Source organism: Borostomias antarcticus (assembly GCF_949987555.1).
Source record: "Borostomias antarcticus genome assembly, chromosome: 5".
NCBI classification, from domain to species: Eukaryota; Metazoa; Chordata; class Actinopteri; order Stomiiformes; family Stomiidae; genus Borostomias; species Borostomias antarcticus.
The window spans coordinates 29,058,289-29,202,467 of NC_140238.1; the positions used below are offsets into that span (position 1 = coordinate 29,058,289).

At 47.3% G+C, this 144,179-nt stretch overlaps 4 protein-coding genes across 5 annotated transcripts; 3 read left to right on the forward strand and 1 right to left on the reverse strand.

Moving 5' to 3' along the window:
* Positions 1–12,670: 12,670 nt before the first annotated feature.
* cdc27 (cell division cycle 27) lies at positions 12,671–30,790 on the forward strand. Its single transcript, XM_084438058.1, has 19 exons — positions 12,671–12,801; positions 13,813–13,888; positions 14,213–14,360; positions 14,512–14,637; positions 15,834–15,931; positions 16,102–16,271; positions 17,481–17,695; positions 17,893–18,004; positions 18,101–18,216; positions 18,494–18,593; positions 18,996–19,200; positions 25,958–26,130; positions 26,631–26,783; positions 26,948–27,156; positions 27,431–27,548; positions 28,446–28,574; positions 28,712–28,786; positions 28,911–29,073; positions 29,351–30,790. The coding sequence occupies exons 1-19, from the start codon at positions 12,775–12,777 to the stop codon at positions 29,431–29,433; spliced, it is 2,496 nt and encodes an 831-aa protein (XP_084294184.1). The 5' UTR covers positions 12,671–12,774; the 3' UTR covers positions 29,434–30,790.
* A 1,109-nt stretch (positions 30,791–31,899) lies between these two features.
* Positions 31,900–70,813, forward strand: kansl1b (KAT8 regulatory NSL complex subunit 1b). Of its 2 annotated transcripts, XM_084437700.1 has the most exons (15): positions 31,900–31,960; positions 32,639–32,754; positions 38,000–39,302; positions 51,486–51,627; positions 52,103–52,195; positions 52,990–53,096; positions 53,924–54,089; positions 54,402–54,570; positions 56,859–57,053; positions 57,750–57,908; positions 65,983–66,173; positions 66,489–66,616; positions 66,719–66,904; positions 69,175–69,409; positions 69,542–70,813. In XM_084437700.1, exons 3-15 carry the CDS (start codon positions 38,128–38,130, stop codon positions 69,809–69,811), a joined length of 3,216 nt encoding a protein of 1,071 aa, XP_084293826.1. In that variant the 5' UTR covers positions 31,900–31,960; positions 32,639–32,754; positions 38,000–38,127; the 3' UTR covers positions 69,812–70,813. The 2 variants fall into 2 exon arrangements, with proteins under 2 accessions (XP_084293826.1, XP_084293827.1); XM_084437701.1 differs by lacking the exons at positions 31,900–31,960; positions 32,639–32,754 and adding an exon at positions 34,190–34,588.
* Positions 70,814–100,405: 29,592 nt separating this feature from the next.
* myl4 (myosin, light chain 4, alkali; atrial, embryonic) lies at positions 100,406–102,978 on the reverse strand (the record flags this gene model as incomplete). Its single annotated transcript, XM_084437865.1, has 6 exons — positions 100,406–100,434; positions 100,531–100,608; positions 100,947–101,120; positions 101,288–101,437; positions 101,699–101,726; positions 102,874–102,978. The coding sequence occupies 6 exons, from the start codon at positions 102,976–102,978 to the stop codon at positions 100,406–100,408; spliced, it is 564 nt and encodes a 187-aa protein (XP_084293991.1).
* Positions 102,979–122,394: 19,416 nt separating this feature from the next.
* On the forward strand, positions 122,395–140,943 carry scn4ab (sodium channel, voltage-gated, type IV, alpha, b; the record flags this gene model as incomplete). Its single annotated transcript, XM_084439069.1, is given in 27 exon segments — positions 122,395–122,465; positions 123,718–124,042; positions 124,227–124,360; positions 124,854–124,934; positions 125,178–125,306; positions 126,697–126,788; positions 126,939–127,172; positions 127,450–127,513; positions 128,017–128,158; positions 128,622–128,855; positions 128,859–128,886; positions 130,015–130,253; positions 130,829–131,002; positions 131,079–131,435; positions 132,460–132,635; positions 132,837–132,912; positions 135,468–135,591; positions 135,720–135,874; positions 136,278–136,451; positions 136,774–136,896; positions 137,196–137,477; positions 137,751–137,804; positions 137,953–138,090; positions 138,313–138,417; positions 138,654–138,924; positions 139,411–140,180; positions 140,356–140,943. Coding segments are annotated over 26 exon segments (5,214 nt in total). The 5' UTR covers positions 122,395–122,465; positions 123,718–123,772.
* Positions 140,944–144,179: the final 3,236 nt, after the last annotated feature.

Genomic DNA, 144,179 nt, shown 5'->3' on the forward strand with positions numbered 1-144,179 from the left:
GTGGGGTGGGGGGGGTGGGGGTGCAGCACCTGCGATGTTCCACGTCCATGTTGTATCAACAGCAGCAGGTGTGTCATGCCTCCGCGCAGCTGTGTTGAATCAATCTGGAGAAAAAGGTCAGAGAGAGAGGAAGAGAAAAGGGGGGAGCGGGAGAGAAAAGAGAGAGAGGGAAGTTGGAGAGGGAGACGAGAGAGGTTGGAGACAGATGGACAGAAAGGTCAGATGAGACAGGCGAGACCAAGGATTGTCGCCCGCACCGCGTGTATGTGCATCCATCACACGTGTACCAGGACTCACCACCTGGGGGCGCTTGCCATAATTCATTATTCCCATTGCCAAGTACACATACTATGCCTGGTGTTTCAGTAAAAGTATAGTCTATTCTACACAGGAGGAGCCCGTCTACTTTCTAAATTTGCAGAGTTCAGAGCTTGAGGTGTTTAGTAGCTCTTTTGGTGCTTGTTCTTATTAGACCCAGGAGAATGCATTGAGCAGATCCATTATGGCGCAGTAGCACTACAGACTGCAGAGGGAGGCAAAGACCAAATAGATGGTTATTAGTATTGAGCCAATCTATTATTATATGACAATGGTCCCACAACCGCACATTCCATGCATTCCACATTCAGTGTTTCTGTCAGAAGCTTGGAGAAGAAGTAACCAGCGTCGCCGTTTTATGTGGGAGCGAAAGACTGACAATGAAAGATTTAAACTGGAACAAGGAATTTAAAAGTAATCACATTTGGAAATAAACCAAAGATAAAGCACTCTTGTGGACGTGGGTGTGGGATAAATTCAGCAAGGAATTGTTGCGTTCAAAACTCCCACTAGCATTAGCAACAAAGCTAGCAATCTAAAGATAAGTCATAATTTAAATACATTAGCCAAGCTACCACTAGCGAACTATGCTAACTATCCTGCAAACTATTTTCTAAGTTATATTTAACTTAGAAAAACACCTTTAAACTACACACCTATGTCATTGTCAACCTGCAGGGAACTCAATATATGGCACCAGCTTGGGGCAGACCAATATGTGTGTGTGTGTGTGTGTGTGTGTGTGTGTGTGTGTGTGTGTGTGTGTGTGTGTGTGTGTGTATGTGTGTGTGCGCGCGCGTGTTCCTATTTAGAAACTAGGCTGTGTTCTGCCTAGTTCCCAAATAGGCCAAGAGTGCTGATGACTCAGAGGGAGAGAGGAGGTGGAAGAGGAGGAAGGAGGCAGAGGAGGAGGGAGGCTGGCAGAACCTGGTCGATGTTTCATTATTCAGCTTCGCTTGTGTCCTCTAAGATCAAGGACAGGGACAGAGCAGAGGAGGAGGACTGAGATTGAGAGAGACGGAGAGAGAGAGAGAGAGAGAGAGAGAAGCTGGCATGTTATGTGAGAGAAAACAGTATAAGCACTTAGATGTTGTCTGTTAGTCTCATTACCCTGACTCCCTGAGCTCACTCCAAAACCACACAGCACGACAACTCCAATAATTGCAGTCATTGTTCACAGTGACGTGTGTGTGGGTGTGTGTGTGTGAGTATGTGTGTGTGTGTGTGCGTGTGTGTGTGTGTGTGTGTGTCTGTGATTGAAATTGTTAATTGACATGTTAACTGAAACACCACAGGACCTCTCTATCTCTCTCTCTGGGACAGAACTAGAAAAGCGACTGAGATCAGCAGTTACTGTCTCTCTCACCACACACAGGCGTATGAACATTCACACACACACACACACACACACACACACACACACACACACACACACACACACAGCCATAGAAAGATTTACCCAGAGGGGTGTGCTAAATTGGCAGTAGCAAACCAGCATGCCTCATTTTGTAACATCATTCCACTACCTCAGAATTATCCCGTTCATCAGCTCTCTGTCCCTTTCACACACACACACACACACACACACACACACACACACACACACACACACACACACACACACACACACACACACACGCACAAGTCACACATACATACAGAGAGGTACACACTCGCAGTCAGTTGTGAGATAATGGAGCGGAGCTTATTAATGGTGCAGTGAGAGCCAGAGTAAACATAAATAATTATCTGTCAGTCCTCTCCACCTCTCCTCCTTCCCTCTATCCTCTCCTCTCCCCTATTCTCCTTTCTCCTCTCGTCTCCTCTCCTCTCCTCCTCTCCTGTCCAGCCTTTCCACCAGACACAATAACACAGGTCAGATGAAGTGAGAGAACATTAGCAGAGATCACTACCGTCAGCTGTCTTCATTTTCGTGTTGAAATGATTCTCTCTATCCCCCTAGCCACTACTGGGCTGCGGAACTCTCTCTTTCTCTCCCTCTCTCTCTAGCTCTCTCTCCCTCTTTTTCTCTCCTTCGTCTCACGCTCTCTCTATCTCGCTCAGAGTGAGAATGAGAATCAAAATTGGGTTTATCTGCCATAGTACATTTTTACATAAAAGGAATTTAACTAGGTGCACAGAAGACCTGAGAAACACAATAACTCAAGATGTAAGTTAGAGCATAATTAAATATATATACAGAATATACAGAATAGAAATGAACAAAAGTGGAGACACGCATAGCTGGGTGCTTGGCTGACATTTCGGAGTGGATGACGACACATCACCTCAAGCTCAATCTGGACAAGACTGAGCTGCTGTTCCTCCCGGGGAAGGGCTGTCCGCACCGGGACCTGGCCATCACCATTGAAGACACAGTGGTGACCCCGACTCGAACTGCGAGGAATCTGGGTGTGACCCTGGATGACCAACTGTCATTTTCCTCACATGTCACATCCGTCACACGTTCCTGCAGATTCATGCTCTACAACATCAGGAGGATTCGCCCTTTCCTCACTAATGAAACGGCGCAGGTACTCATCCAGGCCCTGGTCATCTCCCGCCTGGACTACCGCAACTCCCTCCTCGCGGGGGCACTGGCGTCAGCCATTAAACCTCTGGAACTTGTCCAGAAAGCTGCTGCTCGCCTGGTGTTCAACCACCCCAAATTCTCCCACACAACTTCCCTCCTCCGTTCCCTACACTGGCTCCCTGTAGCGGCTCGCATCCAGTTTAAAACTCTGGCGCTAACCTACAGGGCAATGAAAGGAACAGCCCCCTCCTACCTCCAGGCCATGGTCAAACCCTACACCCCCTCCCGAGGCTCCTGCGGTCGATCGACACGGTCACGGCTCTTCTCTGTCCTGGCCCCACAGTGGTGGAATGAGCTGCCCACTGATGTCAGGACAGCAGAGTCGCTGCCCATCTTTCGTCGCAGGCTCAAAACTCATCTCTTCTACAACAATCCTCCCACCTAAGCACTTATTGTATTATATTATATTGCACTGTACTTTAGATTGTGATTATTGCACTTTGCCTTCAGCACTAGATTATGCTCTTAGTCACTTGTTTTAGAAAGAAGATGCACTTGTGAGTTCTGGCAAGTAGTAGTACATTGGCTCTTCCTACGTTAAATGCAATTATTGTTAGTCGCTTTGGATAAAAGCGTCTGCTAAATGACTGTAATGTAAAGAAGAAAGGCGGCTGGTTCAAGACCAGGCCAGGACACATGACAATCATTGCCTACCATTGTGCCCTTGAGCAAGGTACTGAACCTCAACACTAGCTCAAAGCATTGTTAGTTGCTTTGGATAAAGGCGTCCACTAAATGACCAAATTGCTATTAAATTTAATTTCATTTAATTGTAAAGCTGTATATGATTATTGCTGTAATTATAGACTATACGTGATGCTATATTTACTTGAATTCAAGTTTGTGTTATAAATTAAAACTGATATCTGGAGTCTGCACCCAGAGTAAAGTGGCAGCATTAGTCAGAGCGTAGTAGTTCACTGGCTGGTGAGCCCCACTGCCCTGGGGGAGAAACTCTTCAGAGTGAGGATTTGGCCTTGAGGCCGTGAGGATTTGGCCTTGAGGCCGTGAGGATTTGGCCTTGAGGCCGTGAGGATTTGACCTTGAGACTGTGAGGATTTGGCCTTGAGGCCGTGAGGATTTGGCCTTGAGGCCGTGAGGATTTGGCCTTGAGGCCGTGAGGATTTGGCTTTGAGGCCGTGAGGATTTGGCCTTGATAGACCCAAATCTTCTGCCCGAAGGGTGTTTTTGGAAGATGTACAGTAGGGGAGAGGGGTCACCAGTGATCTCCCCTGCTCAATCCCAGGTCCTGGAGTCTTACAGGTTGTGGATGATTGGCAGGTTGCGTCCGATGACCCTCTCTGCTGACTGAATCATGTGCTGCTCTCTCTTTCTTTTTCCCTTTCCTATTCTTATTCTTCTTATTCTCCTTTTCTCCCTCACCTCTCTCACTCTCTCCTAGCCCCGCCCCCTCTGTCATCCCCTTGTCTTAGCCCCACCCCCCTGTCAGTGGAGGACTGTAGCAGCAGTCTTGAGTGCTGTCCATGGACTCACTAACAAACTGACAGGAGACCCAGGTGGGCAGTGCGGTGGTCCACTAAGTGCTCTGGTGTGTCTTCCCCCTCTTCACACGCACACAGGCACACACACACACACATAAACACATACACACAAAAATAGCAAATGACAGCAACCATAAAGTCATACATAGTCACAGTACATTACCCTCACAACACGTCTGTAACATTCCACATATGGCATGTGGAGTGGTATTTTTGTATTTTTGCAGGAGGATGTTTATGTCAGAGATGACGGTGTTCTCAACAGGTTGCCAGAGGAGTTGGCATGTACATGTGTGTGTGTGTACGTGTGTGTGTGTGGGGGGGTGGTAGGTGGGTGTCTGTCAGAGGGGAGAGGACTGGTGGAGCTAGTGTCACATTCAGGGTGCTTACAGTGATTGGGGTGCCCACAGCAGCCTGCCAGACAATAATATGTCATTCTCTATTCATGTCGTCTTGGTTACCAACCCACGTCCAGTCCAGAGAATTCATCTTTTGTATCCTAGAAAAAGAATTACCCATGTGGAAACATGGAGAACAGGAGCTCTGTAGAGAGAGAGAGAGAAAGAGAGAGAGAGAGAGAGAGAGAGAGAGAGAGAGAGAGAGAGGCTGCGTTCCGAATCACATATTTCTACTTTTTACTATCTGTACATACTACAGATGCCCCTAGAAAATACATACTTTGCACGCACTACGCATCCAATTAGAACATACTACTTTGTCATAACATTGCAAATCCATCCAGAGAGAGGAAGGAAGAGGAGAGGGGGAAGAAGAAGAAGAAGAAGAAGAAGAAGAAGAAGAAGAAGAAGAAGAAGAAGAAGAAGAAGAAGAAGAAGAAGAAGAAGAAGAAGAAGAAGAAGAAGAAGAGAGAAAGGGAATAGGAGCAGAAAAGGGAGTGGAGAGAAGGAGAGTGGAGAGAACAGGAAAGAGGAAGAGTAGAGGAGGAGTAGAATGAGTGTGAGACATGTGGTGCACCTCCACCAACATCCAGGAACAGAAATGTCAACTTGTGGGACTATCTTGACATTGTGTTTTGAGGTGCTGCAGGCTGTATAGGTTTGTGTGTGCATGTGTGTATGTGCGTCTGTATGTTTGTGTGTGTGGAAACCAACCCCTCAGTGTTTGTACTCCAGTGTTTCCGACCCACCCTGTTGCCATATACAGCTCTCCAGCTGTCAGAATCATTAAATGAAAACAATCTGGGAACTATGGGAATTCTGAGAAACAACAACCACGGAATATCTGTTCTTTCTCCTGGGGCAAGGGGGGAATGGGAGCCACACATGGAATCTCTCCATCCCTCATCCAGATCCATCCATCTTTCTCCTTCCTGCTCTAGATCTCTCCCTCTCCTGGATCTCTCCCCATCTTTCTCCTTCCTGCTCTAGATCTCTCCCTCTCCCGGATCTCTCCCCTTCTTTCTCTTTTTCCTCCACGTCTCTCCATCTCTCGGCCTCTCTGTCTTCCTTCTCCTCCTTCCTGATCTCTCCATCCCTCCTCACACAGGGGCCCGTAGCTCTCTCAAACCACACACATTGTGATCCTATTTAACCTCCATGACTGAAAAGACCATCTTTATATGAAGCCCAGATGTGACTCTGTACCCTCTCTAGCCTCAGTCCTGTGTCCTGCACATGTACTGGGCCAGCCTGCACGTGAAGCCCCCCCCCCCCCCTTCCCCCCCACAGACACAATTCACATCCTTCATCCCCCTTCCCTCCCCCCTCACCCTCCCCGAGGAATTGCCCTGGGAGAGACTAGGCTGGCAACGAACTCGCTCTGTTCAGTCCTAATTGAATGTTAGAATGGAGAGATTCCAGAATGACAGCGGCTTGTAGTCCTGCGCTGTTTACAATCCTCGCGCTGGACTCGCAATGACATCGCGTCCTCATATTGTTCAGTGGAGGGCAGCTATCTGAGAGGGGTTTCGCTGCATGGATGCCCCCCCCCCCTCCCCTCCCTCCCTCCCTACCTCCCCTTCACCAGGCTTTCTGGTCACTGCCAGAGAGAGGGCCCACGCGGAGATCATCATGCCTGGTTGCGCCATCACAAACAGATGTGTTGGAGTCCGTGGGGGGGGCGGTCCCCCTCGGAGTTGTAAGCGGGGGGGGCGGTCCCCCTCGGAGTTGTAAGCGGTGGAGGAGCGGGACCCTCTGTCCCTCCAACGCACCGCTCCGTCCCTCAACCCGTCTCTGTCCCTCTCTCCGTCCTGCTATGCTCCTTCCCTCTGTGGGCAACTCCCATCACTCCCTCCATTCCTCCATCCCTCCCTCCATTCCTCCATCCCCCCTCCGTCCCTCCCTCCATCTCTTCTCTATCCCCTTCCATCCCCCCTCCCTCCATCCTTCCCTCCATCCTCTCCGCCCAACCCTCCATCCCTCTTCTCAGGCGTTGTTAAAAGGGCGGGCGGGCCAGGGTGGGGGACAGAGAGATGTGATTGGATGAGGTGAGAGAACGCCCTCTGCCTGAGGGTTCTCTCGGACACCTGCAGCTACAGGGAGCCGCTGGCCTGGTTATGGAGGCCGAGCTAAAGGTGCTAAAATCATTAATATAAAATATGTCTTCATCAATAGCTCTGTGTGTGATGTGAGGATAATAGAGAGAAGCTGAAGACTCTAATGACGCTTAATGACTTGGAACACTCTCTCTTATGAGGCTGAGCTAGAGAGAAAGATAGAGATAGAGAGACAGAGAGAGAAAGAACGAGAGGAAGAGGGGTACTAGACTGAACATAGGGAGAGGAGACACAGGAAGAGGTACTGGCTCATACATGCACTGAAGGATGTGTGTGTGTGTGCGTGTGTGTGTGTGTGTGTGTGTGTGTGTGTGTGTGTGTGTGTGTGTGTGTGTGTGTGTGTGTGTGTGTGTGTGTGTGCGTGCGTGCGTGCGTGCGTGCGTGTGTGTGTGTGTGGTGTGTGTTCTGTTTAATGGCTCCATCAGACAGACAGGCTAATGAAGTTCAGAGGGTAACAGGAGCCATGCAGCATATTGACTTGGGATGACGAGTGTGTATGGTCAGATCAAACAGACAGGATTGGTTTGACCTCATGTTGACACGCCCATCCATGACATGTTTGAGAAAATGTACCCTTTCCATCTGAAAGGTGATAGGCCATGACAGAGAATGTGTCTTTGGACTGTCAATATCCTGTCCAGAGGAAACTAGATGAGGCCTCTTTGAGACACACACAAACAGACACACACACACAGACTCTCTCTCTCTCTCTCTCTCTCTCTCTCTCCTACACACACACACACACACACACACACATACACAAACACACACACAGACACACACACACACACTCTTAAACTGACAAAGATAAGGGGGGTAAAAACAGTGAGTGAGTGAGTGAGTGAGTGAGTGAGTGAGTGAGTGAGTGAGTGAGTGAGTGAGTGAGTGAGTGAGTGAGTGAGTGAGAAAGCAACAGTTAGATAAAGAGAAAGAGGGAGAAAGACAGAAAGAGGGAGAGAGATGGAGATGTTTAGTCATGCTGTTGTTTCTATAAAGCAGCCTCTACTGTCTGCTCTCTGATTGGCTTGATGAGCAGTGACCTCAGCACTGTCCAAACAACCATGGTAGGTTGATCTGAAACAACTGAAACTCCTACAGCATCTGACACACACATGCACACACTTCTGGACCAGAGGCCTGGAACCTCCTTCTCATTTTGCACATCAAAGACATAAGAGGACAACCAGGAACTAATTGTGTGTGCACGTGCATGACTGCATGAATGTACATGTGCCTGCATGCGTGAATGTATGATGCATCTGTGTGTGTCTGTCTGTTCACATGTACTCTATGCGTTGGTTCTGAGCGCATGCCGACCAAGGGGAAATTACCGTGTCCTTGGTCCACAGGTTCCGTCTCTCTCTCCTCCGGGTGACCATAGTCTGACCCAGAGACTATACCACTACAGCGCCCCGGTGCAGCCACAAGGAAGTGGAGAAGGCGGTTGAGATGAAGGCACTACACCAGACCCGTAGCCAGCCTTGTAGAACGGACCTTATCGCATTTTTCGCGAAGATCCCGTCGCTCGGCAAGGGGGGGGGGGGGGGGGGGGTGATGACAGATTATTTTATTTTGATTGGCGTGCGAGTTGTTGATGGGGGGGGGGACGGTCTATTTAGATTCGCGGATTAATCTAAACCTTTGGTCTTAAATTCGGGACCTTTGGTCGAGAGGGGGGGGGGGGGTTCGTTCGATCCACCCGATCCCCCCCCTGGCTACGGCCCTGTACACGGAGGAAAGATGAGTGTCATTTGTGTGTGTCAGGGAGGAGAGAGAGAGAGGGCTTGGGAGAGAGAGAGTGTGTGGGTGAATGTGTGTGAGAGTAGAGGTTCATTTATCTCCGTGATAAAACCCCTTATCCTTGGATATGAAAGGCATGGAGGGTCTGTATTAGTGCTCCATAATTGTTCCTGAAGCTCACTAGAAAAAACATGTTTCTGTCTTTTATTTCCTGACACGCAGCACTGTGTGTGTGTGTGTGTGTGTGTGTGTGTGTGTGTGTGTGTGTGTGTGTGTGTGTGTGTGTGTGTGTGTGTGTGTGTGTGTGTGTGTGTGTGCGTGCGTGCGTGCGTGTGTGTGTGATGTCCGGGGGAGAAGGTTGAGACAGAATCAGCTGCTCTTGGATCGGAAAATAGAAAAGAGCAGGCCCCACAGCTAATTGGCTGATTAGAGAGAATGAATCATTACCTCAGATTGGTCAGTTCTCTGGGGATGCACGAGCCATGATAACACTTCTTGGATTCTGATTTCAGGCTAATAGGAGTCAATAACCCAGGAGAGGGGGTCAGAAGCCAGCAAGATAGCTAGCAAGACACATTAGCTACATACAGTAGAAGAGAGGACAAGCTATAATTTCATCACGTCATCATAAGAAAGGAAGTACGTAATGTACAGTTATTGAGAGTAAAAGTGAGTTTTCACATCTCAGTAGAGCCTGTGTGCTGATTCTGTAAGTCTTAGGCGGTCTAAGAAGACAGTCTGTTTGTAGCTCTGTCTCAAATCCAGAGCTGGTCTCAGACAGCCCAACCAGTCTCAGGCAGTCCTATCGGGTCTCAGACAGTCCTAGTTCGGGGACACTGGAGTCTGCCTGAGTTGAAAGCTCTGTTGCTACTATATCTCTGCCCCAGTGTATGAAGAGCAGGGTATATTTTATGAGTCTCAGAAGAAATCTCCCCTCTCTCTCTCCATCTCTCTCCTTCAGCAGTTTATGGATTAAAGATTATTACACCATCCCTCATTCCCATGTCAGGCCTGTCACTACTACGAATGGACAGGACCCTCCAGAACCAACAACCCAGGAACTTAAGTGTTCAAGTTAATACAGTATTCAGGCTCATACCACTCAGAGATGAGTCCGATGAGGGTGGTGTCGGGGCAAACTTCAGGAGCTTGACAGACTTGTGGCTGGGGGTGCAGCTGTTTGTGTACAGGGAGAAGAGTAGTGGGGGGGGCGCAAGGACGCAGCCCTGAGGGGAGCCGGTGCTGATGGACCTGGAGTCAGAGATGTTTTTGCCCAGCTTCATGTGTTGTTTCCTGTCAAACAGGAAGTCAGTGATCCACCTGCAGTAGAGTCAGGCGCACACAGCTGAGAGAGCATGTACTGCAGTGTGGGCGGGAGGATGGTGTTGAAAGCAGAGCTGAAATCCATATACAGGATCCTGCGTATTCCAGGTGCTGTAGAATGTAGTGAAGGGCCATGTTTAATGCATCATCCACAGACCTGTAGATGAACTGCAGGGGGTCCAGGAGTGGGTCTGTGATGGATTTGAGGTGCAGCAGAACCAGGCGTTCAAAGACCTTCATTACTACAGAGGTCAGGGCGACGGGCCTGTAGTCATTGAAGCCTGTAATCCTTGTTTTCTTGTGGGCTGGGATGGTGCATGGCATGTCCTTAGTGAGGTGTCAGTACAGAAGTAATACTTCATCGTGGAGGGGGAGACAGAGTCCGGTCTGGCTGCATTCCGGGGGTTCTGTCTCTTGAACAGGTGGTTCACATCATTCTCTAGGATGGTGAGAGGCTGTGTTGCAGTGGCCAGGTGGGAATGGTGGGGGGGGGGCTAAGGGTGCAGCTGTGAAGAGGTATGGGCCCCATCTGGGATGGGGGCTGGGTTGTTGGGGCTGATGGGTGAGGGTGGTGCGGTGAAATGGTCTGTCCTACTGAAGAACCATTTAGTGTTAGGAGTGTATAGGCCTCCTATGCAGCACAGTTTACTATCAGGGCTGTTAAAAGGACAAGGCTAGTCTGTTCCAGTTTAATGGTATATATTCATTACATTACATATTCATGTGGTTTCATTTAACAATGACCGATGGTCAATCTATTCATAATCCATAATTCATTATTCAAGTGTTGTTTTTGAAATGTCCCTTGGTAACATCAACATGAACTGCTGGGCATTGTCGCCCCAGTTTACAAAATATGTTTTCTCACAAGCATTACATGAATTGTAAATTAGCACAATTAACTGTTATATTCTGGTAGGATGTAGTATTCTTATCTCATTTAAATATTTATGGGACTTGGAATTGCAGATGAATAGTTGAATAGATTAATAGTAGGGACAGTGATCAGTCGGATTCTCTCATCTCTCCTCCCCCCCGGACTTAAACATTGAGCAACATCCTGCCATAGTCTCTCGCTCGCTCTCTCTCTTTCTTTCTCTCTCTCTCTCTCTCTCTCTCTCACTTTCTCTCTTTTTCTCTTTAGTTATTGGGAACAGACCTAGATGGATTTCTCGCTCCACCTAGAGGAGAAATGTGTGCTTGTGGCAGAAGTGAGTGGTGTTATGTATGTTGGTACAGCAATACAGCACTATCCCGCCAGCTAGTGGTCGATTATTGTAACTTTACCCTGCTGGTGAGTGGTGACTATCACTGTGTTAGTGCTGGTAAGAAGAACATATACAAGGCAAGTTTAGTTGTATAGCACATTTCAGCAACACGGCAATTCAAAGTGCTTTACATGAGACATTAAAAGCATCAAGACAAAGTGCAACACATAAAAGGTCATATAAAACGAAATGCAAAAAAGGACATTTAAAACAAAATGCACGAAAAATAGGCTACAATACAGGAATAAAAGTTACAGTGCAGTGTATGAATAAATAATTATTTGATTTAATAAAAAGAAAAGAAAAGTCTTCAGTTTTGATTTAAAAGAACTGAGAGTTACAGAAGACCTGAAGTTTTCTGGAAGTTTATTCCAGATATGTGGCAAACTGAACGCTGCTTTTCCATGCAGGCTGTGCCAGATGGCCTGAGAGGTCTGGATGGTTCATAACGTAGCAGCAGATCAGGAATATATTTTGTCAATTACTTCAGTTTTATTTTTGTTTAGTTGAAGAAAGTTATGGCACATCCAATTGTTGATTTGTTGAATGCATTTACTCAGCGCTTGTATGGGATTATAGTCCCCTGGTGATATGGTGATATAAATTTGTGTCATCTGCATAGCTATGGTAGCCTATTTTGTTGTTTTCCATAATTTGAGCTAGTGGGGGCATGTAAATGTTGAACAGAAGAGGCCTCAGCATGGAGCCTTGTCGAACTCCACAGGTAATTTTTGTCCGCTCAGATTTGTAATTGCCTATAGACACAAAGTAGTCCCTGTCCTTCAAGTAGGATTCAAACCAGTCTAGCACTGTGCCAGAAATTCCCAGCCAGTTTTCTAGTCGGCCTAGTAATATGTTGTGGTCAACCGTGTTGAATGCAGCGCTGAGATCCAGTAAGACTGAAATTTTAACCTTAACAAGAGCAGTCTCAGTGCTGTGGTGTGGTCGAAATCCTGACTGGAAGACATCAAAACAATTATTTGTGCCAGGAAGTTGTTCAGCTGTTGAAAAACTGCTTTTTCAATGATTTTACTTAAAAACAGGAGGTTTGATATGGACCTGTAATTGTTCATTTGTGAAGTGTCTAGATTATTCTTTTTTAAGAGTGGCTTGGCGACTTTTTCAATGATTTGAAAATGATCTGCCCACTCTACTGGAGTGTAACGAGTTGACAGTTCTTCTGATATCAGGCAACTGCAGTAGGCTACGTGGGTAGTGTCAGTGATTCCTAGTCACCCATAAACCCTAGGATAGTTAATGGGCCAACTAGTATTCATGTATTTATTTATGTATTTATTTTTAAATGTTTTTAGTTAGTTCATTCGCTTCTCCGTTTTTAGTGACCCTCGTGAGCTGCATTGCACTATTCGGATCTGTTCGGCAAGTTCCGTCATTACTCGGTAACGGTCGGTGTGTTCAAATCTTCGGAGCTACTTCTGGCCTGGATACTGAACAAGCTAAGAAAGGAACTGAAGAGAGAGGGAAACATACGAGGAGAAGGAGCCTGACAACGGAATGACGGTGCTGCAGGAACCTGTTCAGGTGATGAAGCCAACTAATGCCATATGTAGTAGGAGCGACATTTATTCAGGCCTACATTCTTTCCTCCCGGCCGGACTGATCGACTACTCACACGCCGAGGCCTGAAAACAAATGTACATTTAGCCCTGCTAACGTTAGCTAGCTAGCTTGCTTGTTAGTAACATTCCACAAATACTTGCATGAACTATCTAGAGAAAAATACAAAATTAGGCTTTGGTTTTAATTTTCAGTGTATACCACAATACGAGTCTGTCGATACAAACCGTAGACAGTCTGTAGACTGTCAATTTGATGAGCTCAATAGTTTAGCCGGTGCTTTCCCCTTGAATCCGCTTGTTTTGGACTAGCGGTGCTCAGCTAACACGGCTAGCAGGGCTCAGCTAACACGGCTAGCAGGAGCTACATTCAGCCAGTCTGCCAACGTCGTATGCTTTCGATTGATACCGTCAGCTGCCTAGCTAGCCAAATTGGGTAACTGGGCCTTTGAATTGGGAAGATAATATTTTGTGAATGGATCGGGCCCAGTAGACGAACTTGACTGGCTGGGTGGTTGCACTTGGATGTTGCTAGCGAGCTAGCTAGTTAGACCATGGTAGTAATACAAGCGAGCTACATAGCTAGTTACGTTAGAGTCAGTAGCTAGCGTTGGTATTGCTTTGTCAAACGTCAGTTAGCACTCATGTTGTATTGTCGGTTATAGTGATTAAGTTGGCACAACGTTAGCTGTCATCTAGCGTGACTGGCAAACGCTAGTATTTGACCTGTTGTATTTGATGTAACGTTAGCTAACGTTATTCACTCACAAAAAGAGCGTAGCGTTTTCCTACTATCGTTAGCACCAACGTTACACTGCTAATTAATGGAATCAGCTAGCTAATAAACAATCTTCTCAATTCAGTCTAGCCGTAAAACTCAGACGACAGACGTAGCTAGCTATACAAAGTATATTCATATTGGGATGACCATGTATGTAATGAATGACGTTGTGCTAACCCCCCCCCCCGTGTGTAGGCTGCTGTGTGGCAAGCACTAAACCACTATGCCTACCGAGATGCAGCGTTTCTGGCAGAGCGGTTGTATGCTGAAGGTAAATGCATCAAACTCATCCCCTGAGAGTATGTACTGTATCTCTCCATCCACCCATCACTAGTCACCTCTCCTGACAGCTGTCTGGAGGGCTTCATTCTCCACAGATCTGTCTAATGCCATGATGACTCTGTTCTACCTGACACAGCCCAATACACTGGCTTGATTTTTATACCACAACCCCATCACTATTGTAGGTTATTATGTGTGCATGTGTGTCTTTGCGCATGCATCTCTGTCCATGTGTGTAGCTAGTGTGTCCATGGGAGTATATTATAATTAAAGTGAGATCATGCTCATCCATGCTGCTGTGCTGTGTCCCCAGTGCATTCTGAGGAGGCTCTGTTCCTGTTAGCCACTTGCTACTACCGCTCTGGGAAGGCCTACAAGGCCTACCGTCTCCTTAAAGGGCACAGCTGCACCACACCACAATGCAAATACCTGCTGGCCAAATGCTGTGTGGATCTCAGCAAGTAAGCTGTAAACTATTGATCTCATTGGTAGTAATCTCGATGTCACATTGGGAGCAGATCGCACCCCATAGCAGTCATCACAAGGTTCCAGTATCAGAATGAGTGCCCCGCTGATGCTAGTGCTGGTTTGTGCACGTGTGTTTGTGTGCAGGCTGGCCGAGGGGGAGCAAATCCTGACTGGAGGGGTCTTGAACAAACAGAAGAGCCAGGAGGACATTGTCACAGAGTTTGGAGACTCGGCTTGTTTCACCCTGTCTTTGCTGGCACAGATATACTGGTATGATGGCCTATGCCCTTACACCGTAATAGAGCAATGTACTGGTTGCACATTTTTAAAGATGGATTAATAAGGCAATACACTGATCTACTGATGTCACTATGGCTTCTTTTTTTTTTTAAATAACCTCACTGGAGATCAACCTGAATTATGATGTAGTCTGCAGGTATAGGTGTTACTCAAGCTCTTGATTTTTACCAGTGTACCTGGAACATGTCATTACTGTTTGGCTATTGGAGGTCAGGTCATTAGAGTGTCCATTGGTTGTCCATAGCGAGTAGCAACCAGTATGAAATAATGTTTGAATATATTACAAGGATTGCTATAAGGTTGTCCTGAGTGAAGGACAATAGGAAAATGTTTTCATCAAAGTTAGTTTGTACTATTAAGAGCTGCTACTGGATGACTGGATTGACTAGGAAGGCATGGTAGCAGTGGGCCTGGGGCACAAATCACAGATCTGACATGAATAGACTGGCGTGTAGAGATGCACGTTTTCACATTTTCATGTTTAATCAAAAATAACCTTAAAGATGGAAGGTTGCATTTTTAGACAATTTCAAAAGAGGCTCTTATCTATTTGGTCTGATAACTTCCATAGTCCATCATTGTGAACTCCCATAGTCCATCATTGTGAACTCCCTTAGTCCATCGCTGTGAATAAATTGACATCCTTCCTGTCATGTATTAAATTAGCGGGCCAGAAAGACTAGACAGGCCAGCTTGCTACAGTAGCTCACTCTACTGCCGGAATGTTCCAAATCAGAGACTTGTGATCTCTGTGTTTGCGGTGCTCAGTGAAGTTTCTGTCTCTGGCAGTCTCCTTATGCAAGACAGTATGTGTTGCTGACATATACTTGAGTCAAAGGTTAGTTTAAATGTCAGCCTGTGTCTGCTTGATTGTGTCACTGCTGTATTCTGTCTGGGTCCTTAGCGTACACAGCAGCCTGACACCCCTGCTGATATTGCATCCCGTGAATTAGTGTATAATGTTTTTCCGACATTATACCTCACACTCTTTAGAATTCAAAGCTATGCATCTGATGATGTGAGGAGCTGATAGCTAGCAGTTAGCCTGGTGAAACGGGCTGACCGCTGCGCTTGTGTCTAGAGATCATGTGGGCTCCACAAGCTGAGCAGTAGTAGCAGAAAATCAGTCCTTTACTCCTCAATTGTGCTGTATTTCCTCTGGGTAGCAAAACGGACCGTCTGGCCAAGGGATCAGAGTGCTACCAGAAGAGCCTGAGTCTCAACCCCTTCCTCTGGTCCCCCTTTGAGTCTCTTTGTCAGATAGGTGAGTCTACCTGCTGACTGGAACAGACAGACAAACACACACACACAGTATTGCCACATAGGTGAGTCAATCAGCCACTGTTTACCCACCGAAACATCCTGCTGAGGTCCAACATTGTGGGTGAGGCATGTCTCATTTGTGTGTGTGTGCGCGTGGGTGTGGTGTTGCAGGTGAGCGTCCAGATCCAGAGCAGATCTTCAGACTCACGTCTCTTCAGAGTTTCAGCGGAGGGAGTGGAGCTCTGCCCCAGCCCCCTATAAGCCCCGCCCACACACCAAGCCACAACATGCTGCACCGCCAGGTGGACACAGTCCTAATGGAGACACCGCAGGACACATTGGTACACACACACACATACACACCCTGACCCACACACACCGATAACGCAACAAAACAGAAGGAACACATTGGGCCTCAGTCACCAGTATCATCCTTAATTCTGTTTATTTTCTTCCTAAGAACGTTTACCACCGGGTGAGTTCGCACCTGCCTTCTCATAATGATGTCATTGTTTCGTAAATTGAAAGAGCGCTACAGTTCTCCCGAATTAGCATAGGTAAACATTCCGCCAGCCCCATATAAGGGCATGGGACTAAAGGGCCGTGCGCAGATGTCTGTTCTCCGTATGAATACCTGTCACCCTCACCATTGACTATGCGTAATGGTTAAGGCGGTGTTGCGTCAAGTGCGTTGGCAAATCAAAGGACCTCAGATCGGATCCACTGTGGATTCGCCTACTCGTTTAGTGAACGCTGTATCAGGAGAAGGGCGCAGTTGAGCTGGACCAGCGCATCAGGGCTATTATTGGAAAGACAGCAGTCTCACTTTGTAAAATAATAAAAACAATTATTAAAAGATTTTACTAAATATATAAATATTATTGTATTCAAATCCTATAATATTATACAACTGTGGAATTGAAGTAAACGCCATCAGCGATGATTTTGCATGATCATCATGTCTTTCGCACGAATATGTCCGCACTGCTGTAGCCTGCTGTTCAGCGCTCGTAGAGTTCTGCCATGAACAAATCCCATATGTGAGAACATTGCCAGAATCGTTGTGGACACTCTTAAGTGGGGTTTAAGAAAGTGCTTCGTAATACGAACTTCTTAACTTCATGAATGAGGCCCGTTGTGCCTATCCTCTCCTCTGTACCCTCTAGGGATGTAACGATAACCAGTATAATGATAAACCGTGATTAAATTTGATCAAAGTAATCGCGATAAAATGATCATTAAAACCGTGTTTGATTGCCCCACTTTTGAAAAACTCACTGTAAATACTGTCCAGTCTCAAAGACACATTATTTTAGTGTTTATGCAACAAACAAAAAAAGTGCAGTGCTGCTAATTTTATTTGTGGTTTTCAATATAAAACTTATTTCAGCGTGTATTGGTAGTTTTAGAAAAATGTCAGCACATTTGACATTACCGTGATAACACTGATAACCGTGATAATTCTGGTCACTATAATCCTGATATCAAATTTTCACACCGTTGCATCTCTAGTACCCTCCAACCTCCCTCTCTTCCTCCCGTCCTTGTAGGAGCTGAACCGTCTGAACCTTGAGTCCTCCAACTCCAAGTACTCTTCTTTGACGTCTGACTCCACCATGTCCTACATCGACTCGTCTGTCATCTCCCCCGACACAGTCCCCCTGGGCACGGCAGGGTCCCTGCTCTCCAAACAGACTCAGAACAAACCCAAGAGTGGGCGCTCTCTCCTCGGAGGCCCTGCCACGCTCAGCCCCCTCACGCCCAGGTAAAACACACACACACACACACACACACACACACACACACTGGTGAGTGGCTCTGCTGTACTCACCCCCTTACACTGAGGTAACACAGTGTCATACACACGCAATCACCTCTGGATGATAAACTGAGCTGAGCTTGTGAGACTTGTGAATGATGGCTCATGGGCATGTGAATGTTTCTCTGTGATCATTATTACAGTTTTGGGATCTTGCCCCTGGAGCCAAGCCCAGGAGACCCCTCGTATCTACAAAACTACAGTCATAGTGGCTCAGGAATGGAGCCCCCTCCATCTGGAGCACCACCAAAGAAGGTAAATGCACACGCGCGCACACACACACACACAGGCCCAATTTGGTTAAAATAAACACGCTGTATATCTCTCTCTCTTCCTCCCTCCTCTCTTCAGTCTGTAGCTCGTATCAGCCAGGTGGGGACCAAGTCAGTTTTCTCTCAGAGTGGTAACAGCAGAGAGGTCCTCCCCATTCCCTTTAACCAGACACAGACCACTGCTCCCCAGACCAGGTCTGTACCCCCCCCACCTAGCAGCATTAATCTGGGGTGTGCTATCGGTCACTCGCCGTTTATTTTCACAGTACTGAAACCGTGTGTGTGTGTGTGTGTGTGTGTGTGTGTGTGTGTGTGTGTGTGTGTGTGTGTGTGTGTGTGTGTGTGTGTGTGTGTGTGTGTGTGTGTGTGTGTGTGTGTGTGTGTGTGTGTGTGTGTGTGTGTGTGTGTGTGTGTGTGTGTGTGTGTGTGTGTGTGTGTGTGTGTGTGTGTGTGCGTGCGTGCGTGCGTGCAGTACAACAACTCAAGTGCTGAGCCCCACCATCGCTGCCCCCCCAAATGTGCAGCCCAGACGGAGCTCCCGCCTCTTCACCAGTGCCAGTTCTACCGCCAAGGTACGGAGCCACTTATTGTATACCCTGTCCTACCTGTCTCTCACTCCTGCCCGTCTAACTCATGTCCTGCCTGTCTGACCTCTGTCCTCCTACCTGTCTAACTCCTGTCATACCTGTCTCACGTCTGTCCTACCTGTCTAACACTTGTCCCGCCTTTCTAACACATGTCCCACGGTGTCTCACACTCGTCCTGCCCTACTTATCTCACACTCGTCCTGCTTGCTAGTCTCATCTCCGTCCTACCTGTCTCACACTTGTCCTGCCTGTTTCATAATTGTCCTACCTGTGTCAACTGTCCTACCTGTCTCACACTCATCCTGCCTGTGCCCATCTCTGTCCTATATGTCTCATCTCTGTCCTGCCTGTCTCACGTCTGTCCTACCTGTCTCTCACCCTCTACAGGAGAACAGTAAGAAGCTGAAGATGAAGTTCCCCACTAAGATCCCCAACAGAAAGACCAAGTCAAAGACGGGCAAGGCTGGCATCACGCCCTCCAACCTCAACGAAAGCATTGAGATCCTCAAGCTGGACTCCTCCATGACAGAGGGCAAAGGCAGCCTGGGCTCTTCCCAGTTCATGGCCTTCAGCCTACAGAAGGCTGCTGCAGGTACAATGCGTCATATACCTCCTTTCTCTACCACTGACCGCCCTGGCCGTAGGTATGTAGGAGGGAAAGACAGCCTGCCCCCGCCTACCCCCAGTACCAGGCTTTCGGTTAACCCCTTGCCTCTATACTGTATTCTACATTGGATACATAATAGCGATGCGAGCCACACTGTTTTTTGCTAGTCGACTTGTCGGTTTACTGACTAGTCGTTTTGTGTGTGTTTTAAAAAAAAGATTCTGATGTAGACCTATCGTCTTTAAAAAAAAAAAAAAACACACTTGGTATGTTATATGGCTTAATCAACATTGGTGAAATTGGCAAACAATTGTAGCAGCACGTCAAGAAATGCAAAATCAAGATCTTTTAATGTTATAGCTAGCTGCTTCAGTTATTATGGTAGCATAACTTGCTTGCTAGCTAACATATGTTCTAGCTCATATTAAATGTATTGTTTTCTCCACTCTGGGGCAGGGGTCGAAATTAACTTTATAACACACCAGCCAAATGTCTGGCAGATTAAAAAATCTACCCACTAAACCTTTTTTTTACCAGCCAAAAAATGTATATAACACACAGCCTTTTTGTGTCACATATACATACAGTACATTAATCCACACAATAACACATTATGGTGGTGGTGCAAAAAACAGTGATCAGAGCAGATTGTAGGTGAAAAATAATTGTATTTTTGAATAAAAGGTTATATAGAACAATGCAACAAAGCAATCTGCAACAAAATATTAACATAGGAATATGCATTTAACTCATATTACACGTTTATAAAAGTGTTTAATAATAATAATTATATAATGATAATAATAATAATTATTATTATTATTATTATATAATAATTTTCATCATGAACATGAGGCATTTTGGTGCTATCTGAGATTATAAAACATTTTTAGGCTATTGAGGAAAGCTTGAATTGGGTCTAAACTATGGAATGCATTTATTCAGTTCAGCCTGACCACAAGCAATGATGAAATGATGAGTCACCTAATTGTAGTTTTGTTATGTAATTCATAATTCATTCAGGATACCACAGGAGGCAGGGAGAGTGCAGATGGAAGTGAGTGAAGCACAACAGAATTTTCTCATTTGATATTTGCATGGGTGACATCACTACTCAGGGATAAAATGACCGTATGAGTATTGTCAATTTAAATCTTGCTAAAAAGTGAACTTCATGCAGGAAATACCAGTCATTGAGGCAGAGACAGAGAGGCAGAGACAGACAGACAGGTAAGAGTTCATACTATAGTCAGGATTCCCATGGTCTTCACATTTTTACATTTTCAGCCCTGGGGATGGTATGGAAAGTAAGAGCCTACAGTACATGTCCATAGTGGATAAAAAAAAAAGTAACTTTCAATTGCAATTGCTTTTTTACAAACATAAAATGAATCCCCTTATTTTGGTGCAATCTGAAATTATAAAACATTTTAAGGTATTAGGGAAAATGTGTGTGCTAGGTCTACAACTATGGAATGGGCTGCGGATTGGACCTCTTTAACATGCATGTTTCTGATATTTTGTCCACTGTGTTTTATTTTATTTTATTGAGTGCACAGGCATGGCAATAACCTTAAAGGTTCAGTGTGCTGTTTGGCTCAGATGCCCTTTTTTTAAAATTCTTATTAGATCCCAACAGCAATAAAAAAAATACAGTGCTCTGACCTAAAAATGAAATAAACCTCTAATCTGTGGAAGTTGCAGGACTGTAATAAGCACCTCCAATCATCCGAGTTGTCAAATTGAAATGATTGGATAGCTTATCTGCCTATTATCTAGGGATTGCATTCGGTAGTGATCTCAAGATTTGATTCTTGGGGTCACGATCCAAATTCGAAATGATTATCGATGTGATGGATTATAATTTTCTATGACTTTTTCACCATTGGAGTAGAGTAACACATTAAATACAGCCCAAGTACCAAATTATTGCACTTCTGCATTTTACATTCATATACATGTAGTAAGAAATACTTGCATGTTATAAGAAATACTTGCAGCTCAAACGTGAGAGCAATGCCACACGTACATTTTTATACAATACATTTTATATAGTACATACAGTACATATTTGAAATGAAATAAATATTAATAACAATAATGAAGCGTATTAACAAATAAGCATTTAAGGTTATAATAACATAGCCTTGCTTTTTGGGGCCCGATCTAGGGTCTAAGCAGAAGGCAGTAGGGTGCGGGATGCTGGGAATTATCAATGCATGTGATGGAAGAATGCACCACATGTGATGGAAGAATGCACCGCACATGTGATGGAAGAATACACAGTGCAGGGTTGAAATTCAACTGACGTTGCATAAATGGTTGTTTTAACCAAGATGCTGCAAGATCTAGAATTGCATGTTATGTTTTGTTTCCCAACTACATTTCAACTACATTTACAAGAATGTAATTTTGCTACAAAATTCCCGAGCTTAATTTCCCATGGTAAATTTCCGGAAAGTTTCATTGCATTTTTTCGCCACTTTGCAAACCAACACAAGATGTGCCAGGAAAAGAACAGGAGTCTAGATCTGCATTAGATATGTAGACCATGATTTGGTCCCACAAAAATAAAAAATAATAATGTTGGTGTCGTAACGAGCAGCATCAAGGACTGGAAAAGGCATTTGTGCCATTGCTTTAGCAAGGCATGTTTATTTATATAGCACCTTTCAGGAGCAAGACAATTCAAAGTGCTTTACATGAGACATTAAAAGCTAAAGTGCAAGAAACACATAAAAGGATGAATGAATAATTATTTGATTTAATAAAAAGCAGCGGCAAAAAAAAAGTCTTCAGTCTTGATTTAAAAGAACTGAGAGTTGCAGCAGACCTGCAGTTTTCTGGAAGTTTGTTCCAGATACTGTATTGTATGTGGAGCATAAAAACTGAAAGCTGCTTCTCCATGTTTTGTTTTAACTGACAGAAAGCAGGCCTGTGCCAGATGACCTGAGAGGTCTGGATGGTTCATAACATAGCAGCAGATCAGAAATACATTTTGGCCCTAAACCATTCAGTGCTTTATAAACCAACAGCAGTATTTTAAAGTAAATTCTTTGACAGACAGGAAGCCAGTGTAAAGACCTCAGAACTGGAGTGATGTGATCCACTTTCTGAGTCTTAACTGGGGACTCAAGCAGCAGCTGTCTGATCGATTTTTTTAGAGACCTGTAAACACCGTTACAGTAGTCGAGTCTACTGAAGATAGATTCATGGACAAGGTTTTCCAGATCCTGGACATAAATCCTTTAATCCTTGATATATTCTTCAGGTGTTAGTAGGCTGACTTTGTAATTGTCTTAATGTGACTGTTGAAATTCAGGTCTGCTACTACACAAGATTTCTGTCTTCGTTTGTGGTTTTTAGCATTACTCATTGGAGTTGAGCGCTGACTTTTAATCGTTTTTCTTTGGCTCCAAAGACAATTACAGTACTTCAGTTTTATTTTTGTTTTGTTGAAGAAAGTTCTGGCACATCCAATCGTTGATTTGTTCTATGCACTTACTCAGCGCTTGTATAGGATTATAGTCACCTGGTGATATGCTGATATACATTTGTGTGTCGTCTGCGTAGCTATGTAACATGGGAGCATGTAAATGTTGAACAGAAGAGGCCCCAGAATGGAGCCTTGGGGAACTCCATGGGTAATTTTTGTCCGCTCAGATTTGTAATTGCCTATAGACACAAAGTAGTACCGGTCCTTCAAGTAGGATTCAAAGCAGTCTAGCACTGTGCCAGAAATTTCCAGCCAATTTTCCAGTCGGCCTAGTAATATGTTGTGGTCAATCGTGTCGAATGCAGCGCTGAGATCCAGTAATTAAAATCATCAGTTTTAGTGTCAAATGCGGGGGATTGTGTATATGGAATGAGTTGGATGACAACATTAAGAGATCTCAATCCATCCAATCCTAAAAAAGCAATTTCTGTCTACATATAATTTACTGACGTTCCTTGCTGCTGGGTGGTGGCTCGCTGCGGTATCCTTGGGGCTGAGATACTGCAGTGAAACTACCAGGGACTGTTCCGTCTTCTCTGTCCTGTCTTGTCATTGTGACTGTTTTTTTGTACTGTCATGCTCTTATGTTTGTTTTTGTTTTGTTTGAATGTGAAGGTCCCCCGTCTAAAAGCAGCATTTGCAGCTTACTTGGGGCTTCCCTTTTCCTTCATGGACATCCACTATTTCTGATCATTTGTACACCTGCTCATTTTGTAAGTGTTACAAAAATGATGTTTCTCCATGATGAATAAATAATATCGTATCGTATCTAGGGATGTGCACGGTTAACCGATTTCTCGAGTACCCGAGTAGGCAATCTGCTAGTCGGAAAATAAATACTACTCGGTTAATCTAAAGGCTATACAATATGGCATGTTTGGCCGTGAAAGCGCGCATTTCTGAGCGCCTGTGCCCTTGTTACCAAAGAGGATAGAGAAAAGCGTGGAGAAAAGCGTTGTATACGGAGTCTTTTTTCGAGCGCTCCGGCGTTTTGAAAACATTGCAATCTCAACTTTTCAGAAAGGTGCTGCCAACATCACTGCGGCTCTTTCAGGCAACCGATGATCAGATATTAGATAGGACTCGTCAGCTGTCTGGGGATCCCGGGGGAACCCCTGCCTGGCTATTAAACGGAATATCTGAAAGTGCACCGATCGTAAAAATAATAAATGCAGCCAAGCTGTCAGGGTGCAGTGATGACTGATTACTAGTTGACTACTGTCTAGCCAGCTAACTGGTTACGTTTTAAAAGCTATATTTATTTACATGGACACAGTTCTTGGGTGCAAAGTTACGTGGTCACAAAAACTAGCAATAATTAGCCCATGGGCTTGCTAATGCTAGCTGTCCATGGTTTGGTTTTCCATACTGTTAAGCATTTTCGGATCAAACTACACCGTGGTTTTGCATAGTGTTAAAGCATTTTATGGATGGAGCCTCGGACTTTCAAACCTGTTACAGCGTAGGTAGCCTATGAGAGAACTATAGACTTAAGCCTGTATACAGTATATGCCACTTCATTTGTTTTGTTTTGACAATTAAACGCTGGTACCGGGTCTCTGATGTTGTTTATCTGCATACTGTGCATAGTAGGCAGTGGTGTGAGTGGACTTTGTACTCTGGCTCCACGCAGCACTCCCATCATTTTGCGGTAGTCTAATCATGTTGGTAATGAGCCCTGAGGTGGTGCTGAAAAAGACAGCGAGTACAAGCACAGCACAGGTCCATGCGCGTATAGCCTACTCCTATAGTTTTCCAGCCTGCTATACATAAATATTGAATGAATAGGCCTGTTGTTCAATAAATCTATTTAGTTTTGCATGGACATTTCTCTAATGAAGGCTTGACGCCAAAACATCCATTATTGTCCAATAAATTGGAAATAGGCAGTGAGTGCCGCGGTGCTTTTTAGATAACGCTAAAAATTAAATCACTTGTTATCCGGCAATCGGCAGTAAAGGCTTGGTTTAATACTTAATTTATATTAGTAAATATATAGGCTTAATAGGCTATGAGCTGGGCAGTGCATCCACATTAAAAGGCTGCGTTTTTCGATTCCGATAGCTTCATGAAAACCTGTGGGTTATTCAATCTGATGATAAGTAATGCAACCACACATCAGCTTTTAAATATGTTTATTTGCAAGGGCATGGACGAGACATGAAAGCACCGCCACGGTAATAATGGCGGAAAAAAACGTATTCAAAATCATCAGAAACTGCACAATACAAAACGCTCAAGCATTTGTGCCCAACAAGATGGACAGTTGGGCACAAGGCCATTGCCTCAGTCATTGACTAATATGCTTCTGTGCTGGACAGTCTAGAGCAGATGGCCTTAGGTACAGCCGATACATCAACTAAGGCAGATTGTTGGCAGGTTGTGGGACAGGTTTCGTGCAACTGTGCTGGGTTTTCAAACTATAAATATTTTAAAGCAATACAGAATGCCTGAGAGCCTTACTGCATTATATTCCATATTTTGAATTGTTACCTGGTGCATGAATTTTGTGTTTTCCTTCACATAAATAAAGACACTACCACCACAAATTGAGAAAAGAAAAGGCACAGATTGGTGCATAAAAAGTAACCAGAATGCAGGAAATTAAGGGATCGACGCTCACAGTTTCCTGGGGGAGGACCCCCAGACCCCACACTTAATATGCCCCCCATGTTCAAACAATACCTACGCCACTGCTCGGTGGGGCTATCAACTGTGCTCTGAAATTATATTCGACTTTCTATCTTAAATATTTTCCGAAAATCTAATATATTCGATTATTGGTATTATAATTTTTCATCGAAAATGAGGCATACAATGAACTGCAAGTACCAGTTCTAACCACAAGAGGGCGCTCGCCGCCTACTAAACTTTCGTGTCCGTGTGTTCACGGGATTCAAGTATTTAAGTAACTAATACCCAGTCAACAATAATTCTCCCACTACTACCACCTCACTACGAGCCTACAGGTAGAGTAGGTAGGACAAGTAGGTCAGTGGGTTCCAGTCCCTCTGAAGACCTACAGGTAGAAGAAGAGGTCGGTGGGTGGGTTCCAGTCCCTCAGAAGGCCGCAGCTACCTCAGACCACCCTGTACTGAACCTGACACCTCAACCAGGGACAACTTTGACACAACCATTGTACCTCCTCAACCATTCTCCGTACACATAATGTAGTAGTAGTAGCTAACCATTAACTATTTCTGTGTGTTTGTGTGCGTGCCTGCGCAATGTGCGTCTTTCTCTCAGATGGTCTAATGACTCTGATGCGGGATATTGGCCGTGGCTACGTGGCTCTATGCTCCTACAACTGCAAGGAGGCCATCAGCATCCTGAGCCAGCTGCCCTCCCACCACTACAACACTGGCTGGGTGCTGGGACAGATAGGCAGGGCTCACTTCGAACTGGCCGAGTACATGCAGGTAAGGTCTGGAACAGTACTCTGGACATCAGTGTTTACCTGAGGAAGGGTGTAGGAGTTAGGGTTAGTTAGTCAGTAGAAGCCCAGAGGCAGGGAGCTAAGACACTACTAGACTTCAGTGTAGTATTTACCTGGGGAGATAGACAGTCTTGCTTACAGATAAGACTAGCCTACCTCCCATTTCTACAGTGTCTGGGGCTTCAGATAAAACACGTTTGTCACACAATTGTAGGCGTAATTGGATTTACCTCAGGATAGGGGTAGTCAGGCTAGCTTGCTGCTTTTTTTTTTTTTTTTTTTTTTTAATTCTTTTTTTTTGTCTACTTACTACTTTTCCACCACTGCTTGACTGGATGAAAACCCCCAGAATACCGGCCTGTTAACAGGCTGGTATGATCTTAATCCCTGTAATCAGACTAGAGTCGTCATGAATGAAGGTCGTCTTAGGTGTGTCCACCTAACCACCGCCCCTCCCCCCTGCCCTCCCCTCCCCTCCCCCAGGCGGAGCGTATCTTCTCAGAGGTGCGTCGTATCGAGAGCTACCGAGTGGAGGGTATGGAAATCTACTCCACCACGTTGTGGCACCTGCAGAAGGACGTGGCGCTCTCGGCCCTCTCCAAAGACCTCACAGACATGGATAAGAACTCACCTGAGGTACCACACACACACACACATTCTTCCTGCATTCTTCCTGTCATAAGTGAAGAATCTATGGCATGTTTATGACTTTTTGTTGCCCCCTCTCTCTTCACTCCTCCCCATTCCCGCATCTCTCTTCTCTCTCTCCTCCCCTGCCTCACCCCTCTCTACCTCCCCAGCCGTGGTGCGTAGCAGGGAACTGTTTCAGTCTGCAGAGGGAACATGACATCGCCATTAAGTTCTTCCAGCGTGCCATCCAGGTGGACCCCGGCTTCGCCTACGCCTACACGCTGTTGGGACACGAATTTGTCTTGACTGAGGAGCTGGAGAAGGCTCTGGCCTGCTTCAGGAACGCCATCCGCGTCAACACACGTCACTACAACGCCTGGTACAATATATATACTTGCTCAACATTCACTGCTGTCACTTTCATTACCAGCAGGCTCAACACACAGCAATGTAGCGCCTGGTCTGTGGTCTGAATATATACATTGCATTAACAAAAATACCATGGGCTGAGAGACTGGCATTGTCTCCTTCTGATTCTCTTCTCTCTCCCTCACCTTTTCTTCTTTCTCTTTCTCTCTCTCTCTCTCTCTCTCTCTCTCTCTCTCTCTCTCTCTCTTCCTACTTATCCATCCCATGTCCCTCTCTGTCTCCAGGTATGGCTTGGGGATGATCTACTACAAGCAGGAGAAGTTCAACCTGGCTGAGATTCACTTCAAGAAGGCCTTGAGCATCAACCCTCAGAGCTCTGTGCTGCTCTGCCACATCGGAGTGGTCAGTTACTTCAGCCCTGTGTTGTGCCTAGCGCTGTTGCTAGCATTATTAGTACAGATGTTCCAATGCCACTTTTTCACTTCCAATACTTGGGCTTTGGGTATCTTTGATACCGATCTCAATCTGATATTTTTTATTTATTTTTTACTCTCAAATAATAATAGAGCTGTACCTGACTGCCAGTTGAATCGAATTTGCCTGTTCAAACCAGAGATTCTACTATTTGTTCCACTTGTTGTTGTTTTTTCTTCATATGCCTAGGCCAAGGGACTAGCCTGGCACTCAGACTGAAATTTCAAAAATTCTGATTTAAGGGCTGGAGCCATGCTAAGGGGACTCCCGCGGTAGTCGGGACAGCTGTCAAACTTTAAACTCAAACTCACAGGCACAATAAAAAAACACCCATTTTTCTTGCAAAACATGCATCATCTAGCCATTGTCTATCGACTTTGGATGCCCCCATATTTGTTGGCAGTGTTTCCCATAGCCTACATTAGGGTTGGGCGATTTGATGAGTCTTCCTCCTCGCGGCCGTTAGAGCTCAGTCTGTCCTTAGTTAATACAAGATTGATCTAGGGAAGCAGTTTTGTGTTGTGATATTTATCACGTTTGAGAAATGCACGGGGTTGCTGACGCATAGTAGGCTATATAGGCGAATATATAGCGGAAAGGAGAGTGTCGTGAGTGAGTGATACGCTGCGCAGATCAGAGTCTATTTTCTTCTCCCCTCTCATCTCCGATCCAGCATTCTGAGCCAGTATCAGACATCCATTAATATTAGTAGTAGAAATCTCGGCAGGTAGCTTCAGCTTTCGGTATTGTTTTTAGTAGTTAGCCTTCAGTTCTGTCGTTGGCATTAGCATCATCTTAAGGACTCTGGTGCTTTGTGCGGTGCAGGTGCAGCATGCGCTGAAAAAATCGGACCACGCCCTTGAGACCCTGAACAGAGCCATCAACATAGACCCCAAGAATCCTCTATGCAAGTTCCACAGGGCCTCCATCCTCTTCGCCAATGAGAAGTACAAGGTAACTTCTCCTCGCTGTGGCATGTAACACCGATGCTACCTGACAGGGAGCTGGTCTTGAGACATAATCTAGCATTTCATTGGTTAGAGAGTATCTGTGAGTGATTCCATTGAGTAACTGTTGACCTTCTCTTCCAGGCTGCTCTTCAGGAATTGGAGGAGCTGAAACAGATCGTGCCCAAAGAGTCCCTTGTTTACTTTCTAATAGGAAAGGTAAGGAGCTGTACCCCTGCCTTCAACTGAAAAAGTAGCTATGCACAAGAACCTGATGTATCCTTGGTATTATGATTGTGAATCGTTATGAAAAACTTCTGCTGTGTGTGTGTGTGTGTCTTAGGTGTATAAGAAGCTGGGCCAGACCCATCTGGCTCTGATGAACTTCTCCTGGGCTATGGACCTGGACCCTAAAGGAGCCAACAACCAGATCAAAGAGGCCATCGACAAGAGATACCTGCCTGACGATGAAGAGCCTGTCACTGAAGACTTCCCTTATGACTCAGGTACCAGTAACTCAGGAACCAAGCACTGACACTACACCCTAAACACTATGCCCTACAACGCAGTCATAGTGGTAGTTTTAAAACTACATGCTACACACGCATTTACTAGTGTCGTAACCTACACCCTAGTACCTTTACGTTATCGTAGTGTTAAGATACAAAAGTGCCACACCCTGAACTCTTTGTAGTTGTCAGGATGGTATTAAACCTTGTCTATATTGTGGAGTTCTCCTAGTTCTTGTTTAACCTCTGACTGCTGGGTTGTTTCTCCCTGCAGCGGAGGTGGAGGAGTCCCAGGAAAGCAGTATGACGGATGCCGACGACGCACAGCTGCACGCCGAGAGCGATGAGGTCCTGTAGCCCCGCCCCTGCCTCCCTGGACTGTAACCATGCCAACATGGAGCCACCTGACTCCGCTATTTAGAAAACAAAGAGGAAGAAGAATGAAAAAGGAAAACGAACTGCTGCTAATCCAGTACCTCTGAATCTCTGTGTCATCATCATCATCTACTATCTCTTGGTTTGTCCCCCCACCCTCCTCCTTTTCCCAACCCCAGACTCGCCCCATCATGCCTTAGCCCTCACTGGCCTATCACCTTCCTGCCCCGCCCCTGAAGCCTCATCAGGCTGGTTGTTATTGGTTTATTTCTCCCCCTGGTTTCTAAGTGCTGATTGGCCTTTTTATTCATTGGCAGATATCACTTTGACTTCCCTGGCGCTGAAGAGAACCCTTGATGGAAGTCCCTGTCTTAAATGTTTAGTTTTTTTATGTTATTTTTTCATCATAACTCTGAATAAACACTTGTGTAATAGCCTGTAGCTCTCTGGTTTCTCTCTCCTGATTGGTCAACTACTGTGCAGGGAGCAGAAGTCAAGCAGATGGTTCATATTATTACGGCCATTGGCTAGCTGACCTCAGTCTTTCAGAACCATTGACTAGCTTTCCTTGGCCTATCAGAGCTGTTGGCCCACCAGAGCTTTAGCGGAGTCAGTTGCTGACACAGACCTGACATCTGGCGGGGCTAGATGTCTCAACCACATACAGAGGAATGAAAAGGCATCTTGAACCACACTTGTTGGAAGAAGTGCCTCTTCTTTACAGCGAGAATCCAGTGGTCGATAGGCGAGTGAGTGCATGTGTGTGTATGGGTGGAAGGTTCCCCGGACGCGATGCATGAAGTCCTCTTGCTCCACTGGAGGGGCCTGGACGGTCAAACACTGATGATGTGGAGTTCTGGTTTCAACTATTTAAAAATGTCCTTTATAGGTGTCAAGTTGACTGGGATCTGATTCATAGCACTGACAGATAAGTCTGTCCAATGGCTTAGATAATCAGTGAATCAGGGCAGAATCAGCTAATTGCCAAGGTTAAAAACCATAACTCCCATCAAGCCCAGGCCAGATGTCAAACTTATCCCTGGAATTCAAGTCATCACTGGTTTGGTAGTATGTGGCACAGTTAGATCATTCAAACTTTGTCACCTTGACTATTAAACTACCCTACATGTCTTGGAAACCCCTATTGATTACTTGTGTGTGTGTGTATCCTACATGTGTGCTTCTGTCTGACTTAAAAGAGAGAAAGGCCAATCCTGTGAAATGCCACATGAAGACATTTTGCCCCATATCAAGGAATGGAGATGCCTTTCGTAACTTTTGGTGCTTTTTTTCTAAGGCATACGGTGATATATCAGTGAACTATGGCCTCTGCACAGTCAGGTCATGACACTTTCATTTTGCAAGTACATCTGTGTCTTAATTTAAAAACTGTAATAGAGAGAATGTCTATTCATGTATATGTGTAATTCATTTTAAAGTATGGAAACTAGAATAAACACATTTGAACAAGCTCTATCTCTTGGGTCTGTGTTCCATTGTAAAGTGTGTGAGGCTATAACCTGGCTGTATATGTTTCAGGAACAGCTAGCCAGTACGTCCACATAAATATGGATACTGTATAAGCCTACATAAATGTCCTGTACACAAGTTAGAGAGGGGGTGGGGGGGTGAACAACAAGTAATACACCAGGGAGTGATGGATTGCATGTCCTGATAACAAGCAAACAGTAACGTAAAAGTGGACAGATTATCTGGGCTAGAGTTAACCCTGACACCTGGACAGAGACAGGAAAGCATTGGTCTGGTCTGATTGATGCATTATTACTGGGCTGGACAACAAAGTGGATATTACAGGACAGTGTGCGTGTCTGATAATGTTTTCTACGGTGATTATCTTATATTATTCTTAACGTCCAAGAGGAAGGGGCCGGAGGATAATTTAGGACCTGAAAACCATCATCCTACCAATGATCATCCACACATGACTGTGAACATATTCTGTGTGTTGTTATGTAGCCTAACACTGCTTTGGGCTGAGGGAATGAGTTCACACGGATTCATGCGAATTGACGAAGTTACTGTCAGATCTGCTGTGGTCTCGTGATTCTACTATGTTAGATAAGCCTAGACAACGGTGCCAATGTTTAGCCTACTGCTCAGTATTATTGACAACTGCAGTTGAACAGTGAGACGTCAAAGTAAGATATTTTATAGTTAATTGGCGCAAAGTAGTGCAATGCGGCGCCACTTTGACGAAATTGACGTTTGGGGGCAAACACGTTGCTCTCGACTTCAGTGGTATTATATTACGATGTTATTGTACTTAGACATTTTGTCAATATCTGATAAACTTCAATATTATTACTTTCAATGGAGGGCTCATATGTACTAAGTGGCAGTTCCATGAGCGAATCACCATCGTTGTTTTACTAAACCTTCCAATCACAAAGGGAGAGAGGTGGGCAGTTCCGGTTCAAGACTGGTGGACTTGTGCAGGTGAGCGGAGGCGAGTGTTGTACTCTGTTGGACAAAACTGAGTTAATTTCAGGTGAATATAGAAAACTTGCGGTATCGCTGGAGACTATGAATGGAAAAAGTACCGGAGTTGGTTATCTTGCATAATATGGATTTGTTTTATGATTCAATTTGAAACTAGAAGGTAAAATTGTCTCGGGGTTGCAGTCAACAGGCCAGCACTGTATCGGTCAGCTGCCAGCCAGCCTAGCTGCTAGCAAGCTAATGTAGCTAGCAAGGCTAGGTAACGTTAGCATAGCTTGCTAGCATAGGCTAACGTTAGATAGCTAGCTTCACAGCTGTAGTAGCAAGTTAGCGATGCTTGCTGCTTGCGTAGCTAAAAAAAAGAAAAAAAAGGTTAACTAGGAAACGTTAACGTTACAGTTAACTACTTGTAAATTTCACAACTACAAGATACAAGAAACAACTACTTAGATGCATAATGATTTTATAACGTTATATCTGACTGGGTGCTTACTCGCAGCAGATATATTTAAATCACATTGTTATTAAGCTCGCTAACGTTTCTCAATGATTCTTCACCGCCCCGAATGAATCTGTCGGTGACAGGAACTAACTTTGATGCCAACGTTACATCAATTAAATTGATGGTATCCGGTTTAAAAGACGTTTTTCCGTCATACTATTTTGAATGACAAGCTCCGCATGGAAAAGGAAACTCATTGTGATTTCTCGTTTTTCAATGTTTCAGAACTGTCGAGCAGACCAGCGTGAGGACTATTTGGACTCGAGGTGTGGATACCAGTGGCAACTATGGAGGTGGCTTTGAGCAAGATGCCAATGGCAGACCCGCCGTGGTCCAATGAGGTATGCACGCTATAGACTCGATGCCTGATCAGTTAGCCAAGTGAATATTTAATCACTGTTCCCATGTCCACAGAGTTGAGTGTACTGGTTACTTTAGTTAATCGGTGTGCACGCCGGACAAAGAGTGAAGTGAGGGGTAGCTTTCTTCTTACAGTAGAGTGAAGTAGACAGCTGTATACACGGGGCACAAGCACAGCCTTTCTAAAGATGCAGCCTTTGGGCTGTATCAATAAGAGTTGTTTCTACTCATGACCTCTAGATGGCGCAAAGGCACCAGTGAACCAGGTAGTGTTATGACTATATGAAATGGCCTGGTTCAGAGACTAAAAAAACCAAAGACAAAATCTCGAACTTTTAGTCGGTCGGACCCCTTCTCTGGGGAGAGATGTGTGGTGTTTGTAGTGCTAGTGTAAATTGGGTGAAAGGTAATCCAGGGAGGGTGATCCGAGTAGCTGAACCCAGCCCCCCATCCAGAGCAGCGGAGGAAACAGGCTTAGGTGAGCTAGCTCTTAGGGTCAGCCCAGAGGGGCAGAAGCGCCGGAGTGAGGCGCAGCCAGTTTCCTTTCGGCACCCATGATGACCGATTTGACCGTTGACACGACCGCGGCTGCGACCGGTAGCTCTGTACCAGCTCGCAATCCGCAGCTTTACTTACTTTTTACTCTTATTTTTTTTGTGTGAGCAAATGTGTGTGAATAAAGTGCAGAGGAGCAGAATTGCCTGGTGATGGGCGCGAAGGAATGCACTTCTGGTGTGAACAGCCAGGCTCCTACTCTCGTGAGAATTGACGTTTTGCAGCACTTCCGCATCCGGTGTGAATCCGATGTCACATGATAGTGCTTCTATTCTCTCTCTACGGGAAAGCCCTATATAAAGAGCCCCTCATCGCTACAGAGACCTTGTCTTGTACTGCTGCTGTATGACCTGATTGACAGCAGGCCAGTGGGGAGATGCCGTTTCTGGTAAAGGCCGTACGTAGCTGCACATCAGTCAGGGGAAGCTACACCATCTGATGGGAGGAAATAAATCATGGAGAAACTGGACATCCTTTTGCCGCTGGAGATGCTTTTTCCATAGGAGAGACTGGTTATTGGAGAGGCTGTTATAGAGTTGCAGGTTTTATTTGAGGTCAATCAAACCAATATGTGTTGACTTTAGTTATTTAAGACATTATTGTTAAATTGGTTTTGATGAGCAGTATGGCTGACTTGTTCAGACCCCCAATCCAGGACTAGAGTCATGATTAGGCCATAATCTGATATTGGACAGTCAGTTGGGCAGGGCTGTGTCTTTGTCGCCCTCTAGCGGACACAGGCGGTCCTCTGCGCAGCTTTGACTAGTGGCGAGTATGAGCAATGTCTCCCGCCGGCCGCAGAGACGTTTACGGTTTTCTGTTTGTCAGATCTGAAATTCGAGAGAGAGGACCGAGCCGCCATTTTCCGTGTGACGCTCTCCCTGAAACTGCAACAAGAATAACGGATTACCGGGGAAATTGCATATAAACCTGTCATTAAAAGGAAGTGGGGGATTGAAGACCAACAAATAGACTTGATTGGGAATAGAACCGGTGTGAAAATAAGCTAGATTTTCATCGCATCTATTATTATAGAGAGCAAGCTGACGCGGTTCCTCAACTATTCGTTGTTTCGCCCATTTCGTGATTCCGGGAGCAACACTGCCTGCTGAATTAGAGCGCACTATCCGGGTTTTGTGAATAGGCGGTCTGCAACAAATTAATTTGATTTTTTAATGCCCGTTGACTGCCCATACAATTTCCAAAACGCGGCGGGGATTTAATTCTAGAATTCCCCCGGACTTGGGTTCACATCACGTGGTAGGTTCCTCCTTTTTCTTTGTCACTTTTATCTCTGTAGTAAAAAAAAAGAAAAAGAACTTTGGCTCTTGCTGGTTAGATAACACAACTGTCTACATGTATAGGGAAGTAGTAGGCTACCGTGTTAATTGTGTCAAGCGCCAGTGAAGAGGAAAGAGAAAATAACATACATTTTGCGTTTGCTGCCAGGAATAAGGCATTTTCCATCTGGAAATGTTCAACCGTCTCGGCTACAAATGTATCAACGTCAAGTTACTGTCAAAGCAGGGCTGGCTCGTTGAGAGAGTCGGTGTGGTGTGCATGCTAAAATGCAGCTCGAAAACAGCAGGTCTGCAAGCTCGCTCCACTGCCCACGAGAAATGCAGCTCGCCGCATTCTGAACTTGGTCGTGCATTATGGAGGCTCCGGTACGCAGCCAAGCAATTCTGACTGATCTCCGACGCTACCGAGAATATTGCCTTTCGCCGTAATCGGCGAATGTTACATCGATTGAATGCGGTAACAGCCTCTGTCATTTTGGACACATCTCACCAGCAAATTAGACAGGGTTATGTAATCGCGTGGTCACTTATAATAGGCGCCACGTTATATAGCCTAGTAATTGTTACAGTAAACATTCTATCCATCAAACAGTAGGCTATTGCTCGGTGTGTTTATAATAATGCGCTTTGATGAAGCTCAGCAAAGGGGATATCAAATGCGTCCCGCCTGCCCCTGAAAAAAAGATCTACAGCGAGATCCAATACAACTGGCATTGGATCAAACCTGATAGGACAATCCCTAATTCAGTGCTCGGTTCAGGGAGAGACACAGTCGAATTGTATTTATGAGAGAAATTAGGTTCTATTTTAGTCTTCAACCCGATCCTAGGATTATTGTCCTTGACCACCGTGGCGTAATGACGACCTAGTGGACATAAATCAGACGTTATTTTGCATGATGTCGATTGCAGTCGGTTGAGAAGAGTAGTGACAGTGCAGATGGTGTGTTCATCATATCCACCGCAGGCCTCGCTCTCTCTGTGAAACCACGGTCTTCTGATTCCCTTTGATAGCACACTAACCTGCCTGACCCGTGCTCAGCAAGACCAGACCAGTAGTTTTCCATTATATAACCAGGTTACGTTGTCGTTCCTCCCAACAGATGTATGATCTCAGTGGTTGAGCGCAGTCATTGTCCGTTGCCTCAAATATCACATAATGTCATATTGTTGTTGCTTCCAGTTAGTGTAGGCTGTGCTTGGAAGGTTAGTTTACCCGCTGCTTTGTCATCAGTGATAATAGGCCTCGTTATTCCTTCACTGTAGCAAGACCTTGACTTGTTGTTGCTGCTGCATTTTGTGGAGCTGCAATGTGAGTGCGTGTGTGTGTGTGTGTGTGTGTGCAGTCTGACTGCGTGTCCAAGGGATCAGGCCTTGTTGTAGCAGACTGGGGGGCTTTCAGGAGCCTGAACACACAGAAGCATGTCTACTGTCTAGTCTGGCTCTGAATGGTACCCTGCCCCTCCCCCACACACTCATCTCTCCCACATGCACTCACACACACCCCCACACACACAGCTCCACACACATCCCCCCCACCCCAACCCCCCACACACACACACAGCCCTGTGCCCATGAAAGCCACGTGCTGGTTGCTGGTACCAGATCAATTATAGTTAACTCTCAGGAATGATGATGAAGATATTCCTAACCTTTCAAATGGTGTGTGTGAATGCAGACTTTCCTTAGTGTAATAGTCATTTCCTCGCTGTGACATCTTGTGGCGGTCCCTCCCTACTTGCTGTGTCATCCTGTCAATTGACACAGGCAGACCTTCCTCTGCTGCTAGGCAAGGCACACAAACACACACATACATACACACACACACACACACACACAGATCAGCAGTTGTACTAAATCAAGTTTGTTGACTAATATTTTGAAATGGCCTAGATTGTTAAACAATTGTACTACGTAAATGAAGTAGATTTGTCAACTAACCTTCAGATGGGGAAAAAACATGGGAAAATGCCATAATTAGATGTTACATCATGTTCAAGTACAGTTGACATCCTGGGCGCGCACACACTCACTCACACACACACACACACACACACAGTGTGGTAGGCCAGACGACAGAGGTAGATTAGCCCAGTGATTTGACTTTGCTGGCTGCGGACATAAACATCCTCTGATCCAGAAGGTTCTCTCCATAGGGACATGAGTAGCTCCGTCTATAGGCCAACAAGAGGAGAGGTTGACCCACTGACAGAAGCACACCATTACTGGTCTTTGCTATGTAGTGAACTATAGACTGTATGGGACACACACACACACACACACACACACACACACACACTGTATGGTTGTCTAGTCAGACCCAGTGGTAGGCTTTCCTCCACACAGGCACACACACACACACACACACACACACACACTGTCTGGTTGTGGGGGCTGCCAGTCCAGTAAAGGCTTTGACCTACATTGGGGCCATCAGCTGTTGGGTCCTGCATCCCACGCTAACATGCTACCACGCCAACAAGGATCCTACTGCAGTAGAAAGCTGTTCCCTGCTCAGCCTACTACTACTCTCTCTCTCTCTCTCTTTCTTTCTCTCCCCCCTCTCTCTCTCTCTCTCTCTCTCACACACACACACACACACACACACACCTGCTCCTCTGAACACAGTTGTGGGCGGTAGGTGGCCCAGTAGAGTATTAGACCAGTTCAAAACCAGGCTTGGCCACTGGTGCCTGAAGGGCTTCCTTCCTACCGTTGTGCCCTTGAGCAAGGTACATAACCCCAACAATAACATCCAAGGGCGCCAGTCAAGCTGGCTAACCCCGTGCTCGACTCGACCGATGGTAGAAGACAAGACAATTTCCCCTTGGGGGGGATTAATACAAGTATCATAAAACATAAGACACAACACAGAAATAAAAAAAAGGTTAGTGTATGGATGTCAAGTCATCATGCACAAGGTTAGCATGTGTACCTCGTACCTACCGAGCCCCCAGCCCTCCTCTCTGTCCTCTGGCTGCTCAGTAGACATGATCAACATGCGGTGGTGGCCTGATAATGGGAAGGCCAATCGGCACGGTATGGCATCACCCTGCGCGGCAAAAAGCGCCTCTGGGGATTCAGCTTACTGGTTTCTGGTTTGAGACCGGGCTACCAGGCCTCTTGACAAGATAAGATGAACAAAGTGATTTCCCATCAATCATTGCCTGCCGTTGTGCCCTTGAGAAAGGCACTTAACCCCAATACTAGATCATAATTGTAAATCGCCTTGGTTAAAAGCACGGTCTGCTAAATGACTGAAATGTAATGGTGCATTGTTTCTGTTTTGTTATTGTGGTTTTACACAGAATGCAGTGTCTGATGTTATCTTGTTCTCTCACGGCCCCTCCCCCTTCCTTCTCTTCCTTTAGGTGCTCCTCCACCCAGGTGGCAGAAGTAGGAGGAAGTGCGGGAGGAGGAGCAGCAGCCGGCCGGTGGGGTGGAGCTGGCCTCAGGCCCGGGCGAGGCCCCCTACTGGCCGGCCCCCTCCCTGCGCTGCATGGCTGCCATGGCGCCCGCTCTGACCGACGCACCCAACGAAGCAGCCCACCGCATCCGCTTCAAACTAGCCCCGCCCACCTCCGCGCTCTCCCCCGGCGGCATGGAAACCAACCCGGGCTCCGCCCACATCAGCCCCCGCGGGGCAGGGGCAGGGAGGAGGGGGGAGGAGCCAGGGAGGGGCGTGGGGAAGCTGCAGCCGTTGGTGGCCTCGTACCTGTGCTCGGACGTCACGCCCGTGACCTCCTCGAAGCTGCAGGCCCTGCTGCCCGGCCTGCTCCCTCCCCCTGGCCCTCCGCGGAGAGCCCTCCACCCCCCAACCCAGCCCCCCCTCAACGGCCTGGCCAGGAAGCAGGGCGGCAGGGACCCGGGGCCAGCTCTGAATGGAAACGCTCCCCCTCCCCTCACTTACACCACCGACTCTACTGAGCATGCTCCCCTCAACGGAAGGGCGGAGCATCAGCAGCAGCCCACTGGAGTTTCCACCCACGCAGCCGTTGGCCCCGAGCGGCAGTCTCCGCCGGCGACCGCCGGCCCCCCCACAGACTGCCCGGACAGTGAGCCCTCGGGCAGACCTCCGTCGCTTAGCCAGGACCCCTCCTCCCCTGCTGCCACCCCAGCAGAGGGCGCCGTGGCCGGACAGGGCAGTGCAGACAGGAGCCCGGGGCCCGGAGCAAGCATGGAGGCCCCGCCGCAGCCAATCACGGATGCCCCGCTGACCAGCCGGGAAGGCCTGGACCCTGGGGGGGTTGACCAGGAGCCCGAAGGAGTGGTCCAGGAGGCGATGTGGCTACAGGAGCGAGCCCAGCAGAGCCAGGGGCGCCAGGAAGAGATGGCCGGCCGTCTCAGGCACCTGAGGAGGCGTCTGCAGGTGGTGCAGGCCAAGCAGGTGGAGCGACACCTCCAGCAGCAGCTGCACGGCCTATTGGAGCACACGCTGGAGCGGGGCGGGGCCAGGGGGAGGGGCCCAGAGGACAGGGAGGGTATCGGGCGGCTGCTGAAGCAGGGCTCCACGACCGCGGAGCTGGAGCGCCTGTGCCTGAGCGGCAGCTCCGCCCTGCACAACGTGGAGGCGGGGTTTGACTCCGACGCCACGGCGAGCAGCTCGGGGGGAGAGACCGACGTCGAGGAGGAGGAGCTTAGCAGGGCGGAGCTGGACCAGCGCCACGTCTCTCTGTAAGTCTAGCGCCTTTCGATCCACCTTTTTAAACCTTAAACCCCTTGGCTCCGCGTGGAGCAATATAGGTCATCCACAAAGGTTAGCCACCGTACTTGACTCCGGGCTACTTTCACAAGCTCCTCCATGTGTGCATGTGATCCCTCAAGCTCCATTGTGCTACATATCTTCTCTATGGGCTCTTAGGTTTCCCACAGATCCTATACTGTAACTTATCTGACCTTATTGTCTCTGATGACCAGCTGAGGTCCTCGACCTTTAACCCCGACTGGGTCAACATCCCCACCTGTAGGTCTACCTGCAGCACAGCCTGCAGGCTTGGGGGAAGGCGTATGCCAGGAATATGCCATAATAAACAGGAAGAGGTGTTTTGAGACGTCTCGGGTGTAGGTGAGGTAATAGCGAGGGGTGTCGCCATGGAGACGGAATGAGGAAGACGGGAGCGGAATGAGGAAGACGAGAGCTATGCGGGACGTGTCTGAGACGACCGGCAATTACCAGAGCCGGTACGACCGCGCGTTACAAGAGGGGTGGTCAAAAGAGAGGGACTTGTCTAGAAGAGGGATGGTCAAAAGAGAGGGACTTGTCTAGAAGAGGGATGGTCAAAAGAGAGGGACTTGTCTAGGTTTTGTCATGCCGGAATGTCGGCTAGATTCCGGAGTGGGTGGTTGATTGTGATCCATCAGGGACGTGCAGCCCGGTACCAGCATGGTCAAGGCTGCAAAAACCAGGAAGGCAGCTCAAAGGTTCAACTACAGTTCACTTTAACTTCACTCACTGCTCCGTGCTGGAGGACAGCTGCTGTGGATCTATCTATGCTGTGGCAGCAAGCTAGCGGTCTCTAATGCAGGCCCCATTCATACTACATGGCTGCCAGCTATTCGACTCCAATGCAGAACCTATTCATGGTGCAACATAGAGGCATGCTAGTGGTTTATAATGCAGGCCTATTCATGTCCAAAACCCATAGAGATTTAGGCCTGATGGTGCTGTGTCTGCCTGCCTCTCTGTCTGGCTGCTTCCTGTCCGTCTGTCCACCTCTGTCCGCCTCTGTCAGTCTGTCCGCCTCTGTCAGTCTGTCCGCCTCTGTCAGTCTGTCCGCCTCTGTCAGTCTGTCCGCCTCTGTCAGTCTGTCCGCCTCTGTCAGTCTGTCCGCCTATGTTAGCTTGTTGGACCTCTGGCTGGCTGCCTCTCTGGCAGTCTGGCTGCATCCGCCTCTCTCGCGGTCTGTCTGTCTGTGTGTAGGGTTAGACCCCGACCATGTTGTTGTGGGTCAAGCTGTAGTTCCTGTGGATCAGGGTAAGTCTTGATGTGTGGGGGGTCAGGGGGATAGTGTGTGTGTGTGTGTGTGAGTGAGACACAAGCCAAAGCCATCCACATGAGGGATAACCTACATTCAGCAGCATGGTGGTCACATGATTATTGCGTAAGACCTAATAGGCTTAGTCCCAGATTATGAACCCGGTGCGTAGAAAGAAAGAGACCGACTGACTGAGAGAGACCGACTGACTGAGAGAGACCGACTGACTGAGAGAGATGAGGAGAGAGAGATGGAGAGAAATGGAGACGGACAGAGGGAAGGACAGAGGGAAATACAGACAGACTGAGAGACTGAATGACAAAAAGAATAATCGTGACAAAAAGAATAATCGTGACAAAAAGAATAATCGTGACAAAAAGTGTGTGTGTGTGTGTGTGTGTGTGTGTGTGTGTGTGTGTGTGTGTGTGTGTGTGTGTGTGTGTGTGTGTGTGTGTGTGTGTGTGTGTGTGTGTGTGTGTGTGTGTGTGTGTGTGTGTGTGTGTGTGTGTGTGTGTGTGTGTGTGTGTGTGTGTGTGTGTGTGTGTGTGTGTGTGTGTGTGTGTTTAAGAGAGGCAGGCTTTTGACTCATGATGACTCATAGTTACCAGGGAGGGAGGGAGACACGGCATATTTACCAACATCCAGACCTAGGCTCCAGTAACCTCCTCCAGGTTTGGCCTACAGCACTCGGCCAGAGAGGCCTCCTGTTGGGGTTAGCAGGTCTGCTGAGCAGACCTAGGTCAAAGGGGCCGTATCCACTAATGTACACACCACACTGTGTTGACCTGAGATGAGCCTATGAGTGATGTTTGTAGACGCAGAGGTACAGTGGGTCTCTGTAGTCTGTAAGTAGTTTGTTTTATTTTAGTAATTACTTGTGCTGGTTTTAGAAATACGTACTGTGTTCTTAGTGGAGTTGTGTTGATTGTTGAGCCGGTCTAAGACAATTTTCTGTCACGACAGACGAGGTTTTCTGAATCTGAGTGAGAGATGAGATTGGGTCACGGTCCCATCATCTGTGTGGTTTGGGTGGACTGATGATGGTAACAAGCAGACCTTAAGTAGTGCTGTTCCCTCAGTGTGGCTTAGCTGGGGAAAGGGGGAAGGAAATTACTTTGAGGAATGCTGAGTGTTTTTGTTCTCTTTTTGTCTGCCTGTGGTTTGTTTGTAATGACAAACACGCATACTTTCTCTATTTCCTTCTCTCTCTGTCTTTATCTCTCCCCTCTCTTTCTTTATCTCTCTCTTTATCTCTCCCTCTCTCTCTCTCTCTCTCTCTCTCTCTCTCTCTCTCTCTCTCTCACACACACACACACACCCTCTTTCCCTCTTCCTGGTTTGTGAGAGCTAAGCTCTGATTGGTCCACAGGCATGTTTATTATCATAATTTCAGCAGTGGTGGTTTCCTTTCTACTTGCTAGCACAGCTTCCTGTGACGCATGACTGTTTTCTGCTGAGAAACAATAGAGCAGGCCTCCATCTTCCTCCCTCTGATCCCTTAGCCTGGCCTGGCCTGGCAGTGTCCTAGACTGGCCTGGTCCAGTCTGCCAAGCCCTCTTACTAACCCATCCTGGTCTGGTCGGGTCTGGCCTTGGTAAACCTGTCACCCTCTGTCTGTGTCCTGCTGCCTGTCCTCTCCTGTACAGCCTGTTCCTCCTCCCCTCCCTACCTTGTTCCTTGTCCTTCCTTCAACCGGTTTGGTTACATAGTTAATGTGGGTGGAAGGTGTGTGCTCTCTCTCTCTCTCTCTCTCTCTCTCTCTCTCTCTCTCTCTCTCCCTCCCCTCCCCTCTCTGCCCTCCTTTCTCTACCCGCCTTCCTTCCTCCTCTATGCTGTGTAGCTGTTGTCTGGCCCAGCCTGACACCTGCGCTCAGTCACAGCGTCACTAAGCAACACATCCTCTCCTCTCTGCTCTCCTCCCCGTTCTGCATAACTCGAGCCTGCATCCTGGTCTCATAGGCCTATTTGCTCTAGGGCCCGGGCCTGGCTTTCATGGAGATAGTCATGGTAAATGACCTGCACTTATATAGCACTTTTTATCCAAAGCACTTTACAATGGCCTCTCATTCACCCATTCACACACACACACATTCACACACCAATGGCGGCAATATTCAATTCATAAATCCAGAGAACGATCTTTTAATATATGCCTTTTCCCATGGATGCTTTTAGCTTTTAACCCCATTAGTCTGACGTGTGGGAGTAGCTAGCTATCTAGCTAACGTTAGTGCTGAGCTAGCTAGCTACGTAGCCAACACTCTAGCTTGTAAGTTTAGCTAGCTACTAGGGATGTGCGCAGCGACTATTTTCACTGATGACTAGACGGTGGTTTTGTAACCGATTACATGACTAATCTAAAAACAGGATTCCCAAGTTTCTACAACAAGTGCTAGTTAGAAAAAATTGAGGATGTTTCTCAAACTATGCAAGCTAAGATGACTATTCTTGATGTTTCCCAACCACCAATTTGCACGCGTTGCGCAGGGCTGTGTCACTGTTTGCCAGTGCAAAACAGTAGTTCAGCCTGTCCTTACAGCTTATTACTTGGCAAAGATATCAATGTGATTTATTTTGTTTAAAGGAGTAGTAAAGGGAAAATGCATGTTTAGCCCTGTTTTAAGGTTACTTATGATCATATACAATGGTTCAGATCAAAACGTTGACAAAACTAGCACTTTTGAGAAAGTCTGATAATTGCTCTACCACCGTTTTGGTCATACAATGGATGTGGATGGGCGCCTTGAAAAATCTTTCAAAGACATGTTAAAATCTAAAATACAGTAGCTAGTTCATATCATTTAGCTCGCTAGCTAACACATTAGTGATATAATCATTCTAATCATCTGAATCTTCAGTCTGATCATTAGCTGACGACAGTGCCCACTCATCAAACTCAGTGTCCGTGATGCAGCTCAGAGCAGCCTATAGGAATCAGATTTCAGTTTCAGTTCACGTGAAGATTCGCCTGTTCAAACCAGAGATTCAACAATTCGTTCCAACGTTTTTTTGTACGTGGCTGTAAGCCATCGCACCAAGGATAGCGTTTGTCTGGTTATCACTCCCTCCCTCCATTGAATGTTGACCTGCGTTTCTCTGTTGGCACCACAAGAGGCAGTAGTCCCAGCACACCAACATAAACACCAACATCCCCCCGCCGATCTCCACTGCACAAGTAGAGTAGCGATGAAGGCAATGGATTCCCACGCGGGAGATCGGGGTTCAAGGCCCCGGTGGGGATGATTTTATGGGACTATACCCCAAACCTCCACATGTTCATCCTTTCACTCCGTCCTTTACCCCTTGCCTTATAGGTCAGATCCTGTCCCAACCCCAACCCTTATTCTCACCCCAACCCACACTAGGGACTGGAAGAAGGACACCAAAACCAACCCGTCGATCTCCACTCTACAAGTAGAGTAGTGGTGAGAGCATTGGACTCCCACCCGGGAGAACGGGGTTCAAGACCTGGTGGGGATGACTTTGTTATCATCAGTGTAACTGCGTTAGCCACTGACCCCTACCATTAATGTTATGGAAGCTGCTGCTAGTTGTTGTGAGCTGATGAGCTAACTGGCTATCCTGCTCTTATTGTGCTGGATTAGCATTGGAAGCATTGAAACTGATGTACCCCGGCGACAAGACTATCTTAATTTATAGGACATTTTATTAGACATTATTTCATATAATTTCAATTCACAGCTATCTCAGTGGCATTTCAGTGGATTCCGTCCTACCAGTCCTGAACAGAAACAAGCCAGCCACGCACATAAGCCAGGCTGGACCTGGCCTGGTTTGTTTTCATATGCTTAGGCAGAGGGAAGACCGCGGGCGTCGGGACAGCTGTCAAACTTCACTCAACTCAAACTCCGAGGCAGCACAATAAAAGACGCCTATTTTTCTTGCTAAACATGCATCATCTAGTCCACATTAGTCATCTACTTCGGATGCTCCTTTGTTTTGATGCAGTGTTTCCCATAGACTACCGTTGGGCGATTTGACGATAGTCTCCACAACTGCTCGTTTCAAAGTGTGCGCGGATAGGCTCATGCGTTGGGGTAAACAAGGAAATGTTTTGGCTGTCATTAAAGCCTTTTCACGCACATTTTCTGTCTACGGGGAAAACATTTTTCCAACGGCTATCTTGGTTAATACAAAAAGATTGATCTAAGAAAGCAGTTTTGTGTTGTGATATTCCGTTTGGGAAATGCACGTGATTGCTGGCGTACATAGAAGAGGGGAGAGGGGTTCCCTGGCGCAACTTTGATGTCGGCCGTACTATATGACCCTAAATAACCTTATAACATGGCTTTTAATGCTTATTTCTGAACCTGTCCTTTAAGGATCTCCAACTGATGATTAGACTCGTCGACTTTCAAGGGGCAGCCCTACTACATATGGTTTTGTCAGTCAAATAAATCCCAAATAAACAAATTGGAGCTAAGACCTATGTGAATTCCATCGCATAGTAGGCTGGGTTTTTTTTTTTAGTTCCGGTGTAGGTTACAGTCTAACATGACCTGTGCATCATTAGTTGGACATCTTCAAGCAGGATTGCCTTGTTGTTATTGGAATGCAATTCCCGGCCGTGCTGGGCTGACGCGCCGAGTCAGACTGCGCTAGATCAGACCAGCCCATGTATATGAAGTCAGACCTCCTATACCAGGCCAGCCCATGTATATGAAGTCAGACCTCCTATACCAGGCCATGTATATGAAGTCAGACCACCCTAGACCAGTCCATGTATATGGAGTCAGACTGCTAGACCAGACCAGTCCATGTATATGGAGTCAGACTGTGCTAGACCAGTCCATGTATATGGAGTCAGACTGCTAGACCAGACCAGTCCATGTATATGGAGTCAGACTGTGCTAGACCAGACCAGTCCATGTATATGAAGTCAGACCACCCTAGACCAGACCAGCCCATGTATATGGAGTCAGACTGTGCTAGACCAGGCCAGCCCATGTATATTGAGTCAGACTGTGCTAGACCAGACCAGTCCATGTATATGGAGTCAGACTGCTAGACCAGGCCAGGCCATGTATATGGAATCAGACCACCCTAGACCAGACTAGGGATGGGATGGTTACCGGTGTCATGGTGAACCGCGGTGAAAACAGTACAACCGGTTACATTTTCATTTATCAAGATAACCGTGCATAAGAAAATAATAAAGATAACCGTGCATGACCACGTCACTGAAAAATCATACAAAATGCTGTTTGACTTTGAAAAACATGCTAAATGCTTTGTGACCCTCATCCCTGTTCAATTTCTGAGGAAAAGCCACACAGGTAGCAGCACGTAGGCAGAGTTTTGACTTCAGGCAAAAACAACAGCACTAGGGGCATGGCCGAAAGTGAGATGTATTTTGGCGGAGAGAATGGCTGAGCGCACAAAGCGATCTGAGGCGTGGTTACATTTCACAAAAGTTAAAGAAAAGGAGGAGGCCGAAATGCAACCTGTGCTCCAAGATATTTTCCTGCAAGGGGGGAAATGCAACGTCTATGCTAAAGAACGTAAATGTTGGCCTTGAATGAATGAATGAATGACCCACTGTAGTCTAAGTTATACTACGACATTTTTGTAGCCTTTAGCAAGCGGATGACAGAGGGAATCTAACTTGCAAAGAAGACATCTAGATTTAAGGACTGTCAATGTTAATGTAGAATAGCCTAATGTATAGCATAGCACTTGCATGTACAATGCTATAGCACTAGCTGGTTAACGTTGGCAAGCTGCAGTGCTCGTCATGTCATGTTGTTGTTATTGTTGTGTAAAGTATACTGTAGTGAGGGGGACAGAGAGAGAGAGGGAGGGAGGGAAGGGGATGGAAAGAGGGAGGGAGGTTGTCTTTCTCTAATACTGTTTAGTTAAGAGCAGCCATTTGTTATGTAATGGTGTGTTATGTTATGTAAAGCATAGCCTATAGGCTACTTTATTTAATTTATATGCAGTAGGCTATAATTTATTTTTTGTCTTTTCACGTTATGCCCTGTGCATCAGTAGTCACAAATTAACAATACCAATTCAGTTCTTTTAAGAATTTATAGTTGTCTTGTCTTTCCATCAAATAGTAGAAAAGTAGGGTATCGATAGTGGGATCGATAAAGACTCGAATCGTTAAGCAGTCTCAATAATGGTTAAGCAGTCTCAATAATGGTATCAGTATCGATAAAAATTAACGAGACCCATCCCTAACCGTGATAAAACCGTGAACCGTGATAATTTTGGTCACTCTAACCGTGATATGAAAATTTCAAACCGTCCCATCCGTAGACTAGACCAGCCCATGTATATGGGAATACAGCTCATGTTCGCCCCATTATCATGAACACGGACGACAACCTTGTGTTCCACTCCCCATTCTCTTAACGGCGGTGCGGAGGTGCTCTGCCAAGTTTGCCGCCGAGTGCCTCCCCTCGAGCGTGTACGTCTGTAGCACAGCGTTGACCGGTTCCCTGTCAACCATAAAATGACAAGTTATTGTCATATACGACTTGGTAGTTGTCTGTATCCAGCCTTCGGTTGCGATTTCCATGTATGCTCTGCCTTCTCCATCTTCTCTGTAATGGCTGCTGTCTGTCAACTAGGCTATTAACACTTTTTTTTTTGTCTTTCATACCACGCTTAACGGACACGGCGAACAACAAATGTAGGCTACAATTCGCTATTTTTTGTTTCACAGTAGACCTATTATTTATTCAGATTCATTTTTAATTGCACTTTTACATTCTATATGTTTTTGTGGACCAATGTTTGAATAATATTTGGCTTAAAAATGACATCCACAGTCTTAATAGTAGGCCTAGCATACGCCTGAGTACTGTGAGTGAGCTGACTTAAATTATTTAAAACCTTTTATAAATCTTAGGGATGCACCGATTGCACTTTTCTTGGCCGATTCCGATTCCTGATTTTTTTCTAAGAGTCTGACTTGCCGATTCCGGTTTTGCAGATGCTGATTTATTTTTCCCATGTTCTTTCTATAATTAAATACAAAAAAGAACTATAACTTACATTTTATTTTGACATTTTCCTCAAAACTGCGACGCAAGTCATGTGAGCTGCGTTTGCTGACCCATATCATTGTTGATAGACAATATCAGCACACCCTTCAATATTAAGAACGTGTGAAAAAACGCATTGCTTTTATTTTGAAAAGACGCAACAATGAAAGTGAAAGCTATTCATCAACGGATAATTGCTGCATGCATTTGCGAGGTAATGTTCCATAGGCGAATCAGGCAAGTTGCCTAAGGCTACCTACTCTAAACTACATCAAACATGTAGTATTAGTTGGCGTTGAGCGTGTCATTCTCTCCACTCAGAGCAGCGTTCCTCACGTGTGCTTGTGTGTGTGTGTGAGAGACGGGCACCGCTGAGCAGGGAGACACGGTCTCTGCTGATAGAGAAAAGGCTTCCTAGACATCTTATAGCAAGTTAGAAACGGGAGGGATAAAAGGTGTCACTTTTATAGCCTAAATAGAAAATTCATTTCCAATCCTGAATGGATATGATATGGATATGGATATCTTGTCAACTGCCGATCTATCGGTGCCACCCATAAATAAATCCTATTTTTTCTTCAAATTATATTATTTTAGCCGATTTAATATATCCTAAACGACTAGCAGAAGCTGCACCGTTTAGTCAGATAAACAATTATCCTGCACATCCCTACCCTAACATGTTGTTATTTACTGGAGGTAGGAGGCCTAGTTATTTGAAGCTCAACAGATGGACCACTAACAGACATCGCTCTGCTTTAACACATGGACTCCTAATCAGTCTGGAAATTAAGACCGGCAGATTAGTAAACACATGACGGACTAGTTTACACACTAATTAAGAGTAATATGTACCATTACACACAGAGTGCGTGTTAGGGTGGGGTCGATTGGGGTGTTTTTTTGGCGGGCTAGCCTCCCCATTGTTGAATCTTAACGTCACACACACATGCAAACACACGTACACGCTGACTTAAGATAGGGCAGGTTATTTATTGGTTTCAGTGCCTTATCTACCACTCCAGGCCACCATTGTGATGGGGCGATGGGGGAGGGGATAGGGAGGGGGAGGGGCTGTGTTGACCATTGCCCGTGGCGCCAATTCAGCCATGTGTCCCCCTGACGAGGAGCAACATGGGGGGGAAAAGTGATGACAGACAGAAATGTGGCACGTGGGTCTGACTGGTTTTTCAGTGTCAGTGGGGTGTTGTGGAGTTGACTTCATGTCTATGGTGAATCCATCATTTTCTTATTCAGTACTATGTAGGATGTGGTAAATGGTGAACGGACTGCACTAATATAGCGCTTTTATCCAAAACGCTTTCCAATGGCCTCATTCACCCATTCACACACACATTCACACACCAATGGTGGCAGCTGCTATGCAAGGTGCTAGCCTGCTCATTGGTAGCAATTTGGGGTTCAGTGTCTTGCCCAAGGACACTTCGACATGTGGACAGGAGGAGCCGGGATTCGAACCGCCGACCCTATGTTCATTGGACAACCCGCTTTACCTCCTGAGCTACACCTGTGTTGGTCTGTTTTTAACATGAGAGCGGCAGGATTTTACAGGAAAAACAAATATGAAATTGTATTCTCTCCCTAGATGTAAATTAATAAACTAGCCCTAAACTCACACACTATCCCTAAACACACACACAGACACACTAGCCCTTAACACACACACACGCAAGCCCGAAACCCACACACTAGCACTAAACACACACACTAGCCCTAAACCCATGCACTAGCACTAAACACACACACTAGTCATAAACTGACATGGTAACATTAATTACATATACTAGCACTAAACACACAACACACTAGCCCTAAAAGCAGACACTAGCCTTAAACTCACACATTTGCACTGAATACACACACAAACACACTAGAAAACACACACTTGAAGCACACACTAGCCATGGTCTCAACGGCCTCTATCCTACATCCCGTTTGCCTACTGCTGCCATGACACAGTCCAACTGCTGTCAGTGATTTTCCAGTAGGAAGAGGAAGTGGTATCCAGGCCCATAAATGCCCTTCCCAGATGCCTCTCCCTCCCCCCTCTCTCTCTCTCCCCCTCTCTCTCTCTCACACTCTCACTCTTTCTCTTTGACTCTTTTTCTCTCTCACCACCATTTTTATTCCCTCGCTTACACCAGCCGCTCTGTCCCTCTCTCCCCTCTCTCTCTTTCTCAATGTCTCTTTCCCTCTCCTCCAGTTTCACCCTCTTCAACTCCCTCCCTCGCTCACACTACCCTTACTCAGCTCAGTCTCTCTCTCTCTCTCTCTCTCTCTCTCTCTCTCTCTCCCCCTCTGCAGCACCATGTGGTCATGTGATGTCGAGGGGGCGGGGATGTTGCCTTTTCTCCGAACATCAAACCCTTTGTTCTCCAGACCCCGCCCATAGACACTACACACTGCTCCCTCTACTATCTCTCTCTCCTCGTCCTCCCTCTCTTCCCGGATCCTGCCGTCCCCCTCTCCTCCTTCACATCTCTGTCTTTTCCCCGTCTCCTCACCCCTCCCTCCCTTCCTCACCCCTCCCTCCCTCCCTTCCTCCCCCCCCCCCCCCAGCATGTGGCGGTCTTCTGATGCCGATGTAGTCTGAAAAGGGCACCCAGGTAACAGTCGGGCTTGTTTCTCCCACTCTCCCGTAGCGCTAGCTCTTCTACTTCCTCTCTCCACTTTTCTGACTTCCTGCCAGGCAGCTGCTGCTGCTGTTGATTTTCTTCAGCCGGGTCTCTCACTTCCTGCTTGCAGTGTGTGTGTGTGCGAACAGGTGCGTGCGTTTGAGAGAGGTATTTTGTAGCAGACTTGTGAAAACAAAGTGAAATCTGGATCAGAGTGGTGTTTGTGTGCAGATGAATCATGCTGCCCCGTTTGAAGTGTGAGAGGCAGACGGAGGTGTGGGTGGGTGGGTGGGTGTGTGTGGGTGGGGGGGTGGATGTGATGGCAGGTTACTGGTGGTTTACTTGACAATAGAGACATCCATTGTTGATCTACACACACACACAGGCTACCATTCCTAGGTGGGAACAGAGGGGACGCAGGTGTGTGTATGACTCACACAGGACATCTCCCCTCAAGGTCACCACACACACACACACACACACACACACACACAATATTGTAGACCTCTGTAGTCTTTGTCCATGCGTGAGTGACCTACTACCCTGCCCCCCCTCCCCACCCCCTCTCTGCTGCCCCTTGAGTATCTTTATGGTATTGCAGCCGTTCAGGGCCACCCCCTCCCCCACATGATCCCTGCCCCCCTCCTCCTCTTGGAAAATGTCTGGCTGGGAAAAAAGAGTCTGGCTAGAGCTCCATTCATTATACATCAGGCAGCAGAAAAGAGAGAATATTTAAAGTAAAGAGAAAGATGGATGCAGCTTGGAGGAGATGGGCAGATAGAACAATACATGACGAGGCAGGAGGGTAGTGGATGAGGTGAGAGGAGAGAACGGACCAGAGAAAGAAGGGAGATGGGGGTGGGGGGGGGGGTCTGTAATTGTGACTTTGTAGAACAAAGCAACTCCCTCCCTCCCTCCCTCCATTTCTGTCACCTCTTCATCTATTCTCTCCTCTCTCTCCCTCTCTCTCTCTAATCCTGTCTTTCACCCTCATCTGATGTACATTGTTCCTTCACTGAGACTCAGATGGGTCCTAAGGTGTTTGTGCGTGTGCGCGTGAGTGTAGAATGAGAGTGTGTGAGTGAGATAATGTTTTGGTGTATCAGCCAGCAGACTGTTGTTTAGCTTTCTAACTGTCAATCTCTTCTCCCTGTCCTCTGCGCGTGTGTGTGTGTGTATGCGCGTGTGTATGCGCGTGTGTGTGCGCGTGTGTGTGCGCGTGTGCGTGTCCAGGTGGCGTCGTGCCGAGGGTCGCTTTGCGGTGGAGAGGGCCTCCATTATCAGCCACTGGAGTTGGCTGCAAGCCCACGTCTCTGACCTGGAGTACCGCATCAGACAACACACTGACATCTACCGCCAGCTACGCCTCAGCAAGGTATGCACGCTCGCCCAACACACACACACACACACACACACACACACGAAATGGGCTACTCTCCGAATTTAGAACACTGCCCCAGGTCGTCACAGTAACGCAACCCTGCCCTGGCGTCGCCATGGCTATGCTAGGAGTCGTGATGTCACAGACGTGATGGAGGTGATAAAGGGGCACCTGAAACTGCTTCCTTCTCACACTCATCTCTCCGCCCGCACACACACACACACACACACACACACACACACACACACACACACACACACACACACAATCTAGTCTCTCACACCCCTCACATTCCTTCTCCCTCTCTCACAGTCTAATGTAGTTTGCACCTCCCCTCTTCGTCTTCTAGCTGTTAGAATCCCCTCCCCGCTCCCATCCTCCCCTCTCTCTCCCCAGCACACAACACAACAGCCAATCCTCTCTTTTTTTGTGCGTCTCTAACCCTGACCTAACGTCTGACCTATCACAGGGCTCCGTGTTGCTTGGAGACCCCGCCCCCTCTGAAGTGCTGCTGGAGGACGGGGAGGTGAAGGCGGAGCCTGCTGTTGTCCAGGTGACACAGGTAAGCTGTCCGGAGACGTAGCTGTCAATCTGTCAACAGCCAGTTAAACTTCCTTGTTCCGACGTTTGGACAATAAACGTCTGTACAACAACCGGTCAGTTTCACTTTCTGGTTCTGTAGACTAGACGACTAGTTCCAAACTACCTGATTTTCAAACTAGAGTCAGTCTGACAACAACCAGTCAGTTACACTCTCTGGTTCTGTAGACTGGACTAGTTCCAAACCGTGAACCCGTGTGAACACAGTTAACACCCGTCTGGTCCTCTAGTATAGACCTCAGGAACCAGGCCGTAAATATAAGTCAGTTAAACAGCCTTGTTCATACTTGCAGGCTAGACTCAACATACTTCAAGATATCAAGATGTCACCCTGCCTAGCATGGAGATACAGAAGGGGGGGGGGGGGTCGCTGTATAGGAGAAGAGGGGGTAGAGAGCAGGAGGAGGGATTGTTTGGAGAATAGGGCAGGGGAGAGAGGGAGGGAGGGGGGGTGGTGGAGGAAGGGTAGGGGTAGGTGGGGCAAAAAGGGAGATTGAGAGGAATGGAGGGATACTTGGCAAGGAGTGCGGGCTCTGAGGGGCTGGAGGGGGCGTAGGCACAGTAGTGGTCTTTGTTGGTTACTGCCAAGTGGTGTGTACCCTCCTGCCCATTCAGAGGAGCCTGGTAGACCTCCCTCCGAGGGCCGAGGAGCCGACCCTCTAGATGGGGGGAGGGGGTACTGGGAGAGGGAGGAAGGGAGATGAGAGGGGGGGTTGTTGAGCGGTAACCATGCTAACCGCCTGCTTTGGGTCCCAGGAGCGCGGCGCGGACGCAGGGGCGGGAGGTTCCGGCTCTGTCTCCGTGGAAACGGGCCTGAGGAAAGCGTGTGTGTCCGGGAGGCAGGTCAATGGCATCATCAACAGGTACAGCCCACTCTGCTGTGTGTGTGTGTGTGTGTGTGTGTGTGTGTGTGTGTGTGTGTGTGTGTGTGTGTGTGTGTGTGTGTGTGTGTGTGTGTGTGTGTGTGTGTGTGTGTGTGTGTGTGTGTGTGTGTGTGTGTGTGTGTGTATGAGAGGGAGAGGGAGAGAGAGAGAGAGTGTGCGTGTGTGTATATGATAGTGTGTGTGTGTGAGAGTGTATGTGAGGGGATTTTTGGTCCTTCCAACACATATCATGGATGTAATTAGCTCCTTATCTTAAGCCAGACGTCGCTCATCAAGGATAAGTGCCCGTTCCCATTGGATACAAAAGGAAGCTCAGTCGCATGCCGAAACTATGATTTGGCGATGAGGGCAAAATGGCGTGCTGCCTATTGGTGAAACACATTATGATGGACCTTACGGCTATCCCCAGTTGAACTTGGAAGAACGCAACACATGACGCCGTCCCCTGATAGATTCATTCAGTAAAACCCCACCGTTCTAACTGCAGCACCAGTGTCCGGCTCATCGATATTACAGACATTACCACAAATAAATGCAATACTCCTACGGTTGTGAAAGCCACAGAAGACGCCTGGCAAAAAAAAAAGTAAATAAGCTAAATGCACCCTGAGCCTATATTTTTTTAGTTGCGCCAAAACACGGTGGTTTTCAATATCATTCATCTCATATTGTATCATTCATCTCAGGCATACTGTATTTAGACATTAAGTATAGCTGTGCTGGCCAAGGGTATAAGTGTTTTAGCAGCACATGGAGAGAGCGGTGGAACAGCAGGATGAGTCTAACCCGTGGTCTGTCTCTCCCAGCCTGCTCTCTTCCTCTGCTGAGCTGGAAGAGCACCAGAGGAGGCAGCAGCAGCCACAGCTCCCCCTGCAGGATCAGGCCAACACTGCAGCGCGCACACGCCCCCTCATCAGCTGCAAGAGACGGCGCCTCCTCCGACCCTCCGCCCTTAACAACCTTCACCGCAAGGTCGGGACTCACCTCAGTAGATAAGCATAACACCACCGACACGCCGTCAACTCAATCTGAATACATCCTTTAACACGACCTCAGCATAACACAACTGTGATACAGCCTCAACGCGATCTCAACCGAACCCGCTACAGTTTAAATAAAAAGGTGACTGCTTTCTCCGATTGGCCGGTTCTCATCTGCTTCTCCTTTCTCCTTATGCTCCTTGTTTCTGTCCTCCCTCTTTCGCTGTGTTCTCCTTCTTTCTCTCTCTCTCTCTCTCTCTCTCTCTCTCTCTCTCTCCCTGTCTGTCTTTCCTCTCCTCCCCAGACGCAGAGGCAGGGTGTGTGCCGGTGTCCGTGCGAGGTCAACCCTCAGTGCGTGACGTGCGGCGGCCGCTCCTCCTCCTCCGGACCGGAGGTCCAGTATGATCGCCCCCTGCTGGAGAGACTGGCGCAGTTCGACCCCAGCCTGCACCCCATCCTCTCCCTCTCAGACGGTAAGCGGTCTGCAGCGCTGGGGGGGGATCAGTCGGAGTCCTCTCTCCTCTCCACCGGGGAGCTGTATTCTAGAGCTGGTGCCGTTTTCTCGTTGTTTGCGATGGGTAATGAGCTCTAGGGCGCTATAAAGACGAGAGCTGTGTCCCAAGTGCTTTTTAGCGCTATAGCGCCGTGAGCTCTAGGCTTTTTTGCAGTTGAAACAATTGTAACTTTTTGGCTGTAAAAGGCTGTTCTGATGACAACAACGGTCGGTTTTGGGCAAAACTGCCGAGACAGCGAACGTTAGCACTATCTAACATTAGCCATTTATTTTAACCTTGCTAGTTAATCTGCAGTCTGCAAAAACACTCGTTGCTAACATAGGTGTAAAACATCAGTAGCCTAGCCAACTCTAAACTCCATCTCTAGTGCGCTCTAAGGAGCTGTAAGCTTGGTGCTGTTCAGCTACATACAGCTCTCCGGTGGACACACAGCCGAAGGCCTGCTGGCCCCCGCTGAAGGCCGGTACGATCTAACCCCGCCATGGGTGGACTCGTGGTAGACGTCGGCCAGTTCTAATCTAATGGCAGAACACATGGAGCCGCAGTCTGGCTCTCCCAGGGTGCTCCTGTGTCCTCCTACACATGGAAGTAATCAGACAGGACTGGTCGTACAGACGTGGTGGAAACTCCCTCTGGGAGTGAAAGGAGGAGGGAGTGATGATCCTCAGAGGGAGAGGGGGGTGGTGCTTGTGTGTGTGTGTTTGTGTGTGTGTGCGTGCATGTGTTTTCCAGTCAGCTGGCTACAGTACTCCGCCTGGTGGAGTGAGACGGAAGTGCAGCGTGACATGTAGCATGCAACACCCCGCGCCTAGACCCAGATCAGACCAGGAGGCCTTGTGATGCTAAGAGTAGAGGGGCTGGGACGACCAAACTGTCTGATCATGATCTGATATTCACCAGCTTGACTACTTTAACTGGAGTCCCTGCGTACGTGTAATGACTGCTACAAAGATGCATAAGATGAAATGGGAACAGCAATACTGTACATATAGTACAGCACATTTCATGAAATACTTTAAAACAAAACATGCCTCAGACTATTTGAGTGTCGTTGCATACTTGAAGGCTAAAATACAATTATAATAATAATTCATTTTAAATGCGTGATATGTCACAGTCTCTGGTCAGGAGCTGCTGAGTTTATTTTCGATTTCCAATGGGTGTTATCAGGGGTCGCAGACCAGGATGCAGTTGGATAGACCTGTAACCAATCCGATCAACGAAACGCGGCGTAGTCATCATATCAAACGGGTAGTCGTATCAGACCCGCTTCATATAAGACAAATGGTTGTAATTTCCCCGGCCAATATCTGCCGGGTGGAACTCAGTCGAATGGGAGAGTGGCCAGGCTGATCTGCAGAGAAAAACAGACTGTGGGGTCACGTGACCAGGCCGTGTGAGAGCTGCTGCTCACTGAAAACGCTGACTGTCCAGAGGCAGTCCTCCTCATAGGTATTACACAATGCCCTCTCTTGCCACAGACCCGGTGTGTCAATCATCATTGTTTTTCTGCTTTGTAAATGCACTCAACGGGGGAGGAGCCATGTTGCCATGCTGAATCTTATAGACAAGAGAAGCGTCTGTAAATTATGTGATAAGATTGTCCCAAATGAATTAGTATTTCTTAGGCAGAAACAATGCTGAAGGGTGTTTGTTTCCTGTCAAGCACCTTAAGGGCCTGGTGGTATACTGACTGTACAGGTTTAAGTGTTGTACAGGAGGCTTATGTCCAGCTAGTCAAAGAGTATGACACATGTGACACGATCATGGCATTGAAATATAATGCTGCTGTCTTAGCAGTTACCGTTTCTGATATGGTGGAAATTTGACAACTTGATTTGTTAGAAAAGAGCGCGTACCATCTAAATATGGCTAGTCCTTACTGCAGTGTTGTGGGTTCGAATCCGGCCAACGCCCTTTGCTGCATGTCTTCCCCTCTCTCCCAGCTTTCCTGTCTGTCCTTCCACTGTATATCTCATTAAAGCAGAAATGCCTTAAAATATCTTTAAAAAAAATAATCAATTGTCAGCCACAGATAACACTGTCAGCTTTTTCCCTGTGACAAACATTAGCTGTGGTCTTATCTGTTGACCTCTTGGTGAACAACATACAAACTGTTTTCTTTATGTTTAAGTGAAGAAGGGAGTTAAGCCATTGTGTTACATATGTCATCGCTGCCGTGAGCTCACACAACTTCTCCTCCCTGCCTTCCTCCACTCTCCCTTTCCCTCTCTCCACCCCTCCAGACGTGACGATGGGTCTGCATCTGCAGAGGATGCTGAAGTCGGAGTGGAACAGCCGCCCCCTGAACAAGATCAAACCCCTGAAGAAGCTCTCCCTCAAGCATCGCCTCTCATCCTCATCCTCCTTCTCTTCCGTCTCCTCCTTCTCCAAGAACAGACACAAGCTGTCCAGCTCCAGCCCCCTCCTCTCCTCAGGCCGTGAGTACCCACCCCCCCGGCCCCTCCTCTCCTCAGGCTGTGAGTACCCCCCCCGGCCCCCCTCCTCTCCTCAGGCCGTAACTACACCCCTGGCCCCCTTAGGCCGTGAGTACTCCCCCGACCCCCTCCTCTCCTCAGGCCATGAATACCCCCCCCCCCCTCCTCTCCTCAGGCCGTGAGTACCCACCCCGTCCCCCCGTCCCCCCCTTTCCTCAGGCCGTGAATACCCCCCTCGGCCCCCTCCGGTCAGATGTGCACCCAGTGCTGCACCACTACTACCTGACAGCCTTCTGGCCTGGTCCTAGTAGACCTGGTGGTCTCAGCTCCACGGGCTTGGGGGGAGTGGGAGGGAGGGAGGGAGGGAGGGAGGGAGGGAGATAATCTTGAGAAGCAGGAGCAGGAGAGGGAAGGTGTAAGGAAAGATTCAGGCCAGGTTGGATTTTGGGAGTCCGCAAGAGATCTTCTCAGGCAACCAACCAACCAGCCAGTCAAGTAGACGAAAATAGTACCAGCCAGCAGCCAGTCTTTCAGACAGACAGCTAGTACCAGATGCAAGGACTGCAGATGGGAGGATTTTTGGGTTGCTTTAAGCACTTCTGATGCGTTCATCGCTGGGACACAGGTGGGCACAGGGTCTACTCTGGCTGGCTACTGTGGATGTTATGACATATGACCCTGACTTTCCCACCCACCCAGGTGCGTCCCACCCGAGGGTTCGCTCAGACAAGCTGCACAGACAGCAGCCGGACTCCTCGCTGCAGCCCCACTACAAAGGAGAACGCATCCACACCCACAACGCAGACAAACCCCACCCACGCAAGAGACCCCGCAATCTCTCTCTGGACCGGATGGACTGTAAGGACCATGGCTGTTTCCCTCTGTGTCACTTTTCCTCTCCTCTCTCTCACTCTCCCTCCCTCTCTTCTCTTCAACACTCCCTTTCCTCTCTTCTCTTGTCTATCACTCTCCCTCTCTTCTCTTCATCCCTCTCTTCTCTTCACATTGCCGTATCGAAGACACCAATTTTCGGGCTTTGTTTGTTTATAGTGATCTAAAGAAAGCCGTCATAATGTGGGAATTTATATAGCATGCCGGCAATCCGTAAATCCAGAGGCGTGACCCAAACACGCAATGGTCGCTAGTTGTCAAATGAGACAAGCTGTAGTTGTAGGCTTGCCTGTAAATCCTGACAAAAATCTGTTCAGAAGAGGGCTATGTGCGGAATTAACATGAATTGTAGCAGCCTGCCTACTTCCTCTCGCAAAGGACTCAAAGCGGGTGATGCAGGCAGTGAAAACCCCAGGCTTGTTAACATTCAGAGAAAAGAGCATGTTCCTCATTTCTCCCAACTCTTTTCTCATTGGCAAATCATCAAATCTGTCCCATTTATACAGGCAGAAAAATTACTGCATGCAAGGTGCGACAGAATATTCCCCCATTCCGTAGCGGTGCTTTTTATGCCGAACGACGTGGCGTGATGAAGGCGCGAGATTCCTGCCATGAAAGAGCTGTATAAAACCGCATTATCACTCTTGTTCTCTTCTCTTATCACTCTCTTCTGTATCACTCCCTTCTCTTCTCTATCACTCTCCCTCTCTTCTCTATCACTCCCGTCTCTTCTCTTTCACTCCCTTCTCTATCTCTTCTCCCTTTCTTCTCTGTCACCTTTCCTATCCTCTGTTCTGTTAACTCCCCCAGTGTTTCCCACATGATTTTGTGAGACTGGTCTGTTCATTTTGTTGACAAAAACTATAAATTATTTGTCAATGAATTTTTGATGACAAAAACTATGACGAAATCTATTGACATTTTCGTCAAGAAATAAAAACTAGACGGAAATGCTAGGGAGGGATGATTTAGGAAGAGATCCAATCAGAATGCTGAGATTTCTGTGCAAGTTGTGGCTCACGCTGAAAAACATTGAACACAGGCAAGGAGATCGCATAGAAATGTAATTCAGTAGCTTTGTCCTTCTGTCTAATAGGTGTTTCCTCCAGGAGTATATGGGTTTGGAAATCTAGAGAAATGGTTAAAGCGGCTCAATGTAGTTTTTTAACCTTCAAATAACAGCTTCAAAATCATTTTGATGGTACACTGTCTTGTAATAGGCAGAAAGTTGCCTCTTTTGTTCCCTCCCCCAAAATGCTTCTTCTTGAAATGTTTGGTGTAGCGGGCCGCTATTTTTGCGGAAAATCCGTAACGCTTTACGGCATTAGTTCACACACCAACCTCCGCTGGCTATTGCTAAAATAATAGTAGAAATTCTCAAATCACAGTATTATACACATCATGGTGGAGGCGAAAAGACCAAAGAGGAACATCACAGAAAGAGACAGATCCAAAAAAGAGAAAGGGACCAATCCAGAAGCCAAACTAGAATTAATATTGGTTTGGCTTTTACTTACTGGCGGGAGCTTGAAAGGCTGCAAGACTGACGCAGAGCTGGCCTCTTTGCTGTTGAACTTGTACTGCAAATACTGTACTCTTGTTAGCTAGCCTATATTAGGCTAACTAGCTTTCTATGTCTTATGTTGAAATCGCTTGGTGTTTGGCTGTGCTAGCTGTGAATGTATGAGGATGCATGTAATCTAGCTAGCTTGGGGCACCATGTTCCCTAGCTAAACTTCAATCTGGTAGTGTAGTAACTTTTTAGACTAATTGCTAGCGAGTTAGCGTGCTGACAAAGTGTAATGAAAGGCTATGAGTCTGACTCTTATGTTGTTAGAATTGCTTGACGTTTGGCTGTGTTGATGTCTGAGGATGCATGCTGATTACATCGCATGTCTTAGGCTGATGTTTGCTTGCTAGTTGAATTAGAGTTGGCGATCTGACAAAGTGTGTGGTATGTGGAATTGAGTTCGTTTTGTTAGGTAACTTATTGCAGCACTAGTTGGCTACCCACACAATAAGATTTTCAGGAGCATTGTGCAGCATTTTATAACTAGTTGGCTAGCCACATGGATTGTCAGGAGCCATGAAGTGCAGCATTGTATGATTTGTAGTTACCGCATTTGGAGATGGATGCATGCACGTGTGTGTTTGTACTGTTGCAAGTTGGGCCAACGAGGCTGTCAATAGACTGACATTAGTTGTGACTATCACATACATTATATCTAGGAATATATATAATACTAACTAGGCCCTTTTATTCCAGCTATCAACTGTTTCTGTTGTCTCATGTGGGTGTTTGGGGACTGGTTTCACATGCAGGCGTGCAGCTGTACTGAACAATTTTACGACGGTTGTGCAAAAGTGAACCTGTCGGGGGCGCCAAATCACAAAAATACCACATCCTACGTTGGGCTGCTTTAAATAATGCATTGCACTTCAATTAAACCCATTTAAATGTAGTCGACTAAATCTACTGTAGATTTCGTCAACTAAAATCTTAATGCTATTTAGTCAACTAAAACAAAAATAATTCAGTTGACTAAAATATGATTAAAACTAAATCAAAATTTGCTGCAAAATTTACAGTGACTGGTATGTGGTCCCCCGGAAGAAAATTTACATTTTAAAGTTAAATGCATTAATCTGGAGCACTTTGAGAGCAAAATGAAGAGGCTAGATCTATGAAGAACGTTGTGCTCTAGTAAACAATTTAATCATAAACTCATTAGTTGTATAAACATAAATGGTGATGACGGCAAAAAAGTCACATCGACAAAGCATGGTAAATGAGACCTAGTTTAACGCAGTTTGCAAATTATCGACATGAAGATGACACCGACCAACTGTATTATTTTGCTCCAAGGACATATCGTCATTTCCCTGTTAAACTTTGTAGTAGAAAAATGAAGGCTTTTAGACAAAAAATAGACCTATTTCGACTAACATGTTTGGGGGTCGAACCAAACTGTAGAACTTGATGGGTGAATACATATTTATCTATTATTATAGGTAGAGGACATGGTGTTGATCAACTCTCCCTACATTCCTATTGGCAAACTTTGCACCCTGAATCTGGACATTTCATTATTCTAGGCTTTGAGAAAAACTGTTCTAGTGCCCTAGTTGAATTCCTCTGGATATGCGCCATTGATGGAGAACCTCAGGCAGGCAGCCAGGTGCTCTTCTTGCAAGCCTGTTATGATTTGATATCAAAATGAAGTTAACTTCAATTAGGCAAAGTAATGGAAATAAAAGACACAATTGGAGAACAATTGTACTCTTCTTCTGCAGTTTATCATGTAAGTGAAATGGGTCAAATGTTTGGCAAACATCTCAGCCACTTCAGTCATACTGCCATATCCTCTATTCCTACCATGTTCATTGTGAAGTCTCTCACAGTTGCTTGACACCAGAATGGCAAGTGGAATTGCTGCTGTGGTATAATACGTTTGATGTTATTATGAGAAGTGTTATTATTAGTAGTGTTACTACTAGTGAAGTGTTCATTGGCTCTTAGTGATGTCAGTCATTGTGTGATTTAAACGTTCAAGAACACCAAGCCTTTGACTTCGGTACACCTTCCAATTCAACAAGCATCGTTTCATGAGAAAAATCCTTTCATCAACTGTACCGCTTGTTAATGTGCAGTAGGCTATATTGTGGCTGTTCAATAGAGATTCCCAATCACTTTGAGAGTATTATTACCTCCGCCCCTAAGTTCCGGGGAGGAGGTTATGTTTTCGGTGGAGTGTTTTTGTCTGTCTGTCTGTTGGTGAGACTGTCGGTTAGTCAGCAGGATTACACAAAAACTACCAGACCGATTTTCATGAAACTTGGTGGAGTGGTGTAGCATGAGGCATGGGCAGTGTTGTCATATCTAGCTAGCTAGCTCGGTAGCTGAGATACATCAGAGACCAGAGCTGAGGAGCACCTGCTCGGCCAACCTCAGCTGAAGCACCACCAGTATATTTGTTGCATCTAGATATCACACCCTAATGTCACTGCACATGCTGATGACATGCATCATGGGCAGAGGTCTGAGTTCTCCGATTGCCCTTCTAGTTTGCATGTGTGAATTTGTGTGTGGCTGAGGCTTCCACAGTGGCTCATCTAGCCACATATCGTTGAAAAACGCTCTGCAGTATGCACCTTTAAGGTAAGAACACCTATATTTTCAAACTGCAGCTACAATTAATTTGGTACCATTTGCATGGAAAAATGTTCTTACACAACACTTAGGGCGTCTGTCTACATAACACATTTTCCTGGCAGAAAACTAACCAGCAGCGTTAGGTAGCCAGCTAGCTCCATCAAACCCAACCTGTGGACAATCATTGCTTTGTTATAAATTAAAGCTCTTTGTTCTTTTGTTTAAGGTCTTCATAATTGCTTTTTACATGTAGTCAGGGCAGACTAAGAATGGAATGGGTAGACTAAGAATGAAACGGAAAGGAGATATTGAACACTTTATTAAGAAGAAGCTGAGAATAGCAGCCAGGGACGCGTTGAACAAAGATAAATAGATAGATACTTCATTGATCAATTTCAATTCATTGATGAATTTGGTGTTTCCGCAATGGAAATTACAGCGAGAAAAGAAAAGCACTAGATGCAGAGTAGTAAGAATAAAAAGAGGAGGAACAGCCTATATACATCCATATGTCCTATATACATCCATATGTACAGCATGTGTACAGTATAGAATAAAGAATATATGTACATCCAGTCTGTAAATATAAATGTACATATGTCTAGGAGTATACATACATACATACATACATACATGCATACATACAGGCTGTATAGATATATCTAGCAATACACATATATACAGACACACACATCTACTAATGCACATATATACATACACACATGCACACCTCCACAACACTTGGAAACGCTCAGGCACTGTTATACAGTCTGATGGCTGCTGGCACTAAGGAGCGTCTGAACCGCTCCGTTTTGCACCTGGGTGGGATGAGCCTGTGGCTGAAATTGTTCCCCATCTGCCACAGCTCGTCATAGAGGGGATGGGAGGGGTTGTCTAGAATAGACTTCCGTTTGTCCCTCATCCTCCTCTCCACTACAGACCCCAGGCTGTCCAGTTGTTGCCCCACAACAGAGCCAGCCCTCCTCACCAGCTTGTTCAGCTTGTTTGACTCCCCTGCCTTGATGCCGCCTCCCCAGCAGGCGACGGCAAAGAACAGTGTGCTGGCTACAACAGACTGGTAGAACATCCTCAGCAGCCTGCTACACACATCGAAGGACCTGAGCCTCCTGAGGAAGAACAGTCTGCTGTGTGTTTTCCTGTAGAGGGCCTCAGTGTTGTCAGTCCTGGCCAGTTTGTTGTTAAGGTGCACTCCCAGGAACTTGCATGAGGTCAGAGCAGGGCCAGACCAGCACCCATGGTGAAAATACAGACATGAAGAACATGATTTAAAATGTAGCTACTAGTCATATGTACTGTATACAACATATTATATAATTTGTTCTGCGGGATTTTACAGTTCAGTGTATGAAGCGACTAACCTATTTTTAATTACTTAATTAAATTGATGGCATTGTGCACTGTGCAGTTTTTTAATAGTACACTTTTTAAACATCTGCACTTTGTTCAGTATTGTAAAAAGTACAGTTTAAATGAAATCTAAAATACAGTTATTGAAGTCTTAACTCAGTACTTTTAGATGCAGAGGGAGGAGACTGGAGACTGCTGGCCCTGATCATGACTGTGCAGTATCGTTTGACTGCAGCAGCAGGAACCTCCCAGTTCAACCATTGCCTACATTTGCTGCACTTAAAAGGTCCCGAGGGTAGAATATTAATCAACTCCAAATGTTCCTAACCTTCCTGGAAAGCAGTTGTGTCTTAGAACATTTTGGGTGAAAACACCTCAGTATGTTATTTCAAAATTGTCATTGCTTAACAATGACCTAGTCCTAGACAATTTCCGCATTGACCATGAGGATACGTTTCCACAGACTCATTTTGAGACTTTATATTTCCAGACATTTCTCAAGCAAGAGCTGCAGGCCCTGCACCACCGATACTGAATACCTTCCCCCTCACGCCTCCCGGTACAAAGATCATGTTTGGCTTGGGTATTCTCAAAGCAAGTAGACGGCACATTTTGTATGCAGGCATTGTCCTCTCCCCTTTGCTCATTAGACAACGTTTTCTTCAGAGTGCTGGCTTTTCAGACTGAAAAAAGGCCATGTTAAAAGATGGAGGATTTCAGATGCATGCCAAGGCAGAGCACCATGTGAATGCCATGGTGACATGGTCAGAGCATAACAGGGGTGTCGAGGACAATACTTGTTACTCCAGGCAATGGATAAATAATACCAAAAAAAGATGGACGATAACAAAGTACATCAAGATAGTTACTGATGCCCTACTGTGTACAACAACCACACTAAACATTGCGCAGTCCAAGAGAGCCAAGGCCTTGGATATGTATGAGTTCATTTTCGTAGATGACATGGCAATCACAAAATTCAGTTGTTTTGAAGTGTCTGAGCTTCTAAACAGGGTTCATACACTTGTGGAAAACCTGTAGAAGTCATAAGTTTTGAAAATAGTTATTTCCAGGCCTGGAAGGGTGCTTGAAGTTTCCCAAGAGAGACCTGGCACTTACAGCCAGCTTGCTGCTAATGCGGTCCTCCTGTCACTGTACGCACATCAAAGGACTACTTCAGATGCAGGAAGCAATCCCATTCTCCTGCTTTTACCATTGCGTCTTTTACTCTAAATCTGCACCGTCTGTCCTGTGTTAGACAACACTCTCCACCATAATCATCAAGACACCAAATAATACTAAAAATAATAATTTAGCGGGTTAATTTTGATGAGGTTAAGGATAGTTTTACTTTGTCTATTTAGCTATTATTTAAATGTTTCTTGGCTTTTGCCTATTTCTATGCAACTTCTTGCAACTTGTTTACCCAGGGGTAAAAGGACCCCAGGTACGTGACCCTGATGTAGGGAGTCGGGGGGCACCTGAGGTCTGTGGCAGAGTGGGTGAGGTGTATCTGCCGATAGCCCTAGTCTGTCATTTATTTGTGTCATTTAAGGTATACTGTAGGCTTATGCTTTGCAATTCTCTTTGATAGTTTAAATACTACATTTTATCCTCACATTTTCATGCATACACTGAGACTACACAATTTTTGTTAATGGAGAGGTCATATAAAAGTAATGGGAAACCATTGGTCAATATGTGTATGGACCATGTCTAAATGATGACTTGACTTAAGAAATTGACTTAAGAAATTCCATTCTGAGAATTTGACTGTTGCTTGATTTCTGATTATTGTGCTTCAGAATGATTACTAACACCAATAAGTTTACTGTACAGTGTACATCTAAAAGATGTGAAATTCCACTGTGAGAATGAATTGACTGCTGCTTGATTTCTGATTATTGTTCTTAAGACTGATTACTAGCACTAAGATGTTTACTGTATAGGGCCAAGCACTAATTACTGACTAAGAATAGCATATTGTTATTGATCTCAATTTCACTGAGAATGTATTGAGTGCTGCTTATTATGTGAGTTATTTACTACAGAGGTGAAGTATTGATCATCATTATAAAAAATAATAATAGTAATCAATATTGCAATATGTGAAAATTGAGTGCTGTAAATAATGTTATTTTTGCACAATACATTGCATACACTTAATCTGCTTTAGGAATTTTGATGATGACAGCAAAATGAAAAGGTCATATGCACCAACCTTACCAGGTGAAAGAGTCAATGTAAGAGGAGATCATCATGGACATGGCTTTATTTGTCAATATGCCGGTTCTAGACCTTCATCAGGACAATGGTTGTCCTGAACCGAACGTTGACAAATAATGTTGCCAGATGCCGCCACAGTCTCAGTAATTCATCGGAAACACTGCAACCCCCCCCCTTCTTTGTCTCTTACTCTTTTGTCTGAATCATCAATCATTTTGGATTAATTTGTGTCGCCAGTGTTTGAGAAATGGATTTGAAATCTCATTCTCTCTCCCTCCCTCCCTCTCTCCACAGCTCCTCCAGCCCCCTCCAAGCAGTACGTGGACTCGGGCAGCCCGTATTCATCCCTCCCTGGCCTCCACACCCCCACGCAAACTCTCACACACCCTCTGACCCACACACACACACACCCCTACAGCCCGCTGGTACGGCAGCTGTCCACCTGCACCGACACCTGCAGCCCCTTCACCCTCAGCAGCTCCCTGGTGAGGAAACGCTACCTCCCTGTGTGTGTGTGTTGGTCCCCACAAGAATAGTTAAGAACAATGGTCACTTGTGGGGGCACAGGGATGGTCCTCACAAGATTAGGGTTGAATTTACGGTCAAACGTTACATTTAGCGCTAGGGTTAGGTTTAGGCGGTCAGCACAAAGATAGGAAAGTCAACTTGTGTGTGTACCCATGGATGCGCGTCTGCATGAGTGTGTGTGTGTGTGTGTGCGCGTAGTTGTTGGTATACAGTTCTATATAGACTGTAAGAGAATGACGTCATTATAACAAGCCCCACCCCTTCTTCCTTAGCAACAACAGCCTATCCGCCGTCGCCGTGGCGAGAGCTCGTTTGACATCAACAACATCGTCATCCCCATGTCCGTAGCCGCCACCACCAGAGTCGAGAAGCTTCAGTACAAGGAAATCATCACACCCAGGTCAGACACAGACACACACACAAGCACACAAGCACACAGACACACACACACACACGGCGCCAAAGTTCTGTCCTGACGCGCGTCTCCGTCCGCGTCCCCCAGCTGGCGGGAGGTGGACGTGTGCTCCAGGCCCCTGGCGGAGGAGGAGGACTCGGGCGTGGAGGTGGAGGAGCTGTCCGACCAGGTGTTCTCCCAGCTCCACCAGGCCAGCGAGGACCAGGAGAGGACCCGCTACCGCTGGGCGGCCGCCACCGCCGCCAGCACCGTGGCCAAGAGGAGAGGCAGCAGGTAACGCCTGTCGCCCCTTCTTCCCTCCGTTTCTCTCTCACACCGTAGAGGACAGTAGACAGATTCACACGGTAGAGGACAGTAGACAGATTCACACGGTAGAGGACAGTAGACAGATTCACACGGTAGAGGACAGTAGACAGCTTCACACCGTAGAGGACAGTAGACAGATTCACACGGTAGAGGACAGTAGACAGATTCACACGGTAGAGGACAGTAGACAGATTCACACGGTAGAGGACAGTAGACAGATTCACACGGTAGAGGACAGTAGACAGCTTCACACCGTAGAGGACAGTAGACAGATTCACACGGTAGAGGACAGTAGACAGATTCACACGGTAGAGGACAGTAGACAGATTCACACGGTAGAGGACAGTAGACAGATTCACACGGTAGAGGACAGTAGACAGCTTCACACCGTAGAGGACAGTAGACAGATTCACACGGTAGAGGACAGTAGACAGATTCACACGGTAGAGGACAGTAGACAGATTCACACTTGGAGGAAAGGTGACTGTCTAGGGGTGTATCTAATATTTCATCAAGCATTATATTTGGAAACTGTCTTAGCCATGAGACTACACAACTGCTTTCCTAGATCAATCAGTCTGGTATTCACACACATCTGGGATGAAGGGGTATCATGAACACACAACTGCTTTCCTAGATCAGTCAATCTTGTATTATTTGGTGGGTTTTTGGCTCAAAAAGGTTGAGAACCCCTGGCCTGCTCCACAGCAGAAACCCTTTCCATGTGCTGTGCTACAACAATCGCCAAACAGAATACTTCCAACACACATGACAATGTGCCATACACACATGCTAACGCAAATAGTTAAGTGCAACACTAGTCTCGAGTAACGTTAGTGTGCTCAGTGTCAACAACATACAGTATGCAGGACGCGTGCGGCCCATACAAATAACACCAAGGTCTGCATAGTAAATATAACCTGGTTCCAAATTCTCTACAGCAGAGATGACGGCACATCTATTTTCCAAATCAAATTTCAGCCCCTCAAACTAAATATTACCAATGCAAATCTCTCCTATATACCACTTTCTCGTGTGTAAAAAAACACATGAAATATGCAGAAGCACATATCAGCAGATTCATCTCAACGACTAGATTAAATATTATTAGCCTGCCTTTCAGAAGCGTGCAGGGCGGGCCTTCATCACAGCAACGGTGTTAAGTGCATCCTCTAGGCCTATTTCCGTTCTCTGCATGTCTGCTTCCATTCTCAGTTCATGTTCTACGGAGATCATTGCAAGTCCATAATTAAGTCTGTCCCGTTTCATTGTAGCCTACTGCGGAGGTAGATTTTTATATTTCACTTTCAACGTTGAGAAACTGCGTTCTCCTCTAGACTGCAACTGGACAGTATATTTTAATAACGAGAGTGCTTGGTCCTTCAACGGTCCCCTCGTTTTATATCCGCAGCCAGTCATTGTGGGCATTCAGACATACAGTAGGCTGTTGCTTCCATTTTCTGTTATCCTCAGCTGGGGGCGGCGGCAGGTACCGTGTGATTGACACATTCCTTAGCAATTGACTCGCCCATTCATATATTTTTTAAGTTATTTGGTAAACACAAGCCTACACGCCCTCGAGGGAGAGACATGGAGCAAAATAACTTCCACAGGACTCGGGTGTAAAACGGATGAACTGAGTGTTCACAGGTTACAAAATGTCCAAAACGAAATCTTATTTCACAGGTTACAAAATGTCCAAAACGAAATCTTATTTCACAAGAGTAAAACCAAAGTTAAGTAATTCCCTGCATCATACTCCTAGTAGGCCTACTATGGTAAGAACAAGATTGATTTACGAAAGCAGTTTTGTGTTTGTATTCATGTTTAATGATATAACAGACAGACTGATCTGAAAACAATGACAACTCCCACACATCCAGCATACTGTAGATGGTCCAGATAATCACAGTAGCCGACCCTGGCTCAGCGTATGACTGGTCAGATAATCACAGTAGCCGACCCTGGCTCAGCGTATGACTGGTCAGATAATCACAGTAGCCGGCCCTGGCTCAGCGTATGACTGGTCAGATAATCACAGTAGCCGACCCTGGCTCAGCGTATGACTGGCTGAATGTGCCGTGGTCTGATTCACGCTTGTTCAGTAGCGCAACACCAGATGTTCTTTTGATGTTGAGCCACTTGTTTTGATGCTCTTCACACTAGTCTGACCAGCCTCTTCTCCCTGCCCTGTCCCCCACCCCTTCTCCTCCTCCTCCTCCTCTTCCTCCCCTCAGGTCGTACAAGTCGGTGGACGGCCGGACCACGCCCCTCTTGTGTAGCACCACCCCCTCCACTCCGCAGCCCTCCTCCCCGGACTCCTCCCACTTCCACATGCTGCAGGACTACGGCTCCTCCCCCTGCAGCCCGGCGAGCCCGGACCTGACCTTCGCACCCTCCCCCTACCCCCACCGCCTGCTCTCCAGCGACGACACGCGTTGCTCCACGCCCGACAACTCCTACGAAGACCTGGTAGGCTCCTGGCACACACACACACACACACACACACACACACCTACAAAGGACTGGTTTAGCTGTATAGCGCCCTCTGTTGCCGTGCGATTCCACCTCTTCCTCTTGACCCATGACCTCGTCCTCCCCCAGGTGCCCCTGCCGGTGTTGCCGTGGGAACCGCGCACCTTCCCGCTGGACAGCGAGCCGGAGCGGGACCCCGAGGCGACGGCGGAGAGCCCGGTGACGCCGATGGCCGAGCGCCCCTACAGGACCCTGCGGCGCGCCTCCACCTGCAGGACCGCCGGCTCCTCCCGCTCCGAGTCGGACACCGGCGAGCCCCCCTCCCCCCTCTCCCTCCCCGATGACATCAGCAGGCACAAACACACCACAGGCCACACCCACAGACACGCCCACCGATGAAGACTCTTCCCCCCCCAGAGAACTCCTCCTCCTCGCCCTGCTGTTCCTCCTCCTCACAGACTCGTAAAATACCACCACCACGACGATGATGATGATGATCTACCACGGGAACAGTGCAGACTCCTGCCGTTTGATATTCAAACACCGGTCACTTCACAGACCTAGTAATCGCCTAGACATCCCTCAGGAGTCCTGTCTGCTCGCAGTCATCGAAAGAAAGATGGAACTGAAGAGGAGAGAAGAAGAGATGAAAGCATGATGGCTCCCCGCGTGGTATAGACTGGACCCAGCGATGGGGCCGGGGACAGCTGAGCTGCTCGGCTACGACGCGTTCAGGGTCCAAGATGGCGGCCGAGACAACACCACCGCGTCCTGCCGCCGTCTCCATGGCATATCCCTCCAGCCAGGCTAGTAGCTGACCAGCTCGCACGATTCCCCCGAGTCTGAATCCAACATCCTGCTGGGAGCTTCGGGCTAGCAGAGCTGTGGAAAAAACGTGACTTTTGTCATCCAGTCCCTTATATCTGTCCCCTCTCGCGTCTCTTCCCGTCTCTGTCCACATTGATCGCTCTTTTCTGTCTTGTCTCCTCTTCTGGTCCCAGTCTCTCTGTCTCTCTCTCTCCTGTCTGTCCTTCCCTCTTCTCTTGGTCTCCCCCTGTCTGTGTACGATAATGACAGGGCAGTCGTCATGGTGTCATCGCCATCCTGTCCTCGTTGGTGCACCTCCCCTCTCCTGTGTTAGTGACGCCATGCTACCACAGGTCACTGTCAGACCAGTCTTTGCTAGCACCATGTTTTTTGTTGTGAGTTATTTTCATACTTAGTTTTCACTGTGGTGAAGGGGGCTGGGTGGGTCTTCTATATCCTCTAGCATGTAATAGTTTGTACAAAAAAAAGAGTATATTTGTAAATACTTTGTTTGATTCTTAACTGTGTTTGGTGTTAAGGCTATAGTGGGCCTGGCTGTATAGCAAGGAGACACGTACAGAATATTAAACACTTCTCTTTGAGCAGAGGCTGATCAGAACTGTTTTCTGGATGGTTGTGGAGTCCGACGGATATCGTTTGTGCTTCTCTGAATAAAAGTGGACTATATTGTACCTGCTGTGGTGTCCTTGTGTTCAGCCTACATGTACATGGTTCTAATATCTCACCTACGGAGGGGCGGAGAGAGACAGCAATACCCAAAGATGAACTGCAACAACATAGGCCTTATACATACTCACTCATCCCAAAATCGCTGCACATAGGGTCATAGTTCAACATTCAGTACATGATGTTTCTTAATCAAAAAGAAAGCTTGAAACTCCACCACAGCCTCCAGACTGTCCAGTTTTTGCCCTAGGCGGTCTTCCTCGCCAGGTTGTTTAGTGTCTAGGGTGAATTATGCAGAGCAGAACAAAAGAGCCCACTACATGAATCAAGAGACTCAATATCTGTTATTGCCATGGTTCCCATGTGGGTATATTATAGGAAAGAAAGGTTGTTTTTCAGTGGTGGATAAAAGTGGGTATACTATATGTATCTGGATAAGGAGGTGCGTATACTATACACCCCTGTATACCCTCCACTATACTACTGCTTGTTACGTTTCAGGTAGGTGCGTTTCTCAAAAGCTCCATCTTAAATGTTTCATTCTAAAACTGAGTAAGCCTGTACCTGACGTCTGCCCTGACGAAGGCCTGGCCTAAACATGTAGGCATTTGTATGTGTTCATCATGAACTAGCCCAAGAATAAAGGCTTTTTAAATTTTGTACCAGAAGAGCTGCCTTAGTTTTTTCTTTTCCATGGTATTTTGACTCCCTGCTAAAGAGCACCTTCTTGGTTCACCTGCCTCAAGCTACTTGAGCACTCAGTCTGCTGTTTTGTTAAGCCTGTACCTGGCTCTTTAGCTCTTCACTGGAGAAGAGAAGGCAGACAGACGAAGGGAGGGCTGTTCAATACCCACTTTATTTCCAAATCCACGTTTACAGCAATGAGCATCAGTGTAAACAAAAAACCTTAATAAAAAGCACATCACAACCAGACAATCACGCTAGAATGCTAGAGTGAAGCTAGAACTGCCAGAGGAACCCAACGGAAATATGGAGGTGAGGTGGGGTGAAAGGTCAAAGACTGAGGAGAGAAGCCGGCTAGCAAGCAGTCAGAACAGCAGAGCTTCAGTGTTCAAAACTACCTGCAAAAAAACATGGCAAAAACCGGAGTGTGTGTTCAGTGAGGACATGTATAAAAAAAACAACAGGAGGGTGTCAGCGGGTGCATCTACAAGCAGTCATTACATATTTTCTCACGTCCACAGAAGCAGCTAGTAGGGGTAGGTAGTAGGAGGCAGGTGGTCCGGGACATGTGCAACATAAAACTTTGATTCTAGGCATTAAAAAAGCTTGCTCGTTTTTTGTTTTTTCGCGAAGAAATATTTAGTTTGTAAAATTCGATAGGAAAGCAGTAGTGTGTAAAGATGGTCTGTTAGTCTGGCTTTAGTCTGTTGGTCTGTTTGTTCTGGCTTTAGTCTGTTGGTCTGGTTTTTAGTCTGGGGGTCTGGCTTTAATCTGTTAGTCTGTCTTTAGTCTGTTAGTCTGGGGGCCTGGCTTTAGTCTGTTAGTCTGGGGGCCTGGCTTTAATCTGTTAGACTGTTGGTCTGGCTTTAGTCTGTTAGTCTGGGGGCCTGGCTTTAGTCTGTTGGTCTGGCTTTAGTCTGTTAGTCTGGGGGCCTGGCTTTAGTCTGTTGGTCTGGCTTTAGTCTGTTAGTCTGGGGGCCTGGCTTTAGTCTGTTGGTCTGGCTTTAGTCTGTTAGTCTGGAGGCCTGGCTTTAGTCTGTTAGTCTGGGGGTCTTGCTGGGGGGGGTTGCTTTAGTGTTGTTGTTTTTTTCGAGTGTCATGCAAGGTCAATCAGAAAAGCTGAATAGGTTAGTGGCTATACTAGCAGTATCTCAGAAGCAGACTGTTTGGCAATTATCCACAAATAGACAATATTATAACCCTGCAGTGTCAACATGAACAGTGAACCTGTAGCAGTCAGAGGCACTTTCAACTTCCAAAGGCAGAGATGAGCGAAGCGTTGATGGACAGGGTGCTAAGCAGGAGTCAGTGTGTGGTACCTATGTGGCTAGCTTTTTTACAGGTTTTTACAGTCATGCCTAATATTATATTCCCATAATGTGTTTCTCTTTCACCCGTTAAATCAGATCACCACAAACCCATTATCCACATAAGAATAAAGTTATGTTCTATCGGTTGATGTTTAACACATGTCCAATCCATTAACCCCACCCAACCACAGAATCAGACTAATAGGATCTTTTAAGATCATCTAAATGTATTTTGATCATACTTCATTTTAATCTAGAGATCAAAATCTGAAATCATATATTCCCATTTGAGCTAGTTGTTTATATGGTATTGTTGTTGTAGATCCACACCCAGGTTCTAGTGGTCAGGTGGACTTGACATCACCCTGCCAGAGGGGAAAACAACAACAACAACAGATTATCAACAGGCTCGTAAAACACACAGCAAAACAGGTTCTTCTGACAACAGGACAAAACAGGAGGCCTGCAGGCAGGAAGCCAAGCCAAACGTCAGAGACTGTCATTCTATTAGTAAGAACTACTGAGACTGCATCATCTCCTCTGACCTGGGGTCTTGAAGGCTAGTTTGTCACCGTAGTTACTGCCGTTGTGTGTCTTAAGTAGTTCTATGCTATTTGTTAATATGCTATGACAAACCACCTCAAACTCAGACTGGTCGACGATGGCGCTCGAATTCTGAAGCCAATAAATAAATCTTCGCTGGTTTCCGAACCACCGAGGGAGCAGGGTCTGGTGTAAACGGGGACTGTTTTCACACAGAGTAGCGAGGGACTATTTGGCACTTGGCCTGGTTTAGGCTAAACAGCGTGACACAGAGTGAATAGTGTACGTATTCTAAAGGATTTTCTCCAGTTGAGGTACAGGGTGCAGTCGGCGCAAGGATGCAGCAAGTCAACACGTTCTGGACGTAAGGGCTTGACGGTCCTAGAGTATGCATGGTCATGGAGGATTACAGTTGAAATAGAATCATCCCAATTAAGAGCAGAGTAGAGGGAGAGTCGGAGTCTTTTTTCGAGATTAAATTTATTTGCGTTTTTTGTGTATCGTAATAGCATCTTCAGAACACTGCTGCTTCACTGTGTGACTACCGTTCTATCTAGCTATCTATTAACCAATCAGGAGCCAGTAACTGGCGCCTGTGTCCCTGGGCAGCCAATCCTGCGAGCGACGTAGAAAGAAGGGAGAGGAGAGTATGAGAGATGCTTTTTTCTTCTTTTCTCTTGGGATCAGATGGTTGGTTACCGTGGTGATTAGCTCAGAGGAGGAGACCATTCACAGGCCCTGCTTGGCGAGGGAGGCGGAGACCTGGTCGGCCAATGAGGCGAGCGGCGGCGTGTCGGTCATGTTGATGCTTCCGGAGGAGGAGACGTTGCTAAGGTGACGGGGCGAGCCGTCGGCGGAGGACTTGCAGATGATCTCTGCGATCTCGGCGCCGTGGTCGGTCCTGGCCTTCGCCTGCTCACGGAAACTCAGCTTGTGGCTCTCGATCTGGAGAGACGAGGGCACGACCTCAGACAGAAGGACAAACCTGACATCCAACAAACACACGACACACACCCGAAATCCAATACACGCTACTCCTACACACCTGGACATGTAACACACACCCTCTGAAATCCCACACATACACCCCAGATAGCAAGCGGATCTGGGCCACATACAGGCCAGATCTGGCCCTTGTGGCTTAGTTCCGGCCCATATATGGCCCAGATCCGCTTGCTATCTGGGACTACCTACACCTACACCCGGACATGCAACACACACAGACACGGACTTGGGCAGGGCTCGACATTAAGGCTTGTCCGCTTACCCGGGACAAGTATACTTTATGTTGGGACAAGTGGACTTCCTCCTGCAGTTGTCCGACGGACAAGTAAACAAAAGAAAGAAATCAATACGTATTCATATCCGCAAAAAGAAAAGTAAAAACTTCGAACTTCGAAATCGCCAGCTGGTTCGCGATCCTTGCGGTATTTTCATTCTCTCCACCCCTGCCCCGCGCGCTCTTAGACGACGCCGAATTGCCTGTGCTCTGTCTCGCCTCTTGAAAACGGTCATGGCTGGCTGATCTATTCCTCTCAACGCGACTTCCTCGACTGACATTTTAAAAAAATGTGTGTGCTTGCTCATCTTATTGTGCTACCGTACCAAACATGATTATTAATGTCATCCACGTGTGATTCTCTTTAGGAAACATTCATGATGTTGCCAGATTGTCACAACTGGCCAGCAGTCCCCAGCTGGTTCTTTTAGCTGATCAGTTCCAGAAAAGCCACTCACTCACAATTTGTATCGTTGAACAGAATTTAGGCTATTGAAGACAAGTGAGATCCGTCAGGATACAAGGAAATTGCTGACACTTTGTTATTTGCATATACATATTGCTTTTTCAAACTTTGTTATTTGCATATATATAGCTTTTTCAAAAACTTTGTATTTGGACAAGTAACGTGAGCTCTCGGATAAATAAAAGGTAAGACAAGTACCTGAAAAAGCTTAATGTCAAGCCCTGCTGGGCATGCAACACACAAGCGTGCTTCCTTTACCTTCTTGGCTCCTCCTCCAGCCACGTGGCCTACGTTCTCCAGGGAGCCCACCTTGGACTGGACCTTGAAGTCCATCTTCTCTGACTTGATCTCCACATTACCTCCACCTGGTGGCACACACAGGGTATTACACTCCTTAGATAGTCAATACACCTGTCTGTCTGTCTGTCTGTCTGTCTGTCTGTCTGTCTGTCTGTCTGTCTGTCTGTCTGTCTGTCTGTCTGTCTGTCTGTCTGTCTGTCTGTCTGTCTTACCCCCCCCCCCTCCTATTTATCTACCTATCTACCAACCTACCTGGTCTGTAACGGATGTTGTCCTTGGAGCCACACTTGGACGTGACATTGCTGAGGTCAATCTTCTTGTGGACGATCTGGACCTGGAGAGGAGGAGGGCAGACAGGAGGGTCAGACCAGGATCAGGTCTGGGGTCAGGCCATCACGAAGGAGAAAGACCAGGCAGGTGTCATCATCTGACAGATGCAATGACAAGAAAGCTTCCATGTTTCAGGACACGTCAGTCATTTCTCTGTTTCTGGACAGTCAGCCATTCCTATGACACCAGTCCAAGGGCCTCAGGCTTAGTGACAATGACATTGACAATGACAGAGTTGACTTGTAATGTTGGTAAAAGGAATCTCCTGGTATATCCTCTGGATACTTTGGAGCCCCAAAAAGGTCTTATAATTTGGGATGGTACAAACCAAATTTGGTATCTTGATCAAATGGTCCAATATTTGGAAAATTGCATGGCTAGAGCTTTCTTTTCATGTCTCAGATAAAGGAACGTTTTCCACAGCACGTTTCACACGTTCTGTTGTGCTGTGCCTAAGAGGCACTAAGAGATGCTCCGTTCTGCTGTCCTGGCAGGCAGCAGAGGACAGGACAGGCAGCCAGATGACGAGGGGATGAACGGAGGTGAAGCCAGACAACATGGTGGAGGCATTCAGCAACGACGAACCGCCCAGTGTTGCAGCAGCCTGTCATGGCGGAACACACACACATGGTGGCACCCCAGCTACAGAGAACCATCTCTCTCACACACACACAGACACACGCCTGGTACACTGTGTATCAATCCGAAGAATGGTCTAATGATGTAAAGTGGACATTCCATTAAGCCATTTAGTCAGCTCGACAATAACCACCTGTGACTGACAGCTTCTGCTGACTAATCACACACCAGGAAGTGCGCAGTAAACAGATGTTCTACATTGTCTGCTTCTATATCTGTCTAGAAGCTCTACATTGCTGAGACACTGAACTGACTGATATGGGAATGACTAGCATGACTTGTATGACTGTTCTGCTGTTTCTACCTATGTTCTGGTTATAACAGGAGGACTGGTGGCCAACCAGTCAGCCGACAAACCCTTTAGTCATCCAGGCAGTCGGCCAGCCAAACCGACCCTTTAGCCAGCTAGCCAACCAGCCAGCCAGTCAGAGAGCCAGTGAGTTACTGGAGGTTAAAACCTCCAGGTATGTGCTTAGTATCATCTTTAGAGCCACACCTACTCTGAACACTAGACATGTCAATATTCTTGTCTAGTGATAGAGAGGAGAGGAGGAGAAAGGGGAGGAGAGGACGAGGAGAGGAGAGGAAGATACGGAGAGAGGAGAGATTACAACTCTGGCAGACTGGGGCAGTTGCAGACAGCTGCTATGAGGACCTTGGTGATGAGACAGACACGTCTTAGCCTGAGGTGAGTAGACCACACAGAGCCTACAGCGGAGCACCAGTGTTAGTCTGAAACACACGGTAGCTCAGCCTCAGGTCTGGGCTCAGCTAGGAGAGTGAGTGAGTGAATGAATGAATGAATGTATGAATTAAATGATTTAATAGCATATACACAGATTTAGAAGCCCAGTTAGGCCACAACCATCACATGTATAGCGTTGTTGAGGAATACACACACAATAAAGTCAGAGACTTATTTGCATTGTGGTCCAGTGTGCAGTAGTCTGTGGTGAAAATGGGCCTGAACATGCAGCACTATGTGAGTGAGTGTGTGTGTGTATCAGTGCTACTCACGTTGCCTCCTCCCGGTGTGTGTTTCATGTTGGCTTTAGAGCCACACTTTGACTGGACGTTACCGAGATCCATCTTCTTGTCCTGAATCTGCACCTGGAGAAGCCAGGAGAGGAGAACGTTGTCCTGACAGCCACCACACACCCGGGTTCTCCGGGAGAACCCGCCTGAGGTTCTTGCACATAGAACCCTACAGCTAGACAGGGCGATCATTCGTTCCGGCTCCAACCCGAGCCCCCTCAGGCGTTTCCGGAGTTAGGACCCATCAGAGGATCAGAACCACCTGTAGTGGCCAGGCGCGAGGAGTTGGTCCTGGAGTAACGGGACTATTGAGTACATTTAGCTGTACATACCGTGGTGCGGTATGGAAGGACGGACACACAGACAGCGGTCTTCTCTCCTCAGGTCAGGGTTTCTAGAGAACCCCCCTACAAGTGTTCCTCAGGTCAGGGTTTCTAGAGAACCCCCCTACAAGTGTTCCGGCTACCACCGTATTACATCATCATGTCTTCACATGGTCAGTGGTCATGACGGCCTCAGATACAGTAGAGGTCCTGTGTGTGTGTCTGTGTGTGCGTTTGTGTGTGGGTGTGTGTGTGTGTGTGTGGGTGTGTGTGGGTGGGTGCGCGTGCGCTGCCGTACAAGGTCCACGTTTGACCACGCATCACTACCCAAGGAAGGTCTGATAGAACCCTGGCCCTCACAGGAAACAGAGAGTAGGAAGGAAGTAGAAAGCAGGAAGTGAAGGAAGTAGAAGGCAGGAAGTGAAGGAAGTAGAAAGCAGGAAGTGAACTCTCCTTACCCGTCCTCCCCCAGGCTGGTATTTGATGTTCTCCGTGGAGCCGATCTTGGACTTGATGTTCTTCAGGTCCGGCATGGGGGGCGCGGGGGTCAGGGGGGCAGGGGCGCGCCCCCTCATGGACCCCGGGGACTTGGGCGGGGTGCGCACCACCGCCACCTTCTTGATCTCGCGGTTGGGGGTGTTGGAGCGGCTGCCCGGGGAGCGAGGGGTGCTGGAGCCGCTGCGGTCACCGGCGTGAGGACCGTCCACTGCAATGTAGACGACCGACAGATTTTGAGTGAACTTCCCCTTTAATCGCTACTCGCTCGAACAACACGACACACGACACGACAACATAATCAGTATCTGGGAAGACTTTCTACAGCTAGGTTAACTGAATGTGCTGTGGTCCTCAGCTCTGAGGGGTTCAGTTATAATGGTGATTATAGATATGAGAGAAAGTGACCTAGGCAAGTTTGGAGCATCCCCAGATAGCGGATCTGGGCCATATACAGTCCAGATCTGGCCCTTGTGGCTTAGTTCCGGCCCATATATGGCCCAGATCCGCTTGCTATCTGGGTCCTCAGTCCTAGTTGGACACTAACCTCCTGCGGGAGTCTTGGCCTGCATCTTGGAGCTAGCTCCTCCGGACTTAGCGCCCCCTGGTGTCCTGGTGGTGGCAGGCTTCCCTTCCCCAGGCTGGAACCAAACAGCAGCAGGGTTACTGGTACGTACAGGACAACACAGGACAGACAACTGCCTGGGATACACACCTACACACTCCTCACTCAAGATATTTGGTGTGTGTGTGTGTGTGTGTGTGTGTGATGGTGTCGGCAGGTGTAGCAGTAGTGGCTGTGTGTGTGTGTGTGTGTGTGCTACAGTACGTACCCTGGCCCTGGGCTCCCTGGCCCCAGTGCTGCCTGGTCTAGCTAGTGGGCTGGGCCTGGAGGAGCAGGTGAGGGGGGAGGAGGAGGAGGAGGAGGAGGGGGGGGGAGTGGAGAGGCGGGTGCGGGAGGGGCTGGCCTTGAATGGCGTTGGTCGCTTAGAGACCGAGGCTTTACCAGGGGGGGCCGAGGGGGTCTTATAGCACAGGGTGACAGAAAGGACTTCTGATCAAAACACAAGTTGAATGCAAACAGTAATAATTATAATAATACATAATGATGGTTCAACTTAATCAGAAGCAAACAATAATTTGACAGTGAAAGATCAAACAAATATATATTTAACTTAAGAGTCTTAAAACAATAATAAGCTGTAAGTAGCGTAACAGAAAGTCTGTAAAATCAATCTAAAACAACGGACACACAATAAAACTAAAGAGGAACCCATGTCAGCAACGTGGATGGTGATGCGACTGTGATTAGAACAGAGAGAGCCCTCGTGTCTAGATCCCCAGCGGCGAGCTAGCCCCAGACAGCAATCCGATCAGGGCCATATACAGGCCTGATCTGGCCCAGATCCGCTTGCTATCTGGGAGGTGGTCTGGGCTGGTCTGCTGTTGATGTGGGTGGTCTGGTGTGGCTGGCCTTTGATCAGAGCCTACAGGGAAGTCTGTGGCTGTGGTTAGGAGCTAGTGTGAAGCCAGCCTGGCCTGGGAGGACCCCGTATTCACAAGGGTCGGGGGTACGCGGTGCTCTGTATAGCCTTCGGATTGGCCTACCCGTATCTTAGCCTACAACCCAGATAGCAAGCGGATCTGGGCCATATACAGGCCAGATCTGGCCCTTGTGGCTTAGTTCCGGCCCATATATGGCCCAGAATCATTACACATCCGCTTGCTATCTGGGAATCACGGCCTACTGTACCTTGGTGCTCTTGTCAGCTGCTGTCTTGCCACCTCCGGCTCCAGCCTTGGCTACGGGGTTAGAGAGGACAGTAGGAGAGACAGAGTTAGTGGTAGCATCATATTTAATACATCGCATCTCTCTCTCTCTCTCTCTTTCTTTCACTCTCTCTCTCTTTTTCCACCTCTCATGCATGGCTAGCTCCTACTACTCGGCTAAGCTTTAGGGTATGTGCTATTCATTGTGGCTGTGCTTTTTATCTACTATATTGTGCATTCTTACTTGTCCTCGGCTGCTGCGACTCTTTTATCAAAGTCTGTCCGCATCGTAGCTAGGAGACTGATGCCGATGTAAATCTCCACAAAGTGATCATATAGAAGCTAGATGACAGTTTAGAGGTCAGCCATGATAACAGCACTTCTCTCTATGAGTTGCTCAGCTCAGCTGCTATTGCTGCTACTGATGATGACGATGGTGATGAGTCACACAGCCCTGCCTGCTCCTGTGTTTGATTGGTCAGTGAGGAGGTGGATAATGTTGGTGTCAGAGACATACAGACCCCCCCCCCCCCCCCCACACACACACACACACACACACACACCTTTCTGTCAGAGCCCCCTCTCTGTCTCAGAGCCAGTGCACTCATTCATAATTCATAACTGAGAAGAGCTCTCGTGGATTACTTCCTCTACAGACCACTATCTGTCATAGTTAGTGTTAATGGACTGGTCAGGAACCAGCAGCTGATTAGACAGGGCTAACTGGCAATAGAGAGAGAGTTATAGGGAGTCTAATTCTGATGGTCAGCGAAAGGGTTTATCGACAGGGAGGGTAATATATATCAATATATGTGTATGTGTGTGTTATTTACAGTAGCTAAGTACATTCTATCATGGCTGCACTGCAGTAGGGGACAGAGACAGTATATATGGAGACTCATATTACAGCTGACACAAGCTGCTGACCAACGCTCTCTACATGTAATACGATTCAGTAGGTAGGTAGGGTGTGTGTGTGTGTGTGTGTGTGTATGATAAGACAGGGGTGGAAGGAGGGGTGAAACATCCATCAACACGACCACGATTGTGATGCTGCACACACGCCCCCCCAACGACAACCAATCAGCATGCTTCCCATGCAACAGATTCTGGCAACACCACAGCTAGACAGCATCAGACAAGAGGGCTAGGGTTAGTCAGAGACACAGAGTCACAGACAGAGTCACAGACAGGGTCACAGGCACAGACAGGCTGAAAGAGAAGGTGGACGGACAGACAGACAGACAGACAGACAGACCGACAGACCGACAGATAGACAGACAGGAGGGGGGAGACCAGAGTGTCTACAAGCGAACCCCTCCTCAGCGGTGGACGGTGCAAGTTAGTCAGACAGGGAGGCAGGAAGGGGTACTGCTGTGGCTCTACTGACAGACCAGACATCTGGGACAGAGAGGAGGAGGAGGAGTGGGGAGGGGGGGGAAGGGAGGGTGTTGAGGAAAGGAACAGAACACAGACCTTTGACCTGGGGAACAGGAGCGTTTGGTTTTCTCGCAGGGGCAGCCTCTTTAGGGGGGGCTTTCTGAGGTTTGGCTGCGGCGGTCTTGGGGGCGGGGGCTGCGGAGGCCGCGCCCCTCTTTTCTTTCATGACGGGGCCTTTGGCTGCGGGAGGAGGAGCTGATCTGACGTCGCCTCTGGAGGCCGTCGCCTTGACCGGCTTGGTGTCCGAAACCTTCCTTTCCGCTGGCTTCTTTCCTGCAGGCTTCTTTTCTGCAGGCTTGGCTTCTGTCAGATTCTGGGCAGCCACCACTGCAGCAATGAGATCCTCCTCCATGGAATTCCGTGGGTGCTCCTCTGGAACGGGCGTGGCCTCCTCTAGAATGGGCGTGGTCTTCTCAGGAGTTTCCTGCTCGGTCTTCTTAGGCTCCTCCTCTTCTTCAGCCTCAATCTGGGGCGGGGCTACCGCTACCTCCTCTTCCTCCTCCTCCTCCTCTTCTTCAACCTCAATCTGGGGCGGGGCTGAGGGCGGGGCTACCGCTACCTCCTCTTCCTCCTCCTCCTCCTCTTCTTCAACCTCAATCTGGGGCGGGGCTGAGGGCGGGGCTACCGCTACCTCCTCTTCCTCCTCCTCCTCCTCTTCTTCAACCTCAGTCTGGGGCGGGGCCGAGGGCGGGGCTACCGCTACCTCCTCTTCCTCCTCTTCTTCAACCTCAATCTTGGCTGGGGCCGAAGGAGGGGCTACCGCTGCCTCCTCTTCCTCCTCCTCTTCCTCTTCTTCAACCTCCATCTTGGCCGGGGCCGAAGGCGGGGCTACCGCTGCCTCCTCTTCCTGCTCCTCCTCTTCTTCAACCTCCATCTTGGCCGGAGCCGAAGGCGGGGCTACCGCTGCCTCCTCTTCCTCCTCCTCCTCTTCTTCAACCTCCATCTTGGCCGGGGCCGAAGGTGGGGCTACCGCTGCCTCCTCTTCCTCCTCCTCTTCCTCCTCCTCTTCTTCCTCCCTCTGGGTTTGGGTGCGGAGGGGCTCTTGGGCGTCCTGGCAGGGCTCTCTAGGCGTAGTGGTGGGGGAGAACGGGGAGAAGGGGGAGCCGGGGTCGGCTCTGAGGGAGTCGGGGCTCCTGCTGTCCGGGGGGGTGTCAGGGGCCCCGGGGGCGGTGGGGGGGAGCGCCGAGGGGGAGGGCTCTGTGTAGTCAAACGACAGCACTCTCTTCTTCTCCTCCTCCACGCTCAGAGCGGCGCCGGGAGAACGACCTTCCTCCTCCTCCTCTTCGTCAGACCCGGGATGTCTCTGGGCTGACGGATCGCTCCCCGCCTGAGCCTCCTCTGCGCCCTCCTCCTCTTCGTCCTCTTCCTTCTCCTCGTCGTCCTCCTCGTCCTCGTCGTCCCCTCTCTTCGGCGTGGCCTCGGCGCGAGGGAGCCCGGGGCTGACGCCGCGTCTCGGCTCCTCCTCCTCCTCCTCCGCAGACCCGGCCCCGCGCTGCCCCCCAGGGCTCCTCAGCCCCCCCTCCGGCCTCCCCCACCCCCCCGTCTGAGGGGAGAGGAGTGCGGGCGCCGGGGGGGCGGAGGGGGACTCCCGCGGACTCGCTGACCCCATTCTCACCCCCTCCCTCTCCTTCTCCTCCTTCCTCTCCTCCTCCTCCTCGCTCTCATCTTCGCTCCCTCCGTTGACACAGGGTCTGCCGTTAGTGCCCGGCCCGTCCTGGGGTCTGTCCAGAGGTCTGTCCAGGGGTCTGTCCAGGGGTCTGTCCAGGGGGCTGAGGTCTGGCGGAGTGCGGAGTCCCAATCAAAACAATACGGAAAGACACACAGACAGACAGACAGACAGACAGACAGCCACAGCAAGACTGTGGGATTAACGACACTCACCTTATACCTCCACGCACGCACATTTCCCGTTCACCACACAGACACATGCTCTGCACACACACACACACTGCATATACACACTCTTCTGACTCTAAATGCACACACACACACACACGCCACGCACACCGGTACTTGTTAAACACAAGAAACAGAGGAGAGAACAGAGAGGAAAAAATTGTCCACTGAAGCAGCACACAGGGCGGCAAACACACCACGGGATTGGCTGGCGTCGGCAGGGAGGAAGTGCGAACGGAAACATCAAACCGACCAATCACGGTGGCCCTTCTGCGGTTTGGTTAGATCTGATGGAGATGATGCCTCGCACTTGCATCGCGCTACAATGCAACAGCAAACACAGGCTTCTATTCGGAGAGTCGGCCGGGGAAAACGGTAGGTACAGACCGCACGATGGAGTACAGACAACACAAGTATACATGGGTTCATGTACAGAAACATCTACAGCCTAGAACACTACAGTTAAGTGCATGAACAGTCAGCAGCCAAAGCCAAGCTGCCTGCGACAGCGCAAGAGCCGCCGGTCGCACGCGCAGTGCACTAACAGCCCGGCCCGGTTGTCATGGCTACACAGCATCGCTCCGGGGACCGGTGGAGAAACACTGTGTGATTAATGGGTTGCCATGGCGATGGATCGATGTTGGGGGTTTTTGTTTTATTTTAATTAGCTACAGGACGGTCCATTAGATAGATTCTACTGCGGTGGTGTAGAGTAGGGAACTCGCTTGGCGGGTGATTGGCTGGCTGGCACTCAAACTGCTTGTCTGCCTGTCTGCCTGCCTGTCTGTCTGTCTGTCTGTCTGTCTGTCTGTCTGTCTGTCTGTCTGTCTGTCTGTCTGTCTGTCTGTCTGTCTGCCTGCCATGCATCTGTCTGTCTGTCCGTCGGGCTACCTGTCTGTTTGCCTGCCTGTCTAGCTGGTCACCTCTCTGTCTAGCCACTAGCCACGCAGAAGCCATGGTGCATTCAACTGTCCTCATCCTCCGAGACAATTTAGATGAACGAACACACCAGATGTGTGTTTGCTCTAGCGTAGATGTGTCTATGGCGCGGTAGCTCAGTGCTTTGTAATACCGCCTCACAGCAAGAAGGTGCTGGGTTCGGATCCCCGCGCTGGGGGCATGTTCTCCCCAGGCCTGTCGGTGCTGTGTGTCCCTGGTCTTTCAGTCTAGAGTTTGCATGTGCTCACATGAGTTTCCTCCATATAGAATCCCATTATAAAAACATGCCCAAACAGATCGCTCTCCTGTTCTGTCCCTGATTGGATTTGATGATGGCTGCCCACTGCTCCTGGAGGATGACCGCTTAGATGTGTTAAACAGGACAAATATCATCGGCGACCACTAATGCGTGTGTGTGTGTGTCAATTAATAAAAAGTCTTTATTTCTTTGATATCTGCTGGTTTATTTATGCAGCTCCGAGGAGAAGTCTGTGGATACCCGTCTCACTCTCTGTAAGATCTACTCTAACGTGAGGAGGACAGCCACATCGGTCTCTTCTCTGCCCTGACCTCCTGGAGAAGGATAACGACTGGTCATGGACATGCTGCTCCATTGCTCACTGCAGGATCAATAGAACGGCATGATCTATCCAGGAAGTAGATTAGCATCTAACAAGAACTCTGGAATGTGCCCCAAACTGTCCAGAGGTGTGGTGGGACATCGATAGAGCGAGTGGAGGTCGATCAGATCAATGCCACGGTGTAGAGGTTCTGTCAGAGGGGCCAACCACCATCTAACCCTGGGTCCGAGGATGTGTCGAAGATCTGTGAGTGTGTGGGAGGGGCCTAGTGCTTAGTACTGTGGGGTTCATGTCCATTTGTGTGATGTTTTACTGTAGGTGTGTGTGTTTGTGTCTGTGTGGGTGATTCTAGGTTTGTTTGTCGACGTGGTTCTAGGTTTATACTGTAGGTGTGTGTGTGGTTCTAGGCCTATAGGTGTGCTTGGCTCTAGATCAGTGTGTGTGTGGCTCTAGGTTTGGTTAGCCGTGAATGGGAGGAGTCTCTGGAACTGCCAACGTACCTGCACCTGCAGCTGGCGTCCCTGTGATTGGTCCAGGTCAGCAGTCGGGGGGAGAGAGGAGAGACGAGTGAGGAGGAGAGTGAAGGGGTGGGCGTGGGTGAAGAGAGAGAGGAGATATTGCAGAAAAGAGGGAGGGGAAAAAAAGAGAAAACATGATAAGATGGCTAGTGAGAAACGTTTGTTTCTGTCAGCAAATGAGGTTTCAGGTAATGATGTCATTTGTTCAATCCTGGTCCCAGTCTGCAGTAGCATGAGTTGAGTGGCCATGAAATATTCATGCGGCAGTTAATGGCACACACACGCGCGCAAGCAAACACACTATTCATGCTCTTTAGCATGAGAGCCGTGACCTTTAGAGTGGTTTCCTACTGTAGCAGACATGCCGGATCTAGCAGACATGCCGGAGTCATACTGGTGTCTCTGACTCAGACAGACGGACACGGGTAGGGTCTGTGTGTTGCCATGGCGCTCCAGGCTTGACCAAGGCCACAGCAATGGATAAGTGAATCATAATGGTCGCCCCAATCGCCGCCCTCATGTAAAGCTTCAACACTGAGCAAGCAGTAGCGTCTCTAGCTTATATGCCACCCTGGGCGAACTCCCCGCTACGGCGCCCCCACCCCCAACCCGGCCCCGAGCCGACGCGGTGAGATGGAACACTTTCAGTTTTGTTTTGCAAACGTGAAATGAACGGGCTTTCAGATTGTGAATGATAAACTGTCGGCAAGTTGTTGACAAGGGGGGGGTTTTCTGCTCCTCTTGCCGCCCCCTGCGAGATGCCGCCCATGTTGCCCATGCCTAAATACGCCACTGTGAGCAAGGCAGCATACAGTCCTGCCCCCCCCCCAACCTAGCCCTAATCCCATACACATCTTAGTCTGTATGAAGCTTGAACATGAGAGCGGCATGCTAGTCCTGGTTGCCCCCCCCCCCCTCACCAACCCTCACTAGATAGATACCAGCCATTAGCAGCAGGGGACACCGTGATTGGACAGAAGCAGTGGTAGCAACAGATGGTTATAATGCCAGCTGAGAGATAAAGAAAAGGTTAGTGATGATTATAGGGAGCGGAGCTGCAGTGGACGTTCGGCACCTGGCTGGCCGGCTCTAGGAATAAAACTGTTTCTGTGAGCTGTAGTTTGTGAAGGCGTGGAGCAGCATTTGCTGGGAGCAGCCAAACAGATAGCTAGTCAGCCAACCAGCGAGCCAGCCACCCTGCCAGCCACTGAGACAAACAGGCTGCCAGTGAAGCCACCGTGAAGGAAGGAAGCTGTCTGATGACCAAGCAGGGAGGAAGCAGTCAAAGGGACCAATCAGGAGAGGGCTCTCACAATCTGCATAAGCATCACACCCACAACCACAACCTGGGCTGGCTTAGTTCCTTTTTTAAAAGACTACATTCCCCAGGGGGGTAACATTGTCATAACACTGTAATAACACTGTAATAGCATTGTAACAACATTGTAATAGCATAATATTACAATTAATAATAACAGTGAGGGTCCCGGTGACAGTAGGTGAGCGTACCGGCCTTGGCCTCCTGACCAGAGGGGGCGCTCTCCCCCTTAGAGAGCTCTGATACTACAGCCGCCTCCTCTACTCTCTGGGCTGTGGGAACCTCAACTGACTCCTCTGGCCGAGGCAGTGAGGGAGGAGGGTTAGAGAGACAGACGGATAGAGAGGTGAAGTTAGCTATGTAAATGTACATGTAAATGTTCTACAGTAGCCTACTTTTTTAATGGAATAAGTGTACATAGTGAGTTGAAAACAACATATTGATACCTGCTTTTACAAGGTAAAGAACAAGTGTGTGTGTGTGTGTGTGTGTGTGTGTGTGTGTGTGTGTGTGTGTGTGTGTGTGTGTGTGTGTGTGTGTGTACTGACCCTTCATGTCTCTCGGCACCATGTGATCGCCGTCTGGCATCCCGTTCTTCTTCACTTCCTGCTCCGCCACCTTCACGGCTGATGCCACGCCCACATTCTCCCCAGAGTTTAACTGGTGGGCGTGGCCATCCATGCTGGGGGAGGAGTCCTGGTGTTGATCCATCATGACAAGAGTTCAGGCTGGGAGGGGAGGAGACAGGAGTGGACAAGTAGTTAATGTTAGGGATGCTCTGGATACGAGATACGTTGAGGGATGGGTGACTTTGCACAGCTTCTGTTGAAGGGAGCTTCATGAATCTTTTGGATGAGCTACATTTTAACAGCTTTCATCAGGTATCGTGTGCTCAGTTTATTTAATGTTTACTAGATGTCCCACTCAGCCTGAAGAGAGCCTAGCTCTCAATGGATGGATGGATGGATGGATGGATGGATGGATGGATGGATGGATGGATGGATGGATGGATGGATGGATGGATGGATAGATGGATAGATAGATAGATAGATAGATAGATAGATAGATAGATAGATAGATAGATAGATAGATAGATAGATAGATAGATAGATAGATAGATAGTTATATAGATAGATAGATGGATAGATAGATAGATAGATAGATAGATAGATAGATAGATAGATAGATAGATAGATAGATAGATAGATAGATAGATAGATAGATAGATAGATAGATAGATAGATAGATAGATACTGTGAGAGGAACTGTAGGTACTGTAAGGGGAGCTGTGAGGTTTCAGCAGTGGTAGTTAATCATGGACTGCAGCAGGCTGGATAATGGGCACGCCAGCTCCATGGGCGTTATATGTCACTGTTAGTTACAGTAGTTTGTTTTGAAACATGACCAGTGTCCTATCATGAAGTCATGAACAGCAGAGTTGAACTCTTGCCAAGCATGAGCTAAGGCCACTACCATCACTACATCAAACCATATCACTAGACCAGGAAAGAGAGAGAGAGAAAGAGAGAGAGAGGATACAGAGAGAGAGGGGGGGGGGGGGGGGGTACAGAGAGAGAGAGAATGAGAGTTTGCTACAATCTTTACTCATCTGTTATATACACACAGCTCCCACCTAATACATCTCCTTATTTTAGTAGCCTATGTCTTTAGTTGTACTCAAAATTAATTATGTTTTGCTTTGGCAATGTAATTCTATTGAAAATTGAGAGAGAGAGAGAGAGAGAGAGAGAGAGAGAGAGGATACAGAGAAGGAGAATGAGAGAGTGTGAGAGAGAGGGAGGGAGTTAGAGAGAGGGGGGATGCAGAGAGAGAGAATGAGAGTGTTGGGGGTACAGAAAGAAAGTGACTGAGATTTTTGCTTTGGCAATGTAAACCTATGTTTCCCATGGCAATAACGCCCCTTTGAATTGAATTTATAGAGAGAGAGACAGGGGATACAGAGAGGATTAGGAGAGAGAGAGAGAGAGAGAGGGGATACAGAGAGGGAGAATGAGAGAAAGAGGGAGGGAGAGAGAGAGAGAGAGAGGGGATACAGAGAGGGAGAATGAGAGAAAGAGGGAGGGAGAGAGAGAGAGAGAGAGAGAGAGGGGGGGGGGGGGTACAGAAAGAGAGTGATTGTGAAATAGAGCTGGATTGAAAAAATTGATGAATTAATGATAATTGATTCATGAATCCCGAGATCGATCTTTTAATATATGCTTTTTCCCATGGATGCTTTAATCTTTTAAACTCATTAGTCTGGCGTGCTAGAGTAGCTATCTAGCTAACGTTAGAGCTAGCTAGCTAGGTAGCCAACACTCTAGCTTATAAATGTAGCTATCAACTGCCAGTAGCGAGTTCTTCATATAATTTAGTTAGCTAACTAACACATTAGTAATATAATCATTCTGATCATGTGAATCATCAGTCTGATCATTAGCTGACGTTAGCTAGCATTGAAAATCGAATCGTTTTGGGAAATCATTGACGATACCCAGCTTTGTTCTGAGATTTTTGCTTTGGCAATGTAAATCTATGGTTCCCATGCCAATAACGCCCTCTGATTAGAAATGAGAGAGAGAAAGGGGATACAGAGAGAATGAGAGAGAGAGGGAGAGACAGGGGGGAGAGAGAGAGAGGCCTACAGAGCTGACTCATCTGAGGAGGAGTGAGGGGAGCAGAGGAGGGGCCTGAGGTCCAGTTTAGGACAGAGCCAGAACCAGGCAGAGTGAGCTGTGTCCATCTGAATGCTGCCCAACACTCAAGGACACTTCAACATCACTCAGTTCAAATCCATTCCGGGTGCCTTTGGCATGACTTTACTATGACAAACACAGATCTGTCCTCACGAATGCACAACTGTCAAACCAGACGTGCCCAGTGTGTAGGGAGGCTGCAGGCTGAGTTGGAGTTGGAGGAGAGTGAAGGAGAGACAGAAGGTTAAACCGGGGGGTCATCCTCTCCTGGCCAGGCCTTGATAGCACCTCTACCCAGCGCTGAGCATCGCTCCCACGCCAGGGCCCTGCGGCAGCAGGTGTAAATGAGAGTAATGAGCCCAGTCACCACCAGCCATGACCTCCCCCCCACAACACACACACGCACACGCCACACACACAAACAGGCTGCCAAAGGCCTGCCTGTCTGTCTGTCTGTCTGTCGATCTGCCTGTCTGTCATTCTGTCCGTCTGGCGATCTGCCTGCCTGCCTGTCTGTCTGCCTGCATGTTTGTCATCTGCCTGTCGATCTGCCTGCCTGCCTGTCTGTCTGTCTAGGATGAGCAGTAGTGAGACATCTGAGACTCTTCAGAGTGTGTAGCTGGAGAGGGGGGGGGGGAGGCTGGGAGGGAGTGGGAGGGGCTGGAGGGGAGTGGGAGGGGCTAGAGTGGAGCTGCAGATATGCAGCCTGCCCTCTGAATGGCCAGCGCCCAGAGCGAGCCTCTGCCAGACTCCTTAATATTCACCAGGCATGCCTGGCTGCGGCACACACACTCGAGAGAACGGGACACACACACACACACACACTTATAGTCGACACACACAAACACAGGACACGGGACACACACACACACACACAGGCAGAGGAGAGGTAGACACGCAACATGGGAGGGAGGAGGAGAAGAAAGGGAGTGGAGGGGAGAGAGAGAGAAATGTAGAGTGGGGAGCACCTCTCTCACAGCCCTCCCTCCTAACCCAGTGGCTTACTGATAAACAAAGACAGAAAGGAATGAGACAGCAGGGGAGGGAGAGAATTAGAGAGAGAGAGATAGAGAGAGAGAGAGAGAGAGAGAGAGAGAGAGAGAGAGAAACGAGAGCAGGGAAAGAGAGACAGAGAGAGAGGGGGAAAGAGACGGAGAGAGAGGGAAAGAGAAAGAGAGAGGGAGGGGAAGAGAAAGAGAGTGAGAGAAAGAGAAAGAAAGAGGGAGAAGGAAAGAGAAAGAGAGAGGGGGAGGAAAAGAGAAAGAGAGAGGGAAAGAGAAAGAGAGGGAGGAAATAGAGGGAGCTGCAGGAGAGGCAGAGGGGGCAGTGAGGACACGGTGTACGGCAGGAGACTGTAGGATGGTGCCGGATGAAAGAACAGGGAGTGGCTGTCTCCGAGACAATGATGAGGAAGAAGGAGGAAGGGAGGGAGGGAGGGAGGGAGAAAACGATAGACGGGGAGCGACGCGGAGGGAAAAGAGGACTTGAGAGATACTGATAGTGACAGTGAGCGAGAGAGGGATGCAGGCTAGAGGGGAGAGAAGAGGGAGAGAGGGAGAGAAAGCCTGCCATGTGCCAAGCCTGTGGTGGAGCAGAGATGTGGAGCATGCTCAGTACGAGGGACACGCCCGGCAACACAGCACCATGCAGCAGCGAGTCAGCGACGCAGAGAGGAGAGGGGAGGAGGAGAGGAGTGAGAGAGAGGGGAGGAGAGGGGATGGGAGGAGAGCAGAGGAGAGGGGAAGAGGAGAGGATAAGAGGAGGGAAGGAGAGGAGAGGGAGGGGAAGAGGTGGATGAGAGGAGCCTCTGACTGGGTCACTGCTGGGCCTGGGTCACCTGATTTGAGCAACACCACAGGAACTGGACTGGACCGGCCTAGACTGGTGTCACTCGGTCGGAAAGAAGAGGAGAGGACAGAACAGGGTTTCAGAGAAGGAGACAGGGAGGGGGGTGAGAGGGGAAGAGTAAGGGGGGGGGGACGCAGTGAAACAGAGAGGGGACAGAGAGAGAGGGAGAGAGGGAGACAGAGAGAGAGAGAGAGACAGAGAGAGAGAGAGGGAGACAGAGAGAGAGAGACAGAGAGAGAGACAGAGAGCGAAGGAGACAGAGAGAGAGGGAGACAGAGAGAGAGGGAGACAGAGAGAGAGGAAGACAGAGAGAGGGAGACAGAGAGAGGGATGCAGAGAGAGAGAGAGAGAGAGAGAGAGGGATGCAGAGAGAGGGAGACAGTGAGAGAGAGATGCAGAGCGAGGGTAAAGGTCAAACGCAGATCAAAACCATGACAACGCACGCTCGGCTGATACTGCTGGCCAATGAGAACCCCCTCCCGTGGGTGGATTCTGGACAGGTGGGAGTCGGCCGGAGACGGGCTAGGTAAAATCAACCCTTGTCTAGGGTGCAAACACAGAAATATTTCTGATCTATCCGTCCATTCATCAACACAAGGAGCGCGTTGTCACCCCCCCCCCCCCCGGGCGTCCTCCATTCATCCACACAAGGAGCGTGTTGTCATCCACCAGGCAGCCGGCAACAACACCAACGGGAGGACGAGATCATTGAGGCCGGGGTGTAGCTGGCCAATCCATGTACACCTAGGGGCCGACACACCTTCTCTCCTCTGTGGATAAGAGAAGAGCTCCCAGCTGGCATTACTACACACGGAGATTACCGCCATAGCGTAACACTACACTGCTAAACAGCGACTAATGACTACTATTAACAATAGCCGACTACCTGCGTGAACAGGAAGAGACTGCGGCTAGGGTACTGTATCTCTAAAGCTGAGATCATCCCTCGCTGTCATAGCTGAGGTAGTGATGGAGGTGGAGCACAGAGGGGGTTGGTGTTATTGCTCGAAGGAGAGGGAGGGGAGGATATCTAATGCGGTCATTGCCATTGACATCTTTGCCCTCTCCCTCCTTCCCTCTCTCTCTCTCTCTCTCTCACTGTCTCGCCCCCTCCGTCCTCTCCGTCCTCAGGGTCAGGGTTCAGAGAGAAGATATTGTCGATGTCCGTCGTCATGATTGCTGATGCTCTCTCTCACACGCCCCCAGTACTAGCCGGGCTGCCTGGAGAGCTGAATTCTATTTCATTGCACTGTCATTCGCTCCATAACTCAAACACCACAGAGAGTGATGGTAGTGGGAGGAACGGTTTAGGGATGGGTTGCTAGGCTATCTCAGTACGCCCCCTCATTACAAATTGGTCATTTGGCAGAGGCTTTTATCTAAAGCAAAGGTTTGAGCTAGTGATCAAGTGGCTTGGCCCGGTCTGGACTGGGCTAACTACTGTTCCAATTCCGAGTGTGTGTGTGTGTGTGTGTGTGTGTGTGTGTGTGTGTGTGTGTGTGCGCGTGCCGTCTGTGTGTGTTGTCTAAGCATGGTCAGCCTCTGTGTGTGTGTAGCTCTGACTCCAATTCCACAGTCCTCTTAAGAGGGTAAGGGTTAGAAAAGATCACAAGTTACTCTCTCCTCTCTCTCCCTCACACACATCTCTCCCATTTTTCTCTCCTCTCTCTCCCTCACACACATCTCTCCAATCTCTCTCCTCTCCCTCTCTTGTGTTCTCTCTCTCATGACACGGCCTGCCATGACACCAGGACAGCGGTCTCCGTCAGTCTGCGTCAGAGCCTGCCTCTCTGTTCAGTTATGTGACGCTGATACAGAACGCAAATAAGGACATCAACGTATAACGTTAGTCCTTCTATAGGACTGGTAGGAATTTAGCTGTGTGAACAGAATGGAGTTACAGTAGATGGATGAAGGAAGGTTTTCCTTTCTCCATAATCCCAGCCTCCCAGGCTGACAGTAGGGTGTGCACGATTAACTAGTCGAGCAACCAGCCGGTCTGCTAGTCGGCAAAAAACAACAACTAACCGGTTAACCTAAATCTTACAAAATATTAGCCACAATTTTTTTCAGGCAAAATCTGATTTGACGCCACTGCAGCTGTGTGTGAGAGCGAATCATGATCAAGTGATATAGCCAGAGTGAAATGTCACGTAAAAGTAAAGTGTGGAAGTATTTTGATCTTGAAGACAATGGGAATCACGTTGTATGTCGGCGCTGTCTATTTTTAGACTAGTCGGTTAGTCGGTCGGTTGTCTAGCTGACAGAGGGATAAAAAGAGAGGTTTCCCTATTCTCTACCGGGAATTTTGCGTCCTTCTTCCATCCCTCCTTCTCAGACGAATGAAGACGGAGTGTTGTGGGTGCAGATAGAGGCCAATATAGGCCTGATATAATCTGATGAATGAACACTGAAGTCATGGCTCAATATGCTACTGTCCAGAACTAATAAGATCACACCACAGCACCGCTCTGCTGCATTACTTAGTAGGCTATCATGTCCTGACCAAGTCACCCTGTTAGTCCTGCAACATGTGCTTCTCCAGGCTGCATGTGCAGTGTGCAGGTCACTTTAATCACATTACACCCCGGCTGGACGGGTCATTAGGCTCTATTAGATAGACAGCTGCAGGAACACGCGACAGCTTGCTATCGGATGCAAGGATATTATATCACTCAGAAGATCTGATCAAGACAAAACACTTTGATTGCGACATATTTTTTATCTGATCAAAAATTACTTTACTGAATGATCAATATAAGACTGTCTTGAGCATAACGTTTGCCCAGCCATGTGGAAGAAATGTTTCCGCCTCCCTAGAAAGCATCCCAGACTACAGCTAACGATACAGACGTGAGTAGCTACAGTATTTAGCTAGTGATATAGTAGCACACGTTCACAAGATGGGCGTGGGCGGATGAGGAATAGGAGAGCGGAGGGAAAATGCGCTTCAATGAAATAAAGCCAACAAAGATATGTGACCTCGTTCTAATAATCAATGGTCAACAACGGAGAAGGCCACTGTACTTCATCAAACAAATGTAATAGGGATAGGGCGAACGGTAATATTACCGGACGCTTAGTACTAGGGATGGGAATTTCGACTAATTTTAAAACCGAGTAACCTAACCTGATCCTACTCGAGTAACCGATTACTCAAAAAAAAGATTACTCAAAAAAAGATACCGTCCAGACAGAGCGCATTGAACCCCGGCCCCCTCGGAGGGGAAAACGTTTTTTTCCGCCGTTATTACCGTGGCGGTGCTTTCATGTCTCGTCCATGCCCTTGCAAATAAACATATTTAAAAGCTGATGTGTGGTTGGATGCATTACTTATCAGATTGAATAACCCACAGGTTTTCATGAAGCTATCGGAATCGAAAAACGCAGCCTTTTAATTTGGATGCACTGCCCAGCTCATAGCTTATTAAGCCTATCGTTAGGCTACTCTGAAAACTCTAAGCCTACAATATGCAACCAGACCTCTAATTTACTAATATAAATTAAGTATTAAACCAAGCCTTTACTGCCGATGCCGGATAACAAGTGAATTAATTTTTAGCGTTATCTAAAAAGCACCGCGGCACTCACTGCCTATTTCCAATTTATTGGACAATAATGGATGTTTCGGCGTCAAGCCTTCATTAGAGAAATGTCCATGCAAAACTAAATAGATTTATTGAACAACAGGCCTATTCATTCAATATTTCTTTATAGGCTGGAAAACGAGTAGGCTATACGCGCATGGGCCTGTGCCGGAGCGCTCTTAAAAAGACTCCATATACAGTACAGCGCTTTCCTCCAGGCAGCCGCCAACGCTCTATCCTCTTTGGTAACAATTGAAAAAGGGCACAGGCGCTCAGAAATGCGCGCTTTCACGGCCAAACATGCCATATTGTATAGCCTTTAGATTAACCGAGTAGTGTTTATTTTCCGACTAGCAGATTGCCTACTCGGGTACTCGAGAAATCGGTTAACCGTGCACATCCCTACTTAGTACCGGGCTGACAGCATGCCTGCTCCACGGAAACGCACACAGCCGTGAAGGCGTGCCCGCCGCCTGGGAGCTCGCTCGCTCACTCACTCACACACACTCTCTCTCTCTCTCTCTCTCTCTCTCTCTCTCTATTTCTTACACACAGAATCACAAATTCAAGCAGTTCTTGGGCCTACTGTACGGACTTCAGGTAGACTGTCAGTGTGTTCGGGGCTGGACACCTACTAGATCAGCCTAGGCTACACTATTCAAATCCACACGTCCAGCTACAGACAGTGAATCGCCATCACCGGTGGTTGAGACAAAGCAGCAAATTCGGTAATGAAACGAGTATAACAGAGCCCCAAAAACCGTCTCCGTTCAGAAGGAGAGACTTAACTTTCATAACTAGGCTATAAAACGGCGAGAAACGCAACAATTTGACTCGCCAGACGTTCAGATCACGTCTTAATAACGTCCGTCGGTCCAGAACCCCATTTGTACGTCTGCTGGACCCCTCAATATTCAAACGTCTGGCTTGGACCCCTCTAAGACGTCTGTGGACGTGCAGAACGGGTTCAATATCTGAACGTTAAAAAAAACTTTCATTCTGGCTCCTAATTGGATGTCTTTGGACGTCCGAAAAATACATCTAAAAGACGTCTTTTAGACGTGTCTTTGCTCAGTGGGCATATAGGCGTACCTGGCATAATTTTTACATTTGCGAAACGATAATCTACAGCAACTAAAAGTAACCTTGGCAGCGGAGCGGCATTGTGGAAGGCGTAGCCCGCAGCCCCGGGTGACGGTTCCGCCAACATCAGCACCATTATCCGCGGACAGCAGCACAGAGGAATCCCTCACCACCGCGCTGTGATTCAGCACTAAAACTTGAACAGCGGCTTCCACAGTTGACCAACGAATGAAACCCCCAAATACAGAGGTTAAAAACAGTAAAGTCGCTGTCACAAAACAAATCAAGTGAAACGTTACATTTGAACTAACCAGCTGTCTTTTCAAAAACGACCTGGCAGAAGCTGTCCTCGTGCTTTGCACCTCACACCTTCATTCCAAACGGTCAGTTCGTTGACTAACTTGGCTGTTAACATAGCTACGTTAGCTACCTAAAGCTAACCTTATCCCATTAGTTTAATTTGTACATATTACGACAGTCTAATAAACAACAAACTAGACATTGGCTATCACACGAAATGAAAGCCATTAACGTCAGCTAACGACAAAAGAACAGCCACCATGACATATTTTACCAGTTATCCGGCTAGCTACTTTTGATCGAATTAATCACACGACTTGTTTGATGCCCCTTGCCTGTCGCGAAGAAAGCCAGCCAACTAGCCAATTAGGTAGTTGGCTGATTAGCAGGCTAGCTTAGCCTCTCCAGATACCCAGGCCCAGTCTCTCCCCTCACCCTGGCAACGGTGAAAAGATTGGCTCAGTGTGCTTCAAGGGGAGATGAAAAGCAAGAACGACGCATTTTGGTTTCCAACGAAAGAACTCGAGTTGGTCATTAACCCGCGGACCTCAAGGTAAAGTAGGAAACACACTATGTGCAGTTTCTATAGTGTTATGATTAAAATAAATCAGGCTTCTCTTACCTGGTTGGCAGACAGAGTTTTATCGTCTATCCAGCTGCAGTCTCTCTCAGTCAGTCCGAGTGCACACCCCGGCAGATAGGAGTAATACTTCAAATGCCCTGAAGTAGGAGGAGGGCGCTAGAGCAGCACATAATGGACAGAATCCCTAGACAGAGCATTTTGAACCACACACATTTCCTGTGTTTGGACACGATAAATCGATTATCAATCAAATGAAGTGGATGAAGATATGATTTTGCTGTCAGAGATTATCATTATTGCTAAGATTTACTGATTTAAGTGTAGCATGTTCTGCTCTCAGAATAGAAAGTTGACATTGTGTTGCTGCTTCTGCCAGAGGCTTTTGTGATTTATACAAGGCATGTCCTAGATATGTCATGAAAAACACAGCTATGAATGGGACTGCTGGATTCCTGTGTCCCCCACTGGCTGTGGTGTAGGTTTACTGGTGACTGATGTCAAGGTGTATGTTACAGTGGGGTTGATGAGTAGGCTACCTAAGAAAACCTGCTGGTCAAGTATCAAAGATGTTTCTTTCGACTCCCATAGTCAGTTCAGAGTAAAGCTGACAATCTGTGTGTGTGTGTGTGTGTGTGTGTGTGTGTGTGTGTGTGTGTGTGTGTGTGTGTGTGTGAGTGTGTGTGTGTGTGTGTGTGCGCGCTTGCATGCGTGTGTGTGCGTGCGTGCGTGCATGTGTGTGTGGTGTTTGTGAGTAGATAGATAGATAGATAGATAGATAGATAGATAAATAGATAGATAGATATATAGATAGATAGATAGATAGATAGATAGATAGATAGATAGATAGATAGATAGATAGATAGATAGATAGATAGATAGGGCCGCTGGCACATCAGACTCTCACATAAAGTGTGTGTGTGTGTGTGTGTGTGGTTACATCACCAGTTGGACAGGAAGTATCTTCTGTACCATGAGGACGGGAGGGGGTGGCCCCTGGAGTTGCCTAGCAACCACACCATTTCTTCCAGATAAATACAAAGGAGGGAGGCAGAGAGAGAAAGAGAGAGAGAGAGAGAGAGAAAGAGAGAGGATGGAACAGAGATCGAAAGAGAGAGGAAGATAAAGGGGAAAGAAAGAAGGAAAGTGACAGAGGGAAAGAGACAGCTGCTTCTGTTGTCATCTGGCATGCATGATGTTGGACACCAAAGGTCATAGAATGAGAAGCACTACGGAGTGTGATGGTGTTGAATCTCTTAACCACAAGAGGGCAGTCTTGTTCTGACTACAGGAGTGCCTTGATATCTTGAGGTCAGACTCAGCAGATAGCCTATCATGGCCCATTGAGTTTGTACATCTACCTTGTGTCCTACCACCTACCCTGGCTGATTTCTTGCAGATGATAATAACATTAGCCATACAATGGAATTGAGGACATTCCTGTGATAAAGTGGCATAAACATGTAGGACTACTAAAGGAAACAATACCAAGGAAACGAGACCAAGAATGCTATATCTTTTCTCTTATTCCTTGTTCCTAAAAACATTACTAGTGAAACAGTGGCTCCAAAGATAATTTTACCTCCCACCATGATACTGCCTCCTAGTCAAATGTTCCATGCATAGACTGGGCTGCTGTCCAAACAGACTGCAGGTATTTTCAGTGACCGAGCGCTCTGTCATCCTGCCTGCTGCTAAACTGACTCAGACAGCTCTAACTGACCAGACACGCTGGGAACGCCTGTCTGCGCCTTTCACTGCCATACCTCTGCGCTCCGTACACACACACACACACACATTCCATGCTAGGGACCAACGAGGTCAAGGTTTATTCCTGGGCAGGTGGTGTGGGGGCGTCAGTAAGGGATTGTTTACAGACGAAGGTTATTGTCCAGAGGATTGTCTGGCATCAGGTGTCACACACACACACACACGCGCGTGCACACACACACACACACACACACACACATGAACTCTGACTGGAGGACCCCCCCCCCCACACCCCATCTGCTGAGAGATTCTTGCCTCAGGTCTGGAGATGCCTGTGCCTAGAAAGCATCTTACTCATACATACAGTACTCTCGCTCTTCCCTTCTCTCTCTCCCTTTCTTCCCTTTTCTGAGTCTGTCTCTCTCACACTCACACACACACACACACACACACACACACACACACACACACACACACACACACACACACACACTGGTACAAGGGCACAGATTCAGTTCAACAACAGCTGAGGTGGATCACATAAAAGATGTGCCAGTCAGACAGAGCATGTTTGTGTTGTCTCCCTGTAATGTCTAATTTTAGTCAGGATAAACAGTTTGAATAACCTTCGGAAAGAAGGACATTCCAGATTATGTGTGCATGTGTGTGTGCGTGTGTGTGTGTGTGTGTTTGTGTGTGTGTGTCTCGGTGTGTCTGTGTGAGCATGTGTGTTTCAGCAGCAGCTGCATCCCAGTGATTCGCCCCGGGTAACTGCTCGGGGAGTATCTGAGATCTTGACAGTTGTCTCAGAGTCTCAGTCTCTCAGTCTTAACTGAGCCAGTTCCCGTAGCTGAACAGTAATAACACCAGAACCTCACACTCCCTCTTCAACCGCCACTTTCCCCACCCCCGCCCCCGCCCCCCATCCCTCCCCTCTTCCCTATCCCATCATTCCCTTCTGCTCTCCTATCCCTCCCTGCCTCCTCCAGCCTCCCCAAGCACCGCTATCCCTCCCGAAGCTGTCTCCCACCTGTTTGGAATGTTCTCATCAAACCCCATTACCCAGAATCCCTGGGGGTGTGGGAGTGCCAGCAGATGCCCCCTCCCCCCAGCCACCCCAGTGAAACAAGAGAGCCCCTCAGAAAGCTACTGTGTGTGTGTGTGTGTGTGTGTGTGTGTGTGTGTGTGTGTGTGTGTGTGTGTGTGTGTGTGTGTGCGTGTGTGTGTACATTTGTGTATGTGTGTTTGGGGAGGGCTTCATGTCTTTCCTCAGGACTACCTAAAATGGGGAGGAGACCCCCTCACTGTGAAGATGGTCTCAGGGGAGAGAGGTAGTTCTATTCAAACCCTTTGTGAACCCTGTGGAGACTAGTGGTGGCTAATGAGCATCTAAATAAGGAGATGAAGGGAAACCCCAATCATGAAGGTGTTGTTGGTCACGGTAACACTACCTTAGACTTCAGGATTTGTCACTTATAATATTTATTGTTGAAACATTGATGACATTACATCCATATGACACTAATACAACATCAATAAATAATACAACTGGACAGCGGAGAGACTAACTGTGGCACACGCATCCACCCCTTACTCCTCCATCAGTCACATACAGTAAACACACTAGCACACACACACACACATATACACACACAAACACACAAAGATGACCGGCAGCCTCCAGTGTCCAGAGGAGGGAAGACAGGAGGACTGTAAAGCGAGGGAGGGGGAGCGAGCACCTCGAATGAGAAGGGAAAAAGGGAGGACAGACCTCCCCCAGCCCTGTCTGGAGTTCTGGAACAGGGGGAGACCCTTCGCCCCCCACTCGTTCACCCTGCCATGATGTGTTTCACAAAGGCTGTAAGACAGGAAGAGAGAGACTGGATCAGTGATTCTTCACGACATGAGCAGTTATCCTGCATTCAAACTTCCACTAGTGGTAGCGTCGAAGTACCTTCATAGTTGATGCAGCCGTTGCCATCCTCCTGGCCTCCCATCAGTAGCTCCACCTCCTTCTCTGTCATCCTCTCACCTGCAGGAGGCGACAGGATGTTAGTCTCTGGAGTCTGGACCAGGGGGGCTCAAACTCAAACTCAACGCCACCTGTTCTGCTACTGAGAGAACCCTCTGAACATTCTAGAATTCACAGAGGCGAGAGAACCCTCTGAACATTCTAGAATTCACAGAGGAGAGAGAACCCTCTGAACATTCTAGAATTCACAGAGGAGAGAGAATCCTCTGAACATACTAGAATACACATTCACATTGCGTTTCACTTTACTAAGAACCATAGCAGACAGACGGAACGTTCTATCACTGGCAGAGGTGTATCGGTGGGGTCACTGCAGAGGTGTGGGCGGGGGGTCAGACCTAGAGTAGCCAGCACATGACGTAGCTCCGCCCCCATTACGGTGCCATTGCCCTCCTTGTCGAAGACTCGTAGCCCTTCGACAAAGTCCTCGAAGGTGCCCTGGTCTTTGGACTTGGACACGTGCTGGAACATCGGCAGGAAGGTCTCAAAGTCGATCATCTTGGTGTTCATCTCTGAGGGGACAGAGAGGGAGAGATAGAGGAGGGAGGGAAAGAAAGAGATGAGAGAGAGAGAGAGAGACAGACAGACAGACAGGAAGAGAATAACAACCTCAATCAGGCCACATTAATCATTTGATTTTGTACTGACCGTCCAGTTTGGGCTGACTAATCATACTCACCCTCGGGTTTGGGCTTTCCTAGAACCCTCATGACCTCATTGTTGGTGGGGTTCTGTCCCAGTGCCCTCATGACATCACCACACTGGGCATAGCTGATCTTCATCGCGCCACTGGTGGTGGAGTCGAAAAGCATGAATGCCTCCTTGAACTCTGGGAATAGAAAGAGGAACAGCAGGAGGAAGTGCCGGGTTAATCTGGCTTCTCACTCTCAGGTAACACTTGATAACTATAATGAACCGTTTGTCACTGGTATTAACCACACTGATACATGGCACTGGTATATTCTTGTTTAGAAGAGAAATGTGTAAAACACAAAGAAAAAAAACAATAGCATTGTTAACACTATGTTCATTAACATGAGCTAGGAAAGGTGATATTGCACTGTCTTGTGACAGTTATATTGTAGCGTACCTTCAATCTGGTCAGGGCTGAACTCAATCTGCGAGGAGAAGGAAAAGGTAAGAAGGTTACATTGGAGCTGATGTTGTTCAGGGGGAAGGGGGTGGGGGTCTACATGAATATTTTTGAGTGTACTGGTGCGTGTGTGTCTGTATGTGTGGTGTGGGTGAGTAGGGCGAGCCATGAGAGAGACAGAGACCGCCCAGGGGAATCCTAGCAGCCTGTCTCTGAAGGACGGTTGGGTTACACTCTAATCCTTCCCTCCTGAAACAAAGGACCTGGTATTATTAGATCTACCGCAGGGGCAATCTTTAAAGAGTTATCTATCTTCCCTAGCACGCACACACACACACAGGAATGCTGGTCTGTCCTGTGGGTCCCGTTAGTGAGGCCAGGAGTAACTGCTAAGCTGTTTCTGGAAGTATGGAGAGAGTGATGCATTCTGGGAGAGTATGATGCCATGCTATGTATACATCATGATGCTAACAGGAAACAGCCTGAGGCAGAGGAAGACATTGTAGATTCTTGAGTCACTTCCCCTTATAGATCATCAGGGAAGGATTTGATTTCTTCAATTCCCTCAGTCTCACTCAATCCAGGTGATCTCTCAGACTCTTCACTCCACCAGTTCCATGGATGATGTTTCAGGCCGTAGTAAAAAGTCTCCCCCCCAGAAACATTCCAATCGCTGGTACCAAAACTGTCAATTGAATCCAATAGAAACCAAACTATCTCATACAGAGCAGACCCCTGCATCTAAAACGTTAGTTACTGTAAGTACCGTACCTCAAATTTGCCCCACAGGAATTATTTTATCTATCTTCACACCACGACCCAGATGGCCAGACTGGACATCAGAATGGGTTATGAATTTTTAGTGCTACATAACACATGTTCACGTCCACCAAGCTGTCCTATACACAGAGTGGTCTGTGGGAAATCCCACAGACAGTGAGAGAGAGAGGAGACGAAGATATCTAGTCTAGATCCACCCGCTCGCCCACATTGAACTTCCTACACCAGTTGTAGGCAAGGAACAGTGATGACATTAGGATCTCTCTCTCTTTCTCACACACACACACTCTCTCTCTCGCTAGCACACACTCTCTCTCTCTCTCTCTCTCTCTCTCTCTCTCTCTCTGTTACACACACACACACACACACACACACATACAAAGGTGACCCACCGCAATGCTCTTGGGGTCAAATTCTGGCTCCTTGGGCTTCTCTGGTTCGGGAGGTGGGGCAGGTTTGGCTGCTTCCTTCTTGGGCTCCGGCTTCTTAGGGGCCATTCTCCCACTGTGCTGAATCTGAGTCTGAAGAGAAAGAGTGAGTGGGAGAGGAGTGTGTACGAGTGAAAGAGTGTGTGATGGAGTGCAGAGCGTGTGGGAGAGGAGTGTCAGAGAAGAGAGCGTGGGAGGGCTCTAGGGCCGCGGTGGTGTGTGTGTGCGTGTGTGTGTGTGTGTGTGTGGAGATGGGTTATATAGCCCGGTCCGGGGCTCCCAACTGAGACCAAACCTCTGACAGCAGGGCACACATCCTATATAAGGACAAGAAGACTGAACTCTCCCCCCTGACACCCTCACAAACACGCACGCGCACACACAAACACACAGCACATTCTAAGAATTCTCAGGAGAAAAAGGAATATAAGACGTTAAGTTCTCCTCAGGAGGAGGTGGGGGGGGGGCTGGACCGGAGTGACCTTCCTCAGTCTATGCCTTGCCTTGATGTTTTGCTCCCTTCCTCCACTTCTCTTCTCCATATGAGCTGCATGCTAGAGGGTGAGAGAAAGACAAAGCAGAAGAGAGACAGTAGAGAGAGAGAAAAGAGAAAAGCACCATCTCGCTTCATTTGATTATCATATGACACAGCATCATACTGTACATCTTTAGATAGGCGCTACTTCGTTGAACGGTTTCCTTTGAATTCTGATAGTGTTTCCTTGAATTCTGATAGTGTTTCCTTGAATTCTGATTGTGTTTCCTTGAATTCTGATTGTGTTTCCTTGAATTCTGATAGTGTTTCCTTGAATCCCGTGTTCCAATCAGTGTTAGGCTATATCATGTCCTGTTAGACTGGTGGAAGCTGATGACTCAAAACTCTGATTCAGATTCTAAATCTGATCTGAATAGGTATTTGCTGACCCCTGCTGGAAAGCAGTTAGAACAGCACAGCGGTTTTTTTTAATATTTTGTTTTCATTTATATCTTTTATTTTCAATGAAAGTGATTATGGCACCTTACATAACAAAGCTCTCACCTACAGAGAGGTGAATCCAGAAAGAAGTCCCTTCAACCAGCGGGTTCTAGGGCTCTGTTCACAAACATAAACAGACTACACAGAGCTCCAGGGCAGCAACACCATTAAACCAAACACATTTGAACAAAACAAAAAGAGAATTACCTGACACATTGGAAAGAATCAACCAAAAACCGGAGCAACCTGGAATATATTTGTCCCTAAAAAAAAGTGCACAATGGCTGAATATTAGGAAAATCCTTGACTATGTACAGACTCAGTGAGCATGGCCTTGCTATCGAGAGAGACCACCTGTCTCTGGCGAGAACATCCACTGTGCACAACATGAAGTGGAAACTGAACTGCACTTTCTAACCTGCTGCCAACTATATGAACATATTTTTCACAGGTCACACGGAGCCACAAATAATTTTAAAACAAACCAAATGTCAACAAACTCCCATACCTGTTGGGGAAAATACCGCAATGTGAGATCTGTGACCTGTTACCATAAGAAAAGAGCAACCAGTGGAACACAAACCGCATTCTAAATGCCACCAGTATGTATCTGCCTCTTTTCCCTTGACCTTCATACTTCATTACTTGCACATTGTTAAATACTGTACGTAGCTAATAATGTAAAACTGTAAATAGCTGTTTCTCTGAAACTCGTTTAAGGGTAATGTTTACCTTCTGTTAGTTTGTTCCCACTTATCTTCACACATGCTCCAAATATTTGCACATTGTTGAACACTGTACATAATATAGAAACTGTTTTAAGCATTTGTTTCTTTAAATCTTAAGTGTAATGTTCACATCTTGTTGGCTATTTGGTTTTGCTTATATTCACTTGCTTTGGCATGTTTCCAATGCCAATAAAGCCCCCTTTAATTGAATTGAATTGAGAGAGCAGTATGTACTCTCCACCACCTCCACAAGATGACGCAGCTGACTTCTTTGACACACCAGCTGGCTGCTCTGATGATACCATCACCAAGCTGTTGCAGTTCGCTCTCTGTCCTTCAGGTGGTGTTATAACGGACCAGGAACCACCACCATCACCACAGGACTGCTGTGGTTTGAACAGACAGCTTGCTTAAAATAACCTCCCTGGGAGCAGGTGTGCCCTTGCAGATATCATCATCAGGAAAACATTCTGATACATTCCTGATCAACTGCTGCATCAGCTGGAAGTCCTGAGTGTGTGTGTGTGTGTGTGTGCGTGAGAGAGAGTGAGAGAGCGACAGAGAGACCTAGAAAGAGAGCGAGAGAGACAGATTGACAATGGAGACAGAGACTGAGGGAGTTTGTAGAATGATAGACAGTGCATTGTCTTAGTAGACAGATGACTGTGTGTGTGTGTGTGTGTGTCTGTGTGTGTGTGTGTGTGTGTGTGTGAGAGAGAGAGAGAGAGAGAGAGAGAGAGGGGGAGAGGATGATCGTCATGGCAATAATGACAGAATGCGATTAAAAATAATAATAATAATTGAGGATGATCGTCATGGCAATAATGACAGAATGAGATAAAAATGTGTTTTGTGTCATTTGAGGGCTTAGCCTTAGCTCAATGCTCAATAAAATCTTTCTCTGGAATGGATTGTTTTGATTTTTAGTTCTGGTTCAACTAAATTAGATTATTAAACGTAATGATTCCCACTGGCAGGTTATTTCTATCAATCCTCAAGGAAAATAAAGCAATTGACTGAAATAAATGACACTCCACGCACCATTTGGAAAGAATATGACATTATAATCTGTGCCATAGATTCACATGACAGACCTCTGGAAGCCTGTGACACACAAGCCCTTGGGAACGCCATGTCGGTAGCTCGAGCACCGCTGTCCCATGTGTCAAACTAATTAGATGGTGTCGTTTTACAGCGCTGACCATAAACTACAAGCGGAATCTAAACTCTTTTTGAAGATGAATGGCACCCTGTCTGTTTCGTTGTCTGTCAATCAGAGAAGATTTGCTGAGTGCAGTCGTTGCACAATTCGTTGATGCGCGTATTGCGCTCCGTGCCACATTACGCACTGGGAGGTTGAGGTATAGGCCCCACAACCCTACGATGCTGCAAGACCGCAGGGCACCAACAGACAGACATGTTTTTTATTTTTCACTTGTTTTGGCAATGTGAACATGTTTCCCACGCCAATAAGGTATGATCAAGGGCCCCGGCTCAGGAAAGCTCTGTTTTATGTGGAGGCATTTAACGAGCGTTGACATTACATATCCAATTGATTAAAATGCCTCAAGTGAACTTTATCGGGCCACGGTGCTATATACGTGCATACAGATCACATCACAAATCCTGCAACTATGTTGCCAAGATTGCACGTATATCAATGTTTCAAATGCGTCAGGCGAATATAATAGGCTGTCAGATAAACAGATAACCAGATAAACGGGCATCCGAATTTCCATTCCAGCACTTAAAATGCTTAGAGGACTAACAGTAGCCTACATATATGGCTATCAGTCTAGGCCACTTATGTATGCCTGCGAGCATACTATGCCCCCAATCATACAATAAAACAAAGAACAGGAATGACATCATCACATGAAAAAAAAACAAAAAAACTTTTGATCCTCTCGTGCTCCACATGTGCCCCACCGAAGCAATAAGTCGTCGTCTACTGTAGCCTATGTCCTTCAGTAGCCTACCTATAGCTCTGTAAGGCTCCCCCTCACATCAGCTTGATGTTGCAGTTACGAGACGTTTCGTCTGTTCTTATAAGTAGCTTTACGAGAAACTAGCCGCTGGTGTGAGAAGTTTGGACCAAGTGATGATCCTACCTGCGCGTGCTCTCAGGTTACATTCAAGACGCCCGTGCGTCAGCGCCAGCTGTCCTGGGGCCGCAGCGTGGACTGAGACCGGGGAACGCTCCCAGCGAAGCCTTGAACGAAGACTTAACTCCCGGCTAATATTTGGGTTTTGTGGAAATACCTTTTTGACAGGACAAGGTAAACAAAATAACCGAGTTGTGTGTGTGAGGACTGCCTGCGCAGACGAGGGGCTCAAGCGGCAGGTCGAGCGCGGGGAAGGAGAGTGTGGTTGTTGAACTTTCCAGAGGCAGTTAGTTGAGCTGCGAACTTCAAGTAGCCTAATCTTCTTGCAATGTTTACACTAAAGAGAGCATGTCAACGTGACCTCCGGCGTTACAAGAATTAATTAACTTCAGGAAAGTTCACAATTCAAACACTGACACCTTGCAGAGATTTTTTATTTTTTATTTCTGGAGAAATAAATGAGTCAGTTTGAAAACACCTGCTCCCCGACGGATTGATTAGACCGCATAACTCCTTTCTCAGCTGTTAGGCCTATATTATTTTAACATTTAAATGATTGACAAACATATATATATATATAGCCTATATATATTATGTAGGCTATTCATTAATAATATCCATATAATTTTTCACCCTCCTAAAACCAGTCTACTTTAGAGCTGAGTCTGAAACCTGGGGCTGTGTGTTAGACAGGTTAGTATGTGTATACAGTCGTTTCGAGGTGTGCTGTAGCCTAAACATGTTGCTATAGCTGCGGTTGATTTCACGGTCTCGTTAGCCCGGAGGTCACCTGTCATCGGTACGCAGCAGGTCTTCATATCTCATCATTATGCTATAATACTGTGACAGTCTGACTGAGCGGGCCGAGGGATTAGAGGCTATACAAGAGAGATGATGACGTGATATTAAACATTGTGAAATAATATTTCTGAAAGAGAACATTTGTCATGTGCCTACTGTAGGGCGTATGGAAGACACATTAGGTGTCCTTTAAACTCAGAGAGCTGTGTGCGGCAGAGTGGCTGCCCAATAGCTCTGTGTGTGTGTGTGTTTGTGTGTGTGTGTGTGTTTCGGAATTTCCTGGAGATTGTGTATCAGTATCAGTTTCTGTGATTACCACTGAGACAAATCCCAGGGTAGTAAACATACAAAAAAAAACACTCAGAAAAACATGCACACACATGTAAACACCCCCTTCTCTCTATCTCTCTCCATCCCCAATCTCTTTCTCTCTCTCTCTCTCTCTCACACACACACAAACACACACACACACACACACACACACACACACACACACACACACACACACACACACACACACACACTTACAAACACAGCTATGTGACAGACAGTGGAGGGTTCAGGGATCATGCCCTCCCATTTCTGTCTCTGTAAACAGCTTTCTGCGGTCTAGTGTTCCACAGTCATTTGCTAAATGCCGTATCGGAGCTCACACACTCAGAGCCCTGCTATAACAGATGAGCGTTTGCCTAGAAATTAGGATTTACACTCCCTTTTGCAAGACTGTCTGTGCCCCAGTATCTGTGTGTGTGTGTGCGTGAGTGTGTGTATGGGGGGGGGGGTATGCATGAGTATTTCTGACAGATATATCCAGACAGAGATCAGTGTTGCCAGATCTTTGGCAGGACACCACCTGTGACAGGTACATCAGGGACGTGGTGTAAACCTGAGTGCCCCCCCCCACCACCACCACCACCTCCAGTCCTAATGGAATATTAATAGAGAGGATGGCTTCATTTCCAGTCCTGGGGGATGGGGGGGAGGGGGGGGTTGGGGCGGGGGGGGGGGGGGGGGGGGCGGGTGAGTTAAGGTGCGGTCATCAATGCTACATGCAGGGCTCACACTGGACCGGCTTATCATCTCCATGCCAAATCATGTAGTTAACATCAGGACTGAGGCGCCTGACAGACCCACATTGTCACACGCACACACACACACACACACACACACACACACACACACACACACACACACACACACACACACACACACAACACACAGTGCTGTATGTTCCCCAGATGTCCTCATTAGACTGTAGGCTAGAACAGGTTGTCTTATCACGGCCTGTCGGCACAGTCCCCTCCTTCTACGTCTCTGTATTGGCATGGTGACTGGTCTGGGGCCTCTGGGCCACTGGCGCTTCCTCAAAGATTGTGTTTATGAATATGAGTGTGTGGGAATATGACTGTCTGTCCATGTGAGTTTGAATATGAGTGTGCGTGTGTGTGTGGGGTGTGTGTGTGTGTGTGTGTGTGGGGGGGGGGGGGTCTTAAATGGCTGGCACAAACACTCTAGATGATGTCTTCGGTCTGTTCAGATGGAGAGAGAAGGTTCCGGACTGGGCCTGTACTCTATAGGGATCCATAGTGTCTCTCGTGAGTGGAACAGTGTATCATTTGTAGAGAGGGATGTGGAGGGCAGGGGTCAACCACAAAAGCACAGGGTGGCCTTAGGGACAGTAGTCCCAGTGTGGAGCCCTAGTCAAAGTGGGGACAGAGAAGGGGACACCATACTGGGGCTACTGTGGCTGACATTTCAGCAGGGGGTGTGTGTTGACGGGTAGACCCCACAGGGGAACGCAGTCAGCCTGATATGGGAAAAGAGGACTGAGATGGTTTGGCCCGAATTTCCTGGGTTCTCTGCGCTCTAAAGAATTTCCCTTTGCGGATAAATAAAGTTGATATCTATCTATCTATTCGTGGTTTGGAGCAAAAAAACACCTAGGTTTGTAGGGGAGCCCCGTTCTCTTGGCTCCGGACACCTTGCTCTGTGTGTGGGACATCAAAGGGCGCCATGTTCTCCTGGGGTGTCTGGCTGGCTGACTGCGTTCCCCTGCCGAGTAGGGCTCTGGCACATGTTCCTGGAGCTGTTTCTGAGCAGCCTGAGTGGCGGACGAGAGGTGACAGGGTGTTGAAGAGACAACAGAGATATGGCTGCCTAAAAGGAGGAGGGGGGCGGGGAGATAAGGGGGCCTGAGAAAGGAATAAGAAGAAAGGGGAGAGGAAGGGGGGAAATAGAGGGTTAGTCAGTCAGGGAGCTATAGATTCATGTTGTTCTCAGCCCCTCCCCCCCTTCCCAGTAAGCCCCTGCTTTCCCGCCACCCTCCCACAATAGTAGCACCCCCTCCCCCCCCCGGCCCGCCACGCTCCCAGCATGCTGTGTGGCGCCCGTTATCACGGCGACAAGTGGCTCGGTGACATGCTCCTGAGGTGTGACGCACCACCGCCCGAGGGCGCCGCCACTCCGCTCCTATCACAGGCCCCTGGCCGGCGTGTCCCAGGCCCATCACAGGCCCCTGGCCGCGTTGGCTCCCATCACAGGCCCCTGGCCGCGTTGGCTCCCATCACAGGCCCCTGGCCGCGTTGGCTCCTATCAGCAGCAGGAGGTGATGTCATAGAGCTACCATGGTTTATCAGCCTGGCGGACAGAGCCCTGGAGAGGGTGTCAGAACCACATGGACCCACTGGACCTAAGTCACTGATTGACAGGGACGAGAGGGAGAAGAGGGGAGGTGAGGGAAGGAGAGAGAGAGAGAGAGAGAACCACATGGACCCACCGGACTTCACTAGTGGACTGATGGGGGCGGCTGTGGCTCAGTGGTAGAGCAGATCGTAGGTTCGGCGGTTTGAATCCCGCCTCCTCCTTTCCACATGTCGAAGTGTCCTTGGGCAAGACACTGAACTCCAAATTGCTCCCAATGAGTAGGCTAGCACCTTGCATGGCAGCTGCCGCCATTTTTGTGGGAATGGGTGAATGAGAGGCCATTGTAAAGCACCTTGGATGAAGTGCAGTCCATTTACCATTTACCATTGGCCCTAAGAGAGGGAGAGATGAAAAGTGTGAGGTCACCTCAGCTTTAGAGTGAGACCTGTGAACTTTACAGCAGTTGGCCTATAGCAGTAAGCAGATCCCCAGCTGCTGTAGTTACAGTACAGTGGATGAGTTTGGAAGTGAGTGCCTTTCTTTCTCCCCTCTCGTTTTACTTCCCCCTCCGGCCAACTCCTTCCCTCCCCTCTGTCTCCCCCCCCTGCCATGTGTGAGGACGGCAGTCTTTAATGTTCACTAATGACCAGCCGCAGCAGTTACGGGAGCAACACGCAGGCCCAAAGCTGCAGCCATGTCTGTAACTTAGCTTCCGGATAGGAATACCTGTCTAGCATTCCCTGGAAGGCTACAGTGACGGGCATGGCTCCCCCCCCCCCCCTCCGGTATGTTCCCTGTCAGAATAGCCCTGGCACGGTGACATGTTCAATGTATAGGCTATGCACGTGACGATGTCACAGTAGGCGGAAGTCACCGCGGGTTACACCCACCGGGCGGCAGAAAGGTGTTGGTGTTCAGCTTGAACGCCACGAAAACACAAGCACATGTAAAATGGGTAAGAGCGGCCGCGCAATTGACCGTACAAATACTGTAGATTCAGTAAGAAACCAGAGATATCTTTTTACAGTCTGACCAAAGTCAAAGAAAAGATATAGTAAGCAAACGGATCGCTGCAATTCACAGAGACAACTGGAATCCAAGCACCGAAAGGTGGATTTGTGGTTGCCATTTTGTGTCAGGTATGTTGGATTTTTGGGTACAATCATACATCAAGTTATATATTGTATTGTCTACTCATCAATTTAAAATATATACATATATTTAGCATCTTTCATTTATTTCTGTGTAACTGTAAAGTTTTTGTCAACATTTATAAAAAAAAAAGATGAAACAAAGGGGGGTGGGGTGGTTAGATAATGCTATCTAGTCAAGACAAACCCAGTCTTCCTTATAAGGCAATACTTCACAAAACAAGTTTAGACAGTTAGTAAAAGTTTTTCCAAAATGTAGAAATTTTGTTTAATGTTAGCATCGTTACAGGTGGCTGAATCACACTCCTGGGCTACCGTACCTTTGTTATGCTGCTTTGTGGAATACCCCCCCCCCCCCAGGAACACAAGTCAAATTCAATAATTTGGATTTGAATTCAATATTACATTACTAGTAAAACATTTTGTTTGTTTCAGGAGAAAAGAGTGATGATTCCCTACACCCTGACTACGTGCCAAGTTTTATTCAGTTTCACCTCCACCACTGATCAAACTCGGGCTGTCAACAACGTGGAAAGATATCTACTTTCTCAAGAAGTTTCTGAGAAAAGACGCAACACGTAGAGAGCAAGCTGCGATTGCGCATCCTCACTCCGGATATAACTGCAAACAACAACGCTGCTGCATGCGAACACTCTTCATAGTCCTGCCATACATGTACAATGGGCTGTCAAAACGGTCCTGTTCTTCTCTGCAGCTTCCTATTCCTTTACCTGCACAAATACTGTTACTGTGTAACGTTGATGAGTGGCAGTGTTAGCTTCGAACAAAGTAGGCCTAGCTAGCTTAGTTTTCCAAATAAAAGTTGTAATAAAATAAAATATATTTGTACTTGTCTACATACAACCAGAATATCCATTGGTGTCCTCGCCACTTTAATTTCACCAAAAAATCCTGTCTTGAAGTATGACGAAGGCTTTTGTATGCCTTCAGGCTTGGCTTTGTGTATTCCCCCGATGTTGAAATCAGGTACATATAAATGTCAGGAAACCCGAGTCCTAGCCACATGTCAATGTCCATGCATGGACCACTGGTTCTTTGGTAAATTGTAAGGATCACTGTCGAGTCCAACTGCCTTTAATTGAAGCGGATATTAATTGGTTTCACTCACGGTTTTGCAGTTTCTAAAGGCAGCCTTATCGTCTAAAGGCGGCCATGTTGCAGGATGTTTTGCCACTCAGTCCAACTGAGGGGGGCGTATTCCGGCGGGATGTCGGCTCCTGCCCCCTATTGGCTGGACTTCCTCCTACTCACCTCCCTCACCCATCACGTCCTCCCAGCCCCCTAAGACCTTAAGCTCCTCCCCTCCTACCCCTCCCCTCCACTCCCACCAGACCCCCCAGCCTGGAGACTGAGGTGCTGGTCACGCGAGAAGCAGGAATCCAACCAACCAGCAGACCAAATAGGTCTGAGTCCCATTGAAGGTGCAGTACTGTACAGTGCTGTATGTAGTGGAGGTGGTTTGGCGGGTAGCCCTGCCTGTTAGGCTCGTAAGCCTTAATGTCTCTAAAAGGCTGTGGGAGTAAGACCGTCCTTATGGTCTAATGATTGCATGAGGGAGACCTGGGTTTGATTCTCTCATGTTGCACAACTTGGTAGAGGGCTCCAGAAGACTCCTGTTGCAACAGCTTGTGTGTGAGTTAGTGTGATCTAATTCTATTGCAACAGTGTCTGTGTGTGCGTGTGTGCATGTGTGTGTGTGTGTGTGTGTGTGTGTGCGTGTGTGTGTGTGTGAGGGAGAGAGAGAGAGCGGTCTAATTCTAGACATCAGACAGTAGGAGTTATGGGGTGAGGACGTGGGAACAGGGAGGCGGTGAGGGCTAGGGTTAGAGCTGGCCATCGCGTCCTCCTCACCCCCTGACCCTGCCATCAACATTCCCAGAAATGGAACGTTTGGTCTCAGTGCACTCACACACACACACACACACACACACACACACACACACACACACAGACACACACACACACACACACACACACACACACACACACACACACACTCCTGGGGTCTGTTACTGTGTCAATCCAGCCAAAGTCAGCTTCAGTTGGATCAGTTGATCTTTATTAGCAGGTCAAAATGTACAGTAATGTCTTGCTGACCATTGGCCAGCCCCTAGTGTGATGTAATCTAATTAGCCAATCCCTGGTGTGATGTAAGCTAATTGGCCAGTCCTTGAAGAGATGTTAACTAATTGCCCATTGCCAGTCCCTGGTGTGTTGTAATTAGTCAGTCACCCTGTTGATGACACCCTGGAATTCTCAGTGTCCATTGGCCTACTCTGCTTAATAACTGTAGCTGCTAAGCTCAAATAGTTGTTACTATCCAGGTGGTTAGCAACAGACCAAACTAGAAATGTGTAGCCTGGCTAACAGAGGACCAGAACAAAGCTATGTGACTAGGAGAGGGTAGGGAGCTGTTGCTTGTCCAGAAGCTACTGTAGGTGTAGCTTAAGCAGACTATGGTTAAGAGTTCAGGGGTGAAGAGGAGCTGTGAAGCCAAATAGTTGTGGGAACCTGGAGGTTGACAGCTCCTCTGAAACACAAGCTGCGGCAGCCATGATGGAGGGAGTAAGGGAGGGGGGAGTCACAGAAAAATATGTTCAGGAGGGTGAGGAAGGGGTGAGGGAGAGTGTGTGGAGAGAGAGAGAGAGAGAGAGAGAGAGAGAGAGAGAGAGAGAGAGAGACGGGGTAAGGTATGTCTGCATAGGTATGTGTTTATATGTGTGTGTGTGTGTGTGTGTGAGAGAGAGAGAGAGAGAGAGAGAGAGAGAGGGGGTAAGGTATGTCTGCATAGGTATGTGTTTATATGTGTGTGTGTGCCTGCATGCTTGTGTGTGTGTCTGCCTGCGTGCGTTCGTTCGTTCGCACGTACGCACGTGTATTGTAACCCCTGGGAGGTGGAAGTGAGGGGATTTGAGCCTCACGTCATATAGAATGTGTCAGAGTGGGAGCTGACAGGACACAGGGCTCTGGAATGCTGCCCCGTTAATCCCCACGATGCAACACAGCGACACAGGGAGGGAGGGGCGGGAGGTGTGGAGGGGGGGGGGGGTAGTAGAGATGTGAGTGAGGGCGAGCAGCAAGAGAGGGGCTGTGATGGAGGTTTGAAGAGGAGGGGGGAGATGGATGAAAAGATGAGCGACAGGTAGGGGAGAGATGTTGGGGGGAAGGTAAGTAGGAGAGGTGATACTGTAGGCTGAGGAAGGATAGAAGGAAAGGGCTGTGTTTGACAGGGCTGAGGGCCGGAAGGAGAGAGGGATCGTTTTTGGGAAGGTTGGAGATCGGGAGAGAAGGAGAACGGGAAGGATAAAGGGATAGAAGGACAGTGTTGAAGGAAGGGTCGAGGGCGAGAGAGGTGGAGGAGGCTGAAGCGGTGGAAGGAGAGAGGGATAGTGTTGGAGGAATGAGCAGAGTTGTGCCCATTGGGAGAGAAGGAGAACGGGAAGGATAAAGGGATAGAAGGACAGTGTTGAAGGAAGGGTCGAGGGCGAGAGAGGTGGAGGAGGCTGAAGCGGTGGAAGGAGAGAGGGATAGTGTTGGAGGAATGAGCAGAGTTGTGCCCATTGGGAGAGAAGGAGAACGGGAAGGATAAAGGGATAGAAGGACAGTGTTGAAGGAAGGGTCGAGGGCGAGAGAGGTGGAGGAGGCTGAAGAGCGGTGGAAGGAGAGAGGGATAGTATTGGAGGAATGAGCAGAGTCATCTTCGGCTCTGTAACTCGACACCTGCGCTATGATGATGGTCTGGAGCAGCTGCTGCCATACAAGCCTCAGGGTGCTGGTCATAATCCCACCCCCGTCCCTCCATCATCCCTGTGTGTTCCTGGTCCTCTGTCCTCTCAGTCTTGACCCTTGACCCCCTGACCGCTAACGATTTACCCCTTACCCTTGAATGCAGGTGTCACAAACTCTGTCCACAGAAACTGTCTGCAAAACGTTTGAAAGGGAATGGAATTGTCATTGTGGTTTAGAAATATTTGTGAAGCTGTTTTTTCCCTGTTTCTGACTCCCACCCACAGCAACCAGTACTTTTATGTACCATATGTTACTAGCTAACTATATATACATACTGTACAGCAGTGGTTCCCAACCTTTCTTCCCTAGAGCCCCCCTAACTTACCCCCCCCCCCCCCCCCAAGTTGTTGTTGAGGTAAACACTGGATGTCCAGTCTACATCCTCGGCCCACACTGGACGCTCACAACGACTAGGGGCGGGGCAAATCCCAACAGTCTTAAGTTAGGTACAATGAAGCGCTTCGACAACTTAGAAGTAACGTCAATGTTGAAGCGATTCTGAGTTTCAGATTAATTTGTTGAATTTATATACGTAGAATTGTAGTGTAGTAGGCTTTTGGCCCTATCAGACATCATCATGAATTGTGTTATAACTGCTGTGTGACATGTCAATGACATGATTCTTTAACAATTATTTGCCTAGCTAAATATGATATTAAGGCCTCAAGTACCCTGCTGTACTGCATCGATGCCAGTGTGATGGGAATAGAGTGGTTTGGAGGTGAATATTTCATTTCATTTCAAACCTTTATTTCAACTCGTTAGACACTGAGGTTTCCCTCATTTGCGGTGTCAACGAGCTAACACAATCATAAACAAACAATTAAGGGAGAACAATAATAAAGAACAACAGATCAATGTACAGTGTTACAGATCTAATCATTTAAAACAATTGCAGGATGAAGTGCAAAGGCTAAGGGCCATAGATTTAAACTCTGTCATAGTAGGAAACACCTCAAGCTTTAAAGTCTGTTGGAGGGCGTTCCACGTACAGGGAGTGTCGTAGGCAAAGGCAGTCCGACCAAGTCCAATGTTCACACGAGGAACCTTAAAAACGAGTCGATCATTCGATCGGGTCCGATATGTGCCTACGCTCCAGTCTAACAGGGACGACATGTACAGTGGGAGTTTGCCAATAATGGACTTAAAAATAAGCTATGCCCGTGATAGTTTCGTCTTGATGTGAGAGATGACCAGCCCACCTTGTCATACAGAATACAATGGTGGGTGTCATATCTATCAACTGTAATAAATCTTAGAGCTGAATGGTAAACAGAGTCTAGTCTATAAATATAAATGTCTATAAACGTGTGTGACAGCCAGACAGTGACGTAACAATGTCATTAATATAAATGGTGAACAGGACAGGACCCAAAACCGAACCTCGGTATCCTTGAATATAGGATTCATGTACAGCTCTTTGGTGTACATACTGTACACATCCATCTGTTAGAATATCTATGTTTATGTACTGTATGTTAGTATACTATACTGTATCTACAGCACATTAACATGTACTACTGTACAGTATCTGTCTCTGTCTCATCTTTCCCTCCATGTACTGTAGCAGTGGTTATGTGATGAGCAGACATGCTGTCAGGGTGCGTTAGCTCCGCTAGAAACCTGCAGACCTGAAGATTCCCAGGGTATCGGCTGGCTGCTGACATACTCTTTGCACAGCTCAGACACACACACACACACACACACACACACACACACACACACACACACACACACACACAAACACACATGCTCATCACACATTCCTTACCAAATTCAGAGAACGAGACTCACACATATGGGCTCTTTACCAGTGTTGGGCAAGTTAATGAAAATTTGTAATTAGTTACTGTTACTAGTAACCAATTTCTACTGTTTTCAAAAGTCATTGAGTTACTTTACAAATTACTGCATATAAACAGTAACTAGGGAAAGTAGCTTTTGTGTTACCTGCTTGTTTTGCCTTGGAGTGTCTCCTGGTCCTTAGTCAGCAACGCTAGAATTGGGTTCTTTACATTAGCTTTGTAGAAGCGTGTTCTTTTAAGATTACAATTACTATTCTTTGACGTGGATAAAGTTCTCACACTGCACATAGACTACACTTCTGTGCTAGTGATTGAGTAATTCATACAGTAGTGCTACCTTAAGGCGCATCTTTAAGCTCGGGTGACATTGTAACATACAGGAAATCTGTAACTAGCCCATTTAATATTCAGTAACTAACTGCGTTATTAATTTGGAATAGTAATTAGTTACATTACTAGTTACTGCCAAAAGTAGTAGAGTTACAGTAACTTCTCAGAACGGTGCACTGTATGAAGTTGAAACCTCTCCAGGTGTATTGCCCAGGATCCCAGGAAATGCAGTGGCGTGTGTCAAGTTGTTTGGATGAGCAGTTCTTGAGAAATTAATATTTTCCCCCTCCTGCGGGAACCTGGGACAAATGACAAACTAGTTTCAAGGTATGTTTGCAAAGGGAAATGTCCAAGAATAAAAATGACAATTTTGCAGAGTCCAAAACTCTCTGGCGGTCTTGGTTTTCCTAATTTCCAATTTTACTTCTGGTCCTTATCGCTACGTGCTCTTCATACCTGGTTCAACCCAGATGCTCAAGTAGCCTGGCGTCCTTTAGAAGAACAGTTGGTAAGCCCACACAGGCTTCAGGATATAATTTATTCTAACATTCCCCTCAAAACTTGTAAATCCAAGTATGGCCCTATAATTTCTCATCTCATCGCTACATGGAGATCTGTAGAAGCTCATGCCAATATTCATTTGAAGTTCCATTCTTATTTTCCTTTATTTAATAACTTTGCCCTTCGTTTGGGTGGGCGTCTGATATCCTTTCCTCAATGGAGTGGAAAGGGGGTTAATACCCTCTCTCTGACAGATAATGCACTTCGATCATTTCAGGACCTGAAGACTCACTACAACTTACCAGGCACCTCTTTCTTTTTCTACTTGCAACTCTGCAGTTCCTTACGGGCATAAGGAGTTCCCTGGGGAGAAGATTTGAAGACCCATCCTATTCACAAATTATCTGTAAGTAAGTATCTGTAAGACTAAAGGCTTGGTTTCCACTCTTTACACATTTATTGCTAAATCTGCAGAAAAACCTCTGCAAGTTAATATTCGTTGGAGCCATGATCTTTCCATCTCACCTTTATTAATTGGAATACAGTGTCGGCAAAGATCGATTTATCATCTCGGAACCCTAACCATCAGATGATTCATTATAACTTTGTACACAGACTTTACTGCACTCCCCAAAAATTATTTTTGATGAAATTAGCGCAATCGCCCAACTGTCAGTTATGTTCATTATGAACTACGGGAACCTTCATTCACATGGTTTGCGAATGCCCTGGTGTGAAATCATTTTGGAGTATGGTCACCAACAGGATGTCTGTAGTCTTAGGGTGTAACATCCCCTGCTCCCCGGTCATTTTACTTTTAAATGATTTCACCAGTTTAAACTTGTCCATAATGCATCAACGCTGGTTTCTGGTTGGCCTCACTGCAGCCAAAAAGATTATAGCACAGAGATGGAAGGCCCCTCATACCTTGTCCTACCAACATTGGGTGACTACAGTAGTAGACCTGGCCAATTTGGAGATGTCTGTGGCTCGTATGCATGGCGCTAAATCAAAAAACATTTGCTTTATGGTCATCGTTCATTGAATCCATGCAGTCGGGAGATGAGCTAGATTGGTTAATCCGTTATTTATTTTCATTTACTTACTATTTTCTGTAATTTACCTACTGTTGACAGTGGTTTACATACCGATTTGGCAATTTTGTTGTGCTGGTTCAATAACTTAATTACTTAGCTGTTTGGGTGTGCTGGACCTTGGAGGGGTGGGTTGGGTGGGGAGGGGGGTCGGGTGAGTGCCTGAGTGTAATGTTGTTGTCTATTATTTTTGGTGTATATGTGTATATGTTTTGTGTATTTATGTTTTCTTTGTCTATGAAATTCATTAAAAAAAATTATCACAAAAAATAAAGTTTATCTAAAAATCCTGCATTGTACTGACCCAGGCTGGAAAAGCAATCGGGCAAAAAATGGCAAGCACACACTGGTAGTGTTTTGCCAATTTCAGCGGGAATGTTGCCATCAAAAATATCCACTCAGCACTTCTGTCCTTTGAGCATGGTAGGCGATGTAGCGATCTGTGCTGGTTAGTACATCCAAGAACAAAGCATTTTATGTGCAAAGACATATGCTAGCTAGCGGGACCTGCAAATAATGTCAGCCTTTATAGCCAGGTAAACAAACGCAGGTGATTGGAGGTATTCAAATGGTGGCGGGATTATTATAATGTTAGATTTATGGCAGCTCAGCATATGGCCAGGTCCTGGGACATGGTCTGAAGATCTGGTCAGCCCGTCTGGGACTGAGATTGACGGACTGTCAATTTGTACTGCTGTTGAACAGACAACATTTGAAGTAAATCAGAGGTGAAGGTCTTCTGTCTCTTTCCTGGAAGAGAATAAAGAGCCCTGTGACTTACTGACTGACTGACTGACTGCCAGGCTGGAGGACGGACTTCTGGGAAATCTCAAACATACACACACACACACACACACACACACACACACACACACACACACATACAGACACACACACAGAGGCTTGTTTTCATCCATTTATAATGAGCACTGATCCCCTGAACCAATGGCACTCTGGGAAATTAAACAAAGTCTGGATCAATCCCAGAATTCCACAGCACAGAGATCAGAGAAGAGGACAGGGTAGTATTAACATGTCTTCCCTCCTCCTGAAGAACTGACCACAGACTGACTTGAAGCTGGGGTCAGCCTACAGTAATAATTGCCCTCATTTATCAGATGAGTGCAGATCTGATTGCAGATCAGATCGCAGAAGTGATGGTACGACAGCATCCATGTGTGATCTATCAAACATTCATATGCCACCAATCCCATCATACGAATGATTGGGCATTCATAAATGTGGTGGATGAAAACAATCATCATTGCAAGCCAGCACACTTTTCTCGCTATTCTAACCCACAATCGTGTGATCAGCAGAAATTATGTCACATGTGTGAGTCGCGCCGGACACGTTTTGATGAATCCCAGTTGTGGATGAATGTCGCTTTATGGACAGCAACGGATGTGGTCAAATTTCAAGACACAATGTTATGACAAGATACTGTAGTACTATATGTCCCAATTGGATGTATACTGCATGCAAAGTACGTACTTTCTAGGGGCAGCTGTAGTACATAGGCTACTGGCAGTAAAAAGTAGAAGTACGCGATTCGGAACGCAGTCGAAGTTTCTCCGACTCTCATCCAATAACAACTCTTCTCCATGGAAAGATTCTGGCAAACCATCTTGCATTTTACAATTTTATTTTAAAGGGTAGTTCACACATGTGAATACACAATCAGACAGAGTGGAAGCTGGGCAGCTTCCTTGTTTAATTGTGTATCCAATTATCCAATCTCATCCTAATATTTTTCCATAGGGTAGGTTTCATATTTTGAAGTGATGAATAGGCCTATGTGGCTGTGCTGTTCTTAGATGCCAGTCAGAATCATTCTCATGATAATTCTCAAACTTGCGCACATGGTCTGAGACTTGACGTGAGATTTGGTCGCAGTCTCTGGTCATGTCCAAATTGATAAATGTTGGGAAATTATCGTATGCCTTAGTAAACTAGAAATGGTGCTCAGAGAGCAGACCTCCGCCCCTGAATGTAATTTGGGGCTCAATGCATGACAAAATTGAATGGGTTCTAAATTGGCTCATGCTACACCCCTCCACCAAGTTTCATGAAAAGAAATCCAGTAGTTTTTGCTTAATCCTAGTCCAAAAAATGAATAGAGGTGAATGGGTGGCTGTATTAAGCAGGCTCTGTGGTGCCCCCCTCGGGGCAATGCGGTGTACTCCGGGCTCTCCCCCTGAACACTTCATTCTAGGTTTTGTTTTCGTTCATGGTTCCGGCCCATGATTCGAATCTGTTCCAAGATTTAATGGGTTCTAAGGTGGCCCATGCTACACCCCTCCACCGAATTTCATGAAAATCGATCAGGTAGTTTTTGCGTAATCCTGGTTCAAAAAATGAATGGAGGTAAATGGCCAGTCCGGCTGTGTTTGGGTGGCCCGTGGACCTGATCTGTGCTTTGGATCTGCACCAAAATGTAATGGGTTCTAAGAAGGACGATGCTTCACCCTTCCACCGAGTTTCGTGAAAATCGGTCGAGTAGTTTTTGCATAATCCTGCTAACAAACGCACGCACACACAAATGCACGTACACCACCGAAAACATTACCTCTCACCCTGTGCTGGCGGAGGTAATGAAGGCCATTGTGTAGGCCTAATCTCTCTCTCCCTTTCTCTCTCTATGCGTTCATGCTTCTCTCCCTCTCTCTGTTTTCTTGTTATTTCTTACAATACACAAAAATATAGGCCGTGCTTTATAGTATCTCCACCATGTTGTAGCACACTCATTAAGGATTCTGTTTGTAAGTAGTTTCACTGGTGCACTGCTGCTCTCCACAACATACTGCATGAATACAGTTCTTGTCTTGGGCATTGCTGCATAAACAACTCCAACAACTCTCTGTCTGTTGAATTGTCTGTCCCTGGCCAGCCTCCAGATGACCCAAAATGACAAAGGCTCCATTTAGGCAGACAGGCCCCCATACAGGACAATGTCCCTGAACCAGTGTCTGGGGGGGGGGGGGGTCAGGGTGGAGGGATGGATGGGCTTTATTGGGGGTATTATAGGAGTGGGGGGTGGGGGGGATTACATCAGAGAGAATGTGGCCGTTTGGTGGAAAGAGAGAGAGAGGGAGATGGAGGGATGGAAAGATATTTTGGGGAGGAATGGGGTGCGGTGGTGAAATTGAGATAAAGGGATGCGGAGCTTTTCTGGGAGGATGTGTAGACATGCAGCAGCAGAGAATGGGAGCATTGTTAAGCCTTTGTGGGCCGGGTCCTGGGTCTGGTTCTTTTAGCTGTCTCCAAGAGGACTGGTTCTTTAAAAGGGAGACCCGGACAGGAAGGTTCTTCAGAACCAGATTACTGCAGCAACAGAAGTGCATCACTAGTCCAGAGAGATAGAGAGCAGAATATACGGAAAGAGAGACCAGAGAGAGAGAGAAAGAGAGCAGGAGAGAGCGACCAGGAAGATAAGTTAGAGAGAGAGAGAGAGAGATCATAGAAAGAGAGAAACCAGAAAGAGAAAGACCAGAGAGAGATCTGGTGTGCTACTGTCAACATGACTAAGATCACCTTGCTAGAGGCCTGGGTCAGAAACAGGAAGGCTCACATAAAGAGATCCAAAAACCTGAAGATATGCCCTGGACTACTGTAAGTCTATAATATATACCTTCAAACCTGAATATATGCCCTGGACTACTGTAAGTCTATAATTATATACCTTTAAACCTGAAGATATGCCCTGGACTACTGTAAGTCTATAATATATACCTTCAAACCTGAATATATGCCCTGGACTACTGTAAGTCTATAATTATATACCTTTAAACCTGAAGATATTCCCTGGACTATATACCTTCTATATACCTTCAAAGCCATGGACGTTGTGAGGTTTCTAATGATTTGAATGGATGGCAGTGGAAGATTTCTGTTTTGGTAGTTTGCAATATTTTAAATCAGATTCTAGGTTTCTTGAATATGAATGTTGACATAGCGCTGTTCGTTTCAGTAGACCCTATGAGAAGATCTCCCATATTATTATTTCTGTTGATTTTTGAGTGGAATTTCACTCTCATTATGATAACAGTTTAGACCGTTGGAGATGGAGATGAAAGTGAGATGACGGAGGTGAGCTCAGAAAGGTCTGGTGTGGGGATTTGAACCCAGGACACGTGACGCACCGTAATGGTTTCTCACAGTAAATGTGTTTTAAGATATGTGCTGTTAAGGGTTCGTCGCCACAACGCATGTACGTGGTAACGGCGCTCGCTGTTGAGGAGTGGCACGATAACGGCCAGGGCACGCTTTGGGGCAGGCGTGGTGTAGTAGACCGATGTGAGCCACCATGCTCAGTCACCATGCTTTGGTAGAGCGATTTCTAGTGTAGGTGGACATGCACAGTCACTGAAGTGATTTGGAATTATGCGCTCTTCATGAGGTTGTCTTCTTTTGGAATAGATGGCCCGTTACCTTAACACCTTGAGAATGTACTTTTCGTGTGATGGTAGAAACCCCTGCAGGGTACAGTTATCCAGTGCATCCCAGCTGTAAGCAGTTCTCTCTGGTTACGAGGTCTGAACGTCTTTGGAAGGTGGTCTGGAACTTTGGTGACGATGTTGACCTTGTTACCTCGGTTGTAATTAGGTTGACCTTTCAGCTGAACCGTTGCTTTGACACGCAGCTGCTGCACACTAGTAGAACCTAACAAAATTCTTCCTCTAATTCCCCTCCTCGGCCCCTTCTCCCCTTCCTCCTCCTCCTCCTCCCCTTCCTCCTCCACCTCTCCCTTCCATATCTCTCCTCCTCCCATTCTTTTCAATCGATTTCTCCCGCCATGCCATTATCCTTCAACTCCTGTATCCTTCTTTTATCTTTCTCCCCCCCCCCCCCCGCCCTCCCCCAGCCCATATCTAAGAGTCCCAAGTGTGGTGAGGCGCTTGGCGTTGCAGGATGCCAAGATGGTCATGCTGCTGCCTCCCAGTGGCACCGAGGTGTTCAGGCGCTTCAGCCCCGCCTCCCTGGCAGAGATCGAGCGCCGCGCGGCCGAGGTGGCCGCCGAGCAGGAGAGGAAGAAGGCCCTGAACATCGAGGTGGCGGAGGAGGACCTGCCCAAGCCTACCAGCGACCTCGAGGCAGGCAAAGCCGTCCCCTTCATCTACGGCGAACCGCCCTCTAAGCTCCTCAACACGCCGTTAGAGGAGCTAGACCCCTACTACCAAGCGCAGAAAGTCAGTCGAACACACACACACACACACACACACAGACAAACACAGTTTACAGCTGTCCATTATGAGTTGTTAACATTATAAATACGTTATGCTCCTCTTTGTGTGTGTGTGTGTGTGTGTGTGTGTGTGTATGGGTGTGTGTGTGTGTGTGTGTGCGTGTGTGTGTGTGTGTGTGCTGTTTCAGACGTTTATCGTGATCACCGGTGGAAACACTATCTTCAGGTTCAATGCAGAGTCTGCCTGTTACATGCTCAGCCCCTTCAACATCATACGCAGAGGAGCCATCAAGATTCTCATACATTCATATCCTTTACACTCGTAGACTAGGAGCATTCATATCCTTTACACTCGTAGACTAGGAGCATTCATATCCTTTACTCTCGTAGACTAGGAGCATTCATATCCTTTACACTCGTAGACTAGGAGCATTCATATCCTTTACACTCGTAGACTAGGAGCATTCATATCCTTTACACTCGTAGACTAGGAGCATTCATATCCTTTACACTCGTAGACTCTGAGCATTCATATCCTCTACTTAGATATGTTATAGCCATCATATACTTTAAATATACATTATGAACATTCATGCTGTTTGCTATAAACATAATAAACACATTTATGAGCATTCATAAATTAATTTACATGCATACAGTATGCTATGAGCATTCATAACCTTAACATTCTTTATAAGCAGCCCCACACTGACAGAAACTTAATGAAAAACTATTTAATGTGCTGTGTATTTAAAACGGACCACACTACTGTCCAAATTGTAAAGGTTATTCTTTAACGTAGGTAAATTATTTAGCATGTTCATCATGTTGACCATCCTGGCCAACTGTGTTTTCATGACTTTGAGCGACCCTCCGGAATGGAGTAAAACTGTGGAGTAAGTCTGTAAACATGTAGTTAAACTGTGGAGTGAGTCTGTAAACATGTAGTTAAACTGTGGAGTGAGTCTGTAAACATGTACTTAAACTGTGGAGTGAATCTGTAAACATGTAGTTAAACTGTGGAGTGACATGGAGTTTTAAACTGTGGAGTGAGTCTTTGGACATACAGTAAATTACTGTACAGTAAATCTGAACACTTGGCCCTTTTCTCTCACTGCCCTCCTCTCTTTGTGCTACAGGTATGTGTTCACTGGCATCTACACATTCGAGGCGACCATCAAGGTTTTGTCTCGAGGCTTCTGTATTGGAAGCTTCACATTCCTTAAAGACCCCTGGAACTGGCTCGACTTCATGGTCATCAGCATGGCGTGAGTACAGACTGTTGACTACACACACACACACACACACACACACACACACACACACACACACACACACACACACACAAACACACACACACACAGACACTGATGTTTTGGGAGGGATTATTAAGGGCAAAGGGCACGTAAAGTATAACATCCTTAATTCCCCTGATGAGTTTGCTTCTGCTCTTCTCCTTTTTTCCTCCTTGGCATCTCCCCCATCTCACTGGGCCCCAGCCCCAGATCTCTCTGTCCTCCTTGCCCTGGCCCAGAGAGGCTGCAGTCTTGAGGGCCTCAGCTCTGTCCTCCTCGCCCTGGCCCAGAGAGGCTGCAGTCTTGAGGGCCTCAGCTCTGTCCTCGCCCTGGCCCAGAGAGACTGCAGTCCTAAGGGCTTCAGCTCTGTCCTCCTCACCCTGGCCCAGAGAGGCTGCAGTCTTGAGGGCCTCAGCTCTGTCCTCCTCACCCTGGCCCAGAGAGGCTGCAGTCTTGAGGGCCTCAGCTCTGTCCTCCTCGCCCTGGCCCAGAGAGGCTGTAGTCCTTAGGGCTTCAGCTCTGTCCTCCTCGCCCTGGCCCAGAGAGGCTGCAGTCCTAAAGGCCTCAGCAGAGCTGTGATAACATTCTGGATGACTGATATTGGAGCTGCTGGGACACTACTTACAGCACTGCTCACAACACCAACATGGCTCAGGATGACAGACACACAGGCAGCAAGGCAGGCAGGCAGGCAGGCAAGCAGGCAGACTGATAAGAAAAAAGGCAGGCAGACAGACAGATAGAGGAGACAGTCTTAAAGACAGGCAGAAAGACAGACAGAAAGAAAAAGTTGTTTCATGTCTGAGAGTTCAGAATTCCTAATCAGGCGTGAGGTTGTTTTGTGTGATAAGCGCCTATAGTAGCCCCATCATTATGGGGTGCCGGCTGCTGTCTGGATTGAGACAGTGTGTCAGCGGTGGTACCCGATGCCAGTGTCCTAACTACTTGTCCATATGGTGTGTAGTGTATGTGTCTGGTCTAGGCCCGGGGCTGACATCAGCAGTTCATACAGATAACACTGCCATTTGGCTGGACAACTGCACAGTTGGTGTGTTCTAAATATAACCTCTGCACAACCATATCTCTTACCATAGCAAACCTCTGATCCCAGCTGAGGAAGGACGATTACATGAGCAGGGCTGCTCAATCGCTTTCACATATCTGATGTTCTGGTCCCAAACTCAGCACTAGACCCTAGAATCAAATCACTCAGGCCTGGTCCCAAACCCAGCCCTGGACCCTAGTCACTCATCCTTACATTCACTTAGACCCTGGTTCATATACCCTGCACACTAGGAATCATCAGATGCGTGTTTGCTTAGTGTCTCTAGTACATCACAGGGTGTGTTGTTTTGTGTCTCAGATACCTAACAGAGTTTGTGGACCTGGGGAACGTGTCTGCTCTCAGGACATTCCGTGTTCTCCGAGCCCTCAAGACAATCACAGTGATTCCTGGTATGTGTCAAACCCACTGTGCACCATCTGCCTGTAGCCCCTGCCCTGCAGGCCTCCTAGTGGCTGATGGGTAATGATGTCCTCACACAGAAAGAGCAGAGACATATATCCCAGGCTTCAACAACGCTGATGCGTGTGTGTCGTCCCCAGGTCTGAAGACCATCGTGGGCGCTCTTATTCAGTCCGTGAAGAAGCTGGGAGACGTGATGATCCTCACCGTCTTCTGTCTCGCCGTCTTCGCTCTCATTGGTCTACAGCTTTTCATGGGGAACCTGCGTCATAAGTGTGTGGTTTGGCCACCAATGAACAGTACCTGGAGAGGGGACATGGATACGGAGAGCGACAACACAACCTTTGACTATCACGGTTACATCAATGACCAAGGTACTGTAGCACCTCCAGGGCACAGCATCAGGGACCACGTTGGAAATACGTAGCTGAGAAGAAAAGTATTATTTAATGTATTAAACCTTGGGTTTTCATGTGTGTGTTTGTGTTTTAAACCTATAAATAATTCTGAGCTTACCTAGCCTTGTTTTCTCAACCAAACCCTGTCTGGATTACAGCATGTGGCTACTCCATTGTAATACATCGCTACTAAGTTGACTGAAATGGCCTCCTTCTCTCAGTGATGTGTTCTCTCATGTCTCTATGCCTCCAGCCAACTACTATTACATCCCCGGACAGTTGGATGCTCTGATTTGTGGCAACAGCAGTGATGCAGGGTAAGTGACAAGACAACAGTAATATACGTTGTATATTTAATATAGCAGTACTATACATACATACATACATACATACATACATACATACATACATACATACATACATACATACATACATACATACATACATACGCACGCACGCACGCACACACACACACACACACACACACACACACATACATACATACATACATACATACAGTACATGTACTGTATAGTGATATGGATCTTAATGAGGCACTCCAAGATTGTGAACATTTCACTTGTGTTCACATTAACTGGGAGTGTAGCAGAAGGTTGCAGATGTGTCTGACTCCATTCTGAAACTGTGAAACAGCTTTCAAACAGTTACAATAGCAACAGAATTCAGCAGTCTGTCTGGACATCTTAACAACTTTTGAAACCCGAAAGCCATTTTGTGACACCACTGGGAACCACACAGTAGAACAGGATGTCAGTGTTCCGTCAGGTTGAGATACAGTGTTCTGTTACGTTGTCAACAGGCGCTGTCCAGAGGGCTACACCTGTATGAAGGCTGGGCCGAACCCTAACTATGGCTACACCAGCTATGACAGCTTCGGATGGGCCTTCCTGGCCCTCTTCCGACTCATGACACAGGACTTCTGGGAGAACCTCTTCCAGCTGGTCAGTAGCTTTCATGGACCATGGTTTGTCTAGGTTCTATTACTATCACTACTATCACTACTATTACTATCAACTTCCCAATATTTTTGTATCTTATTTTACTTTTAGTCTTATTTTACTTTTAGTAAAATAAGATACAAAAAATATTGGGAAGTGGATTTACTTCAGACAGGGATTTACTTCAGACCACTCTCCTCTCTAGTGAGCTCTGCTTATCGTCCCGTGTTCTCGAATTCTTCTTTTTCAATAGGTCTCTCTTTTGACTGTTGCTTGTGTACACCGTACAATGCTCTGGACATCCTTCTTTGGGATACTGATGCCATATCTTCTAGGCAGTGTACTGTATGTATCTCTCATTAGCAAAGCCAGGAAGTCTGACTTGTCTGTGTGTGTGTGTGTGTGCGCGTGTGTGTGTGCGCGTGTGTGTGTGCGTGTGCGTGTGTGTGTGTGCGGGTGTGTGTAGACACTACGCGCAGCAGGGAAGACCTACATGATCTTCTTCGTTTTGATCATCTTCCTGGGCTCCTTCTACCTCATCAACCTGATCCTGGCCGTGGTCGCCATGGCCTACGCCGAGCAGAACGAGGCCACCATCGCCGAGGCCAAGGAGAAGGAGGAGGAGTACGCTCGCATCCTGGAACAGCTCAAGAGCAGGAAGGAAGCCGAGGTCAGGAGACCGGACTCTGACTGGACCAGCTAGTCAAATGACCTGACCTCTGACCTCTCAAGTAGCTAGTTAGAAACCATACTCTGATGTGAACTGCTGGTCAGCAACAACTTTACTCTGATGACTGACAGAGCTGCCCGGCTGGCTCAGTCGGTCGAGCATGAGACTCTTAATCTCGGGGTCACATGATCGAGCCACACACTGGCCGCAGCTAAGGATTCATTGTAGATGGTAGCCGTATGTATACATACTGCATGACCAACATCTGTGCTTCCATACTGTAGTTATGTGTATCAACCATTTAATTCCAGTCATTTTTAACTCAATGTATCTGCCTCGGCAGTGTGGCTGGGATTGATGGAGACAGATTCTGTACAGCTGAGTAAGCCGTGAACTAAGGTGCTAGTTTAGACGCTACCGGCACATTTTGTGTCGGAGGAAAGCGAGCCGCCTGACTGCTGGGCTTAGCTTAGTTTAGGGGACTAAACAGAAGGAGCGGTCGCGGACTCTAGCTCCGATGCCGTTGCATTAGAGCTAGTGTGCAGCAATGTCTACTATTTAATGTTTGGCCCCGCCAGCCATGACTGGCCCTGTAGGGGGTGCAGCGTTGCTGGGCACTTTGAAGAAAGTTGATGCTTCTCGCCACGGTTGAAGGACTCCTGTTGTGTCTCATATGTTTCTCTCTACCATTTGGGAAGTCTATCTGTAGCTGCCCAATTTCTGTCTGTCTTCTTACTGTGTGTGTGTGTGTGTGTGTGTGTTTTCTGCAGTCTGCAGTAGCTCTGTTGTGTGTTGTGCAATCATTCGAATTTGTGTGCCATAGCTCTGACGTGTGTGTGTGTGTGTGTGTGTGTGTGTGTGTGTGTGTGTTTGTATGTGTGCGTGTGTGTGTGTGTGTGTGTGTGTATTCAGCATGCGGCCATAGCTCTGCGGAAGGCCAGTGCAGCGGAGGGGAGTGAGGGCCAGCTGGAGGACACAGATGATGATAAGGACATGGACGGTATACACACTCTCACACACTCTCCCACATATGCGCACACACACACACACACACACACACACACACACACACACATGCACACACACACACACACACACACACGCATACAAACATTATTTTCCATGATGTTCATAATATTTCTCGGATGTTTTGATTTGATGTGTTGTCATGCCATGTCATGTGCGGCAGACTTTGAGGAAGAGCAGCGGCCGTGCCCTCCATGCTGGTACAAGTTTGCAAACATCTTCCTGAAATATAACTGCTGCCCTTGCTGGGTGACCTTGAAGCACTATATGTACCTGCTGGTCATGGACCCTTTTGTGGACCTGGGCATCACCATCTGCATTGTGCTCAACACCATCTTCATGGCCATGGAGCACTACCCCATGAGTGCCGAGTTTGCTGAAGTCCTCAGCATCGGCAACTTGGTGAGACCCCCGTCTTAATCTCACTTTTCACAGGACCACCCCCTCTTCCCCGAATTCACCTTACTCCCACCTCCCCCAGAGGCCCAGAGGTTGATAAGCCTGTGCTTTTGAGTCTGTATATTGTCGGCATCAAATATCTGCTGCTATCTCCTCTCCTCCCCTCCCCTCTCCTTTCTTCTCCTCTTCTTTCCTCCTTTCCTCTACTCTCCCTCCCCTCCCCTTTCCTCCCCTCTCCTCTCCGCCCTCTCCTCCCCCCCTCCTCTTCTCTCCCCTCCTCTCATTTCTCCTCCCCACCTCTCCTCTCCTCTCCCCTCACCTTCTCTCCTTTCCTCTCCTCTCCTCCTCTCCCCTCCCCTCCCCTCCCCTCTCCTCCCCTCTCTTCTCCTCTCTTCTCCTCTCATCTCTCCTTCCGTCTCCTCTCCTCCCTCCTCCTCTCTTCTCTTCTTTTCTTTTCTTTTCTTTTCTTTTCTTTTCTTTTCTTTTCTTTTCTTTTCTCTTCTCTTCTCTTCTCTTCTCTTCTCTTCTCTTCTCTTCTCTTCTCTTCTCCGCCCTGCCCTCTTTTCTCTCCTCCCCAGGTATTCACAGGTATCTTCACAGCTGAGATGGTCCTGAAGCTACTTGCCATGGACCCCTACTACTACTTCCAGGTGGGCTGGAACATATTCGACAGCATCATCGTCACCATGAGCCTTGTAGAGCTGGGATTGGCAGACGTGGAGGGGCTGTCTGTCCTGCGCTCATTCAGATTGGTCAGTCCTACTGAACAAACACACACACACACACACACGTGTTTATACCAGCCTTAACCTGGCTTTGTGTGTCCAGATGCGTGTGTTCAAACTGGCCAAGTCGTGGCCCACCCTCAACATGCTGATCAAGATCATCGGCAACTCGGTGGGCGCCCTGGGCAACCTGACCCTCGTCCTGGCCATCATCGTCTTCATCTTCGCCGTGGTGGGCATGCAGCTGTTCGGCAAGAGCTACAAGGACTGCGTGTGTAAGATCTCTGCGGACTGCGAGCTGCCTCGCTGGCACATGACCGACTTCTTCCACGCCTTCCTGATCATCTTCAGAGTGCTGTGCGGGGAGTGGATCGAGACCATGTGGGACTGCATGGAGGTGGCCGGACAGGGCATGTGCCTGGTCGTCTTCATGATGGTCATGGTCATAGGCAACCTGGTGGTAGGTGTACTACTGTAGCTGTAATAGTAATGGTAGATATACATAGCTGGGGTATTAGGAGAGTGTGTTGTTAGTTCTGTATTCTCTAGGCCATACTTTATCTAAGAATGGTCTTCTGAGCATCTACAGGTGCTCAAACCACCATCAAATTATCAAGAATGACAGAGGGCTACAGTGTAGCATTAGAGAGATCAAAATGTCTCTCTATATATATATGTATATGTGCATGTGCTGATAGAGACTGATGGGACAGATCTAAATACACATACAGGAAGTGTCCAGGATGTTTTAAGGACTGTATCAGCGTGTCATGAATGAACCAGGATACCCGTTGGCACGTGTCCCTAGAGAGTTAATTATATGAGCTGTATATTTGATAGGGTTACTAGACTGATCTCTCTGGTAGACCTGCTAGTGTTTCCTCTACAGTTATTCTGGGCAGGAAGAGGAAATAGCTGATCTGATGAGGTAACAAAAGCCCACCACACACTATGTGCCAAATAGAAAAGCTCTGTGCGTGTGCATGTGTGTGTGTGCGTACGTTTTTGTGTGTGTGTGTGTGTGTGTGTGTGTGTGTGTATGTCCTGTACTGTACTTGGGTGAACAAGCTTTTGAGTGTATGACCAGGAGCCAAAAACAAACAGGCTTTGTGTGTGTTCTCTCAGGCTAAACCCCACAGGGGATAAAGTACACACACACCGGCAGAGATACACATCATTCATCCAGTGATGTCTATATTTACTAGGGATGTGGGCCAGAAGACCCGACCTTGGCATAACTCAGGGTCCACTGACACAGGTGGCAAAGTTGTACAGGTGGCAAAGTACACACACTGTGTGTGTGTATCAAAGCAGGGGATGCCGCAATGCCATTCTGACCGAGTGTTTTTGAGGATATATCGGAGTCATTAAGCTTTCTAAACGGTTTCGGTCTCTCTCTCTCTTTTCTCTATGCATCTCCTCTCCCTCCCTTTCTTCCACCCTCCCTTCTGTCCTTCCCCCCTCCCTCCTCTCTCCTCCCCCAGGTGCTGAACCTGTTTCTGGCCCTGCTTCTTAGCTCCTTCAGCGGTGACAACCTCGCCGCCCCCGAGGAAGATGGAGAGATGAACAACCTTCAGATCGCCATCGCCAGGATCACCAGAGGCATCGATTGGCTGAAAGCCTTCATCCTCCGCCAGGTCTGGGCCCTGCTGGGCAAGAGGCCCCGCCCCCAAGGCGAGGAGGGAGAGGAGGGCGAGGGAGGGAAGGACAGCGTGAAGAAGGACCACCTGGCACTGACCCTGGTTACCTCTGAGGACCTCAAGTCTGAGGAGAAGACACTGGATGGCTGGGCTGAGGTCGGCAGGACGGCTGGGCCAATCACCAACATCCATCATTTAACCCTTGATGTACCGATTGCCAGGGGAGAGTCTGACTTTGAGACCCCAGACGATGATAGCTCCGTGGATGAAGACGCACTCGCGGAGAAGGACATCAAAGTAAGACCCTGTCGTAGTCCACATCCGTGGCAAAGTTAATGTTTGTATAGGACTGCATCAAGAAAATATAAAAAATAAAATATGTATCACATATCAGAGCTCTCGTTAGCTTACCAGCTGACAGCCAGGCTAGTTTCCCTGCTAAGGTAAGTCTATTAACCTATAGCTGATTTATCAGTTAATGCATCTGATGACTAGTTCAGCCACACGTCAGTCTATGTGGTAGCTAGTCTAACTAGCTACTTTAATAGATAGCCTGGTTTGTCTCCCTACTCAGGTTATTCTATCTGATAGCTAGATTAATGTGGTTAGCTAACAGGCAGGCTAGTATATCCTGCTATAGTTTAGCTCCAGGCTTGTCTATCTGATAGCCAGTTTAGCTGTTAGCCGAAGAAGAACTTGACACTCCAACACACACGTGCAGTAGGCGACATGAAGACACACACACACACGCAGTCGGCTGTCACCAGTGAAATGTTCTCTGCTCTTAACCCACCCCGTCGTCCTTCCCCCAAGGGCAGCTGGGAGCAGACAGGAGGGGCATGCATGAGCCACGCCCGGGGACCAATCAAGTGCTCCTGTCCGTCTTTATCAGGGACGGACAGCGTTAGCGATCTGTTCTTCTGCATGTTTTTCGTATTTGGTTCTTTATAGTGGGAACCCTGACAAACACGGGAAGAACATGCAAACTCCACACAGAAAGGCCCGGGAGATAACACACCTGAGTACCTGAGAATATCCCCAGTGCCGTCCCAAACAGGAATCGAACCCAGGACCTTCTTGCTGTGAGGCGACAGCGCTAAGTACTGTGCCACCGTACCGCTTAACAGCTAGTGAAGCTGACAGGCAGGGTTGTCTGTCCACATCTCTCTGGTCTCAGCAACACCAGACCCTGATAGCGCCTCATAAAACTCCCCCAATTCCTTACTCAGGACAGCCCTGATTGAGACGCTGTCTGGCCATGTGACCGTGGGAAAGACGACCAGTGCAGCAAACCTGACACACACACACACACACACACACACACACACACACACACATTCCAGAGCCAGACCTGACACGGACACCACTACCTGAACCCCCCCCCCCCTCCCGCCCCTCCCCAAACTCCCAGCTAAGCCCCCTACTGTACCATCAGCACTATTTAAGCTATTAAGGGTGTTGCATAGGTGATGGTTAGAACTATTCAGATGATCTATTGCATAGATGATGGCTGGAACTATTCCGTGTAAATCACCCAGACCATCAGTACTGTATCCCCGTAAATATAACTGGTCCAGTGAAAAGACGGCCGGGTTGTGGACCAGAGGTTGAGTAAGCTAAGGCTTGAGGGGGAACTTGATTCTGAGGCTGGAGCTAAAGGCTGGGGCTGGAACTTGAATCTGTGGCTGAAGAGATCAATCAATCAATCAATCAATCAATCAAAGCTTTATTTGTATAGCGCATTTCATACCCAGAGGCAACACTATGCGCTTTACAGAGAACAAGGGAGGTGGGCATACGTTCCACCCCTACATTTTCCAGAGGGAAGCAAAAAAACAGTATCACCCAGGGGCCAGATAAGTGAGCTGTAAAAATTCTTCCCTGACCCCTCTCAACGAGGCGATCGAGTAAGCTCCTGGAGTATGTTTGTCTACCGGCTAAGAATATTTATAAAGCAATAAATTACATTAAATTACATTTTCAGAGTAAGAGAGGCTAAAAACATCATGGGAGAGACATGTCAAATACTGGTGTGTGTTTGCCATGAGATGAGTACTCACTATAGTATCTTGGGCTGTGGGTAAAGGGCTGAGAGGTCGAAACCCTGAGTGTTGGAGTGTTTGAGTGGTTGAGTAACCCGGGGGCCTCGAGAGAGAGATCGGGTTGCCTGCTTCACATGATGGCTCCTCTTACAGCTAAAGCCCTGGCATTTCAACCCCCCACTTACCCCCGTGCCTTCAGTGTGGGAGAGCGACAGTTAATTAACCATCTAATTAATTTATCAATCAATCAATCAAGCCGTGTATTAAGCTTACGTAGCTGGTTTAGCTAGTGAGTGAGTGAGTGAGTGAGTGAGTCAGTCAGTCAGTCAGTCAGTCAGTCAGTCAGTCAGTCAGTCAGTCAGTCAGTCAGTCAGTCAGTCAGTCAGTCAGTTAGTCAGTTTGAGATGTGTGGAGACAGGCTGCAGCGTTAGAGAAACTAGGACACCTTAGCGCTGAGTGTGTGATCTGAATATATGTGTGTGTGTGTGTGTGTGTGTGTGTGTGTGTGTGTGTGTGTGTGTGTTTGTGTGTGTGTGATCTGGAATCATACAGTGCATCCTCATCCTGGGCATAGATGCTGTTTATGGGAGCACTGCTGTCTCCCCGATGCAGAGAGACTTGTGAAATAAAAATGCAATAAAGATCTCTACTCTTTTCCTCTCCTCCCCTCTTTCCTCTTCTCCTTCCCTCTCCTCTCCCCTCTTCTCCTCTCCTCTCCTCATCTCTTTCCTCTCCTCTCCTGTCCTGTACTCTCTTCTCCCCTCTTATCTCTTCTCCTCTCTCCTCTCTTCTCCTCTCCCACTCTCCCAGTTGAAGGAGGTGGGGGAGGATGACTCCTCAGTCTGCAGCACGGTGGATAACCCCCCCGAGTTGGAGGAGGAGGAGCAAGAGGAGGAGCAGGACGCCACCACACCCGTGGACTGCTACACCGAGAGTAAGACTTTTTGAAGACGTCACATCCAGGGACTGTGTGGATCATCCCTATCAGTCTTCTGTAATTCTCCATCCCCCCACTTCCCACTCCCTCTCTCTCTCCACCTTCATGGATCCTTCCCCCGACAGACTGTGTGCGGCGATTCCCCTGTCTGAACGTAGACATCACCAATGGTCTGGGGAAGGTCTGGTGGAACTTGAGGAAGACCTGCTTTGCCATTGTGGAGCACAACTACTTTGAGACCTTCATCATCTTTATGATCCTGCTCAGCAGTGGAGCACTGGTGAGATATAGTCACCCAGAAGAGCTCTGGAACACCAACAGTAACACTGCACTCTAAGAGCACTTTTAGCGTGGATTTTAAGAGTTTAAATATTTCTGTATTGCTATGATAATCCGGGAAGGGTCGGTCAATGAGGACCTCTGTGAAAGCTGTATCTTTGTCGCCTGCTGTCTACAGCTGTTAGAGCAATTTCAAAAATTCTGTGTCGGGTAGACACCACCATTTTAGAACAAGCATATACAGTAGATCACTTTAACACCAAAAGTGACACTACAGTACAGCCAAATACTGGATTCCCTGCGGACTGGTGTGAACAGAAGTTAGAAGTCTAGAACTTCTCATCTCCTCTCCTTTCCCCTCCTCTCCTCTCACCTCCTCTCCTCTCCCCTCCTCTTCTCCTCAGGCGTTTGAGGATATCTACCTCGAGCAGCGTCGTGTCATTAAGATCATCTTGGAATATGCAGACCAGGTCTTTACCTACGTCTTCATTATTGAGATGCTCTTGAAGTGGGTGGCCTATGGCTTCCAGACCTACTTCACTAATGCCTGGTGCTGGCTTGACTTCCTCATCGTGGATGTAAGGACACAGCAATAACACCATCTTCCTCCTACCTAACTTTTTGTCCTGTGTTCCATTCACTTTTGGATTAATGAGGTCTCTCAATCAGAATTTGTTAATTTATGAATTTATGCTGGACAAAGTATTTTTGGGAAATCAATTAAAATCCAACAAAATCATACTTTTACGTTTTAAAGGAAGATTCTGTAAATGTACTTAAAAATATTCGGTACACCCAGAGCTCTACAGTTTTTTAAGCCTCTTCTCCCACTATCATCTGATGTTGCTACTGTATGAAGTTTAATCTCCCTCTTCCTGCTCTTCTCTGCCTGTCCACTAGGTGTCACTGATCAGCCTGACAGCCAACATCCTGGGTTACTCAGAGCTGGGGCCCATCAAGTCACTGAGGACCTTGAGGGCCCTGAGACCACTCCGCGCACTTTCCCGCTTCGAGGGCATGAGGGTGAGTCCGCAGGTCATAGGTCAGAGATTTGGGGTCAGATCCTCAATTTGAAAATGTCCAATCGAAGAGTCAAGGAGGTACAGTCACATTCATCCACATCTAGGTATAAACGTCTTCAGTCAGAGGGCATAAACATAGTGTAAGCTATATGTGTGTGTAAGGTACATGTATGTATGGGGAGTATATGGGCATTATACTGAATATGTATGTATGTGTGTTTGTGTGTGTGTGTGTGTGTGTGTGTGTGTGTGTGTGTGTGTGTGTGTGTGTGTGTGTGTGTGTGTGTGTGTCCTCCCCAGGTGGTGGTGAATGCGCTGGTGGGAGCCATCCCCTCCATCTTTAACGTGCTGCTGGTGTGTCTGATCTTCTGGCTCATCTTCAGCATCATGGGGGTCAATCTGTTCGCTGGGAAGTTCTATTACTGCTTCAACAGCACCTCTGAGGAGTATTTCGATGCTGAAATGGTCAACAACAAGACGGAGTGCTTGATGCTCATGGAGCAGTTTGATGAAGTCCGATGGAAGAACATTAAGGTCAACTTTGACAACGTAGGAATGGGTTACCTGTCACTGCTGCAGGTGGTGAGTACTCCCCAGATAGCAAGCAGATCTGGGCCATATACAGGCCAGATCTGGCCCTTGTGGCTTAGTTCCGGCCCATATATGGCCCAGATCCTCTTGCTATCTAGGTCTGGACACTGGCAAGCATGCACGCCCAAACACACACACACACACACACACACACACACACAAACACATAATGCAGACACACCCACAAACACAATGTAGACATACCCATACACACACACACACACAATCATTACAGACCAACAACTGTTTTTATTCATATTTCAGGCAACATTCAAAGGCTGGATGGACATCATGTACGGGGCTGTGGACTCACGAGAGGTGAATCTCTCAGATCCTCTACATTCTATTATGATGGCAATGTCTGATTACAAACAGCAAAAGGAAAAGTAACGAAAGCATCTTACTGCATCAATTCTGAGGTTCACTTCTGATCATGCTGTTGTTGTTGTTGTTGTGTTGCATCCAGGTGGAGAGCCAGCCAATATATGAGGCCAACCTGTACATGTACATCTACTTTGTCATCTTCATCATCTTTGGTTCCTTCTTCACCCTCAACCTCTTCATCGGTGTCATTATTGACAACTTCAACCAACAGAAATCCAAGATAAGTTGCCTACCTGGAAGCCTGTTTCACTGGCTTTTACATTAATGGCTTTCACTTAAACGTGTAAAATTATTTTCACATTCTCACATTCACTGACCAGCGTGAAATGGCTTGTTTAGAATTCACCGATTGGTTCACTGTAATCCGGTTACCATCATACAGTACATGTATGATTCAGAGGAGACTGTATTGAAATTATAATAAGTGAATGTGTCTCTATACTTTGGAGGTAAAGACATCTTCATGACTGAGGAGCAGAAGAAGTACTACAACGCCATGAAGAAGCTGGGCTCCAAGAAGCCCCAGAAACCAATTCCCAGGCCTCTGGTAGGCTAACTGCTCCCAGCCCCCTGCTGAGATGATGGTGTCAAAGCGATAGTTTCATATTGTGTTGATTCACCTTGAGAGTTTTCGGCAAACAGAGTATGTAGCTTTTTCCCCTGTTATTGAGCTGTTACTTTTCTCATATTTTTGTCACACTATCTCTGATAGTTCTCTGGATTTCTCAGTTTTTCTCCTGTTCCATCCTTTCCTCTGGTTCTCTCTGGTTCTCCCACTCTTAGAACTGCTTCCAAGGCCTGGTGTTTGACCTGGTGACCAAGCAGTTCTTTGACATCTTCATCATGGTCTTAATCTGCCTGAACATGGTGACCATGATGGTGGAGACGGACGACCAGAGCATCGAGAAGGAAGAGGTCCTCTACCTCGTCAACCTGGTGTTCATTGTCATCTTCACCACCGAGTGCTGTCTTAAGTTAATCGCACTGAGGCAGTACTTCTTCTCCGTTGGCTGGAACATCTTTGACTTTGTGGTGGTCATCCTCTCCATCGTGGGTGAGTGAGGGAAGGGAGGGAGGGAGAGAGAGAGAGGGAGGTAAGGAAGGAGAGATAAATGGTAAATGGACTGCACTTATATAGCGCTTTTCCACCTTAGTGGCACTCAAAGCGCTTTACAATGGCCTCTCATTCACCCATTCACACAAACATTCACACACCAATGGCGGTAGCTACCATGCAAGGCGCTAACCTGCTCATTGGAAGCAATTTGGGGTTAGGTGTCTTGCTCAAGGACACTTCGACATGTGGACAGTCGGAGCCGGGATTCGAACCACTGATCCTTCGATCATTGAACGACCCGCTCTACCAACTGAGCTACAGCCACTACAATACATCATAGTCGGCTCAGAACAGAGGGATTTAATTGTTTTAGAGCCACACACATTAAAAACAGCTTGTTTCTTTCCTCCCCTCTCTATCTTTCTGTTTCAACCTCTTTCATTGCCCCTCTCACCCTCTCTCTTCCTCCCCCCTCCATCCCAGGTATCATGCTAGCTGACATCATAGAGAAATACTTTGTCTCTCCCACTCTGTTCCGCGTCATCCGATTGGCCAGGATCGGCCGCGTCCTCCGCCTAATTCGCGGTGCCAAGGGCATCCGCACCCTCCTCTTTGCCCTGATGATGTCGCTCCCGGCTCTCTTCAACATCGGCCTCCTCCTCTTCCTCATCATGTTCATCTTCTCCATCTTCGGCATGTCCAACTTCGCCTACGTCCAGAAGGGGGCCGGCATCGACGACATGTTCAACTTCGAGACCTTCGGCAACAGCATCATCTGCCTATTCATGATCACCACCTCCGCCGGCTGGGATGGCCTGCTGTCCCCCATCATGGACAGCGGCCCGCCGGACTGCGACCCAAAAGCGGAGAACCCCGGGACGGATGTACGGGGGAACTGTGGCAACCCTGCCATGGGCATCATCTTCTTCTGTAGCTACATTATCATGTCCTTCTTGGTGGTGGTGAACATGTACATCGCCATCATCCTGGAGAACTTCAATGTGGCCACGGAAGAGAGCGCAGACCCGCTGTGCGAGGACGACTTTGAGATGTTCTACGAGACCTGGGAGAAGTTTGATCCGGACGCCTCGCAGTTCATCAACTACGACAAGCTGTCGGACTTCTGCGACACCCTGAAGGATCCCCTAAGGATCCCCAAACCCAATGCCGTCAAACTGATCACCATGGATCTACCAATGGTGCCCGGCGACAAGATCCACTGCCTGGACATCCTGCTGGCACTCACCACTGAGGTTTGCAGAGATAGGGTGTTATATTATAGAATACTGTATGCATATATTCTAGATTCTAGATCTAAATTGGGCTGGGTCTTATCATATATAGGTGTTTGTTGAAGGTCAGCATTGAGGAGGAGTTCATGTGACTGTTGTATTTCCACAGTGTAATGTTATGTTGTGTTGTGCCTAGGTGCTGGGGGATTCGGGAGAGATGGACACTCTGAAGGCCAGTATGGAGGAGAAGTTTATGGCCAATAACCCGTCCAAGGTGTCCTACGAGCCAATCACCAGCACCCTGAAGAGGAAACAGGAAGAGGTGGCAGCCATTATGATCCAGCGGGCATACAGGAAGCACCTGTTCATGCGCACTGTCAAACACGCTTCCTACAAGTTCCGGGAGAAGATGGAGATGACGCGGGAGGGTGAGAAAGCACCAGAGACTGAGGGCTTGATTTACGTCAGGATGAGTAAGCTGTACGATGGCCAGGAAGAAGAGGCTGTCCCGATGGAGACTGGGTGCTTAGGGATAGCCACTTTGGGGGTGTGTGATGTTGACTATTTGGAGCAGAAGGCTGGGGCCCTTGAGAAGGAGGCTGGAGATACTGTTGGGGACACAGCCTCCGGGAAGACAGGGGGCAGTGTGGATCCAGCAGACCTCCAGGAAGAGCAGCAGCAGCACCCCCATGTTGAGGTGCAGAACGAGGTGGTCCTCCACTCAGCCCCCTTCTTCATCCCTGACTCCCTCCACAGTGAGGACTTGAAGGAGTCGGTCGTCTGAGAGCTAGCATGCTAACTATACACTAACACCAAGGAGGACTTGTCTGCCCCTAGGGAAGATGTTGGCTAACTGTCTTGATAGGACTTCCTGGACTGTCAGTGCTGTGATCAGCAGGGTTTGACCCTGCGCTGTCTGACTGGAAGGCCTGAGTCCCGAGGCTCTGAGCAACACAGCGTTGCCTCACACCCTCAGATGGTACAGACAGGATGTTACTAATGTAGCAGTCAATTGAATTGATATTGTTGATGCCCCAAGATGCGTTCTCCACAGGGAAACAAACAGGTATTCTGGGTAACATGAGTTCATACTGTATACAGTACAGTGTAAATCTCTGTGGGTTAGTGTCCTGAGCTGAGAGGTTGGTCATGGTTATAGATTATGACTTGTGAGGTACTCTGGTAATGCAGATCAGAAATCACCTTCTCTTAGTGCCTTTTGATCCTTGCATCCTTATTGTTATCATACTTTTATAGGAGCCAAATCTGCACTTGCTGTATGTATATTTATTGCTTTGCCAAAGGTATCAAATGACTCAAGGTCAACATAAACCTTTGTACACAGAGAGAATGTGACTCTCTGAAATTTGTTTAATCAGAGATTTATTAGTGTGTACTGTTACTGAAGTAGCCTTGTAAACACAGTTTCACAGGTAGACAAACAAAATACGTGTCAGAAAGTGTCAGAAAAAAATGGTAAAATGTTTCATGTTCCTCGCATGAAGACAAGACTTAATGTCTCTTGATTTCTTGAATAATTTACCATGGACATTGTTTTAGATAAGAGGTTGAAATAATTGACTGACAAGCACTTGTACAATGTTATTTCCAAACAGCATTTTATTTATTGTTCTGCTGTTTTAGAATTGGCTAATAAGATAAGTCAGATAATGTGAAATCCAGATTGATATTGCACTCTTCACACATTTCAGTTATCCTATTTGGTGCCTTTTGTGATACATGGCATTTCAGCCAACACAGCAAAGTGCCCATTTCATTGTATTAAAATAAATCTACATACCTATAAGACATACATACAGAATATGATGCATTAACTGTATTTAACTTTATTTTGTAATTTCCAACATTTTGTAAAAAAAAAAAAAAAAAAAAAAAAAAGAATGAAAAAATACTGAGAAATATAGATCTTTCTTAGTGCAGTAACAGAAACACTGCTTAGAGTGTTATAGTTTTAATCTACTGTCGCACTGTTAGTAGTGGTATAGTGATGAGTACTTACTTTGCTGTACGCACTTACACTTGAGACCCTGTTCTGGTACTGAGACCTGATCTGAGTCAAACACAATGTCCCAGTGTTAAATAATGTTTAGATGGATCCGTTGTTTGTGACAGTTGGAGGTTTTACTCTGGTTTGTGCTGTACACAAGGGTCTGCTGAACATAAAAGGCTAATATCGATCAATATTATTGGTGGACTGATCATCCGGATAGGCTTTAAAACTCCTATTGACAAGATGTATGAGCCAACAGTATGTTTCATAGATGCTTCAAGTCTTAACACTCTCAGGTCTTAATGGTGACAGTATTACTATAGACAAGCACTTTGAAATCATTACCAGAGTCAATTGGAATGTAATGATTCATCACTTTAATCTCACCAAAATGTGCCAATCTTTAAATAGCTTTTCTGTTAGGAGACAGCTGTTTGAATCACTAGAGATTTGCTTGAGAAGATCTTTGATGAGGGTCAGACACACTCTAGTGTCTTTGCTTCTGTGAGTCGCAGGGTGAGCAAAACATGACACCACATCAGCTAGACATGTTAAGAACTTCTCTCACTTTTCTATTAGTTTGTAAATCTTGTTTTCAATTCACTATAAAGCCTCACTAATCTCTAACTTATGTTAATCATTACAATGGCTATTGAATTTGACATATAAAGAACCTATGCTTATTTTTGTACATGATTATTATTATCAGAATTGTTATTAATATAAGTGCCTATACATATATACTTGCCAAGTATACCCCAGGAGAGTGGCCATGTATAAAAGGACAGTATCATGCACTGTATCATTAACAGTACAGTATTTAATAATATTGAGTGTTATGATGCACCACTGTTTACAAACTAATACTCTATGAGTGAGACTTGAGGCAGGGGGGATAGTAGTTTCTGAAACTATAGTAATGGATTTTTTCTTTTTTAGATTTTATTTCTTTGTATTATTGATATGAAATGCATTTTATTCCTGTAATAAACCATACATGAAGACTCACAGAGGAATATGTCATGTTTCAGAGGTACAGTACAGTCCCTCTAACATGGGTTTTATCTGGTTCTTTGTCTTTCATATTACTGTACTCTATACATACGCCCCCTGCTGGATGACTGTAGTCAAACCCAGTCAGGGTTGATCACCTCACTCCAGCTCTCTCATTTAAAAACATGTCTCATGGAAATAAGCAGTTCCTAAACACTTTACGTGTGTATGTGTGTGTGTGTGTGTGTGTGTGTGTGTGTGTGTGTGTGTGTGTGTGCACACACGTGTGTGTTTGTGTGTGTGCATGCATATGTCTATATTCTCAGGCCGAGATTGCGTCCCTGTCTCAGACAGCAGGTATTTCAGCCATGCAGAGTGGTGATGCCAGGTTGTAAATACTCTACCAGCTAGTAATCACTCCTCACACTCCTTGACGCTGATTAGATATCTCAGTGCAGCCAGTAACCTACAGTAGCCTCATCTCACACACACACACACACACATACAAACATTATTTTCCATAATGTTCATGATATTTCTAGGACATAGTTCATAATCTTCTCTACATGCTACCAGGAAACTGGGTGTATGTCGTATTAATAAAGGCTGGACACTTTCATTAGTGCATTGAGCACTCTAAGCAGGTCCTTCTGTAGGTCTTCAGATCTGAGGGGTCCAACAGCATAGGGTTCAGGGTTCAGGGGTGGCAGAGAAACCTGCAGTCAGAGACAAGTGACCCCCACCCCCCCTCCCTCTCTCTCTCTCTCTCTCTCTCTCTCAGTTTGACACTGGTGTTACAGCCAATTACATTCACCTTTTACATGTTAGCACCAGTAACAACCTAACACTGCCCCCCCCCCCCCCCCACCAGGCCCAGGACAGATCCAGGGGTCAGGGGTCAGGCCAATTAACCATGTGGGGACAGAATGTAAAGTGAGAGGAATGGGAATGTGTCTGCCTATGGTAAACAGCCTAGGATGGATGGATGGATGGATGGATGGATGGATGGATGGATG

Bases quoted from the DNA above. Each gene is read 5' to 3' on its own strand.
- cdc27 (XM_084438058.1), top strand. From the start codon at position 12,775: ATGACGGTGCTGCAGGAACCTGTTCAG. The intron at 14,361-14,511 runs GTAAGCTGTAAA...GTTTGTGTGCAG, and splicing joins TGCTGTGTGGATCTCAGCAA to GCTGGCCGAGGGGGAGCAAA. The intron at 27,157-27,430 runs GTACAATATATA...CTCTGTCTCCAG, and splicing joins ACACGTCACTACAACGCCTG to GTATGGCTTGGGGATGATCT.
- kansl1b (XM_084437700.1), top strand. From the start codon at position 38,128: ATGGCTGCCATGGCGCCCGCTCTGACCGACGCACCCAACGAAGCAGCC. The intron at 51,628-52,102 runs GTATGCACGCTC...GACCTATCACAG, and splicing joins GCCAGCTACGCCTCAGCAAG to GGCTCCGTGTTGCTTGGAGA. The intron at 69,410-69,541 runs GTAGGCTCCTGG...GTCCTCCCCCAG, and splicing joins ACAACTCCTACGAAGACCTG to GTGCCCCTGCCGGTGTTGCC.